This window comes from Schistocerca serialis, chromosome 3 (assembly GCF_023864345.2).
Source record: "Schistocerca serialis cubense isolate TAMUIC-IGC-003099 chromosome 3, iqSchSeri2.2, whole genome shotgun sequence".
Lineage (NCBI taxonomy): Eukaryota > Metazoa > Arthropoda > Insecta > Orthoptera > Acrididae > Schistocerca > Schistocerca serialis.
The window spans coordinates 284,004,257-284,148,435 of NC_064640.1; positions in this window are offsets into that span (position 1 = coordinate 284,004,257).

Below are 144,179 nucleotides of genomic sequence, written 5' to 3' on the forward strand. Positions count from 1 at the left end.
CTCTTCCATTCCAACGATGCGAGTACGTGTTGCTCCGGCGCTCGCGAACATTAACACTGCAGTGGACTGGTGCAAGCTCTTGTAGAAACCACATCCTTTCGCGGACAACAAGGTGTACAATTTGTTACAACTGTGGCAGCACATCTCGCAGGAACGCCAGGTAACGAGAACAAGTCAAACGGGGAGGGGGTGGGGCAGCAAATAAGGTCCTATTAGGTGATCTCGGACAATGCCCGCGCGTTCGTTGGCAGAGAAACTTTGCTGATAGCCACCCATACGGGTGGCGTGAGTATTGTCCTCCTTACAGACATGGTTGTTGCAGCTGTTGAAAATACTATCACTGGTGAATGAGGAGCTATCCGTGAACAATACAAACTGTACGAAATTCTGCATTCCAGCACTGCCGCGGAAAATCTATTAACAAGCGTGAGCGTGAGGCTCAAAATACGTTGGCCCTAGCGCTTGCACACTCTCTTTGAGAGAGGGGTGTAGCACCTGTTCCACGAGCACTCTCCACACTGTATTCTTAGAAGTGCGCGTTTCACAGACAAGTTGACGGGTGCTTATTGCTGGATGTCGGACACACGATCCAGCACCATTGCCTCAAAGTCGGTGTTCGGACACGTCTTTGGTTCAAATGGTTCAAATGGCTCTGAGCACTGTGGGACTCAACTGCTGAGGTCATAAGTCCCCTAGAACTTAGAACTACTTAAACCTAACTAACCTAAGGCCATCACACACACATCCATGCCCGAGGCAGGATTCGAACCTGCGACCGTAGCGGTCGCGTGGTTCCAGGCTGTAGCGCCTAGAACCGCTCGGCCACTCCAGCCGGCGGACACGTCTTTGGCGGGAACCTTGTCCCGCTCTCTGTTGCGTGAACGACCCGTCTCCCGTAAGCCGATATTCATGGACATAAACGTCTTCTAGTTAGGGTGACGAGCATTCTCTGTGGATTCGTGCTGCTTTACGGGTACTAAATAATGCCGCAGTGTATATTAAATGCATGTCTGCTAACTCTTGTGACGAGTAACGTTCCGTCTTCAACTTCGCGCCATGCACTGTACAAGTAACACACGTCACCATGGACACATTAAAAGCTTTTTGATGCAATGGACAACTGACACCAGGGATAGTGGTAGTGGTGTGCGTGCGGCACAGCTTAATGCGCTACTACGACGATTGCGGTTGTCACATGACAAACATGCTATTAGCTAAGCTGAGTTCAGTATGGATGTTTGGTGGTCGGGGGTATTTATCATCCGCTGCCTGTTCCACTGTACAACAGACACCCGAGATCTTTGCGAGAGTGCGGCAGATCTGCATACACCGTTGCAGTACACAAATTAAGACTGAAGGTAGTAGGGCTGAACAATTACTGTGAGCTACGTTGTTGTTGTGCGGTGTACGCTGTGTATGTCCATAACACAATGAATATGCATTTCCGGCCATTGGGTCTCTGTCTCAATGTAATTGGTTGTAGATCCACAATTAACTTTCAGCTTAACCTAAAACGTTTGGATACCCTCTAGAAGGGGCGAAAACAGAATCGAATGTTGAGTGATCACTTTAAAAATGAAATGATGATCGTGTGGCATTGATTGTCGGGAGGTCCCAACCGGGGAAGTCCGGCCGCCGGGTTGCAAGTCTTATTTCAGCTGACGCCACACTGGGCGACTTAGGTGTCGGTGATGATGACGACCGCAAATAACCAGTCCATGAGCGGAGAAAATCTCCAACCCGGTTGAGAATCGAACTCGGGCCCACTTCATGGTAGGCAAGCACGTTACCAGTCAGCAAGGCAGGTGCACAGTGGCAGCTGTGAAAGACACAGACATCCGCGTACTCATGGGAGACTACTTTATCAACACCTAACAGGGTTTAAGAGTTGCTGCAGTGACCGGGAAGCGTGGACTGAACACAATAAATATGCATTTCAGACTATTGGTTTCCTATCTCAATATGAATGGTTGTGAACCCATTATTAACTGTTTCAATTTGACTCAAAATGTTTGAGACACCATATAGAAGGGGACGTGAACAGCATCGGATGTTGAGTGTGTTGTGTCTAGACAAGACAGCCTAGACACAATGAGAGGAAGCCGAAAGGCACGCGCTTAAACTCACGCAGGCTGGCGTGAGGTCTGAAACAGGATACGTAATGAATGCTATAAAGAAAAGTACGTAGCTTCTGGAATACTTAACTTTAATCCACATTTGTAGAACATCGCTCTTGATGATACATTAATAGAATCTCAATATCAATTGAATACGGCGCCTTGCTAGGTCGTAGCAAATGTAACTGAAGGCTATGCTAACTATCGTCTCGGCAAATGAGAGCGTATTTGTCAGTGAACTGTTCCTTGCAAAGTCGGCTGTACAACTGGGCCGAGTGCCAGGACGTCTCTCTAGACCTACCGTGTGGTGGCGCTCGGTCTGCAAATACTGACAGTGGCGACACGCGGGTCCGCCGTATACTAAGGGACCGCGGCCGATTTAAAACTACCACCTAGCAAGTGTGGTGTCTGGCGGTGACACCACAGAGTGATTACTGAGAAAGATACAGAGAACCACGTACTCGAGGGAGACAGTTATCAACACCTAACAGAGTTTAAAACGTGTGTCTTCAAACTGGTACGTTGGTGGGATGATTGCCTCAATACTTAGGGAGATTTTGTCCGATTGGCATACCGAATCTGTATTTTACGGCCTTTGAACGGCAATTTTTTGATCACCCCTTATAAATATGACATGATTTACACTGATGGAAAAAATCGGAATACCAAAAAATAATTAATACAGAGTAATGAAATTTCTGGAATACATTTGTCTCGGTAACATTTTTAGGTGATTAACATTACAAGATCACAGGTTAATAATGTCAGCGCGAGATAAGACACTGCAAGCGAGAAATGCTGGTACATCAATAACTGGTGTAACCGCCAGAATGTTGAATAAAAACATGTGAACATGCATGTATTGTGTCTGCATGTACTGGAAGTCAGTTTGTGGGATGGAATTCCATGCGTGTTGCACTTGGTCGGTCAATACAGAGACGGTTAATGCTGGTTGTGGATGATGCTGGAGTGGCCGTCCGATGATGTATATGTGCTCGATTGGAGCAGATTTGATTATCGAGCAGTTCAAGGCAACACGGTGACACTGTGCTGAGCATATTGGGTTACAATAGCGGCATGTGGCAAGCGTTATCCTGTTGGAAAACACCTCGTGATGTGCTATTTATGAATGGCAGCGCAACAGGTCGAATCACCGGATTGACGTAAAAGCTTGCAGTCAGGGTGAGTGGAGGAACCACGAGAGTGCTCCTGCTGTCATACGAAATCGCATCTCAGACCATAACTCAATGTGTAGATCCAGTGTGTCCAACACGCAGATAGGTTGGTAGCAGGTCCTCCGTTGGCCTCCTTGTAACCAACATACTACCATCACTGGGACCGAGGCAGAATCAACTTTCATCAGCAAGCAGAACAGACAGCCATGCCAACAAGCTCTCGCTTGACACCACTGAAGACGTAACTGGCGGTTGTCTGGAGTCAGTGGAATGCGCGCTACATGGCGTCTGTCTCGGAACTGTAAACAATTTGTGATAGTTCGTTGTGTCACTGCTTAAATTGCTGCTACAGATGCAGTACACAGCACCAGAGCCATATACCGAACATGATTGTCTGCCCTCTTGGTAGTGTCACGTGGCGGTCCGGAGCCCGGTCATTTAGCGACCATACATTCTCGTGAGTATCGCTGACTGCAATCGCGTACAGTGGCTACACTCCTACCAAGTCTTTTGCAATATCTGAGAAAGAAGATACAACTTCTCGTAGACCTATTACACGACCTAGTTCAATCTTAGTGAGGTGTTGATAATAGCATCTTTGTCACCTTAAAGACATTCTTGACTCACGTGGCCGGCCGTGATAGCCGAGCGGCTCTGGGCGCAACAGTCCTGAACCGTGCGACCGCTACGGTCGCAGGTTTGAATCCTGCCACGGGCATGGATGTGTGTGATGTCTTTAGGTTAGTTAGGTTTAAGTAGTGCTAAGTTCTAGGGGACTGATGACCTCAGAAGTTAAGTCCCATAGTGCTCAAGGCCATTTGATTTTGACTCACGTGAACTCGCCACGTCCAGTCTCGAAGGTAACTAACGCTCTCAACCGTTACAGTGTGTATTTAAAGCATACCTGATTTGCACTGTCATAGTGGCGCTCGTATACGACTGGCGCGAAATTTGAACGGACGTCATCTTTCATATGTAGAAATACGCCTACCAACTTTAGTATTGTCGTTCAACTGCATCTTCTCATTGCGATATTTTTCCGTCAGTGTATATGGGATTCTTTATCTACGTCTACGTACATACTCTCTGAACAACTGTTAAATGCGTGGCAGAGTTGGATATCTTACCGTTCCAATCACACTTGGAGCACGAGAAGAATGGCTCCTTCAGTGTGTTTGTGAACTTCGTAATTACTCTGATTTTGTCTTCACGGTCCTTACAGGTGCGACGTATAGGGAACTGAAGATTATCTATAGATTCTTCACTTTGTATTTGTCCCTGAAATTTTTGTAAGTAGGCTTCTATTTTGAAGGACCTGCCAGTTCAGTTCTGAATGCTTCAGAGTTACTTTCGTATGATGCGAAATCTCTCCTTTCTATAAACTAATCATACACTGTCAAATACACTCCTGGAAATTGAAATAAGAACACCGTGAATTCATTGTCCCAGGAAGGGGAAACTTTATTGACACATTCCTGGGGTCAGATATATCACATGATCACACTGACAGAACCACAGGCACATAGACACAGGCAACAGAGCATGCACAATGTCGGCACTAGTACAGTGTATATCCACCTTTCCCAGCAATGCAGGCTGCTATTCTCCCATGGAGACGATCGTAGAGATGCTGGATGTAGTCCTGTGGAACGGCTTGCCATGCCATTTCCACCTGGCGCCTCAGTTGGACCAGCGTTCGTGCTGGACGTGCAGACCGCGTGAGACGACGCTTCATCCAGTCCCAAACATGCTCAATGGGGGACAGATCCGGAGATCTTGCTGGCCAGGGTAGTTGACTTACACCTTCTAGAGCACGTTGGGTGGCACGGGATACATGCGGACGTGCATTGTCCTGTTGGAACAGCAAGTTCCCTTGCCGGTCTAGGAATGATAGAACGATGGGTTCGCTGACGGTTTGGATGTACCGTGCACTATTCAGTGTCCCCTCGACGATCACCAGTGGTGTACGGCCAATGTAGGAGATCGCTCCCCACACCATGATGCCGGGTGTTGGCCCTGTGTGCCTCGGTCGTATGCAGTCCTGATTGTAGCGCTCACCTGCACGGCGCCAAACACGCATACGACCATCATTGGCACCAAGGCAGAAGCGACTCTCATCGCTGAAGACGACACGTCTCCATTCGTCCGTCCATTCACGCCTGTCGCGACACCACTGGAGGCGGGCTGCACGATGTTGGGGCGTGAGCGGAAGACGGCCTAACGGTGTGCGGGACCGTAGCCCAGCTTCATGGAGACGGTTGCGAATGGTCCTCGCCGATACCCCAGGAGCAACAGTGTCCCTAATTTGCTGGGAAGTGGCGGTGCGGTCCCCTACGGCACTGCGTAGGATCCTACGGTTTTGGCGTGCATCCGTGCGTCGCTGCGGTCCGGTCCCAGGTCGACGGGCACGTGCACCTTCCGCCGACCACTGGCGACAACATCGATGTACTGTGGAGACCTCACGCCCCACGTGTTGAGCAATTCGGCGGTACGTCCACCCGGCCTCCCGCATGCCCACTATACGCCCTCGCTCAAAGTCCGTCAACTGCACATACGGTTCACGTCCACGCTGTCGCGGCATGCTACCAGTGTTAAAGACTGCGATGGAGCTCCGTATGCCACGGCAAACTGGCTGACACTGACGGCGGCGGTGCACAAATGCTGCGCAGCTAGCGCCATTCGACGGCCAACACCGCGGTTCCTGGTGTGTCCGCTGTGCCGTGCGTGTGATCATTGCTTGTACAGCCCTCTCGCAGTGTCCGGAGCAAGTATGGTGGGTCTGACACACCGGTGTCAATGTGTTCTTTTTTCTATTTCCAGGAGTGTAACTGTACTTTATTTGTTACAAAGTTTGAGTTCAGAGAACTATAATGGTTTCATTGTCTATTCTAAGATTTCGCGGATGAGATTGCTACAATGAGGTCTGTATGAGACAAAAATGTTAAGTTGTCACAGGAATGTTTTGAATGTTGAAAATGTTCAAATATCGAAAAACTGGCGGCATCTTACGCACTGAAACCAGGAAAAGAGCATCACTTCTGTTGATTACTGTCTATTGGATTTTATCAATATACTACCTACTTTGAAATTTGTAATGTAGTAACAAGATGTCTTCTCAGTATTGTCGAACAACCAATGATATATTCATAACATCAAATAAATGGTTTCTCCTGACTTAAGGGGTACAGACAGCGTCACTATTTCATTAGGTAAAACTAGAGTAAAAGTAAACTATTTTTGAAGTTCTGCTACGTACAAGGGCTTGAAGACGAAGTTAAGGAATAGTACTGTAGAGCTGTGAAATTTGTTTTACCGCCATGCAGGCTTTTTTCCGCCAAGTTAACAATACGTTTGATCCATTTAATTTGCCCATGAAGAGAGAAGCTGATTATATAACACTGACACAGGTCATGATAATGAAGTCCTTGGACGTCGCTGAAGTGTCCTCTCCAGGATGCTACAAGCCTGAGCAATAAATATGAAGACACGTGAGTTGCCCAATCATCACGGTCTCCCTCTCGACCTAAATGATAATATCCAGAGGAAAGGTAAGCCAATGCGTCTGGTATCACTTCGGTTGCAGGAGCTGCCGAAAGGGGACGTAGTACGCCTTCCAACCGCCTTTGGGGCCCCACTCCAGATTTTCTTTCAGGGTTTTCTCCCTTAGCCTTCATCCCTCCCGAGAAAAACCACAAGTCAGTGGTGTGTTAAGGTAATTAGAGAAAGAAAAGGAATGGTAACTGAGGAGAGGGTAGGGAATAGGATATATAGCATATACGATATAAGACGGGTCGTTGTGAGGCACACTTTGTCTGGCTCCTCTGCTGAGACCTGACCGGCTAGGTTGGACCTGCCAGTAGCTACGCTACCGCCGATATAGCTCTCAGCTTCCTTGGAGCATACAAACACTCCCGCCCACACGGACAGTGCTACGATAAGGCGGTGCCTCATGGGAGATCGATTAAGGAAATTAGCTAAGTCTTACTACTAAGCTCCAATGTCATTTCTGTTTCTAGCGATCTCCATCTGGAGAATGTATGAAACATGCTTATAATATAATACATCCGTTCCTATGAAAGACGCGTAATAAAATCCATAATCCTTTATTCATCTCATTAAAGTAGTAAAATACCTGTATCATCAGGGTCCAGTAATGCCATCTATTGACTGTTACCTGTGAACAATAAAGCATAAAAATTATATTAAAGACGGTTTGGCTGAAACCATTTTACTAAATTTGTCTAGCAATAGTACACTTTTATTTCTATAATTCAGAAATGTTTTCTCAGTAGAAAGAGAACATTTAAGCTGTAAGTGAAAGTAAAATCAAAAAAGTAATAAGAAGATATCTTGGATTTATTATTCTGACGAAGAGTAATTTTTATACAATTTTAAAGCATCATCTGGCCTACTTGACATAATTTCTAATAAATATACTGAAGAGATGGGCAGAGAAAAAAAACATCAGCTTATCAGTGGTCAGTGCAACAGTCAACATGACACACAGTTCCCTTACAAACTGACGGTTGCAATAGTTTTTCCATATGACGTCTCTTCTTAGATATGCAACTGAACAGTCACATCAGCTAAAGTTATTACACACACCAGTACTGAGTGCCGTGGAAATAAATTTGACCATCTGAATATAACTGGTGAACAGGACTGAAACCACTACTATTCACATTCAACCATACTTTACAATAATGACGAACTATTTTATATGTCTTATTTACTTCTGTATTCAGTTATGATACTATGTGTATTTCCCTTTTGAAAACTGTGTACTAAATCCAAGTTCATTAACACCAAGTCATACTTCCTTGAAAACATGAATACACAAACCAAAATAAGTATATCACTACTGCCTTCAATTGCTGATAATTAACAGAAACAATCTATCGCGTATAGCGAACCACGCTGCGCTAGTGTAAGTTTCGGCGAATGTAGACTTAGAATGAGGGCAGATCTTCTATCAGCAAATATAATTTACCACAATAAAATGGCTAGTACTGAAAGTCATAGAGCGGAAGAACCATAATGGATAAGTTTCTTTAAGTCGTCATAGTGACTAAGTGGGGTACACAAGGACCTTGTCGTTGGTTTCAAAGATCAAATCCATTCATTTTCCAATGCCTTAACAATGACGTCATTTAGTATCGACTGTTCACAATGTGATAATGCCTCCTCTAGAAGTCTCCTTTAAATTGCGTTGAATTCCAGGATTCCCACATGCCCAAAAATTCATTAGAACAATATACCGTTTCCTACGGCTGCAGGTTACATGTGCTGAAAGACCTTTCTAAATAATAAATGAAGGATTATATCCTCGATTGTCAAAACTATGCTTCAGTGCTTTTGGCATTGTGCTGAACTCTCCAAAAAAGAACGTAAATTGGAGGATATCCGTTTTGTTATGTTACCTAATGTACACTAACTGACTGACCACAGTTAAACAAAAACTAATACAAGGAGTATTTATTTAGTTACGACTGAAGGTAACATTAACAAACCAATAAAAAGTAATGAACATTAAGAATTCTAAACTCCGAGTATTTGTATCTTTTGTGTTAGAACATATTAATTTCAAAAATGGTTCAAATGGCTCTGAGCACTATGGGACTTAACATCTGTGGTCATCAGTCCCCTAGAACTTAGAACTACTTAAACCTAACTAACCTAAGGACATCACATACATCCATGCCCGAGGCAGGATTCGAACCTGCGACCGTAGCGGTCACGCGGTTCCAGACTGAAGCGCCTAGAACTGCACGGCCACACCGGCCGGCTATTAATTTACATTCCAGAATCAACCTACATAGTATAATATATTTTCATATATAACAGTGAAGCCCAGTAAAATGTATTGATTCATATTTCTGATTTCCTGATAAATGAATAATCTGTCTATCAGTAGTCAGAAAATTGAAGTACCGAATTGTGTGTATGTGTTCAAAAATTTAATCCCTCATTTGCTCGCTTATGAAGTGACTAGTAGGCAGGGGAAACTGATAACCTTTCATTAGGATCAGGAAAATACACTCGCGTACACACACACACACACACACACACACACACACTGGTGCACGAGCGTGCGGGCACATACGACGTTTCAGACATATTTCAGGATTCGTTAAGGTCTATCACAGATCTGCATTCGAAACTGTAACTCTCCCAGAATATTCGCGTATTTATAAAGTACTGAAAAAATGCTTGCGACGAGAACGCCAAGAGGACTACTTGAATACTGTCTGAAGGGAGAATGGTACGATGATCGAGTTTTCGAACCACTATACATAAAATAAATTACAGCAATCAATCACTAACAGAGTCAGCATGAATAATGAGTAGTGTGGCAAAAGGTATATATCTATGACATCGCCTACACAACGGCGCCACGTTCCAGTACGTGGCTATGGGACGAGGATGACTGATGGGATGTCAGGAGGTGGCTGCACTGTGGGTTGTGTAGTCTTCGCTATTGGAACTTTTTACACGATACTATTTGCGTTCTCTGGACGTAAAAAAGAAGTATCATACGGTCATAAACCGTCTAAGGTACACCTTGTGGAACAGGAGCTCGGGCAGCATGCGAGAACGAACGGGTTAGGTAGGGCGAATAACTCACTCACTAAATTAGGACGAAGCATGAATATGTAAATTGTTTTATATCAGGAGATGAGATTAATCTGTAGACTTTAATTGTGAAAAAACTTCAAGAAATGTTGGCCCAGTTCAACAGATAAATCTCGGAAGCGCACTATGCGATCACAAGTATTCGGACACCCCCAAAACATAAGTTTCCCATATTAGGTGTATTGTGATGCCACCTACTGCAATGTACTCCATGTCAGCGACCTCAGTAGTCATTAGACATTGTGACAGATCAGAATGGGGCGCTCTGCGGAACTCACGGACTTCGAACGTGCTCACGTGATTGGAATTCACTTGTATCATACGTCTATACGCGAGATTTCCACACTCCTAAATATATCTAGGTCCACAGTTTCCGATGCGATAGTGAAGTGGAAACGTGAAGTGACACGTGCAGCACACAGTCGTACAGGCTGGCCTCGTCTGTTGACTGAAAGAGACCACCGATAGTTGAAGAGGGTCGTAATGTGTAATAGGCTGACATCTATCCATACCATCACACAGGAATTCCAAACTGCATCAGGATCCACTGCAAGTACTATGACAGTTAGGCGGGAGGTGAGAGAACTCTGCTTGTCATAAGCCACACAACACACCGGTAAATACCAGACGAGGAGCGTAAACACTGGACGATTGGACAGTGGAAATACGTTGTGTGGAGTGACGAATCACTGTACACAATGTGGCGGTCCGATGGCAGGGTGTGGGTATGGCGAATGACCGGTGAACGTCATCTGCCCGCGTGTGTAATGCCAATAGTAAAATTCGGAGGCGGTGGTGTTATGGTGTGGTCCTGTTTTTCGTGGAGGGGGCTTGCACCCCTTGTTGTTTTGCGTGGCACTATCACAGCACAGGGCTACATTGATTTAAGCACGTACTTGCTTCCCACTGTTGAAGAGCAATTCGTGGATGGCGATTGCATCTTTCAACCTGATCAGCCGCGTGGGATTAGCCGAGCGGTCTAAGGTGCTGCAGTCACGCGCTGGTCCCGGCGGAGGTTCAAGTCCTCCCTCGGGCATGGGCGTGTGTGTTTGTCCTTAGTATAATTTAGGTTAAGTAGTGTGTAAGCTTAGGGACTGGTGACCTTAATAGTTAAGTCGCATGAGATTTCACACACACATTTCAACGTGATCACTGACCTGTTCATAATACACGGCCTGTGGTGGAGTGGTTACACGACAATAACATCCCTGTAATGGACTTGCCTGCACAGTGTTCTGACCTGAATCCTATTGAATATCTTTGGGATGTTTTAGAACGCCGACTTCGTGCCAGGTCTCACCGACTGACATCGATACTTCTCCTCAGTGCAGCACTACGTGAAGAATGAGCTGCTATCCGCCAAGAAACCTTCCGGCACCTGACTGAACGTATGCCTGCGAGAGTGGAAGCTGTCATCAAGGCTAAGGATGGGCCAACACCATATAGAATTCCAGCATTAGCGATGGAGGGCACCACAAACTTGTAAATCATTTTCAGCCAGGCATCGGGATACTTTTGTTCACATAGTGTAAGTTCAAAGATTATGTGCACTAAATTTTACCAGTAGTGTAGTCAAAAAGCGACTAATTGGCTTACTTAACGTAACTAAAACTGCAAAATAAAACGACTGAAAAATTTACGGAATTTAACGTTATATTTAAAAGTAAATCACACTGTGTTTTAAATGATAAGTCTATAACCACTGTACACTCTCTGTTCTGACATAGGTTGATGACACAAAGATATTCAGTGGTGAAGCTATTAAGTATTAGTCCAATAGCTAAGGACAGCGGAAAGAAAAGGAAACCGACGTAGATAATGGTTTAAGCGTGAAGTGGTTAGACGACATCGGATGAAGAGAAGAAGTAAGAATTTCTTTAGTGTCCATTAGATATTTAGGTCATTACAGAGAGAGCGTAAGCATGGATTGGAAGTAAGGCAGCTGTTAGACTGAGATTATTCGGAAGAATCATGAGGAAGTGCAGTCCACCCGAAAAGGACGTAGCTTACAAATCCCTCGTTCGACCAATACTTGAATATTTGTTGTCAGTCTGGGATCCATGCTAGATTGTATTGATTGAGGAAATAGAAATGATCCAAAGGAAACATCGAGTTTCGTTGCAGGTTCGCTCAGTAAGCATTAAAGCGTCACAGAGATGTTCAGCCAACTCCAGCGGCAGATGCTGCAGGAGACGCATTCTGCATCAATGTGTGTGGTTTAGTAATTAAAATGCCTATGTTCTTAGAACAGCTATTCAGTATATTGCTTCTTCCTACAGATCTCTCTCGAGAAGGTCATGAAGGTAAAATTAGAGAGATTCGAGGTGGCATGGTTGCTTAAAAAATTCATTCTTCCCGCACACCATTCGCGACTGGTACAGGGAAACGAGGAAGTGATAGTGGTACACAAAGTACCCTCCGCCACACACCTTAAGGTAGTTTGTGGTAGATAGATGTAGATAACGGGGAAGGAAATAGACCTCGTCCTCGATAAGAAGCCACCCTTACATTTACCTCATGTGCTTCAAAAAAATCTCCTAAAACCCAATTATATCCGTATACAAAAAAAAAAAAAAAAATGTAGTTGTACTTCTGCGTGTGTGCCTCAAGCTAATTCTCTTCTAGACCATTTGAAGTACGTCATAAGATCTTCAATTACCTCTCTACTACACATGGTGGTCAGAAACAGTCTCAATAGCTTGCAAAGGTGTTGCAGATAAGGTTGTGCTGAGAAATAATTTTTAAGAAGAAAATGCATTTTATTGCACCTCTTCTGATTTAATTATCACTGGAGTTGGCCAATCGGGTTGTCGCGCTTGCAAATTCAAGTAGCCAGCCAGAGACAGCGCTGCCAAGCGAATTCTTCGTTTTGATTCCTCAAACCAAACAAGAAAGCGCTTAAAAAATTGGAGAATGCACGGTAGCAAGAATTAAACTCGCTACCGTCCACTGGTCCCCTCCCCCCTTTTTGTTTTTTGTTCGGTTTCAGCTAACGAAACGAAGAACACGTTTGGCAACAGCGCCTGTGGACTGTGGAAGGCTGCTTGCTTTTGTGCGCGAACACCCTTACAAGGTTTTCAGACTGTTTGTGACCACCCTGCATATACAAGGAGAACCTGAACTCCATCGACAAAAATTACGGAGATTTTTGAGAGATACTTTCTTAGCATTGTTTGTGTAAGGGACCCGTGGTCTGTGGTGGCCCGTTACAGAGTAAGTGCATTTCGTTTTATATCCTACCCCATCTATCTTTGTATCTGTATTACACTAAAAATATATGCAGATCAAAGCAAATTATGACGGTCTATTAGTCGACCACACTATCACTGCACCTGGGAGTGAGGGCGCTTTCGTTGGCTTACCGTTGAGTCAGCGCGTAATCGGGGCTGAAACCATATACGCATCTGACCAGAAAGCACTGAGAGTGCAATGCGTTTTCAAAATGGTTCAAATGGCTCTGAGCACTATGGGACTTAACTGCTGAGGTCATCAGTCCCCTAGAACTTAGAACTACTTAAACCTATGGAAATCACACACATCCATGCCCGAGGCAGGATTCGAACCTGCGACCGTAGCGGTCGAGAGGTTCCAGACTGTAGCGCCTAGAACCGCTCGATCACTCCGGCCGGCAATGCGTTTACCTTAGTCACCACTGTACTTGTTTACTGAAACATAACCGCATGTTTCCGATAACGGCCAAGTGCAGTAATATCGTGGTTGAGTAGTACGCTTTGTCTGTTGTTTGAAAACAAACTTGCTCCACTCACTCTGTACATGCTGCTGAACACTGTTTCCCACTTTATTCCGTTGCCTCCACCCGCCCGGATAATCGTGCGTGTTACAGCGCCGCTTGCGGGAGGGAGAGGTGAGCCGATCTCGGATCAAATTCAACTGACGCATTAACGATGAGGGTCTGTGTGCCTTCTATCATGGATGTGGTTTTTAGGCTGTTTCCCACATCATACAAGGTTAATGCCGGGCTGATAGCCGAGTCCCGTCTGAGTTTCACGATTCAAAACCGTTTAGAGCACTCCCGCGCACTTTCACATGAATAACACTATATGCAGACAGTTGGGGGACACGTTCTCCTTCCCTCAAGGCAGTGGGGCGGTCACAGGTAGGGAATACGGCCACGAATTAAACCAACATGTATAATCAGTAAATAACAATTCCGACCCTACGCCGATGCTGGACAAATGCACAAGGAAAAGAAAAAGATTTCCTCGTGGAGATAACATCTTGGACCTAATGATAACAAACAGACCCGAACTTTTCGACTCTGTAAGTGCAGAACAGGGAATCAGTGATCATAAGGCCGTTGCAACATCCCTGAATATGGAAGTTAATAGGAATATAAAAAAAGGGAGGAAGGTTTACCTGTTTAGCAAGAGTAATAGAAGGCAGTTTTCACACTACCTAACAGATCAAAACGAAAATTTCTGTTCCGACACTGACAATGTTGAGAGTTTATGGAAAAAGTTCAAGGCAATCGTAAAATGCGTTTTAGACAGGTACGTGCAGAGTAAAACTGTGAGGGACAGGAAAAACCCACCGTGGTTCAACAACAAAGTTAGGAAACCACTGCGAAAGCAAAGAGAGCTTCACTCTAAGTTTAAACGCAGCCAAAACCTCTCAGACAAACAGAAGCTAAACGATGTCAAAGTTAGCGTAAGGAGGGCTATGCGTGAAACGTTCAGTAAATTCGAAAGTAAAATTCTATGTACCGACTTGACAGAAAATCCTAGGAAGCTCTGGTCTTACGTTAAATCAGTAAGTGGCTCGAAACAGCATATCCAAACACTCCGGGATGATGATGGCATCGAAACAGAGGATGACACGCGTAAAGCTGAAATACTAAACACCTTTTTCCAAAGCTGTTTCACAGAGGAAGACCGCACTGCAGTTCCTCCTCTAAATCCTCAAACAAACGAAAAAATGGCTGACATCGAAATAAGTGTCCAAGGAATAGAAAAGCAACTGGAATCACTCAACAGAGGAAAGTCCACTGGACCTGACGGGATACCAATTCGATTCTACACAGAGCATGCGAGAGAACTTGCCCCCCTTCTAACAGCCGTGTACCGCAAGTCTCTAGAGGAACGGAAGGTTCCAAATGATTGGAAAAGAGCACAGGTAGTCCCAGTCTTCAAGAAGGGTCGTCGAGCAGATGCGCAAAACTATAGACCTATATCTCTGACGTCGATCTGTTGTAGAATTTTAGAACACGTTTTTTGCTCGCGTATCATGTCGTTTTTGGGAACCCAGAATCTGCTATGTAGAAATCAACATAGATTCCGGAAAGAGCGATCGTGTGACACCCAACTCGCTTTATTTGTTCATGAGACCCAGAAAATATTAGATACAGGCTCCCAGGTAGATGCTATTTTCCTTGACTACCGGAAGGCGTTCGATACAGTTCCGCACTGTCGCCTGATAAACAAAGTAAGAGCCTACGGAATATCATACCAGCTGTGTGGCTGGATTGAAGAGTTTTTAGCAAACAGAACACAGCATGTTGTTATCAATGGAGAGACGTCTACAGACGTTAAAGTAACCTCTGGTGTGCCACAGGCGAGTGTTATTTGACCATTGCTTTTCACGACATATATAAATGACCTAGTAGATAGTGTCGAAAGTCCCATGCGGCTTTTCGCGGATGATGCTGTAGTATACAGAGAAGTTGCAGCATTAGAAAATTGTAGCGAAATGCAGGAAGATCTGCAGCGGATAGGCACTTGGTGCAGGGAGTGGCAACTGACCCTTAACATAGACAAATGTAATGTATTGCTAATACATAGAAAGAAGGAACCTTTATTGTATGATTATATGATACCGGAACAAACACTGGTAGCAGTTACTTCTGTAAAATATCTAGGAGTATGCGTACGGAACGATTTGAAGTGGAATGATCATATAAAATTAATTGTTGGTAAGGCGGGTACCAATTTGAGATTCATTGGGAGAGTCCTTAGAAAATGTTGTCCATCAACAAAGGAGATGGCTTACGAAACACTCGTTCGACCTATACTTGAGTATTGCTCATCAGTGTGGGATCCGTACCAGATCGGGTTGACGGAGGAGATAGAGACGATTCAAAGAAGAGCGGCGCGTTTCGTCACAGGGTTATTTGGTAAGCGTGATAGCGTTACGGAGATGTTTAGCAAACTCAAGTGGCAGACTCTGCAAGAGAGGTGCTCTGCATCGCAGTGTAGCTTGCTCGCCAGGTTTCGAGAGGGTGCGTTTCTGGATGAGGTATCGAATATATTGCTTCCCCCTACTTATACCTCCCGAGGAGATCACGAATGTAAAATTAGAAAGATTCGAGCGCGCACGGAGGCTTTCAGACAGTCGTTCTTCCCGCGAACCATACGCGACTGGAACAGAAACGGGAGGTAATGACAGTGGCACGTAAAGTGCCGTTCGCCACACACCGTTGGGTGGCTTGCGGAGTATAAATGTAGATGAATGTAGATGTAGATGTCCTCGAGCTTGCATCGGGTAATGTTTAGTTCTCTCCCGACTGTTTTTCGGCAGTGTTAGTGGTACGTTATCAGGGGGCACAGCAGTATCGAGAGGTTTACTAATGGCGATTTGGTCGATCTGCACCTCGTGTGATGACTCACTGAATGCAGTGGAAAATAGCATAGCGGCGTTATGCTGAGGTGTTCTCGCAGCGACGATGACATCACGGCCTTTTTCAGTGTTGTGAAGGTATTTTCGTATTACGAAAGGTTACTACGTTACCAAACAAAATAAATGATGATTACAATATTACTCCGTGACGAACCACGAGAGGCCATGAATACCTATATAATATATTCGGGATATGTTCGTGAGCAACCTCCGAAATTTTTGTAGGTGGAGTTCGTGTTCACACTGTGTAAGAGCAATTTTTGATCGAAAATACGAGTAATAAATTTATCACGTGATGCGCTACTGTTTCTAAGTCATTGTGATGTCATTAATGACATCCTGATTCAGAGGTAAGAAGTATTTCAGAATGGATATCGCATTGAAAAATGGGGATGACGATGGAGAAATCAGTTGTAACGCCCTCACGGACTTCACAATCTTCATATTACAGCAGGTTATTTATTTTGCATTACGATAAGCAGTGTTACAGCTCGTAACGGTGCCTTTGTGAATAGCGAGCAAAGTTATTTGAAGATCAACCAGCGAATTGTTGCGCATTAGCGAAGCCCCCGTTCTAAAGAGCTAGGTTTCTTTCCGGTCCACCCAGTCAGAACTACGTTCTCCGCGGTTTTGCTAAATCAATAAGGTGAATGCTAGGATGTTCCTTTAAAAAGGACACGGTGAATTTTCTTCCACATTCTTGCCCTATCCGAGGTTGTGTTCAGCTCTAATAACCTTGTTGTTGACGGAATGTTAAACCCGAATCTTCCTTCCCGTCTGAAGGTCACTTGCAGCTCTTTGTGTTCTAACAATTCAGTGCAGTCGGAACCCGAGCTTTCTATTTCAGATCCTGGCCGTCACGACGCGTGAGGTGAATCTGCGAGTGCTGGGCACGGCGCTACGGCGAATGGATGTTTTTATGTGATAAACATTGATCGGCCCGGCGTCGTAAATTTCACGCTTTCTGTGCTAGTGGATCTGACAGCCGCATAGAGGAGCGCCTTCCGCGGCGCTGCCACCAAGGAACTACAGGACCAAGCGGTAAACAGCAGCACGCCACGTGTGCCAGGATAAGGTAGAACACAAATGGCTGGCTATATTATAACAGCTACTTATGTCAAAGCATTCAGTAAAACCTATGTACAATAAGCAGACGATAATTTCTAAAATGGATAAAAATAAAAATATGACGGAATACAAGGATAACCGTGGAATCACTAACGAAGTTTCCATCGTGACCAGCTATGGTGAAAACAGCGGAGACAGAACTTCGTCTCCGAGAGGTGATAATGAGACTCAGCGATTCAGTGAGGCCTCCCGTCAGACTAATTTTTCAAACAACTTGGAGTCCGTTCACAAAGCTGTAGCGCCGTGTTATCCCTGTCGGAAATACGTGTACGACTGACAGCTGCAGATCAGAATGCCATTCGTCTGGACAGTAACAGTAAATTTGTGTTCTGTACTGCATTCTGGCACTTCTATGAAGTATTACGGAAGTGAGATAATATTTTCTACAAAATAATAACGCAGTAATAATGATAATTAGTTATTTCGTCTTGTTTGACACTTAAATAAAAATCTGCCTTGCCGCAAATGAACACACCACTTCTCTAAATGGAAATAAATGCCCTAGTGGAAGCCATTAAATTTATTGCTCGGAATTGATTATGAATTTAGGTTGCCATTGGAATTTCACAATATTTTCCAAGAGGCTTTTCACGGATGATGCTACTGTATAGAGAGAGGTCGCGACACTAGAAAACTGTAGTGAACTGCAGAACTGACGCTTGATGCAGTGAGTGGCAAGTGAGTCACAAAAATACTTGTTCAAAGCCGATGGTAGGCAGAAAACATCTTCCGAGATTGTCCTAAATGCTTTCTCCGAAAATTATTTCGAGCAGTTAGTCCACGAACCCACACGAATTGTAAATGGTTGCGAAAACACACTTGACCTCTTAGCCAAAAACAATCCAGAGCTGATAGAGAGCATCATGACTGATACAGGGATTAGTGATCACAATGTCGTTGTAGCTAGGCTCAATACCGTTTCTTCCAAGTCCACCAGAAACTAACGCAAAATAATTTTATTTAAAAAAGCGGATAAAGTGTCACTAGAAGCCTTCCTAAGAGACAATCTCCATTCCTTCCGAACTGACAATGCAAATGTAGACGAGATGTGGCTAAAATTCAAAGATATAGTAGCAAAAGCAGTTGAGAGATTCATACCTCATAAATTGGTAAGAGATTATGTTTGGCACTTTATCTTTAAGTGCCGTCCTGATCACATATGCTACACAATTCACAACGACCGGATTCGGCTTAATGCCATCATCAGATCTACACTTTTAATTACATAACTGGCCGAGGTAGCCATTTTCGCTCAGGGAGTAGATATGAGATTGTGTAATAGATGGAATAAAAGGATAAACTTTAAAGTATAAGGGGTAAAAAAAATTTATTGAAAACATATTCTAACTATTTACAATATTTGTTTGTAGATAAAATTTTTCATTTTGTTATCCGAGGTGTACATGTACAATTTTCTCGAATTTCCTACTCGAGAGCAAGCTACGTATAGTTGACCGTGAGAGAAGCAGGAGTCTTTGAGATCAATGCCATAATATTTTGAAGCTTGTTTGCGCTCTCTTGATTGTAAAACTGTATGCTAATTTGATTGAGTCCTTGCGCTTTGTTAATTGTAAAACTGTAGGCTCATTTGATTGGTAATTGCAATCTTTTAAATTGGAATGGCAGTTCAGTAGAGATCAAAGCTATGCAGTGGATAAATAGTGTGTGTCCTTTGTACTTTCCAGTCATAAATTCGGCTTCGATGATGTTATTCGATAGCTGTTTGATGATTATCCTTGTTCCATTACACAGTTTTGGTGAGTTGAGATTTCTGATCGGTATGATCCATTTTAAGTAGAAGGCTGTGTAATGCAATTCCTGACACTAGCAAAGAGTTTAGAAATCCTGTAAGGAAGTTCGCACTTTCTTCAACGTTTACCATCGTGTCGATCGATTTATGTATTGTCTCTTCACCGGGAGTTTTCTTTTGAATATTGAAGTTGAGCTCGTCTACAATACTATTTTTAGTTGCCAAAATTGCCCTTTCAGATAGCCAGTCCAGATTGGTATAGTTGTGAACAATGTTTGGATAAATTTGGTCGATGAATTCGTTTTCAACAGTGGCTATGTTGCAGAAATCACTGTTGGGTTTAATGAGGGCGGCCGTCTGGTCAGCAGCGTGTGTGTCCTTTCACCTATTTGTGAAGATTGTTGAGCAACATCTGCTGTTGTTTCGTCTGTTGATAGTTCAGCTAGTTGCAGTATTTGTATGTGTGGCCAGAGACGGGATTTTTTTAAAGCATGTGTTCATCTCTTCTGCTGATGTTAACTTGGGTATACCTGGAAGTGTTTGTCGAAAATCCCCTGAGAGTATGAGGAGAACTCCTCTCATTACTTCTGAGTTTCATCGCAAGTCCTGCAATGTTCTGTCCATGGCTTCGTGTGATTTTTTATGTCCCATTTCGCATTCGTCCGAGAAGGTAAATTTAGCTTGATTTAGAAGTTCTCCCCGTCCACATGCTCTTGAAATTTTACATACGGGGAATTGTTCTTCGGCTATATTCGACGGTACTTGTAGGGTGGAATAGGCAGTTTGTCCTCCTTCCATAAGTGTGGCTACAATTCCGGATTAAGGCAGTGAAAGTGCGATGTATTATTTAGTACGTATTTCCACCAGCAATAGACTTATTACAAACGTTTCCCCGGTGCCGCCTGGTGCGTCCAAGTAAATAATTCCGCCAGTGTTGTCGATACGATCCATGATAACGTTGCAAATTCCTTTTTGATTTCCATTTAGAAGCGGTTTTGTTGAGCAATGTATTGAAGTAGTAGATTGTAATTTCAATGTTTAGCACACTGATTTTTCGTGGTGTTTGCATCCCAAGTTGTACCAAGGTCGGTTTTTTCTTTTTTTGTTAAATATTTGTCCTCTAGGCGAATTAGTGATTTATTGAAGATGTCATCGTTGAAGTAGATGATCAGTTCAGGATGAGCTTGTCAAATTTGGTACAGTATGTCATCGCTCATACGCTCTCTGAAGGAGTTCTATAGCTGTTTTGGATTCTATCTGTTACATGTTGTTAGAATGATGGTGAATAAGTCTCTTCCGGCAGCGATTGGGCGCACTGGGTGCACCCGCCTGCAAATCGTGGCTCATGTGGGCATGTATGACCGCTGCTGCCTGGGTTCAGAGGCCATCCTCGGTTCCTACAGGTGGCTTGCTGTTTTGGTGAAGACGTCTATCCTCGTCCGCGGGATGGAAGCAGAGCTATCGTTTTGCAGGGTTGTTCCCGGAACTGGTCGTGCTCCTCCGGTTTGGAGCAGAGTGGAAGACCTCTGGTTTAGGTCAAATAGCAGTGTACCATAGACGTCTAGAGGAGCAAAGTGTTCCTGATGACTGGAAAAAAAAGCACAGGTCATTCGGGTTTTGAAGAAGGGTCTTCACGCAGATACACAAAACTATAGGCCTGTATCTCTGAGTCCAGTCTGTTGTAGAATTTTCAACGTGTTTTATGCTCGCGTATTATGACATTTCTGGAGACTGGAAATTTCCACTCTGGCGACCAACATCGGCTCCGAAAGCAATGGTAGTGTGCAACACAGCTCGCTCCGTTCGTCCAAGAGAACCAGAAAGCAGCAGATACAGGCGCCCAGGTAGATGTTGCGTTCCTTGACTTCCGGAAGGCATTCGATACTGTTCCGCCCTGCTGCTTGATGGACAAAATACGAGCCTATGGAATATGAGACGAAGCGTGTGATGTGATTGAAGAGTTTCTAGCAAACAGAACCCAGCATCATTCTGAACGGAGACATATCTGCAGATACAATGTAACTTCGGGCGTGTCCCAGGGGAATGTTAGAGGATCCTTACTCTTCACAATATAGGTAAATAACCTAGTAGATAACGTCGGAATTTCAGTGAGGCTTTCGGTGGATGAGCTGTTGTATACAAAGAAGTTGCAACGCTAGAAAATTGTAGCGAAATGCAGGAAGACCTGCCCGGGATCGACACTTCGTGAATGCACTGGAAATTGTCCTCCAACATAAGCAGATTTAACGTATTCGGAGTACATAGACAGAAGAACCCCTTATTATATGCTTACAGAATTGCAGAACAATCGCTGGAAGCAGTTACTTCCATAAAATATCTAAGATTACGCGTACGAAGCGATCTGAAGTGCGAGAACTACATAGAATTAACAGCGAGTAAGGCAAATGCCAGATTGAGATTCATTGGAAGAATCCTCAGCAAATGTGGTTCATCAACAAAGGAAGTAGCTTATAAAATACTCGTTAGCCGAATACTTGAGTACTGCTCGTCGGTATGGGATCCGTACAAGGCAGGAAATGGAACAGAGGAGATTCAAATAAGAGCAGCACGTTTCGTGACAGGTTTACTTAGTAAACACGAAAGCGTCACGGAGATTCTCAGCCAACTCCAGTGGCAGGCGCTGCAAGAGAGTCTTCCTGCGTCACAGTGTGGTCTACTGTTAATATTCTGAGAACGTACGTCCCTAGAAGAGTCGACCAGTATATTGCTTCCTCCTACGTATATATCGCAAAAAAACCATAAAGATAAAGTTAGAGAGATTCGTGTGCACACGTAGGCTTACCAGGAATCGTTTTTCCCACTAGTAACACTCAGCTTGAAAAGGAAGAGCGGGAGACGACACTGGTACGCAATGTACCTTCCGCCAGATACCTTAAGGTATCTTGTGGAGTGTGTAGATGCCATACACTCGACTGGCACATACAAAACAGAGCACTGCAATAATTTACGTCAATGATCGCTTGGTATCAGTTCTATACCACTTACAGGGCCTCAAAGCGGTGAGTGTGCTCTTTTAATAGAGTCGCTAATGTTTTTTCCAGTGAGATTACGTGTATGAACACGCATCTGCATTGAAAATGAAGAATTAAACTTTCTAGAAAGTATTTTTGGTGTTGAACTGAGAGCATTAAGCACCTTGATCGTATGTAATACGACACTGTCAGCACTATGATCTACTGCCAATAGGCTATGTGACTAGGATTGCAGGCTTCATGGACACTAATGAAATGCTATTAATTCTGATATAGGTTGTGAGTCATGAAATGATGGACACTGTACTAGACGAAATCTACTTGTCATTGCCAAATGAGTTATGCTGCAGACAATTTTCACCTGGATCCTCACAATCCCAGTTTGTAGCAGGTTAAGTTAGTTTGCAGAAGACAAAGTGCCTCTGCATGAAAATAAAATTTCTAAATTGTAATACTGGGTATCCTTCAGGAAGCTATTGCTGTTGCATATCCGTTGAAACTCCTAGTACGACTGTTTCATGTGTTCCCACCATCTGATGTGCTGGATGGCGATTGCGTGAGCTGTACCTGCTACCGTTCGGAGAGTTCCAAGATGACCCAAACCCATCACACCATGGATGAAGCATCGAGATGACGCTCCAGCGACAACTTCTACAACCAATGCTACCAACTATACTGCATAACCGAAAGACACCAGCAAAATATATTTATCATGTTAACATATTATAAATGTACACTTACTCATCCTCGCTTGATTATAAAACCAACCAATATCCTAAAACAATTCAAAACACTTCAGAAACTAAGTTCTGTATAAAACTAAAACATTGTATGTATTAACTGAAAGTCATTTATCGAAAGTACTGTAATAAAACACAAAATGAGTCCATAAGAATTTAGTATCATGAAATTGAAAGCTCCGCTCGTGGTTTTATCTGGTTTTCTAAAACATTCGACGAAAAGGCGAAACAGCATTTCATCCAGGATGAAAAATACACTCCGACCTCATGAACAAAATAATGCTGTAAGCTGATTCTGTACTAAGAAACAGAATGTGTAGTGCTATTTTTATTTTGCACACTGGACGAAAATATAATCTCTTCTTCCTATGTTCAATGTCGCTTTGTCACGATTCACATCCATGTTTTAATGTACATACATCAAAAAAAGTTTTGCATCACCTCAGTTCCGAGAGTTCCGGAACCTGTACAGAAAATTGGAATAGAGACCAACATAAAAATCATTTCAGATATTTTTACTGCTCATGAAAACCACACATTGCATGTTGTACCACCATACAGCGAGATCTTCAGAGATGGTGGTCCAGATTGCTCTACACACCGGTACCTCTAATACCCAGTACCACGTCCTCTTGCATTGATGTATGCCTGTATTCGTCCTGGCATACTATCCACAAGTTCAACAAGGCACTGTTGGTCCAGAGTGTCCCACTCCTTAAGGGAGATTCGGCGTAGATCTCTCACAGTGGTTGGTGGATCACGTCGTCCATAAACAGCCCTTTTCAATCAATTCGAGGCGTGTTTGATAGGATTCATGTCTGGAGAACATGCTGGCCACTCTAGTCGAGCGATGCCGTTATCCTGAAGGAAGTCATTCACAAGATGTTCATGACGGAGGCGCGACTTGTCGTCCATGAAGACGAATGCCTCGCCAATATGCTGCCGGTTTGGTTGCACTATGGGTCGGAGGATGGCTGTCACGTATCGTTCAGCCGTCACGGCGCCTTGCATGACCACCAGCGGCGTACGTCGACCCCACATAATGCCATCCCAAAACATCAGGGAACCTCCACCTTACCGTCGTGGTTGCAAAGATGGACCTCGCCATGGACGTCGGAAGTGAAGCTGCGTATTATGCAGCCTATTGCGCACAGTTTGAGTCGTAACACGACGTCCGGTGGCTGGACGAAAAGCATTGTTCAACATGGTGGCGTTGCTGTCAGGGTTCCTCTTAGCCAAAATCCGTAGGTAGCGGTCAAGCACTGCAGTAGTAGCCCTCGGGCGGCCTGAGCGAGGCATGTCATCGACAGTTCCTCTCTCTCTGTATCTCCTCCATGTCCGAACAGCATCGCTTAGGTTCACTCCGAGACGCCTGGACACTTCCCTTGTGGAGAGTCCTCCCTGGCAAAAAGTAACAATGCGGTCGCGATCGAACCGCGGTATTGACCGTCTAGGCATGGTTGAACTATATGCAACAGGAGCCGTGTACCTCCTTCCTGGTGAAATGGCTGGAAATGATCGGCTGTCGGACACCCCCCCTCCCCCCCGACTAATAGGTGCTGCTCATGCATGGTTGTTTACATCTTAGGGCGGGTTTAGTGACATCTCTGAACAGTGAAAGGGACTGTGTCTGTGATACAATATCCACAGTCAACGTCTATCTTCAGGAGTTCTGGGAACTGGGGTGATGCAAAACTTATTTTGATGTGTGCTTGTTTCTGAATTGCATTCCTATTGTCGGTTCCTCAGTCTACTCAGAGTTCACAGGCCGGCCGGGGTGGCCGAGCGGTTCTAAGCGCTACAGTCTGGAACCTCGCCACCGCTATGGTCGCAGGTTCGAATTCTGCCTCGGGCATGGATGTGTGTAATGTCCTTAGGTTACTTAGGTTTAAGTAGTTCTAAGTTCGAGGGGGCTGATGACCTCAGATGTTAAGCCCCATAGTGTTTAGAGCCATTTTTTTCAGAGTTCATATACAAAGAAATAAATGACATTAACAGCTAGTGAACTTTGCTCTATATCAATTGGGAAAGTTCGAAATATGTGCTGGGCTGGGATCCAAAGCTAGGTCTCCTGCTTAGTAGGCAGATGCACCAACCACTGTGCCACCCTGACGCAGTCTGAACTTATCCACACACTACTCATGTTGTCCCCTTGCACATTATCCTCATTACTCGCGGCATTTCGGCGATTCCCATAAGAGTTGAAGAGTGGTGTGCATCTTCACTGACTGAAGTGATCAACTGGTCATCGTCACCTTAATAGTATATGTGGTGTCTGTTCTTTGGGACAAGCAAGCAGCGGTTGTTGATTAGTACTTGACTGGAGAAGCAGTTGAAGGACTAGAGCAGTTGTCGACTATGGCATGCCGGCCGAAGTGGCCGTGCGGTTAAAGGCGCTGCAGTCTGGAACCGCAAGACCGCTACGGTCGCAGGTTCGAATCCTGCCTCGGGCATGGATGTTTGTGATGTCCTTAGGTTAGTTAGGTTTAACTGGTTCTAAGTTCTAGGGGACTAATGACCTCAGCAGTTGAGTCCCATAGTGCTCAGAGCCATTTGAACCATTTTTTTTTTTTTTTTTTTTTTTTTTGACTATGGCATCTGATGCGAAAGCAGTGACTGATGAAGACTGCCAACACAAAAGTTTCTTGGTAGGCTGAAAATCATGCACATCATCATCGAATTTAAAAGTAGCCTGATAATATTATTGTATTAGTGCCAGTTTAGCAATAATGGGTGAACTGGAGCCAAAACACGCAAAATTACTTGCAGCCAATGATCTTGAATGGGTTGCTGTTAATTCTGCATTTGGAAGTTGAATATATACAGGTGTTATAGATAGTAAGATTTGGTTTAAAAGCCTAGACATTGCTTGGATACTTGTTTCACGTTTTTAAGAACAGAGTTCGTCTAATTAACCAACCTCTTAAAGTCAGTTTTCGTTAATCTGCTCCTTTCTATTGGTCAGGTCCGACAAAGTAAACCACATGTTTCGCAGTACAAAGAATGCAGGTAAAACGCTACTTTAAATTAGTGATGATTGATATTCAGATAATATTATTGAGAAGCTGTTAAAGGAACTTAAGGCTTTTTTAAAACAGAGCGTCTCACTAGACACTGAAAGAAAGAGCTCATAACGATAAGTAAGAAACTGATCGGCTGTCAGATCCCCTCCGTCTAATAGGCGCTGCTCATGCATGGTTGTTTACATCTTTGGGCGGGTTTAGTTGCATATCTGAACAGTCAAAGGGACTGTGTCTGTGATACAATACCTACAGTCAACTATCTTCAGGAGCTCTGCGGACCGGGGTGATGTAAAACTTTTTTTGATGTTTGTACATTTAATAGATGACAAACAACGCTGACTTTCAACTTACTCGTATTCCTATCCATAACGTTTCATGTCATCTGAAAAACAAAGAAACTGAAGTTTGCGTAAAGGATTTGGGAAACAATTTGGACCTACTGCAAAGCTGCAAAGATATAACTGAATAGAAGCAAACGAAACTAGAAACCTGTCTTTACAATCTCGACAATCTTTATTTTTTGTCGTTAATAACCCAAACTTTTCATCTTTTTTCGGTAAGCTGTCAGCAGACAGAAACGTATCATGCTATAGAACGTCTATGTATTACCCACATCCACAAATTACGTCGCTCTATAACGGCAAATCATCATGTTACCAAATTACTAGAACCACAGACATGCACAGCCCCTCTTTTGTCTACATCACAAATTCACACTCTCTATACAAGTCTAGGGACCTACTGTCAATGTCACCGGTAAGGATATAGTGCTTTCCATAGACCAGTGAGATACCGAAACCCTCCTTTGGTCCAGTGCATTGTTTCCTGTCATTCCTTTTTCAGTTTTGTTTAGGAGCCTGGTGTATTGTCGACTACGAAATAGATAAAGGATAGTATATCAAATAGACCAAAATGTCACAGGCACTCGGTCGCGAGATGGAAAACTTTTCAGTGATATTAGGTGACGTTAAATAAAAATTGTGGCAAGAAGTGCCTTCTCCACTCGTCTGGATATTTCAGTTCGATTCCTTCATCAGCTTACTTTATTCATTTGCGAATATGAAATTCCGTAGCTGAAATGACACGATCAGTTGATAATATGATGATATAAATGTGACCATGTCTTAAGTTCATTGGGCGTCTGTACGTTGTGTTTTCAACAATGATATGGCTCGTTGGGTCGCCTAGATTCTAAACAGATGAACGTCTTCTCCGTAAAAAGTTTGGTTACTGAGAACTGCACTTCGAAAAACCAACGCTGTCTCCCCTGTGAATTACGTTTTCGGTAACATACTGTGTCGTATCAAATCATTCAAGTACGGACGAGGTGCTGTAGCAAATGGAGGTAGGTCATATGCTACCCTGATACAGTGCTACTTAAACGTGTCAGTATTTTCGGAGCATTATCAGTGTTCGTTGTGTTCAAAGAAAAAAAGGGTGACATAAATTTTAGTACAGATAGTGGAATATGTGATGAAGATTGTATAAATTCGAAAACAGGGTGACGGGGAAGAAAGATGTAATGCGAACGTGTACAATAGTGCAGTAAGCTTTTATATACAGATGGATTTGTGCTGAAATGAACAAACAAAAAATTCTTTACTTGTTACACAGATACTGCTCACTGAAGTTCGGAGAGCTGCTTTCAGAGCGCAGTGCCATAACACGGAAACGGAATGATTGTGGATGTTTAAGCGAACGACTGCAGTTGGCCCGGACGTGCTAATTGAGCCACCGCCGGCGGAAGGGAAGGAAACGACCCATCGCGACGCCGAAGCATCTGTAGGGCTGTTAGCGCCATAATGCCGGCGCCAGTAATTGCAGCTCACGTAATGACGCAGATTTGCAGTTGCCCGGCTGCTCCCATCTGCGGGATTTTCCTCTACCGCTACTGTTGTTCACTTGTCCACTTAGTAGATATTTTTCGAGACATATCATAGCACATCTCAAAAACGTGCGCTCTTAGGCAAACCGTCACAATAAAGAAATAGATGAAGCAAATTAATGCCTGATGTCAAGTAATATGCCAGTTACTAGGAAAATCTCATGGAGATAGTAAAGGTGATACACTATCACTAGAAGCACAAACGAATTCAAAGCATTCGAATACGTATTTCGGTGTTTATTTTTATATTAGGAGATGGGAAACACTTGTCGTATCTGCGGGTAGTGCTGGTATTTGTGTACTCACTGGCAATGAAAATTGAAACTCTAAGTACATTTACGTTTATAAAAGTATCTACAATGAGAATTCGTGTGACGTTGTGTGACAGTATATAAATGATTAGGTTAATAAAACTGTACATGATCTCTGACTCTGAGAATTTTGTATGATAGGAAAGGAGCCTCTAAGCATCGTGGCATGACCTCGGGGAATTCCTCCGACATGCAACTTTTGTCTAGTCTACAAAATATCATTACTGGTTTCTGATGGAAAGTGACGTACAAGTTGATGAGCAATGATACCCGACATATGTTAGATGCTAACCGTCGTTCTTAGAGGATAACTACCCTATATATAAAGCCACTGTACTGCTGAAACGTGGCATATTGAGTTTTCCGAAAGAAGAGAGATTACAGACATTACGTCAGGCTTAAGAATATCCATAAGGTAGCGGTTACTGTTTATTTCCTCAAGATGTACGAGTTGAGATAGTAGTGCCTCTTTTGACTACGTGGCTCAACTATGGTGGTGGAAAAATAGCTATCTCAGCTATGGATTCCAACCCTGTGACGTATCTACTACTACACGTCAACACTTGTGGCATAATTCAAGGCCGGCCGGTGTGGCCGTGCGGTTCTAGGAGCTTCAGTCTGGAACCGCGTGACCGCTACGATCGCAGGTTCGAATCCTGCCTCGGGCATGGATGTGTGTGATGTCATTAGGTTAGTTAGGTTTAAGTAGTTCTAAGTTCTAGGGGACTGATGACCACAGATGTTAAGTCCCATAGGGTTCAGAGCCATTTGAACCACTGTTTTGCATAATTCAAACGTATGTCATCAAGTGCGCCGTCTCTATTGTAAATGGAATTGAGCTTGAATATATTGCCTGATGTACTGTACATGGCTTCCTTAGTGCCTTATATGAACACAAGGATCAAATTTAAGCGAAGTATCTGTGATATTAGTTTCTAGTAAGGTTTAAATTTTCTTGAAAGACAAGCTGTCATCAATTCGCGATGATACGGGATACTTGTAATCAAATGGTTATAAGCGTAAATTTTATTCTTCTCTAGCTCAAGGACTGTGACCAAAACTATGATCGGCATGCACTGAACAACACTTCATGCGTTCTATCGGAAATATCCTTTGGGGTGACCGGGTTCATTTATGAAGTCTTCCTTTCTTATCAGCTATCCTAAACTATTTTAGATTTAATTAGTCTAGCGTACGGAAAAATCTGAATTGAGCTACTTATGTGAGTTTTGAGAAATATTACTCGTTGGTCCCGTGGAACGAAGAGTCACCATTCGATCTGGCTCCTGACAGTGACCTCCGGTAATTCACGAATAGTGAACTCACATGATAATCAAGGGCGAGAGGGAATGTAACTGGGATTTCAGGCAAAACCTAAGCTCTATAATCTAACTCTGTCTCTATGGGTCACAATTTCTTCTTAATAAAACTAGAACTAAAGAAAATAATCCACGTTTTTTACTCCACAGGAAACCAAGTACTCTCCTTCGACACTCAGAGAAGCTTCACGATCAGGTATTCTGACTTCACGCGTTGACGTCAGCTCTAGCCAATCGCCTAACATTTCGCATCTTCAGTCAGGCAGCGCTGCAGCCACAGTGAGACTCAATTATGACTTAGCCACAGGCATTACCATACATGTTACACTGATTCACAGGCTGTCGATGTAGACTCTGCCCTTTTCTACAAGTTGTAATCCTCTATAAGTTGCTTCTCCTTGACAGACCCTCAAGCACTATATTTTACCAACGTAATAATCATAGAACTTTCTTGATACAGATGACCTCGAAAGCCAGCCCTGTAATTCGTGCTTATTAGAGCACTTCAAACCTACGTGAAACCAACTATGAACATCTTCTAGGCACTGTCGGCAAAAGGATAGTCGAAGCAAGATGTAGTCCAGTCGCGTTCTTCGAAAGTTCAACAGATGCCAACGCTTATCTCAATGGGAAGTAAAGTCACACCACAACTGCTGCGGTGTTAATGTACACAAAAGAAATTCTCGCATTAAAAAATTCGAATATTTACTGGTATAAATACCCGCCCCCATACCCTCGAAAATGTTTCGGGGGCTTAGTGAAAAGTAATGAGTCGTAATTCTTTATGTGAAAACTCTAAAGGCATTTGAAATAAAACAAACTTATTAACATTCTACATCTTTATTCTTCATGTCTACATATTTGTTTCTCAACATAGTCACCGTGGTGACGAACGCATTTCTCCCAACGGGAGACCAGTTTGTTGATACTGTTACTGTTGAATGATTGACTTTCTTGACGGAGCCACAACCTCACCTCTGCTTGCACAGCTTCACCACTATAGAAGTGAAGTCCTCTAAGACTTTTTTTTTTTTTTTTTGAGTTTTAGAAGCAGATGAAAATCGCATGGGGCCAAGTCGTGACTCTATGAAGGATGACATATGACATTGAACCCAACACTACACTCTAAGCACACGCACAGAAAAATGAAGTGAGCAGTTACACGCAACAATACTACCCTTCAACCACACTCACAGGAAAAATTCAGTGAACAGTTACATGCAACTATTGCAGTTCATTAGACACGTATCGATAAGCACGAAACACCGTTCTCAGTTTAGCAGGTGAACGAACAATCGAAGTTTCTGTAACAACGGCGTCCCTGTTACGCCCGCTCTTATCAGAAGCTTATGATTTTTGAAATGTGCTTCATTAGATGTCATGAAAACTGTGCATATAGCCAGGCGCAATGTAAAAATTCCTTCTCATAAGACTTTAAGTATGTATTTGGATGAAGTAAAATTTCATGTACGCTGCTGGCTTTTAAAACTGAAAGACTTTGGAGGATTCCAAATATCATAAATATTTTTATTGTGCGTGTACAGTATGGTAGGAAAAATATATGGTCCAGTTTTTAGGTGATTTGAGGGTGTATAGGATACGAAATTTGTGCACATAGCAACCACTTCTGACAGCAATAACGGCTCTAACCCAAGTGGTATCGAGTCGAAGTAAGCTTGGACGACAGATACGGCTATGTCATTCCATGCTGCTTCAGGTCTGTGCTATAGTACATTAATCAATGTGCCTGGCTGGTGGTTGTGTGAGTCTCTTACACGGAATCTCTGGAGTACAAGGTCGCAAGTTCAGTCTTCAGTAAGCCTCATTTGAAAGTGTTGTGCTAACAATTACGACAGGAAAAATATTATCTGCTAATGGCTCACCATGTGCATTGGGAGGGCGACAGAAAATGATTGTCTGGGTATACAGAGATCAACCTTTCATGAGATGTATGTCGTAATACAATTCACAAAATGGACGTCGCCGACATTCATAAATTATTCAAAACAAGCCAGTAACTTGCACCATGAACACCGAACGACAAATGGCGAGCCACAGTGATCACAAAGGTTCGCACCATCAAGATCGAAGGCGAACTCCTTGAAAGTTACAAACGGTGTAGGACGTTCAGCTAGGTATCCACTCTTAAAGAATGCATATAAAATTATGTCGGTGTAACGGCGTAATGAGAACTTATGTAATGTGATGGCATGCAGCTAACTGGGAAAAGCAGTCTTTCGTGGAGCTTATTGTGAAACTGGCTATCATTTAAGGCGCAGCTGGAGATAGTGTGATACAATGTCTTATAGAGACAGAAAAAACAAACATCCAGATGCTAAATTTGTCCAATGGTTCCACATCGTATGAACTGCAATGTCACATACTTTTCAGGAGGGATAGTTTCCTCTAAAGGAATATGACATTTTACGCCGAGCAGGAATAAAACAAAATTAAGTTATTTTCACCAGTTATTGACCAAACGTAGTGCTCATACCATAGTTTTAGTTCTCTTATGCCCATTTTCCGACTGTTGCCTTCTGTGACGTAAATATTCCCTCCTGCTCTTGGAAGATCATGCACACGAGAAGGAATCGTAGGGGGCACAGCACCAACAACATCTCGCAGCACAGTAAATAACTTTCCAGCCAATTTACCATCCATAAACAGTCGGTATAAGTGCACACGCTTGGGTTAAGGTATTGATGTTAATTGATCTTGATACAACTCTCTTGGTACCTCTAATTTCCAGTGCTTCTTTCATATGTTTTTCCTCTTTAAATCCCGATTGGTCGGAGTTAAACACGATTTCTTTAATGAACGATGAGATAAGATTGTTTATCTCATTTATAAATTTTCGGGCCGATTACGCAGTTTGCTGTGCATCTTCAAGTTGACGCTTTGTTTGAAATTTCATAATTTTACGTCTTCCAATTCTGTGACACTGTCTGAAGTTATGCAACGTTCCACTGCTTCCCTTGACATCACAGTAATCTATGTCACGTGCAATTTGACACGCATAAACTAATAGGTCACCATCATGAACATCCTATAAGTTGTATCGAGCATCCTTTAAACACACAAACACCAGTTTTTGTAACAAGCACTCCTTGTCCTTCATTGAATATCTGTAGTTTTCCTTGTGCACTACACTGCCGCCGGCCCTTGTGGCCGAGCGGTTCTAGGCGCTTCAGTTTGGAACAACGCGACCGCTACGGTCGCAGGTTCGAATCCGGCCTCGGGCATGTATGTGTGTGATGTCCTTAGGTTAGTTAGGTTTAAGTAGTTCTAAATTCTAAGCCCCAGCCGGCCGGAGTGGCCGTGCGGTTCTAGGCGCTACAGTCTGGAACCGAGCGACCGCTACGGTCGCAGGTTTGAATCCTGCCTCGGGCATGGATGTGTGTGATGTCCTTAGGTTACTTAGGTTTAATTACTTCTAAGTTCTAGGAGACTGATGACCTCAGAAGTTAAGTCGCATAGTACTCAGAGCCATTTGAACAAATTTCGAACTACACTGTCATATTGCTGCGGACTAATTCGAAATCTGTTCATAATTATTTTTTCACTATACTGCGAATGGTTTTCCATATACATTATTATGTTTAGTACCGGCTCCTTCGACAACAATTGTCCTTTACTACGTTTCACTGAGGATGGGATTTGTGGCTCCCTGTCCGATAAGGATGATGAACTACATGACTTGACACATGTTTCAGCGTCACTTTCACTTGGTAGGAAGTGTCGTTGTCATTGTACTCATGTACACTATCCGCACAGTCGAGCGTATACGGCACCACACGCTCCACTGACTCATGTTGCAGAAACGCTAATATTTCATCTACCACTTCTTTTTCACACCGAAATTCCTTGGGCTCCTTTCTGGCGCTGTGTCAACTTCGACAACTGTTGTTGCAGATATAATGAAATGTTTGCTTTGTTCGTAGTTGCCATTGCTCTGCTTTGTATCAACACCACTAACACTGTAGCACAGTTGTGAGTTGTTCTTCGACTAAGCATTTCAGTTACGATCCGTAGCCTCATGCTGTGCTCACCATTGGATACCTCCAGTCTGCCCCCTGTCGCCATTAGCAGTCAATATTGTGGTTGCATGGTAGACAATATGTGGACGTCGAATGCCGTAAACATCATTGGCCTTTTGCGACCTCGCACACAAGGGACTCCTTGCCAATCACTCCTGAGGAGATATTTTCAGTGGACGAGAGAAAGTGCTGGCCTGCGCAAAGCCCTCTATATCCAGAGAGATGAGAACACCGCGACGGAGGTCTCGAAGGTACGACACAGCCACTGATCTTAAAACATCAGAAATGTAACGCCTGCTGTACACATTAGCTGCTATGTGAAGCAGAGGTGATCGTGCTGTCTGCTCAGTGGCAACACACTCAATCATATCAGGTGCTGGGCTCGTATGACGATGATGAATGTGATCAGCATCGTTCGTCCTCTTTGATGTCTCCACCCACGCTTACAACCATCATGAAGTTGTAAGTAGAAACTGGACTCCTCTGAAAGGACAACGTGGTGCCGTTGTTGTGCCTGGCGTTGTAAGGCGCACCACTGTGGGCGCGTCTCTGTCTGCTACCGCGTCCCCGTAAGCCACTAATATGGGTGCATGATTGTCTCTCACGGGCGCTAGTCGCTTGGGGTCGTTGAGATCGGGACGGCATTCAGTATGACACTCTTGAATTCACTGATTCCGTGTGCGCATTACAGTCATGAGAACTCGACCAATGGGAATAGCAATGTCGTGGAGCGATAAGCTACAGTCTCGATAAGCTCCGATCCTCTCATTGTCCGATTTCCACATGTCCTGTTATACGTTTCTCTTCTTACATGCAAGAGCGCCCATACGACACTTTGAAGAGGGGAGGAGGGGGGAGGGGGAGCTAGACCTGGAAATATGGAGTAGTTTTAATATTGCGGAAGACGATGGGGACTAAGTTGTAGGGGACAGATGACCTCGGATGTTAAGTCTCATAGTTCTTAGAGCCATTTGAACCATCCCATAGACGACGAGGTCGTTAGGCATGGTACAGACAGAAACTTCGACATAGACTGGGGAAGTGTATCGTCGTGTCCTGTACAAAACAGTAATCCAGGCGTTCACCTTAGTCGATTTAGGGAAACTATGAACAATCTAACTCTGATATGCCAAGCGGGCATTTTGATTTTGCTCCGCCCGAATGCGAGATCAGAGCCTTAACCATTTCTTCACCTAGTATCAGTTTCACTTTCATGCACTGAGTGGAGGTATAGTGATATCTGGACCAGTACACTTCACGGTAGAGTGCTTTCGGACACAAATCAACAACAGAGTCGTAAATGGCATGACGCTACCTGGTTAGTGATAAACACGGAAAACGTCCATAATATGTGGAAACAACTTAAATAATGAAAGTACTATAGTGAGAATCTGGAGTCATAACTATAGCAAAAATACTATCATAATCGCCCTCAGACATACCCTCCTTCCTTTCCTGATGCCCAAAACACGTCAGAAGTAGAGGGGAAATCGAAATTGGTTGTGTTCTCGCCAATGGACAGAAACGGAGCTGGCGTGCCAAGACAATTTCCGACTGGTGCCATGGGTGGCGCTTTGGAGTTCGCCATCGACCACAAGCTCAACCCAATCAGCAATCTTTGCGCCGCCGCCAATGAGATGGACTTCTGCGTTATGTTAAGCGGCTGTCACGGTAGGAACGGCGGTTCATTTTCGGTTTTATCGTACTACAGTCCTGGTACGGAGGTCCAGGATTGCAGTACGTAGCTACAGTTCGTACTTACTGTACCAGCGGAGTCGCCTATAGCCTCCGCATAGGGACAAGTGTTTACTGCAGTGATTGACAGTGTGGCGTCCAGGAGAGATACAGTCGTGTTGGCATTGTATTCATTAACGCACTCCTTGGCGGGCTACTGCACAGTTCTATGCATCCAACGGGCTGCTGTACAACTATAGATAGTTAAGTATCACAGCACAGTGAAGTGTATGTTTGTGTGCCAGTAATTTGTTTCGATTGTCACACTGTCTCTGTCCATGTCGGAGCATCTAAACCTAATAGGAAGTGTGCGAGCCGTTCTACCCAGACGGCCTTTACACATCAAAATTACTCCACCATAATCTGCAATTAATGGGGATTAGTCTTCACCAATGTGAGCATATGATGCGACGTACGGAAAATGTATGATACGGTTGAGCATTTTCCTTGAAGTTACAGTCCACGGTAACTGCCCTTGAATCCTCAGCAAACATGCAATCATCTGGTCATACCAGTGAGAATGAGGTCTGGACACACGAAAAGCATAGAAAAATACTTCAGGAAAATCTTATCGCCTTAAATATGTTTTTCTCGTGTCGGGCGCCGCAGCCATGCATTTTGTAAAAACAAATTCCATTTTTCAACTCGACTGTTAAACAGTCACTGTCGTTTGTATTACTGTATCAGCTAATTTCAGAGATGTGCCATTTTCGAATGCTGCTGCTATCATGGTAATTTCTCAACGTCATCCTGTGTGAGTACATGCAAATGAGCGCCTGTCGTTTAAATATTGAACCGCTGTCGTAGTGGGCTCGAGCGAGAACAACGTTCCGTTTCCTTTGACGAATAACGAACGTTGTTCTCGCTCGAGTCTACTTAGACAGCGGTGAAATATTTAAATGAGAGATGTATATTTGCGTACACTCACACAGGATGATACTTAAAAGTTACGAAGACAGGAGCGAAATCAGTTGATCTTGAAATACAGATGATAGTGATAGTATAGGAGGGTTTCGTATCACTTTCTTGTAAGTTATTATACGTATAAGTGGAAATAGTTTAAGACTCTCTTTGTGTTATTAAACTAAACTAAACTTCGCGAGAACAGGCCATGAAGGGCCAACGGTACCGACCAGCCGCCGTGTCATCCCCAACCCACAGGCGCCACTGGACGCGAATACAGAGGGACACGTGATCAGCACACCGCTCTCCCGAACGTATGTCAGTTTACGAGACCGGATCATTGTCGTTACTGGAGTGAGGTATGTCAAGTGTGTAGCTGTACTGTGTGGAGGACTAAGATCAGCGCTTGCAGTGTGATGTCTAGTGGTCCAAATGAATACCATCGAAATTAACAGCGAACGGGACTTGTATGGTCAGTAGTAGCACACGTCCTCACTACGTAAAACACTCCATAGATATAGGGGATTTACTGCAGGGTACTCACAAGCATTCTAGTGTTCAGTAACTATTAGACGTCGTATCTGTTTCCTCTGTTGGCTAACTACAAATAATGAAAATTTCTTGAACCGGGATTCAAAGTAATAATTCAATCTCGATACAGAATAGCAACGCAGGTCTAGTTATAAGGCATAAACACTCGTCGCTGTGAGACACGCAGCATAACGTCAAGTGAACTTGTTTCTACAATTTTCTGAAAAACATACCACTGGGTCCTGAAAAGCTATCTTTTTACGGGCAATAGTGTGATCTGACGCATTCGAAGACCTATTTTTTACATTACGACACGAGATGTGGTTCGAGAGTCACTTTCAAAGCACTGAGTACAATATGGTAACCCAGGATTGTTTTCCTTGGCAAGTTTCTAGTAAACGTAGTCTGACCTCTTCAGGAAACTGACTATCTAAACTTTTTGAATAGCTACGATGAGTGTTTGTGATGCGTTGACCTTTTTTCCTGTGAGATGTCATGGAATGAAATAATGTAGCTTGTCAAAACAGTACTACTCTAGAATAGCATAAAGTGCGTCGCCGAACTAGAGTCCCTCTAGATGGACGGAATACCATCTGTAGTATCACCTTCTCCAGCCTCATGAAAAATTAGTGAGAGGTTTCATATTTAACACAGAATGTGGAGGAAAAACCCCTGCTGTGGAGCTGCACCTAACACTTCTCCTTTCCTTGACAGTCAAATAAAGTCACTCAAAATTTCTTATATCACCTAGATTCGAACCGGTGATGTTGTATAGATGGCCTAAAGTAATAACATATTAAAAAATCATCATAGTGTATCTAGTGAATATATGAGCGATTCTTTAATTTCCCTGAACAGCGTTGTCGGTAAATATAAAATGTGCTCCTATAATTTTTTGGTAGTCGAATTTAAGAGAAGAGGGTGTAAATATGCTGAAGAGGAGTAGCGGACAGTGTGATATCAGAAGGTTAGTGCAACGAACGTAAGCAGAGCGTGGATAGACCGGGAGGGAAAAAACCGCTGGCTTTCCCGGGGAGTCAGTTCCGCGTTAGTTTCTGCTACCTTACAAAACTGACTGATACTTTAACTGATGAAAACAGATTTGGAGTTCTTATAATTAATAATTTAGTATCTAGCATTACTACATTATCGAAAGAAGAATCTGTCGGAAAATAGCGTGACTGTGGTGTTGATGCCAGACAGCTTCAAAGATGAGTGAATGTTTGGCAGTGAGAGGCAACAATCAGAAGTGATAATTTAGATTCCGACGGATTCATTAAGTTTAAATATTTACGTCATCTCATTACATTGGTCAAGCTAAAAGCTGGTATTTCTGTGTAATTAAAGCCAAAGTCGCTTCGTATCTTTTATATGGGAAGTAAATTTTTGCAACAAAAACGTAATGAAAAGAGCTGACAGTAGGTAAATGATCACCGGTTGGTCTTTCACTCTGCAGTCTTTAAACAATCAATCCACCTACCTGGATAGCTTTCAGGCTGTCTGCCCAAAAATGTTCGAATGTGTGTGAATTCCTACGGGACCAAAATGCTGAGGTCATCGGTTCCTAGACTTACACACTACTTAAACTAACTTGTGCTAAGAACAATACACACCCATGCCCGAGGGAGAGCTCGAACCTCCGGCGGGAGGGCCGCGCAATCCATGACATGACACCTCAAACCGCGCGGCCACCCCGCGCGGCACTGTTTGCCCCTTCACCTTGCAATGGTAGGTACAGGTTTAGCCGATAAAAGCAGCATTGACGGAAAATTAATAAACATCTGACACGCAAAAGCCACATAACTCAAGTCCATGGGCAGCATCTGAAAGTTAGTTAAATTATCGGGCGTTCGGGATTCTTGCATAACTCGTTTGAAAAACTTCTAAAATTTTCTATAAGCTGGTTTATTGTCTTTAAAACACAGAAAATGGATATCAAGTTACTATTTAATATCCCGACTCTAATTAAGTTCACACCCAAAAACAGCCAGAAGATATTTAGTCCGACCTGATATTTTAAACATCGTAAACAGTCACTGGACAATGACTACTTGCGAGTTAACACAGTCAGTCATTCAGCAGTCTTGTCGTACCGAAGTGCTCGCTATAATGTGTAATTTGCACAAAACGCGGAGTTTATGTACTACTAGAAAATGTACGACTTGAAATGCTCACACTCGAAACCATCTAAAATACTTTACTCACAAAGCTCGAACTTTCTAAAAATACTCAACACTGTAGTCGCTTTCCATCTACTACACGGGAACCGATCAGACGCGCAGATTTCTTCATTTCGGTTCAAATTTCATCAGCACGATTTAACATAGTTGTTTACCAAAAGACAGCTCCCTAGCGACTATGTGGACTCATAGATCTGAGGCACCAAGCCGCCCTCAAACGCACCGGAAACGCTGAATTTCTATTGGCTAGTATGTTAAGCAGCCAATCAGATCATCTCTAGCACTTCTATGCGCGCGGTATTTCTAATGTCTGACAATCAGATTACAATACGTAATTCAGACTGGAAATCTCGTAATTCCGAAATTTGATAAAAATTAATGCGCACAAAATAGATTCCTTTCCACAAAATAAATTAATAATAAATTTAATACTGAACGCCCCTCCTGGCTGTCCTTTACGAAATCAAGCTCACTCGGTCAAACATTACAAATTCCCCTACTACACAACTGCTTTCTCACGCTTACATTTACATAGTTATAACAAAATATCACAGTCACTTTGCGTATGTCCTCCATTCACTCTTTGCCCCTCCAAAACACACAAACAAACACAATGAAATAATAATTTTCCAATGTACTGTTAATTACGTGAGAAATATGTGGCAATGAAATTAAAAAAAATTCCAGAAAATTAGATTATGCAAACCTGTCCTCTTGGTTGTAGTTTCCGAAAGTAGTGAAGTTATTGATTTGAAGTTTTAGCAGTATGGTTGCGTTATCTATAGAATTTGGTATACTAAGTATGGTAAAGATCGATCAATATTTAACAGTACTTATTCAGAGTCATAGAGAGTATGTGTAACGTATTGCAGGCAGCGTTAAGCAAGTATACGGCTCGCTCGATCCAGTAGCCAGCGTCAGTTGCGCGAGCGTGAGAACCAACGTCTCCTCTCCTCCCGGCTCCACTGCAGGCTACGGTTTCAATGAAAGGTGACAACTCGTCATAATTTGAAACCTAAAAGAAGTTTGCTTTAATTCTCTTTAAAAAAGAATTAGGACTCCGCAATAAAACAATACCAAAAGAAGAAAAGAATAATCAAATGTCATCGTGCTGCCTTCATTCCCTTTGGCAATAACGTGATAACAACGGAAGATGGTCAGTTACCCATTTTACGGTCGCTAATTTGCCACGAATTTCCATCCATGCCTATTTAGCAACTCTGCACGAAATTTCGGCAATAGTATTAATACGTTGTTTTTGTTGTCGTTGTGGTCTTCAGTCCAAAGACTGCTTTGACGCAGCTCTCCATGCTACTCTGTACTGTGCAAGACTCTTCGTCTGTGAGTAACTACTGCAACCCACATACTTCTGAATATGTTTACTTTATTCATATCTTGGTCTCCCTCTACAATTTTTATCCACACGCTTTCTCCAGTACCAAATTGGTGATCCCTTGATGCCTCAGAATGTGTCCTACCAGCCGATCCCTTCTTTTGGTCAGCTTGTACCACAAATTTCTCTTCTCCTCAATTTCATTCAGCACCTACGTGATCTACCCATCTAGTCTTGTGCATTCTTCTGTAGCACCACATTTCAAAACCTTCTATTCTTTCTTGTCTAAACTGTTTATCGTCCATGTTTCACATCCATACATGGCTACAATCCATACAAATATTTCGGAAAGGACTTACTGACACTTAAATCTATACTCAATGTTAACATATTTCTCTTCCTCAGAAATGTTTTTCTTGCCATTGCCAGTCTAAATGTCACATCCTTCCTACCTGGACCATTATAGCTACTTTGCTTCCGAAATAACAAACCTCATATTATTAATATTAATTGGTTTTAGTATATAACATGATAATTACGACTTTAATTATAGCGACAGTAATAGGACGGAGAATCATCCCTCGCTATCGGTTATTATAATTTGAGTCTTCTACAACAAGCTCAGTTCTTAATGGGATCATCCGTATTCAGGATTAAATATAATATTTAGTTTTAGTTTCATACCTCCCGGTTGATTTAACATAATGATTCGTGAGTGAGTGGTTTCTAGGAAATGTTATATTTTAACTTAATCTGAAATTTTTGAAATTTTATCACTTTCGATCATACTGGCCTTGAATGTTTTATCGCAGGCACCAACATTTCCATTACGGAAACCTAAGGAAACTTAAAAAAAAAATCCTACCAGCGGATCACATTGTCATTTACATTACCTTGAAGTGAGCAAGAATCTTACTTCATAATACACTTAGTATTACATGGAGGTTTAAAGCATCAGACTGTGCAGTGTAACCGTGGTGCTTTCGCAGAAGTTGTGATATCTGGAATGTCCCGAAAAGTAAGGGAGTTTATATTAAAAGTTAATAATATGCTTCAGTTCCAAACTGCTTGTACAGTATTACCTACACACACACACACACACACACATACCTGTGCCGGCCGCGGTAGCAGAGCAGTTCAATGTTAACTATACAAAGTACTAACGACGCTGTTAGAACGAAACAGCTGATTGATCGCTGTTCGGCGGCGCTGTCAGCAAGCGGTCCTAAATATTTATCCCCATTCGGCCGTCTCGATGTAGTTTTTCCTTGGTTACCATAATTAGTCGATGTGTATGCTATAGTGATTCTTCAAAACAAGTCACTGCTAATTTTCGCCCCCATAATAGCCCAGCATAAGCTCCTTCTCTAATGATCTCGACATCTATGAGATGTGGAATTCTAATGTTCTGTTCTCGCTTAATATTCTTTGTTAGTCTTCAACTTACTAGGTGCTCACTGTTCCGTGATAAGTTTGAAAATTATTTGCCAAAATGCTGGAAGTACTTCACAAAAACATCTGCACTCCGCAAGCCAACATATCTGAAAAATTGGGTACCTAGGAATACATGACTTCCTGGTTGGTGTTTCAATCTAGAGACAGATTTTAGAATCACATTAAGAAATGCACGCTAGAAACCGCCACATGCAATTTGCGGCGTTATCTACTGTTTTGTTATTGTGAGAAATGAGGCTGTGTTTTGCGCAGCGTTTGTAAATATTACGAGTTATTCGTATTCCAGTGCTGTATAATATATTAAAATTATTTGGACGCTACTGTTACTTCTTCACTTGGAGACTTTTATCTTGAGTAAAATACTTCACATTTTTAAAATTAGTTACGTAACGTGTGTACGGTTCAGCCATACTTTGTCTGTCGTACACCATTTTGTAGCTTGAAATGGAAGGTTTTCTACCCTAGAACGCATCATACTTGCAAAGGAACTGAGCTTATTTAATGTCTCAACAAATTTCCCTGTCTTGAAAATGGAAATTTGTGTTAGTTGTTAATAGCTTCTATTTCAGAATGTTTATAACTGATGACTGGTTTTTGATAATTATTATTTTTAATTTGATTTCACTTTCCGATTATTGGTGTAGTTGGGCAATAATGTAACACATAGACTATTAAATACAGTATAGACTGCAACACTTTTAAATTTGGGTAGAAATTTTTTTCCAAGGTACGTGACCATGTAATACCTTGGAACAGTTTTTCACATCTGTAAAACTTTACTTTTCCGGAGTAATTTTCCTAATTTCGCAAAAAAGGGTGCAGCTCACATAAAGTGAATTATGTCACTTCAAAATGAAATCAGAAAATATAGTAAACTTTTATTAAAGGGTAGTTCCCGACAGTCTGAAAAGTGTTCCATGGTACAACACTCTCCCCTACTTTACACAAACATCTATGTTCTTCAAGCCACCTTTAGGTGTGGGGCGGTGGATACTTTGTGTATCACTTGCGTGAAAAAACGCACTGCTATTCGTTTGAGATTCTCCATTTCCTCTGTTAGTACCGTTTGGGGTCTCAGACTGACGAGCAAGAGTCAGGTACTGTTCGAGAGAGAGTTCTGTAAGCCGACTCTTTCGTGGGATGGGCTACAGTGTTTGAAGGTTCTTCCAATGAAACTCAGTCAGAGATCTGCATACCTCCGACTACTTTTGCGTGTCACTCCATTTTAAATAGCTCGGAATGCGTACTCCCAGATATTTAATTCATGCGACCGCTTCCAGTGACTGTTTAGAAATCGTGTAGTAATACAATAACGTGGGTTTGGGCCTATTTATGCACAAATCGTTACATTTTTTTCTGTTGAGGCACAACTTATATACCTGCAAAGCGTGTCGATCATTCGTAGTTATTCCAGGCCTCAACTACAGTTTTCTACTGTAGGGACTTCTGTATGCGTAACTAAAGGAACTACTCCGTCCGAACAGGCCTCGGAAGGCCCAACGGTACAGGCCGGCATCCGTGTCATCCTCAGCTGATAGGCGTCACTGGATGCGGATATGGAGGGGCATGTGGTCAGCACACCGCTCTCCCAGCCGTTGTCAGTTTTCGTGACCGGAACCACTACTTCTCAATCAAGTAGCTCCTCAATCGGCCTCACAAGGGCTGAGTGCACTCTGGTTGCCAACAACTCTCGACAGACCCGGACAGTCACCCATTCAAGTGCCAGCCAAGCCAGACAGGCACTTAACTTCGGTGATCTGACAGGAACCGGTGTTACCACTGCGGTGAGGCTGTTGGCTTCTCTGTGTAACAGGATGGGCAAAGTATAAGAGGCGACCAAAAAGTATTCGTTCGAAGACCACATTTAACTCCTTGCCTACAAGTCAGTGCTGATCTACCCGCTTCGGTGTCGCAGTGGGTTGCAGGTACGCTACGGCAACACTCTCAGATGGAAACGGTTTGGCCGCCCCTTTTAAAAGTCGTCCGGAAAATATTTAATGAACGTCATGTGATCAAAGATATACGGACACCTGGCTGAAAATGACTTAGAAGTTCGTGGCGCCCTCCATAGGTAATGCTGAAATTCAGTAACGTGTTGGCCCACTCTTAGCCTTGATGACAGCTTCCACTCTCGCAGGCATGGGATGTTACTGTCGTGTAACCAGTCCGCCACAGGACGTGCATTATGAACAGGTGCTCAGTCTTGTTGAAAGATGCAATAGCCATCCCCGATTTGCTCTTCAACAGTGGGAAGGAAGAAGGTGCTTAAATCAATGTAGGCCTGTGATGTGATAGTGCCACGCAAAACAACAAGAGACGCAAGCCCCATCCATGAAAAACACGACCATACCACACCACCGCTTCCGAATTTTACTGTTGGCACTACACACGCTGGCAGATGACGTTCATCCGGCATTCGCCATACCCACACCCTGCCATCGGATAGCCACATTGTTTACCGTGATTCGTCACTCCACACAACGTTTTTACACTGTTCAGTCGTCCAATGTTTACGCTCCTTACACCAAGAGAGGCGTCGTTTGGCATTTAATGGTGTGATGTGTGGCTTATGAGCAGCCGCTCGACCATGAAATCCAAGTTTTCTCACCTCCCGCCTAACTGTCATAGTACTTGCAGTGGATCCTGATGCGGTTTGCAATTCCTGGGTGATGGTCTGCATAGATGTCTGCCTATTACACGTTACGACCCACTTCAACTGTCGGCGGCCTCTGTCAGACAACAGACGAGGTCGGCCTATACGCTTTTGTGCTGTACGTGTCCATTCACGTTTCCTGTTCACTATCACAACGGATGTTTAGGAGTGTGGAAATCTCGCGTACAGACGTATGACACATGTGACACCCAATCACCTGACCACGTTCGAAGTCCATGAGTTCAACGGAGCACCCCATTCTGCTCTCTCACGATGTCTAATGAGTTCTGAGGTTGCTGATATGGAGTACCTGGCAATAGGTGGCAGCACAATGCACCTAATATGAAGAACGTATGTTTTGAGGGGTGTCCGGATACTTTTGATCACATATTGTACCTTACGGTACGCTACCCATCTTACACTATTCGTCCCCCCTTCCCCACCTTCCTCCAGGGAAAATTATGTAATTTGGGTTGCGTATCTTAAGGCGCATAGTTTTACTATGCTCACCCTGTACGAGAGCATCATCAGCAGTATTCTTCACAGAGGTTCTGATGAATCAGCTAAGTCGTTTCTGCCTTGTTGAAAACCTACACTATTACTAGGAATGATATTTAGGTTAAAAATGTGCTAACTACAATAGAAGTGTTCAACTATCAGGTGATTGCATTAAAGTGCAGGTGGTCATAGAGGTCCAGTGTGGGCTATAATTATCATATGGTAGTGAAGTTTGGTATATATTCTTTTGCTTTAATGCGGAACCGATTTACTCTCGAAAATAATTAGTTCCGCTTTTGGTCCCTAGGAGCAAATCTGGCGCTGTGAGTACAAGAAAGACGTATGGAAATGTTTCCATATGTTAGGAACGGGATATGGACAGAAAAGTTCAAACAAGTGAGAAGGGCATAATGTAGATTATATGCTAACCACCGCTCGCACAGATTGTCCAATATAAGCACTGGAGACGGTGACAAGATGCTGTACATATCCAGATTTGCTTCTGGTGGCCAAAATTGGAACTAATTTTTTCCAACGTAAATCGATTCCGCATTAACGCAGTAGCATGTCTACCAAGTGTCGCTGCCATATAATAATTACAGCCCACACTCGACCTCTGTGAGTAGCTGCGCTGTAACACCTGGTAGAATGACTCCGCTAAAGAGCCAGAATTGTGATACACTGAGAGTCGCCCTTTCTGCTCTTATTTGGTAAAGTTATCTAGACAAACAGCAGTTGCATTTCTTTTTTAAATGCCACTTGGTCAGCAATAGGGAATTGCTTAGGGCGACTGCGAACATCAAAATTAGGTCTGTACAACCCGAATAACCTCTCTGTCGTCTCGAATACACGTCATTATTAATTGCCTCAGTGTACGAGAAATAACATATTTTCTAGGAGAGCTTAGAGAAAGGAGCATGTCGGTGTATATGGCGTTTCGCTGTTGCAGAGGCGGCTGCTACATTCCTGCCGGCCCTTGGAGCGCGGCAGCTGCTAGTTGCCACACGCCACACACCAGGCGCCATTCCACTCGCACACCTCCAGCGCATTGTCGCACCCTAGCGCCGTGCCTTCCTATCTGCAAACTTTGTGAACCATAATACTCCTGCTTAATTTAAGGCCAGGTTTCGTTGATATTTTTGTAGCGCTCACATTTAAACTGTGTAGTTAATAAAATGTCTTGCTATGGAGAAAGTCTAATGGATAAAAGGATGGCTTCTGTAAAGCACGTCTCACTGCGTGTACGTACAGAATATAACGATACACAGAATCCTTCACAATACAATAATAAGCCTTGTCCTTAATTCGAACACGGTAGTACTTTCGTAATGTCGCGGGAAATACCGAGACAAAGAAGTATATTTCTTTTTCATTCTTCAGTGTTCTGTGTAAAGTATGCGTCATTGCCGTTTGGGCGACTGAACTAACAACTGTGGGAATAAGTGAAAGGGGAGGGGGTATAATGTGCTGGCACATAGTCTGATAGTCTGGAATACCAACCTCTATATCTGGAACTGTTAACGCACGCTTGTGATTTGGCGCTCGAACTGGAAGTGGCAGGTTTAAAGCCTGATGATGAAAAAAAATTTGAATGCTAGTATCTGGCGAGAAAGGTGATGGATGAGTGGTATTGGTGTACAGCTTCCAGTCATTAAATGTAACAGAAAGTCCCTGAATGAGATGCATGTGAGTCGTCTTGGTAGAACGGCTCGCACACGTCGTATTACACGCAGGTGCTCCGAGATGGGTGGAGGAACTGTGACGTTGCAAACAAAGTAGTGACACACGAAAATACACTTTATTGTGCTGCGATACTAAAGTAAAGTTGTAAAGCAACTAGTTGTATGTGTTTCTGGACTGATACAAATAAGCAGTGGTCTGTCTGAATACAGTGTCAACAAGACCACGTGCGACTGGGCGCCACACATGCAAACACTGTGGAAACACTTGCCCCTATGCAAAGATTATAGGCGACTCGATTTGTAGAGTAAGTTTCCCAGGCTGATGTCCACTACTAACTGTAGCTACTAACAGCAACCCTGGAACTGGAACAGGTGCTGGGACTGTCGTACGCCAATGCCGAATATGATCCCATTGCTGCTTATTACGAAGCGGAAGTCAATCTCATTGGCGCCGGCGCTGATTGCTGATTGGGCTGCGCTTGTGCCTAGCGGCTAACTCCAAAGCCTCCCCCGCGACGCCAGTCGGAAACTGCCTGAGAGTGCCAGCTTCAGTTGCGTCCATTGGCGAGGACACAACAGAATTAAATTGGAAACCTGCATTGTCTGATGGTCTCAGAGCATGTGACACTGTTGACAGTGATCCAATGGTTGGATGTGGACGTTAAGCTTGGCTTCTCCCTTGGCGCTGTACGAGAGGAGAAGGCAATGTGTTAACACTGGCTTTCTTCGTCTTCATTCTCTCATCGTCATACAACGCAAATGTGATACCACACTGTACATACCTGCAGACAACAAATGCACTTAAGAAACAACGCTAAAATATTTGAAGAGAAGGGGCGTTTTGAGCGGAAAAAGGCTTTTGGTGACCAGAAAATTTACGTGATCATCTCCCCTCTACTTGTTTGCAAAAAATAGCTGTTAAAATTTATTTTATCGCCAGAATTCGCACCCTTTATCACTGGTTCGAACATCCGGAAATCCATCCTTCCCGTAATGCTTCGAATACAAATCTGGGTGCGAACTGCAAAAGCGAATAGATGGACAACTGTGCAGGAAACGACTCACAAATTTAACGATGGAAAGCAAAAACCGTTGAAAAACTGTATCATACAGAACTAAACTCTCCTTATATGTGCTAATAAAAATTCGCACCGTCTACAGACCACAATTGGTCCATCGGTACCATCCGGCCGCCGTGTCATCCTCTGCTGAGGATGCGGATAGGAGGGCGTGTGGTCAGCACACCGCTCTCTCGGCCGTTATGATGGTTTTCGTTGACTGGAGCCGCTACTATTCGGTCGAGTAGCTCCTCAATTGGCATCACGAGGCTGAGTGCACCACGAAAAACGGCAACAGCGCATGGCGGTCCGGATGGTCACCCATTCAAGTGCCGGCCACGCCCGACAGCGTTTAACTTCGGCGATCTGATGGGAACCGGTGTATCCACTGCGGCAATGACGTTGCCATATGTGCTGATACCACCACCTCAGATACGACTGCACGCCGTAAGGCTAAAATACACGTCTACTGGACAATGTAAATACAAAGTATATAAAAAGAACTGTCACATATTTCTACAGGAAGTAGTATTGGTCGAAACTAGAAGAAAAAATCCAGTAATGACATGCCAAGAAGCTAATACTTGGTGAGATCCAGCCCATTCATGATCCGCAGCCTGCATTTTATTTATAAATGGGGTAGGATTCAGAAGGGATTGCATTGTAAATTATCACAATACACAAGAGGGGGCAAATTCAAATCATAGAGCAGTCATGAAAGTGAGGCGTCAGGATCGCTTCAGTATCAAAGTGTGGGCAGGAGTTATCAGTGACGTATTCGTGTGGTCATGGACTGTACCAAACAGATTAATAAACGCTGTGTATTGCCAGTTTCTGCGAGATGAATTACAAGCGCTACTGGAGAACTTTACCCTTGGAGAAAGACAACGACTGTAGTTAATGCACGATACATTAACATCGCACTTTTTACGGATCATGCGGCAGTGTTCCATTCCAAGGATTCAAGAATGATGGATTGCTCCAGGAGATCCGTTAGTATGGCCTCCCCGTTCACCGGACCTCAATCCGTTGGATTTCTAGCTCTGGGGAGATTTAAAGGCATTTGGGTATGTACAACCCATCAACGATGTGCAGACATTACCAGTGTGTGTGACCGTGCATGTGACCCAATCCGAGTGGGGCCAGGTGTATTTGAAAGAGCGTGTGATTCACTGCGATGGAGGGCTGAAGGCTGCCAGGATGTATGGCAGCTACATGCGGCACTGCCTATGGATTTACTTCTATGTAACAGACGGATGGGAATTAGAGGATAGATTGTCCCATATCTCAACAGATGTTGGTTTCCAGACATTTGATTATACAAACGTTTCTCCTAGTTTCGACCAATACTACCTCCTGTAGGAACATGTAACAGTCTTATAAAAAACTCTTCATGCAGAAAATGGTATCTGTGTCTTGTGAGTTGCGGCACAACATTGGTAGAGGCCGATAGTAGGGTACTGCTGCATCGAAAAATCTCAGTGGGACATACATCTTCTCAGCAGCAGGCACCATTGAGGCATATGGCTGATCCATTTTGTTGGTGGTATGAGGTCACACACCTGATAGGCCTTTCATATTGCCTCGCCGACGAACAACACAGACATCTACTGCCCGATTAAGTGTATCCTTTTGTATGTTAACAGCGCTCCTCTGGTTGCTTAAGCATTCAAAAACACATTGAATGGTTTGAAGAAGACTTCATGAATATTAGAGTCGATATGTGAGGTATCAGGTAACTTGACATCAGTCCTATTGGATACGTCTAAAGTGCCACACAGAGATATGTGTGTGCCTTGTACGGAGCCCCAACATATTCCCGTGAGTTGTGGGCGGCAGCTGAGCAGTTGTGGATCATAATGACCCCTCTTCCAACGCTTCTGGTGTCTCGTGAAGTCCATGTAACGGCGCATCGCCGCTGTCGTTAGGATGCAACTTGGTGTTATTCGTTTCCTGGTAGATGTCTCTAATTCAACTGATCATGAATGTTATTTGGGATAGTATATTACATAAAAGCCTCCTTAGGTCCTACGTAACCTTCCTTGAATTTTTATGTGGCCCTCTACCACGCAGTATGCTACATGTTCCTCCTGCTTTTTCAGCAGGAGAAAGACGCAATGAATACTCTGAGCAGTCATCTCTGCTATATACATTCATAAATATATTGCTGAAAAATAAGGGAATCAGAGGTGATAATGAAAGTTTTTCCTTCGTTTACGCTTTTATGCTGGAGTCAGTTATCTTAGTTTGGAAGACGAATCTTGAAGACACGGTGTGGAATAATTGCTTGAGGAGCCACTGGATATCTTACTTCAACACGTACGTGTACCAGGTGATTAACTAGGACTGAACTGCTCCACAACAAATATTTCATAAACGAGACGAGAATCTGAAGTACTACTTTCACGTAATGTAAGCACACATTGGGGATCAGAAATAGGAAATAAACACAACTATTTTAATTCCCTTCTTAACTGGAAATAATACTAGAGATTACAGCAAACACAACTGACCTTTCCAAGCGTTCTGCTGCACACAGCTGTTAAGTCACGGTTATTATACTGTACGAGTGTCCACCACCTCATTAGAACCACCACTAGCACTCTTTCTCTGCCAACTGTTTAAATATTTGTATTGGGTTCCTGAAGTTGAAAGTCGGTGACCACTGAGCGTAAGTAAGTATGCGGTGCGGAGCAGAGGGTGATCGTTTTGATAGATGCCTCTTAAATACTGGCAAATAAATGAACTTCGCTAAACAGAATAACGGGACGGTCTGTGATAACAAGGAGGAAAATGTAGAAAGAATGTGTTGACTGTCTAACTCATAGTACGGGTCGTATTAACAGCTATTTTTCAACAAATATTTGTCCAGCAGTGGACTCCCCGATGTGATGCATAAATCTGTAAGTCCGCCAACCTGTTCCCCTGATCTGAAACCATCAGTTTATCAGTTTTTTTTTCTCTGTTGGAAAAGTTGAACGATGTTGTTTATAAGGGCATGCCAACTTCATCGGATGATGCGAGACACCTAATTAGAGCAGCTTTCAAGTATAACATTATGGTCAGTGAACGTTGCGTGCAAGGCTAGAAATGAACGTTGCAGTTAACGCTCCCGTGGCTGAGATAATTCACTGGCAGGGGACAGCATCATAAAACTATGTATTGTGCGTTCACCGTCAAGTAGGGTGGTAGCAAGTCACAGCGAAATCGGCCAGGCATGGTATGTCTGTGTCCGATGTAAATGTCATGTGACTACGGCCTCCCGTCCGATAGACCGTTCGCCAGGTGCAAGTCTTTCGATTTGACGCCACTTCAGTGACTTGCACGTCGGTGAGGATACTGATTAGGACAACACAACACCCAGTCCCTGAGCGGAGAAAATCTCCGACCCAGCCGGGAATCGAACCCGGGACCTTAGGTCTGTCGCGCTGACCACTCAGCTACCAGCGGCGGACTGTACACGATGGCTTGCTGTAAATTCATCTTAAAAGTGCCCCGAATAACCTCACCCTCAGGCTCTCGAAACCGTCGTTACGCGAGTGTTGATGGGGCGTCGTCAAAAGGCTCTTGTGATGCAGTATCCCGAACGTTCGATACAGGATGATAAGAAACTAAGAAAACTGTTTCTGGACAGCGATAATTTTGGTTCAGTGCAGCGTTAGTGAACTAACAGACAATCCATGCATACAAAGTTCTCGGTTTACTTGCCGCGTCAAATTTGGATAAAATCCCAAGCTTTCGATGACTACCTCCGTCATCTTCGTCAGTTTTACCCCTGACGAAGATGACGGAGGTATTCATCGAAAGCTCGTGATTTTATCCAAATTTGACGCGGCAAGTAAACCGAGAACTTTTTATGCAAAGACTCCGTCGCGAAAGACTTCGTAGTCATAACAGACAATCCAGTTGTTTAGTAGTCTGTCGCGGTCTTCTGAAGCTCTCTTTACTGTCCCGCGTTCATTCACATGCCCACTGGCGCAGTGAAACTACTTGGTGTTCACGGAACGACCCTGGTGTAGGTCTATTCGCCAGAAATGACCACAATACGTCACTGAATCGGACAGTGCGGTTTCAATACAAATCTCCCAGTTGTGGTTTTCCTTTCTTTCTTATCAATTTATTGGCAGTCGGTAGATGTCCATTCACCCAGCTCAGCAGTGAAATGTCAATTATGACGATACGTACGTAAGGACAACTTCACACCCTGTCTCCGACCAGAGAGAACGTCCGAGCCGGCCAGGAATCGAACGCCGGCCCCTTCACTTGGTACTATGCCGCGCTGCCGCGTAGCTACCGAGGCGGACCCTCCTAATTCTTTGAAACACAATAGAACACCATCTAGCTGTGCCACACTGAAAATGTTTCTTTTCAATGAAATCCTTATCTATTGCAAGGAATAAACGTTATACTACAAAATACCTTTTTTTTATTGTATACTCACAGAAATAAATGCCATGAACTATGTTTTCGGATTATGCCTACCAAAAGTGACCTTGGATTGTTACGTTTGCCGTTTTCTTTATCTAATTGTTTCACTTGTACATTACACATTTTGTAAATGAATTCTGACCCCTTTTGGTTTCCTTATTGGCAGCAATCAGTTAAAAACTTACATATTTTTTTCTTTGTTGTTATTTTAAACCTATACAAAAGGTAGGCCGGCAGCGGCCTATCCACGCCGCTCTTCGGCCACAGAAAAAACATACAAGAAACATGAAGACATAAAAACAGATGTACATGTAGGATAAAAACTGGAGACAGACAAATGAGAAAGAAATGAAGTCGTTCACGGAAGGCACTGGTCGCAAAGGGAAGTTCAGCTCAGTGCATAAACGTAGACAGATGGTTGAACACGTGAACGTAGGAGCACAGACGAAGAAACACCGTTGCACGAAGACGAAGAGAAACACTAACACAATGATGGTGATCTTCAGCGCACTATAAACACACTGATGCACGAAAAGAAGGAGGGACTGCCACAGGGAAATACAGGATGGTAAGGGGGGGGGGAGGGGGAGAAGGATGCCAGGCAGAGAGAAGATGGGAGGGTGAGGGTATAGGGGGGGGGGAGTGAAAGCCCGAGGAGGGGGAGGAGAGGGAGAGAGGAAGGAGGAAGTGAGGAGGGAGAGAAGGGAAAGAGGGTGCCCTGGAGGAAAAACACAGGAGGAGGAAGGGGAGGATTAAATCTGGTAGCAGGGATAGACGGAGGGGACGAGGGAATCATCCGGGATGGGAAGTTGGCGGAAGCTACCTTGGGCAAGGGTATGGAGTGTGATAAGATGGAGAACGGGTAGGATGCAAGTGTACAGGCGCGGCAGCAGACAGGGTTGGGAAAGGATGGGAGAGACAAGCGGGTGAGGGGGATCAAGTTTATGGGAGATGTAAAGGATCCGTATCCATTCAAGGAAGAGGAAGAGGTGTGGGAAAGGAATTAAGTCGTAGAGGATCTGGACTTACATATGAGATTTATTCAAAAAGTATCCTATCCCAGGTCATACTATGAAAGAAGATTTGACTCAAAAGTGGTCATTTATTGTTATATGGGTAAGTCACGCTGGTAACAATGCACGTCTTTCCACATCCTTGTTATAAGTAGAAACACTTAAGAAAATAACTTTTCTGGATGAACAGCCATATTGAAATTTCTTTAATTTTCTTTACTCCCTTAAAATGTGATAACCTGACCTCTGTACGGAATTTTTGGAACCAGCCAGAGTGGCCTTGCGGTTCTAGGCGCTATAGTCTGGAGCCGAGCGACCGCTCCGGTCGCAGGTTCGAATCCTGCCTCGGGCATGGATGTGTGTGATGTCCTTAGGTTAGTTAGGTTTAATTAGTTCTAAGTTCTAGGCGACTGATGACCTCAGAAGTTAAGTCGCATAATGCTCGGAGCCATTTTCGGAACCAGCACGAATCCATTTGGTCGAAGTCTGAAACGCAGTTGGGATGTCAAAATTTATCCAAATAACATATATTTTAAAAATCTAAATATTTTGTGTTCTGTAAACTGAGATAATAGCTATGTGCAACAGCCTGTTTCCATTCTACTGCTTTTGAGAGTAGCTTCTCTTTATGATGTTTGGAGTCACCGCAGATAAAACTAAATAGCTGTAGTGCAGCTCCATAGTTTTGCCCAGGGGAATGTAGTCATTATTAGAAGCTCCTGACAATTTTTTGTCTTTTTTCCTATTATTGGCTTTCGGGACGGGTGCTTACAGCGATCTCAATAGCGGAATGTCAATTATGGCGATATAAATGTAAGGACTAGACAGCACTCAGTCCCCTCCGATTAGCAATGGACTGCTCCGACCGCGCAGTTACCGAGGCGGAAAACTCCCCTTATGGTTGCATTCGACTTTCAAGAACTGAGCCTCTCTTGACGGTTGCCTGATTTCTGGCCGTCTAGAAAATCTCTGTACCAGTCATTTCTCTATGTGTCTCTTATCATATCTCCTTGAATATCTGATTTATCACTGTTATCATTCGGAACGTTTAAAGAGAAGTGTATCAAAGTTTCTTGCAGAGTTTGATGAATATACGAAGCTCAACACCACACTTTTAACAAGAAAATTGCTCTGAAAGAGTTAGCACTATTTCCCTCGTACGCCACTATCTGGGAGTTGAGGACTGCTAGCAAGAAACCGCTTGGCAGAGAGGAAGCGGGGGAATGAAGCTCACTGGGTGGCAACTCACACGAAGATCATTCAAAGAGGTTATGAGGTATTATGAGTGATAACCTACTTTCGTTGTACATTGAAATCGTCCTCATAGGTTTACTGTTTCTGTTCAGTTCTTACGAATGCGAAATTTTGTTAAAAATGTGTTGACGTGTTGTGCTTGAAACTGTGTTAGAAATGAATGTGGGTGTACACAATGTCGTAACATGTCATTGAGAGAAAACTCAGTTCTAAGTTAGTTTTGTATCATTGTTAGTCATTCTGTAAAAGTTTCTGTCACCGAGAACATCTGAAAAAATTTAAAAACGTGATTTCAGCGATAATTTACAAAGACTCAAGAACACGATGCTAACTGCAACAAATATTGTAAATTTTACACAGTCCAGTCACATTTATGTGGCTAACGTCTACGTTTGACGTAAACATGCAATAACCACTGACAGATGGGAGTTGGAAGCACTAGCAGTGTATATGAAGCGCGTCGGGAAGATGGTAAACCAAAATAAAAGGTTCAAATGGCTCTGAGCACTATGCGACTTAACTTCGGAGGTCATCAGTCGCCTAGAACTTAGAACTAATTAAACCTAACTAACCTAAGGACATCACACACATCCATGCCCGAGGCAGGATTCGAACCTGCGACCGTAGCGGTCGCTCGGCTCCAGACTGTAGCGCCTAGAGCGGCACGGCCACTCCGGCCGGCATGGTAAACCATGCAGTCGTTGTCGTTATGCGGAAACTGAGTTGCCGGCCGCTGTGGCCGAGGGGTTCTAGGCACTTCAGTCCGGAACCGCGCTGCTGCTACGGTTGCAGGTTCGAATCCTGCCTCGGGCATGGATGTAGGTGATGTCCTTACGTTAGTTAATTTAAGTAGTTCTAAGTCTAGGGGACTGATGACCTGAGATGTTAAGACCTATAGTGCTTACAGTCATTTGAACCATTTGATACGAAAAGGAGCGACTTACTTGGCGTCCAAAAGGGCATGATCATTGGTTTTCGGGCCAAGGGTGGAAGCATTTCCGAAACGGCGAAGTTAATAAACTATTCTTGTGTCGCTGTTGTTAAACTATACCGTGCATGGTAAAACGGCGCTGTACAAAACTAGTGCCGAGGCAACTGTGTTGCACCACGAGCCATAGATGACAGAGGTGAACGATGGCTGCGGAAATGTGTTCGTTAGAACAGGCAGGCAACTGTTGAGCATATGACCGCCCAGATGAACCAAAGGATTACCAGCAATGTCTCCTCAACGACTGTTCAGCGAACGTTGCTGTGTATGGGCCTCTGCAGCAGATGTCTGGTTCATGAGCCCATGCTGACTGCTGTTCACCAGCGACGAAAACTGGAATTTGCACGCCAGTACCACAACTGGACGTCCACTGAGTGCCAAAAGATGGCCTTTTAAGATGAACCACGTTTTTTGCTCAAACGGGACAGATGCACTTTGGCGTGTACGGCGTGAAACCTCTGAAAGCAAGCAGTTTCCAACCAAGAGGGAGCGTTAAGGTCTGCTGAATGTTTTCGCGGCATGTCCTGGGTGATCTCTCCATCCTGGAAGACAATATGGATCAACACAAGTATGTATCTATCCTAGGGGACCATGTCCGTTACATGCCCTTTGTTTTTTCTCAACACCTTGGCATATACCAGCAGAACAATGCAACGTGTCACACAGCTCGCAGAGTACGTGCGCGGTTCGAAGAGCATCGGGATGAGTTAACCATACTCCGATTGCCAACAAACTCCTCGAATTTCAACCCATTCGAGGACCTGTGGGACTACCTCGACTGGCTGTTTGTGCCCTGGATCATCAACCGAGAAACCTGGAGCACTGGAGTCGGCGTGCTTCTACATCCCTGTCGGTACTTTCCAGAATCTGGACGAATCTCTTCCTGCACGAGTCGCGCTGCAAAAGGTGGTTATTCAGGCCTTTGTCAAGTGGTCACATTGATGTTACTAGACGGCGTACTTCGAAATAGCTTTTCATGAAATATTAAAAAGAGAAAGAGATGTGGTATCATTATTGTGGGAGAGGCAGCTGTGGAATACAATTCACGGAACAGAAATTATGGAACATTGTCATACAGGAGAGTACAATATTTTAGCTGTCAAGTACGCGCTGTCTACTCTGCGCGTTGCATTTATTCAAACATTAGTTCAAATGGCTCTGAGCACTATGGGACTTAACATCTATGGTCATCAGTCCCCTAGAACTTAGAACTACTTAAACCTAACTAACCTAAGGACATCACGAGGCAGAGAAAATCCCTGACCCCGCCGGGAATCGAACCCAGGGACCCGGGCGTGGGAAGCGAGAACCCTACCGCACGACCACGAGCTGCGGACTCAAACATTAGTTTTACAGTGGCTGATGAATTGCGGCGTAGGCAGATGACAGTCAGTGGGTGGTGTCGATTGCTATGAAAGAGGAAAGTGTATTAATAACGCGACGGTCACTAGCTACCCCAACTTTTAGTGAACCGTCCAACGACACTAGGTGAAACTGCAGTCCTCGTACGGATAGCAGCTGAGGTCGGTGACCGCCCTGGGAAAATAAAAGCTACTGCCGGCAGCCTGAAGTGCGGAACGAATCGGGAGACTTGCAGCATTATTCATACGCTACACATAACCTGCAGCAGCAAGTCGCTCCGGCCTTGACAACGCGGCCGAGATGAACACACGATAACGCCAGTGCGGACAGACAGACGCTAAGCCGCTGTAAGCACAGTTTCCTTCGCTGCCTCGCTTTTTTTCTCGTACTCCTCCCATTTGCGCGTTCATCAGCATAAAGGTGGCCGAACATAGAAATTGCATGGCGGATCGGGTTCGACACCGCGTTCGCCGTCGGTTCCGTCATTAGTCTGTCTGCTGAGATATGTGAAATGACCAGCAGGCGGACTCGACAAGACTCATACGTTTCCCTTTTGTGCGTACAGCCTTTAATCTTCGTGCGAGAGTTTCACTATTCATAACGCAGTTTATTTTCAACATGTGGTGCGAATGCGACAGTTTCCGATGTATCAACGAAATTAATTACTCTTCCACTGGAAGGAAACCGGTAGCTGTTATTCCGTTCTGGCGATTCCTCATACTGCTGTAGCCGTGTGCAGGTCTAAGCTTGTTAAATTAGCACAGAATATGAGACGAAAGCGTAAATACCGCAATGAAAACAAAGTAAAAGCCTTCCTATTACGGCTGCTAGATGGTTAATTGAAAATACTGCTGGGAGTTGCGACTGGAAAGTGCTTGCTGGTGGATATCAAAACAACTGTGACACCTGAGCTGAATATTTGGAACTTTCTAGTGCAGCTGTATAAACAAAACGAGATAAATGCGGGACCAAAACTTTCCGAATGGACATAGAAATGGGCCACAATCCCTCATCTGGACAAAACATAATTTTAATAACACTTAATAGTGTTGTAAAGTTCAATAAACCTAACAGATGCAAAAAGGTGATTGATCGAACATTAAAAAAAGCTTTTGAAGTTCCACAAAAGTTATTTATTTATCACAATAAAAAAATGGGTTCCTAATATTTTTTGAAGCTGGAGTTACGGTATAAGAACTGTCCCAAACACTTCATTAGAGTTCGAGATCTGTTTAAATTACAACACATCCACAAACATTCTATTTTACAATAAAGTTAGAGTATTTCAGATTGTTGAGTTACGATTAAATCACAGTCTCAGTTGATCTAATACTTCTGACAATAAAACAATGTTAAAACTCACTAATCAGGCTGTGTAAATGCTAACTGCCAATCGTGCAATGCTGAAATATCCAAAGATCACAAACGCACGTGAAACCGGTGCCTCAATAAAAATATTCTTACTCCTTTACCATTCCAATCCAGAACTAGCTTTGGTGAAAAACGTGCGTTCGACTTCCCTCCTAAAGTGACGCAGTTTCAGCGTTTCAAGCTACCGGAACAGGATTGCTGCCCCTTTCACACCTAGTGGCTGACGTAGCATTCCAAAAGTCGGGACGTTTACAAGTACGAATTGTTCATCCTAAACTACTGTACCAAATTAGCGAGTTATTCATTGTTCGGAGCACACTTCTACGCTGATTATATCTGTATTTTAACGTTCATGTACATATTAATAAATGACGGAGTAATGATCAATTTAAAATTTCAGCCCGAGCCCATTAATTTCCCATAAATAAAAATTTATGAAAACTAACGCTACAACAAGGGTAATGTTTGAATTCTGTTTCCACGCCAGCTTTAGCATGAAGTTCTGGGATTCATCGTTTTCATAGTCCCATCTACAACAACCAGAAAACCGGAAAGTGCTTGAAGACTATCCTTGCAAGTTCCAAGTTGTGCTTGCTGACATCGTCTTGAAGAGGGATCGTAGACCCCGGGAGCGTGCCAAGATGCAGAACAGCGGTTTCGTCGCCTAATTTAGATATAATTGCTGATTACGTAGACGTTACAGCAACACCCAATCGAATAGCGTCAAAGGCAACTCGAAAATACGACACATACTTTACATAAAAAGCAGAAATACTCCAACAGATGGCGTGCAATAGGACGCATAGATGCGAGACATCATAATAACTCGCTAGATGACTAAGAGCGCTCCTGGCTATGCGTAAGGTGGAGTATAAGTTCTGGGTATTGTAGCAAGCGTAGATTTATTTCAGGAGGAGGTCAAGCGCTTACTGCAACACACATAAAGTATTTGTTCATTTTACTGTAATTCTTTAACGTAGTATACATAACTGGGGTGCAATATATAGGGCGGTCAGAAACAGTCTAATAAGGTCGTAAGGGTCAGTGGATATCATAGCTTAGATGATAGCGTCGTAAGGGTCAGTGGATATCAAAGCTTAGATGATAACGTACGAGACTGCTCAGCCTTTAGCTCGGGTTCGATCGTCATTACCGTCCCATGTCCAATTTTTGTTTCACTCTTTTGTTTTGTGAAGAACACGTTTGGCGACATCGGTCCTGCAGGGCGCTTGAATTTTCGGGCGTAGTGGCCTGATTGGCTAACTTCAAAGCTAATCAACTTGGAAGCGGCGCTACGTATCGAAATTTTTTCTTAACAGTTATTTCTAAGCACAACCTACCGTGCAACACCCTTACAAGCTTTTCAGATTGCTTATGACCGCCCTGGATATTTATTACTGTCTCCGAGTACAACAATATTTTTATACTTGACTAGCACTGAACGACAGGTTCGTATAAATTTAACTTTAAGCTTTTGTACACAGTTCTTACTAATAATACCAGCTCTGACGGATTTACTTTGTCGATTCTGCTCGCTTAAAGGACGATCACAGACACGGGCTAGCGGTGCTACGCTCTGAATAAATGGATCCACAGCATTGTCATCATTCTTTGCAAAAATGTGCAAATGTGTGTGAATTCCTAAGAGACGAAACTGCTTAGGTCATCGGTCTCTAGACTTACACAGTACTTAAACATACTTAAACTAACTTATGCTAAGAACAACACACACACCCCTGCCCGAGGGAGGACTCGAACCTCCGGCAGGAGGAGCCGCGCAGTCCGTGACATGGCGCCTCAAACCGCGCGGCCACTCCGCGCGGCTTCATCATTCTTTAGTTTTGCCGTCTTTGCAGTTCACGAACCCTAAAACGAAATAGGTTGGAAAAAAGATACATACGTCACTCGATAACATAGCAATAAAAGGTCATAAAGTGATATGGTGTTGTTATGTAAAACGGATATTCCATTGTTACTCCAGGTATCGCCCCAACATTGTGTTGTGGCAGGGTTCAGAACGACGTCAACATATCACAATAAGAATATTGAACAGAGCTGAAACATACGACAGATAATTGTCGAGAATGTTGTGGCTAGTAGAGAAATACAAGGTGAAATTAAGTGAAACACGTCTTGTTAGACCTAGATTACATTACGGTTTCTAGGCAGTCGCTAAACGAATTACGTCGCTTGGGGCAGCAGTTGATGGGAACCACCAGCGGAAAGCGCCGAAGCCAGAGGCTATTTGCATTTTCTGCGAGGCACGGGCGAACTGTGGCACATCCTCAAGAAGGTCGGCAACCGAGGTGGCATGGCAGGGCAGCGAACTAGACGACGAAGGCTAGCGGCTTACCAGTCCCGCCGTCGGGCAGTCGTACGCTGCAGAGCGCAGGCCATACTGGACAACCATCTGGTGGAACGGGTCGTTCTCTGGTAAATTTTGAGACTGGAGGGATAGATCGGAAGAGACTAGCACAGACTGCAAAAATGAACACGTGTTGTTTGAGCATTTTCTGTACTTTGGTCTGACTTTTGGTATGTCAGGCCTGACAGCCAGCAACTCAGTGTTGGCATATAAGTATCCCTAAACACGTTCACCATACATTATATTTATCATCGCACATACACTACTGGCCATTAAAATTGCTACACCACGAAGATGACGTGCTACAGACGCGAAATTTAACCGACAGGAAGAGGATGCTGTGATATGCAAATGACTAGCTTTTCAAGGCATTCACACAACGTTGGCGCTGGTGGCGACACCTACAACGTGCTGACATGAGGAAAGTTTCCAACAGGTTTCTCATACACAAACAGCAGTTGACCGACGTTGCCTGGTGAAAGGTTGTTGTGATACCTCGTCTAAGGAAGGAGAAATGCGTACCATCACGTTTCCGACGTTGATAAAGGTCGGATTGTAGCCTATCGCGATTGCGGTTTATCATATCGCGACATTGCTGCTCGCGTTGGTCGTGATCCAATGACTGTTAGCAGAATATGAAATCGGTGGGTTCAGGAGGGTAATACGGAACGCCGTGCAGGATCCCAACGGCCTCGTATCACTAGCAGTCTAGATGACAGGCATCTTATCCGCATGGCTGTAACGGATCGTGCAGCCACGTCTCGATCCCTGAGTCAACAGATGGGGACGTGTGCAAGACAACAACCATCTGCACGAACAGTTCGACGAAGTTTGTAGCAGCAGTCAGTTCTAGTATAACATATTTGTCCAAGGAATACCCGTTTATCATCTGCATTTCTTCTTGGTGTAGCATTTTTAATGGCCAGTAGTGTATTACGATTGATATCCAGATATTATTACTAAATGCCATACCATGGTGAGGACACAAAGTAATGATACGAGAGCCGTTCAATAAGTAATGCAACACATTTATTTCTCATCCAGTTTTGCTTGAAAATATGCAGGATTTGATGTGGAGCATCGTGGAATATTCCGGCTTCAGCCCTTTTAGTTTCATGAAGTTCCGATAGATGATACAAGTAACTCTTGGCGGAAAACGAGAGCTTAGCAGATATTCATAGACACTTGCAGAATGTCTACAGGGACTGGGCTGTGAACCTGTCCGATCTCTTGTGAGTATGCTGGCCACACACAGCTGTGACTCCTGCAATTTTAGAACGTGCGGACACTCTCATTCGAGGTGATCTACGGATCACAATAAAACACCACACTTTACAACTGGACGTCTCTGTTGGTACGTCTGATGCGCTCGTCCACCACTTGGGGTAACCAAACATGTGTGCCTGCAGTGTTCCTCGCCGTCTATCAGAACACCATAAAGAACAACGGAGGACTATCTGTGCGGAGTTGCTTGCGCATTACGAGACGGTCTGCTGGGACTTTGAAGGAGTTATTCCATTTGATGTCCTCCATCACTGTGCAGTGATCAAATCTGAAATGTGTTGTACTACCCCCAGGAATCTGAAGCAACAACTTCAGCATGTTCGTCAACACAAAAATGCAAATGGACTTCTCAGTGACAACGCAATGCCACAAAGTCCGGGCACCCAAGACGAGCTCACAAAACGTCATTGGATTGTTCTTCCAAATCTACCCTACAGCCCGGATCTCCTACCTTCGATTCCATCTGTATGGCCTAATAAAGGATGCGCTCCGCGGGAAGGAGCACGTGGATGATGGGGAGGTTATTGATGCAGCAAGACGTTGGCACCGACGTCGATCACTAAGAGTGGTACTATGTGGGCTTACAGGCCCTCCCAGTAAGGTGGCGTAAGGCCGTAGAACTGAACGCAGATGATGTTGAAAAAGAGGGTTTTGCACCCAAAAGAGTGGGGAATACACTACTGGCCATTAAAATTGCTACACCAAGAAGAAATGCAGATGATAAACGGTTATTCATTGGACAAATGTATTATACTAGAACTGACATGTGATTACATTTTCACGCAATTTGGGTGCATAGATACTCAGAAATCAGTACCCAGAACAACCACCTTTGGCCATAATAACGGCCTTGATACGTCTGGGCATTGAGTCAAACAGAGCTTGGATGGCGTGTACAGGTACAGCTGCCCACGCAGCCTCAACACGATACCACAGTTCATCAAAAGTAGTGACTGGCGTATTGTGAAGAGCCAGTTGCTCGGCCACCATTGACCAGACGATTTCAATTGATGAGAGATCTGGAGAATGTGCAGGCCAGGGCAGGGGTCCAAAATTTTCTGTATCCAGAAAGGCCTGTACATGACCTGCAATTTACGGTCGTGCTTTCTCCTACTGAAATGTAGGGTTTCGCAGGGATCGAATGAGGGGTAGAGCCAAGGGTCGTAACACATCTGAAATGTAACGTCCACTGTTCAAAGTGCCGTCAATGCGAACAAGAGGTGACCGAGACGTGTAACCAATGGCACCCCATATAATCACGCCGGGTGATACGCCAGTATGGCGATGAAGAATACACGCTTCCAATGTGCGTTCACCGCGATGTCGCCAAACACCAATGCGACCATTATGATGCTGTAAACAGAACCTGGATTCATCCGAAAAAATGACGTTTTGCCATTCGTGCACCCAGGTGCGTCGTTGAGTACACCATCGCAGGCGCTCCTGTCTGTGATGCAGCGTCAAGGGTAACCGCAGCTGATAGTCCATGCTGCTGCAAACTTCGTGAAACTGTTCGTGCAGATGGTTGTTGTCTTGCAAACGTCCCCATCTGTTGACTAAGGGATCGAGACGTGGTTGCACGACCGTTACAGGCATGCGGATAAGATGCCTGTCATCTCGACTGCTAGTGATACGAGGCCGTTGGGATCCAGTACGGCGTTCAATATTACCCTCCTGAAACCACCGATTCCATATTCTGCTAACAGTCATTGGATCACGACCAACGCGAGCAGCAATGTCGCGATACGATAAACCGCAATCGCGATAGGCTACAATCCGACCTTTATCAAAGTCGGAAACGTGATGGTTCGCATTTCACCTCCTTACACGAGGCATCACAACAACGTTTCACCAGGCAATGCCTGTCAACTGCTATTTGTGTGCGAGAAGTCGATTGGAAACTTTCCTCATGTCAGCACGTTGTAGGTGTCGCCACCGGTGCCAACCCTGTGTGAATGCTCTGAAAAGATAATCATTTGTCCTTCTTCTTGTCGGTTAAATATCGCGTCTGTAGCACGTCATCTTCGTGGTGTAGCAATTCTAATGGCCAGTAGTATAATATGGCATATTGGAATCCTGAATGAAACCAACCTGCTCTGAGAAAAAGGTTTAGCATTACTTACTGAAAGCCCCTCGTACATTTCAGACCTGCATCCATGTCCACAGAGGAGCAGGAACACTCAGTTCCCTCTCGATGATACACCGATATAGCCCCGACACTACATGTCCGGCTGCTTTAAATCGTAATAGAGATCGAAATTGGATGGTACTAGATGAGTCCTCTGTGGAACAACTCAGAACGAAGTGGGGGAGAGCTCACACGTTGCAGAGGTCTCCGTAAATCGTGGTTTTTACAATATCGACAGTATAGGTCTTATTCGTGGTCTGGTTCAAATCAAATGGCTCTGAGCACTATGGGACTTTTCATCTGAGGTCATAATTCCCCTAGAACTTAGAACTACTTAAACCTAACTAACGTAAGGACGTCACACACATCCATGCCCGAGGCAGGATTCGAACCCGCGACCGTAGCGGTCGCGAGGTTCCAGACTGAAGCGCCTAGAACCGCACGGCCACACTGGCCGGCTTATTCGTAGTCTGTAAGGATATTTGTCGTGCTGTCGGCCGCCTCTCATCATCAGTTACAGCCCCATGCTGCGTATGACTGTTAACGACTGATTGTGAAATGTTACGAAGCCCTGGTGTAATGGAAAATTGTTTCGTTTCTTACCGCCTTGCATCTTGTTCTCACAGTATAGTACGTCTGCAATGTGTTCAATGAACTTTCAGTGAACGGTGAGTTCGTTCTAAGCAGCGCCACAGCATTAATAACACGTTGTAGGCCAACATTTTAATCAGGAATCGAGCATCACTCCACTAAACGATCGTTGTCTATCATGGTATGGAATCACAGATGTTTGATTCTCTAGAATACTCCGCTTTAGACATTTTGGACTACAAAGCCGGTTATTAAACCCAAGATAAAAAGGGGGCAACGTTATAAACTCATTTATAGGTCTGTATAGCGCAACGATGGAGGTTATTCTCAATTTGGTTGGTGTATAGCTTCCCAGAAAAGCCACAGATGCCACATGGTGACCACTGCCGCATGATATCATCACATGTGCGTGTCACTCTGGTGACACTGTTACCAGGTTTCTCAGAGGCCAGATGTCCGTCTCGACTAAAGCGTGTTAACTGGGTATAACGTGAAACTTTCTTGTAGTTTGTCGTTTATGATTAGCGCACACTCTGCTGTCCAGAGAAAATTAATTCTAGTTATAATGTGTTTCCGTCGCCGGTCAAAACAGACATGAAGAGATAAAAAACAGTCCTTCTGCCTACCTTGCTGTAACACAGTGAAAAATAGTACTCTTCAAAACTCAGGATGCCAGTTTCAAAGGACGAAGTTGTCGAACTACCATTGAATGAAACTTTCACTGTCGACGAATAGAATGAATATGCCGATATCACAAAGTAAGCTGTTAATTTTATACAGTAAACATCGTTCCTTTGAGGTTTTGAATAATGACACGACAGAACAGACGGGAAACGCTACTTTACTGACGGTATGAAGTAACAGAAATTCGAAGAACTACTGATAGATGCCGAGATGGAAACTTGAATACACACAGCACTGTTTTATGAGTGAAGAGAAATAAAGGTGTTATGGTCAAACAGGTACCGCTATTTTCCTTAGAAAGTGATAGTGAATACAGGTTAAGAAGGGAAATAAAGTTTGCAGCTCTCTCTTACGGTAGCTTTGTTCGTAACTTCGAGCAAAAGTCTCCTTTCTCATAATTTAACTTATTTCCTGTAGTACTCAAGCCTTCGTCTTAGCCTCCTATACCTTTCTAGCGAGAATACTTGTTATACAAAGAACGAAGGAATGAACACCAGGAGTGATGTGGGGAGGGTACTGGGTTTTATTTATTTCCCTTTCCATTAAATAAATTCACTTGGGGTGGCTCTGACGTTTCCAACTTATCTTTCCCAGTCCATTCTCTGCCTCGTGATGACTGGGTGTTGTGTGATGTCCTTAGGTTAGATAGGTTTAAGTAGTTCTGAGTTCTAGGGGACTGATGACCATAGATGTTAAGTCCCATAGTGCTCAGAGCCATTTGAACCATTTTTCCCAGTCCACATAATTCCAATTCTGGTAAATAATCCAAGATGATTAAAAATGCTTAATCTGTGCTATATATACATCAAGAAAACCCTAAGATATAATGGCGAAAAATGTCAAACTATATTGGAAAAATTGAAAAAAAAAGTTAGCTTTGTCAAAGTAAACCATGTGGAAATTGAAACAAACGAGCAATTTTACCAAAAAATGCAGGTATAAAATTCAAGGTAAATGGGACTGGTTCACTTTCCCTATATAAAAATGGAGGACATTTTAATATCTTTGAAGGAATAGAAATGATCCACTGCGTCAAATTGAGAAAACAGGAATTCTAAAAACAGAGTACCTTGTGTGAATATGGGAAGAAAAATTCAAGATTGCCCGAAAATACTCCGCATATTCTTAGTTGCCCTCGTGGCCATTCTGAACTCCCAATTATCATGAGTGAGTCTAGAGCCGCGAGATCGTGGATTCGAGTCCAAAGAATGCAATTCGTAACAATTTTTGGTAATATTGTATTGGTCTGTGAACTAAATATTGCAAAATTGAACCGCCCGGATAGCGGTGCGTTAGTACGTCACTTCCGGGATTTGGAGGGGCGCATCGGTTCTGGATAGAAACGGCCCGGCTGATTCGCGATTGAGGCTGATGTGCCGGCCAACCTGGATGCGATTTTTGGGTAGTGTCCCACATCCGAATGACTGAATACTGGGTTGGTTCCTACGTCAAGCCTTAGTTCAACCGTTTGTAAACATTTCGAAAACATTCTCATACTTTCACATTTGACAGCAGTAGACACAGGTGGAAAGGGGGGGGGGGCTATATTAATTCCGTCCCGATCGGTGGGAAGTCGGCCAAAAACGCTGCCCAATCCAGATAAACATGCCGACCCTGTGAAGATTAGGCCAAGAAAAACAAGATGAAATAAGTGAATAACGTACAATGTTCACACTGGATTCGTTATACCTCAATAGTTGAAGTACCAGAACAGCAGTGTTTCACAATTTCACTCTTATTGCACGTTGAAAGTGCTGCAACATTGTCTTAGTATTCAATACGGGGCGTTTTTGTCTCCAAAAAACGGTATTTTTGACACCTTTTTTAATAATTCAGTGATTTTATTACCTGCTTCCTCATTAATAACAGTCTGTTATTGTGGCTATCACTGGTTAGGCTACAATATCTGTGCGGTTTCTCCTAGGAACGGCAATTTGTCTCGCTTGAGGTTGTCGAGAAGAGCAGCCATATTTTCGAGAAAGTCGTAAAGCTTCTCGAATAGAGTTGAGCTGTACTGTCCCCCTTGACCATGTATGCAAATCAAAGTACTGTTACTGTAAGAACTACTCAGAAAGCGCAGCTGTTACTGTGTCAGACGTGGTTGTTACGTGCGCAAAAAGAAGTACAGCGCTCTGCAATATCGATACACGCATTTAAGTAACCGCATTTTGGTTCATTTGTGACATCTGATCCCAGTTAATATGGAAATCAGAGCTTGTAAACAAAAGAAAATGATATCAAACTATACCTAGGTTGTCGATTCTCGTAAATAAAATCAGCATTTCATTGTTTTCCGTCGAATAAAGTTGTATTTGTTTTTTCGTTGTATTCGCCTACTATTTGTCTTTATTCTAAACCTTGTATTTAAAACACAGATGTTAAGTCGGAAACAAGCAAAAATATTAACGGATCAGCTTTTGCTGTATGTTCGATAAGACCACATAAAAATACAGGGTGTACCAGGAGTAATGATTAGTATTCAGGGATATACGGGAATATTTTGGGCCAAAAAACTTCTTATAGACATGTGCCCTTTTCCGAATGGTTTTCGAGATGGAACACATGTAATGTACATTTGCTTTTAGGCTAATGGTGCGCCCGTATTTGTCTTACCCACACAATCCTTTTGAAGTTTTAGTACAACTCAACCTATATCGCTGCGTTCGATCTCTTTGCTCGGGCTGTCTTATAACTACTTCACAGAAAGAGCAGATGTCCATGGTGTGGTGCGAGTGAAGTAGTGTGAGGGACTGAGAGTGTGAGAGAGAGATGCATCGGTTAACTGTGTTTGTACATGCGCTGGGTGCAATGCCACCCATCTATACTAATGAAGAATATGCTGAACGTTTACGGCTTCTACAATGGTAGTGCCCGTGCTGCTTTTGAAGAGGTTTCTGACACGGCGAATTTCTTATCGTAGAGTTGCGGGCTTTCAAATAAAAAATGATGTGGTGATGGTGGGGTAGTGGCTTTCAACTACGTACCCTCCGACTCAGAGATGAAATATTAAAAGTTTTGGCTGGTTTCGTTGTCTAGGGGCTGGCATACGTAGTTGCCACCTTACAAGCCAAATACTTCTGAGTCTACAGTACACAATACGAATATACACATGATCCGAGTGGTCGAAGGTTCCTATCACTCGGCAAAAGCTAATGTAACATAGAAATTTATACATAAAAGATTGCAATAAATAAAATCTGCAGGTACTATCTTAACTACTTTAAATATTCAAATGTGTGAAATCTCATGGGACTTAATTGCTAAGGTCATCAGTCCCTAAGCTTACACACTTCTTAACCTAAATTATCCTAATGACAAACAGACACACCCATGCCCGAGGGAGGACTTGAACCTCCGCCGGGACCAGCCGCACAGTCCATGACTGCAACGCCCCAGACCGCTCGGCTAATCCCGCGCGGCAACGACTTTAAATGACGAGTATATTTCTGATGTGGTAGATTTCTGCAAAACACTTATGGGTGTCGATGATCCAGCAGTTAAATAAAATATAAGTTGAATAAGAGGGAAATAATAGATTCCTACTGCACGTAATTAGTTATGAAGGACAACATAGCTCGCGAGATATTCACTTCTAAACGCATACTACGTCTTCATTATAGAAACCTCGGAAATCTCAGAAGTTCGCAACTCCGCACCCCGCAGTATTTCTATCTCTCGCGACCACCCGCAAACCGCTCCACACTCCAAGTCTCTCTCACCACCATGCGTCCCTCGCGCCGTACTCTCCCAGACTCTCTCGTGTTCTCTCCCGTACTGCCTCGAACTCTTCTCCCGCTTCCATCCAGTCTCCACACTCACGAGCGCTGTGATTGGCTAGAGCAATCGAGCCACGTCTTCAAGCCAACGCCGTCACACAAACGTAATGAAACACATTCGAAATATTGGATTTACGTTCAAATAACTTGAAATTAAATAAATATTCCTATGGCTGAAACATAAACACGCTCTAACACATATTATAACACACATAAACAAATTACATAAACATATATCAAAGGAATGGAACAAAATGTTGGCCAGTAGCCTAATGTCTCTGTGCTTTCTAAAACACAGTAAATATTTAACCTATTTCTTCATGAATAGTATATATCGGATATAGACAAAGACATAGACGAATAAATATGTTTATAAGCATGCTGCTACCATTTCTTCGTGTCACTGTGGAGTACCTGTGGCCTAACGAGATTAGTAGTAATCGGCCACTTTGACCTCCAGTAACTCATGTACTATTCAAGTTACATGCCTGTAACTCATACCAATTTAGGTCTACACTAATAGCTTTCTAAAGACACATCGATCGACGATATCAGGTGAACCGTTTAGATTGTGGAAATTGGTTGCTGGGTGTTACTTGTATAATTTACAGATACTAAACTTTAAACTATTAATTTAAAGTTGAAATTCTGATTGAAAATCTGATTACGCCATCAGAATCATCGTGCAAATAATGGTAATGTACATGTTTCTCTTTGAGGTATCATCATTCATATGGCTACTATTAATTTCTATATGAACCGTGAAACGTCTTCCATTAAGGTTTCACAAAGTCCGCCATCTTTGGCACTCCTGGTACGTCTCATCCACCTACACAGAGGCACATGGAATTCCCAGGCAAGCGGCCGATGGACCACGCGCTGGGGCTATCCCTCACGCTCAGCTATCGTTCTGCACCACGTGGTTGCTGCTGGGCCGCCGCCTGCCGAGAGGCCCCCACGCGGCCCCGCAACTCACCCATTACCTCACATAGTATTTACCAGTTTCTTCAGAAAACTGCATGAAACTGATATACTTCCAAGTGTCCATATTTCTCCGCACATGTAGTTCAACAATCTCTGCCGAAACAGCAACACATTATTGAAATGGTGCAGCGTAGTCCTATTATCAGCACACGGCGACTTTCTATACACATCAGTGACCCACCAATAACTGTATGATGAACGTCACATCGAGAAAGCTTATACCCATTTCACCTACAGCGTGCCCACAATCTTCACACTGGCGACAGTGCCACACGATTTGAGTTTTGCCAGTGGTTAAACGGCAATCGCGATTTGCTTCCATTAATACCATTCACTGATCAAGCCACGTTCAGACAGAATGCAATCAATTACACACGTAATAATCAATGATAGCCAAAGGAAAATCCACAAGCAACCGTGGAAACTAAATCCCATGTTCGTTCTTCGATCAATGTTTGGTGGCCGAATATCAGTATAATTTTGACTAGTCCAGTTATTTGGGAAGAGTGAATGACGAGACGGAGTTACTTGCATATTTTGGAAAATTCGTTTTTTGAACACTTTGAGGACGTTCTTTTGGCCACACGGACTACTTAATACCTACGGCATGACGGAATCCCTTCGCATTTTACCAGACGTCTCAAGCAGCACCGCAACCATACTTACCCTACTCGCTGGACTGTATGGTACCGTCAAGATCGCTAGACCTTAAGGACCTTATTAAACTAAATCCCTCCAGAACAGGCCATGAAGGTTCAATGGCACCGACCGGCCGCCGTTTCATCCTCAGCCCATAGGCGTCATTGGATGTGGATATGGAGGAGCACGTGGTCAGCTCTCCCAGCCATATGTCACTTTACGAAACCGGAGCCGCTACTTCTCCATCAAGTAGCTCCTCAGTTTGCTTCACAAGGGCTGAGTGCACCCCACTTGCGAACAGCGCCCTGCAGACCGGATGGTCACCCATCCAAGTGCTAGCCCAACCCGACAGCGCTTAACTTTGGTGAAATTTAGAGAACCAGCATTTGAGGCTGACTGCAGTACAATTTTACTGCCGCCAACTTATATTTCGCTGAAAGATCACAAAGATAAGATAAGATAAGATAAGAGAGATTAGGGCTCGTACAGAACAGGCCATGAAGGTTCAATGGTACCGACCGGCCGCCGTTTCATCCTCAGCCCATAGGCGTCATTGGATGTGGATATGGAGGAGCACGTGGTCAGCTCTCCCAGCCATATGTCACTTTACGAAACCGGAGCCGCTACTTCTCAATCAAGTAGCTCCTGAGTTTGCTTCACAAGGGCTGAGTGCACCCCGCTTGCGAACAGCGCCCTGCAGACCGGATGGTCACCCATCCAAGTGCTAGCCCAACCCGACAGCGCTTAACTTTGGTGAAATTTAGAGAACCAGCATTTGAGGCTGACTGCAGTACAATTTTACTGCCGCCAACTTATATTTCGCTGAAAGATCACAAAGATAAGATAAGAGAGATTAGGGCTCGTACAGAGGCATATAGGCAGTCATTTTTCCCTCGTTCTGTTTGAGAGTGGAACAGGGAGAGAAGATGCTAGTTGTGGTACGAGGTACCCTCTACTACGCACCGTATGGTGGATTGCGGAGTATGTATGTAGATGTAGATGTAGATCTGACGGGAACCGATGTTACCACTGCGGCTAGGCCGTTGGCTGAAGGACCTTACGCCATTACATTTTTGTGTATTGGGCTGGATAAATTATACGCGAAACGAACTGCTTGATCGCATCATGGACTCTGCTGCCCTATTTAGGGAACGTGCAGGCACTCAGACGAGCAATACATGTTCTCCCAAGAGTGTACAAATGCAATGAAGCTGACAATGGGACATTCGAACATTTATTGTGAATTGTTCAATGGCTGCAGTGTGAGGTGGACGATAATACTTAGAGGTGAATGTGTAAAAAATACGCATATTTCAATTGTTACTTTGTAAAACGCATGTTGTAATACTTACTAACTGTTGTTCGTGTGTACATATGTAAACCTAATAATTTATTGAATAATACAGGAAGTAAATAACAATGTGCATTACACGTGTTCTATATCGTGAACCATTCGGAACGTGGCCTGTGTCCATATGAAGTTGTTTGCTTCAAATGATCGTTCCTGTCATATCCGTGAAGCCAGGAAAGCTCCGGGTTGTGGCACAGACTGGCCAATCGACTGATCGCTATGCCACCCTCTACCAATGGCGTCATTTGCATGCGGTATGGTGGAGCATGGGGTCAGCACACCATTCTAAACCTTGGAGCCACTATTTATCATTCAAGTAGATCCACAGTCGGCGTCACGAGGATGAATGCACCCCTTTACAGTCTTACCACCCAGGAAATATCCCCGTTAGTACCTGAATCGAACCCACGTGCTCTGCATAACAACCAGACATGCTTACCTCTGAACTACGGAGTTGGACAAAATAAACATAAGGACATTGTTTATTCAGATCTTAACGAAAACCATATAATTTATTTCTGCGTCAAGGGGATTTCTTAGTTCTAGATTTCCCTCATATTTTAACTTGACATCTAGCACATACACTTCTACAGGCCGAACATGTATGGTCAGTCCAAACATAAAGTGTGGAGGTGAATGAGTACTTCTTTGGGGTATATACGAGTAATAAGTTGGACTGGATTATGAAAACTGCATTTCACTGAAGGAATGATGGCAACATGACGAACTGATATACTGAAGGCGAAAAAGTGCAAGTACGAAAGAATTAATCTAGGTCCATCAAGAACCTTCCATCAAACGTGGTATGGTGGCTTATTTAGTGTATATGTAGATGAAAACAATTTTATCTTGCTAAAGGACACTGTTACTAGCACTACTGCCTCCCCAAATACCATGACGTTGCACTCGTGCAATATTCTAAAACAATTGAAAATAGTCCAGTCACCTGGCTTACATGTATTGAAAAATGCGAAACATCTTGGGATGCCGCACTAAAAGCAGTCAAATGGCAAATTAAAGCAATATGATTAAGCCACTTCCATATACGTGGAGCAAAATATCAGCAGTAGAGACACCGATACGGATAGTCAATTAATAAATGCTTCCAAAGAGTACTCATGCATAGTAAACAAGACATCCGTTTAATCGCGCTCACTGTGACACAACGTGCGCTATTCATTTTTCTTAAGTTGTCTGTGTCTACGCAACCGTGAGTCACAATTTGCAATTTTCTGTCTTCTCTATAGGTTGATCACGTAGCAATAACTCATCTCCGTGCAAGCTTCATCGTGGAATTGTCTACGTACCATGGTGCATTTAAAAAAATCCCCAAATAACTTAATTTTAGGTTATCCAGGAATAGCTGAGAGAGTCTAAACGAAAAAGTCAAGAAATAACTTACTGATGCCTACAATTTCCATTAGACGTGATATGATAGACGCTTAACAGTTTAAGGACGGAGCGACACGCAGTTAAGAGTACTTGAAGTGATAGAGAAAATAAAATGAATGCGCTCTTCATTCAGGGTCATGTAAATTTAGTCAGGATGCAGAAATCTTGGCTTTCCGTTCCCTTTAAGATATTATGCTTGCATATCTCGTAATTTTTTTATGTGTAACTTTTGTGCGTAGATTTCAGTTTGATGCCCTGGGAACGATAATATTGATTACAGGAATAACAACAAAAAAGAGGTATATAAAGGGGACTACGACATTTTCAAGGTACGTGGTGATGCCTTCAGGCACGCTGTTAACGAAACGGAAAGGAAACCTTTACATTGCCAGGAAAAACGAAACACATTTCGCTATGCATGCTGAAATGATTAATACTTGTATGCTTATTGACATTTATTTCATCCGAAGCTAAAGGCAATTTAATGTTAATGGTATCTCATATGCTTCGACAGTTCAATGTGGAATAATAAACGTTGGTTTCGTTACTTCTCCACTACTTAAGTGCCGACAGGACCCTTTTATAAGGACCACCCCGCTTGTTCGAATTGGGAAACAAATACGTCAGGCTGTCTGGCTCATGGACAAAGACGGCGAGAAAGAAAGAGAGAGACGGTGTGAGCAACCAGGCAGGTGAAGACGAAGTAGTCGCTTAAGTCGCTGTCTCTGTGTAGAAATAATCTACTGGCCGCTCCATGTTTGGAACGGAACGTGGCTGAAGGGAAAGTCCTTACATCACAGCGTGCGTTCCACGTGTTTAGTGATAGCAAGGTGACACTACAGGGTCCTTTAGATAGCGGACAGCACAACCGAAAGAAGATTCAGTTTGTCGTGAAGTTCTGTCAGCACCAATAACTGACTCACGACACACATGCATCAAACTATTTCCTAATGATAAAGGTGATTTTGTTCATTTATGTAACATATCAGAGTTGTGTGTATCTGTAAATGTAAATTGTGATGAAGCTGGAGAAATGCAAACATTACACAACCATATGAGTCACAAAGATTAGTGTTATGTATATTGAATTACTATATTACAGATGGTGATCGTTTTCTCTTTTTAAGGCGTGGATCCTAAAGATAACCCTTTAAAAAAAGCCATTTCACTTAAACTCTAACGGGTTTGTTTTGACAAGTACGCGTTCAGTCAGGTGCAGATAGCCTGACTATGTTACTTAAAGTTCAAATATTTACCAGTACGTATCTACTATATTTAAGAATACATGAAATTCAGTGGGCTCTTTTTTTCCTTTTTATAATTATTTAAGTCAATTCATGTCCTAAAAATAACATCTTTTTGTAAGAAGGAGTCACCTGGTCACCGAAATTTGCCTTACGTAATAGCATAACTATATATAGTTCCTTCCTGAGGATGAATATTTACTTTGCTTCAAAGTGAACTTAACTTTCGTTGGTAGTGTGACATTACGACATGAGAGTAGTGTTGAGGAATAGCCCAACACATGAAAGGTATGTACAGTAACTGATTAACTTTAAGAAATATTGAGATTATCTTCGTACCGAATAATGAAAGTGCTCGCTTTACTTCTTGCTATGGCTGTTTTTAACGATTATTTCATAGAGAGATATGGAACAGTGGTTAAGATACTTTCGGGAGGAGGGAGGTTCAAACCATTAGCCGGCCACCCAGAGTTAAATTTTCCGTGGCTAAGGTAAATCGTTAAAGAGATGGTCGCTTTGAAAAGGACACGGCCGATTTTCTTTCACCATCTAATAGCATTTGTGGTCCATTTACTATGATACCGTCGACGATGTGACGCAAGACTCTAATTCACCATCTTTCTTCTTTTTCAGTTCTATTTTAACTATTCTTCATTCATTTTTTCAAATGTGACAAATAACCTCGTTGATGTGTACAACTTATCACTTTCTACACTGCACATCTGTTATGTCCACACACATTCATATACAACTGTATCTATACACTGTGAATTCCTGCTAAACACAAGGTACTTTTCATTGTACGAAATATTAATGTCTCCATATGTTCAGTTCCCGGATGGAGTGTGGAAGAATGTCCGAATGTACATGCCTGTTCTAGACATTACTTGCCTAACTTCATCTGTACAATCCCGAGAGTGTAGTTAGAAGGGGTTAGACAAAAATGTGGAAACGTCAAAACCACAACATATTACCATGCCTAATACGGTGTCGGACGTGCGTCGATATTCAAAACAAAATGGTTCAAATGGCTCTGAGCACTATGGGACTCAACTGCTGAGGTCATTAGTCCCCTAGAACTTAGAACTAGTTAAACCTAACTAACCTAAGGACATCACAAACGTCCATGCCCGAGGCAGGATTCGAACCTGCGACCGTAGCGGTCTTGCGGGTCCAGACTGCAGCGCCTTTAACCGCACGGCCACTTCGGATATTCAAAACAGCTACCATTATTTTCGAAATGGATAAATACAGGTCCTGTGTGGTTTTAAATAGAATCTTGCAACATTCTTCCTGCAAAATAATGGCAAGTTCAGCTAATGGTGATCGGAGGTAGAGTAGAGCTGAAAGCCGAGTCGACAGCGAGATCATTAGAGATGAATGTAGACCACAACGGTTCACGAGTACGACATTCAGTTTGCAGTGACTTTTGCAGCTGTCGTCCTCTTATTTTTCGTCACTATCATTTAACCCATACAACTTCGTCGGCGTTGGTCAGACGAAACAGCCATTTACGTCACATATGTTGATACTAGCAAACTTACTCATCAAAACCTGCCGACTACAACCACAGCATTCAATGTTTGCAACAGCGTTTCTCCGTTTGTCTGAGACAGGGTTGTTTCAGGAAGCAAGTAATCATGAAGGACGTACCAGAAATGTTCAGACACCAGACTTGGAGGAAAATGTGATTAACACTGTGGAAGGCTAGGACCGTGTCAGTACCAGGCAGTTGGCCAGCCAGTACAGAATAAGCCAGACGACCGTATGGAACATTCACCATGACAATTGTTATTACGCGTATCACTTACAGCGTGTGCAGGGCTTCCAAGCGACAGACTTCCCACATCGGGAGCAGTTTCGTCACTGCTTTCATCATCAGGCAACCACAATTCCGGGATTTGTGTCATCCATCCTATTCACAGATGAGACCACCTTGAAGCGGACTGGTATCTTCATCTTTCATAACAGTCTTCTGTGGGATAGTATGCAGAACCCCCATGGTATGGTGACAGCGAATCATCAGCTTAGGTGCTGCCGGAATGTGTGGGCTGGGACAATTGGTGACCGTATTTTGTGACCAGTCTTCCTTCCACGTCGCCTAACAGGCCGGAACTTCCGGCGTTTCATGCGGGTGACTTTGCGTCCCCTGCTGGAAGAAGTACCACTGATGTTCGAAGGGTTATGTGGCTGCTACATGCTAGTACTCCAGCCCACTCGGCCGTTAATATTCCGACGCATCTCAACTGTGTCTTCCCTGGTTGATGGATCGGACAAGGGTGTCCAGTTACGCGGCCTGCTCGTTTACCGGATCTCAACCCGTGCGATTTCTGGTTATGGGGCCATCTCAAAAGTATCGTGCATGCAGAACCCTTCCGGATGTGGAGACACTGGAGCAGCGTACTCATGCTCTTCTGACAGTATTCTGATGCAGCCTGGCCGATGTGAACGTGTGAGACAGAAAATGCTGCGGAGCGTACACGCATGATTTGAGGCACATGGAAACCATTTTCAACACATTCTGTAACTGTGGCTGCATGGTACAGCGCGTATTAGACTGCAATCTCTGTAACTGTGTATGATTGAATAAATGGTCTCTAGCATGTAAACCATGCATTTCTGGCCACAAGTTCATTTGACCTTTCTTGTTCCGTATCCTCTCATCGGTCAAACCGTTTGTACATGGTGGAAAAAATCACTGTGTATAGTTATAGATGGAGAAGCTGTACTTATTTTCAGATTCCTTTTTTATTGTATTCTATTATTACTACTGAAAATACAGCACATAATTTTACAATTATTATGCATCGCAATACTCGGATTAGAAACTCCTCCATTTCATACATTATTACATTCACAGCTATCTTAAAACCTGTGGAAATTGTGAGAAACTTCGTAAAACTGTTAAATAAATATGTGACTAAAACTGATTAGAAGAACAAAAAAAAAAAAAAAAAAACTGTGGTTCTCCTGATATCCAAGGATAAAACTGCACCCATCCCACCTAGCTGCTGATTGAGTTGGACTTCAGATAAACATCGTGTCTGGTGATTGGCAAGAGATTGTATACGTATGCATCTGAAGTTAAAACTACGCCGATCCCAACCATTATCATCACAACTTTGGCAAGAGTTTATTTAGCAAGTATCCCATTTCACCGACGCTTCCTCGATTGGTACATAGATTGGTGAAGTTCCAGCGTCCGTTGTCAGTGAGGGTGACGTAGCTGAATTATTGTGAATGGAAAAATTATTAAAATAAAAATGAACTCTTAATACAGCACGTTTTTAAATCAGACTAAAGAGCATGAAACAACTTCTCCTAGCCACATACAAAATTCTAATACAATACGGATAGTCGTGAAAGATTGTTATTGTAAATTTTATAACAGCTATCATAAAACTTGTGTGCTTTCAAACGAAAGTTGTGGGGAGCGTATGACAGATAATAATAACGAGGTGAACTATTCATGGATCAGTAAGAAAGTAGTGTAAAAGTTGGGAGACCAACGATTCATGCATCAATTATGTATTACAAGCGCCTCACGTTTTATTTTGAGCCTTACAAATGTTTTCACGATTATTACAAAATTACAGTTTCAATTTTTCAGGACTATCTGGGTGAGGTTAGGAATCTATAAGGGGCTAGGAGAGATTATTTCATACTTTTTAGTCCGAATAAAAAATGTGGTATATTAAAAATTCATTTTTATTTAATTCACTATTTTCAGCGCCCAATTTGCAGTGGTTGTTGATGGGCGGCCTATGCACATTTGTTGCGCATACAGCGACCTATCGAGCTTGTTACCTTATGCGTAGTACTAGCACAGGGTGACCCTTTTGACTGGGCACTGGGATCTATCTTGGTTGTCTCAGCTATTCCCATTTACGATGTAATAAAGGGTTCTCAATCCAGTTCGTAGGCTTGTCACTTTTTCAGCCACACTAAAATTAAGCAGGCAAAGGGAAATACACACTTTTAAGAAACTGGAGTGAGCGATGATGCCAAACAGTAAAAGAGGAGTGACTAGATGGGGAAACGTAAAGCTGTAGAAGCTTGCATGAAAATTATAAACAAAGTTGTTGGGTACTGGAAAATTAAACATAGTTGCTGTACACAGGAAAATTAAAGAAATCTTTGGAGAAAATAGAAAGAGCTACCTGAATATAAAGAGCTGAGATGGAAAGACAGCGTTAAACAAAGGTATGAAGGTGGACAAGAAGATTTAAGACACAGGTGAACTGTATAAAGGAAATAATTTAATGACAATGTTATCGGAAGGTAAGGGAAGATGGGATGTTCAATATTGCGTGGAAATTATGACGGAGAACTGAAATCTAAGCAGAAACAAAGCACCTGGAGTAGATGAAATTAATTCAGAATTATAAGGATCCTCGGGGGAACATACCATGACAAAGGCATATAATATATAGCCGAAATAACCTCGGAGTTAGAGAAGACAGTAATATTCCCATTATCACGGAAGGCAGGTGAAGACAAGTGTAAGTACTGCTGAGCCATCAGCTTAGTAAGCAATTGTTAGAAATTACCAACACAAATTATTTGCAGAAGGATGGAACAACTGGCAGAATTCGATCTGGGAGAAGTTCAGTTTGGATTCTGGAGAAAAATAGGAAGACCTGAGGCAATACTGATCAAACGACATATCCAGAAAATAGACTGAAATGAAGACAAACCTACGTAACATTTATAGATCTAGAAGCAGATTTTGAGTAGTGGAATGTACTGTTTGATGTTCTGATATTATCAGAGGTGAAATACAGGCAACGAAGAGTTATTAAGAACTCATATAGAACGCAGTTAATAGTCGAAGGACATTAAAAGGAAGCGATAGTTGAGAAGAGAGTGAGACCTGGTGGTAGCATATCCCAAATGCTGTTCAATCCTTACATAGAGCAGGCAGTAAAGGCAACTAGAGAGGTATCTGGAAAGGTAATTAAAATACTGGTACAAGAATTAAAAACTTTCCGAATGCATAATTCTGTCAGAGAAGGAGAACGATTCTGAAGATTTGTTTAGTAGAATCGTGGTAAGTTCCTATGGGACCAAACTGTTGAGGTCAGTGGTCCCTTGGCTTACACACTACTTAATCTGTCTTCCTACCTTACGCTAAGGACAACACACTCATCCATGCGATAGTATCTTAAAAAGGAATTACACGACGAACATCAATAAAAGTAAAACAAGGTTAATGGCGTGTAGTCCAATTAAACCATGGCACGCTGAAGAATTTAAATTAGGATATCATACGCTAAAATTAATAGACGAGTATTGTTATTTCTAAAACGTCATTATTGATGTTGATGAAAGGTAAAGGCAAGCCATATCATGATACAGTCTACTGAAAACGAGAAATACGTCAACGTATAATGACAATTTAAGAGATGCGAAATATTTTGTGACATTATTTGTCTGGAGAGTAGACTAGTGTGTAACTGAAATGTGCACGAGAGACACCACAGAAACAATACAATAGAGGCTTTTGAAATGTGGTGCTACTGAAGGATACTATAGACTACATGTGTTTATCGAGTAACTACTGAAGATTTACTGAACAGAACTGCAGAGAAAAAGTGTTCTAACACAACTTGACCAAAATAAGATATAGACTGGTACCTTTCCTTTTCACTTTAGTTTATTTTATGCCCCTCTGCTATTTATCTTTCCTTCGGTAGCAAAACTGCTGGCCTGAAACACACAGCTTCCATAAAATTTTAAATAAATTCGGAGAAATATATGAAGGAATATCCAGGACACGACGAATAGTTTCAATTTACTCACAATCCCCGATTTTACCCGCCAGGTTAGCCGAGAGCGCTAATACGCTGTTTCCTGGACCCGGGTAGGCTCGCCGGCCCCGGATCGAATACGCCCGGCGGATTAACTGCGACGGCCCGTGTGCCGGCCAGCCTGGATGTGGTTTTTAGGAGGTTTTCCACATCCCCCTAGGTGAATACTGGGCTGGTCTCCATGTCCCGCCTCAGTTACACGATTTGCAGACATTTGAAAACGTTCACACTATTTCAGGACTTACACTAGATGCAGAAAGCTGGGGTCCACTAAATCTGTCCCAGGGGGTATGGGGTAGCAGCAGGAAAGGCACCCGGCCACCCTCTGACACTAAGATCGCCACATCCATGATAATAAGGCTAACCCCACACTGAAGTGGGGCAAAGGCCCTAAGAAAATGATGGCTCACAATCCACAATTTTCAGTCTATTTGATCACAACGCCTTACAAATGCATAATTGAAGGAGAGTGATCATTTATGAAAGAGAAGGGACATAAGATGTAACCAGATTTGGAGTGCACTCAAAAAATGACTATTAACTCATTAATCACACCTAACCATAATTCAGTAAGAGGCTAGATTCATTTTATACCTCTCACATCAGGTCCTCTATGGTCACAAATTGTTTGTAGATTCTCAATAATTTTAATCGCTTGAAATCACACATCCTTTCACCAACCTTTATTACCCTTCCTGACAGTCATCGAATCTTTGAAATCCTCATTTTCATGTCGACATCAAGAAAATCTGATGCCAACTCTTTTTTTTCTCTCAATTTTACAACTTACCTTAAAATTTCTGTTGCCCTGATTTTACATAGAGAGTAATCTCTGTGGGTATACCATCTACATAACGAAATAGTATATATGTGCAACATTCAACACAGTCAAATTTACATCTGTTAGATAACATAGGCAATATTAATTGAATAAGAATATATATGTAGTTGTGGCAACGGAGGTGCCAGTGAAGTATAAGCATGTGTTGTACAAGATGTGCTTTACACCCATAGTGGCATATGCATAAGAGACCTGGACAATGATAAAAAGAGAGGAGAGTAGAATCGATGACAGTGGAATGAAATTCCTAAGAAGTATATGAGGGAAAACAGGGATAGACAGAGTGAGAAATGAGGCTGTAGAGTAGGAAATTTGATTAGAAACGTTGAATAATAGAACTAATAACAGTAGGTTAAAACGGTTTAGGCATGTAAAGAGATTGGAAGATGGAAAAATACCATAAATAATGTTGGAGATTAAGTCTGTGGGCAAGAAGGAGAACCAGCAACTGATGGATTGTCTCGATTAAGAACGGTATGAGAAGAAGGAGTTTGGACTGGAACTAAACAGTTATAGAAGAAGAACATTGGAAAGACAGGAGAAGGTGGAGAAGTATCACAAATATCCCAACCTAGTCCGACCAGCAGAAGATGGTGCTTCCTTGATGGGATGTGGGTTGTAGGGGTCGTGATGGCTGGGCTTGTTTGGCAAGCCGTTAATGGAACATCGCTATTTAAAATAATCATTATATTTCAGCAGGCAGGATGCTGTTGGCCCTTGATAACGTCGGTGGCTGCTCTTGCGCCAAGAGCTGGAGCCAGCAACTGCCACCTTAGGCGTCAGCACAGCTAGTATTAGCGACGACGGGATGTGGCGACAGCGAAGCTGCCCCAGGAGTGTGTCCGACGCAGCTCCTGGCAGCGTGATTAACTCGTGGTGTCTCCTATCAAACTTGGGTGGACAGTGTTTTACTTGGACACCCAGAATGGCCGAAGTCAAAGATGTCTGCATACACTGGGAGGAGGTCAACAGTCGTGGAGGCCCTCAGGAACCAGTGTAGAACAACAGAGACACCAGGTGGTCCCTAGACCAGGCTCGAACATGCATCCCAATAGAAAGGTGGCCACCTGCAGAAGATAGTCACCCAGCAGAAGATCCAGCAGTGCGAATATGTTGGGTCGTCCACATGTGGTCCTCTCCTCAGAGGTGCTTGTTGCTGCTGGAGACGAGTTCCACGGTAGGTGACTGGGTACTTCATCTGGCACTGCAGTGATTACCACCTCGAAGTCAGCAGGTCTTTCGGAACCACGTGTTTGTCCACCCTATCCACAGATATCCCTCTGTTGTGGTTTCACCTGTGGTACAGCTTTCTGTATTGTTGAGACACGCATGGTACCCATTTTCAACACCCCACAAAAGACAATTCGACTTACTGATGGACATGACAGTGTTCACCATCACATACATACCCTGATACAGTCGTGTGCAGAGAATGTCGATGACCGTCTAAGAATATTATAAGAGTGAGAATCCAGTTTAGGCGGCGGTGAAAGGGAGGAGGATTTGTGATAGTCTGCAGGACAGTATCCCTCCTCCACCAGCAACCCCAGCTCCAAATAGATGACAAGCTGTAGCGGATGGGTTTTACCACTGGATAGCGATGACTTTCTTCGTTCTGCTTTTCTTGTTTGGTCAGCTTCTGCATTAGCCAAGTTGGAGCTAGCTTCTACCGCTTTATCAGATTTCTGAATAAGTGCTCTTTCGTTCTGAATATACCTTCTTGCTAAAAGTTGTCTGGGCTTCAGGCAGATGCTCGTTTCCCTCTGTATGACGTAATTTGATGAATGTCGCAGGAACAGTTCATCACACCCAAAAGACCTAAGACTGGTTTTTTCCTTGGTACAGGGTGCACTCAACCACGTGATGCCAGTTGCGCAGTTACTTGACTGGTAGTAGCGGCTACACGATCTAGAAAGTGTATACAAAAGGGCCGGAAGAGTGATCTGCTGCCCACATGCTCCCCATATTACATCCACTTTGCGCTGCAAAGCAGAGGATGACACGGCGAGCGGTGGACATCCCCTGTGCCTTCGAAGCCTGGTGAAGAGTTCGTTTTTATACACTATAAGACACTCTAAGGTGAAGGAAGTATCGGAAGAAGTCGGTAGGTGTGCCTCCCCTGTGTCCTGTGTTGTCAGTGGGTGCACCTGTCTCTGATTCTTATTCCAAAGAAGCTGCAATAATGGTCACTGTTCTGACAGTCCGTGGTGGTCCAGATATTGTCTCACTTGCTGAGTTGACAGTAATTTGGCTGTATGATCCTGCTCAGCCAAGCGAAGAATACATCTGCCTTCTTGAGCGCTATAAGCATTTGGCCACTGAGGTTCTGCATGGAAATGAATATGGTCCTCCTGAACACAGTGATTTCCATGACACTTGTAAGATCCTGACTATTACAAGCAGCAATACTACAGTATGATAAACGCTGTCTCGATATAGCTCTATCCTGTCGCTGTCGAATTCTAACATGAGCTGCTGTTACTCTTTCTCACGTGTAACATAACGTGATCTAACAAACGTGATTTCTGAATGAGACACTATCTGCGCAACATCGTTTTTACACACAAAATGTATGTGGCGTTACTCCTACCTACATCCACTTTAATGCTAATTATCTGCATATCCAGACCTTTAGTATGCTTCATGTCAGTTTAATGTCCATTACATGCCATGTTCATGCTATATCAAATTTTAAAGAATAGTTTAGCAGCAGGCCACATGAAGGTTTAAGGCCTGTAAATGATCCATATTACATGCATACTGCAAAAAATTTTATTAGGCATTACAGTGATTGTTACGAAACTTCAGAGAGAGGTAGTTGGATTGATATGTTAATCATATATTGGAATGCTGGCATTTTGTAGGTTGCGGCGTTACAAGATGTTTTGTGGATGGTGTTGTGTGCAGCGGTAGTTTTAAGATCCTTTTCAAATTGGTTTTCATTAGTCATCATTCTAATGATCAGATCTAGGAAGTTTATGGTGCCATTTATTTGGTACTTTCATACAAGTTGGTGAACTAACTAATATAAATTTTTGTGCCACAGATTAAAATTACAGCATCATCTACACATCAATAGTAGTAAATAATGTTTTTGAGTGTTGTGTAGTGAAATGGAAAATCTTTTCTGCTAAGTTGTTTACAAATATTGCAGCTAACACCCTAGACACGTTTGATTCCATTGTAAGGTAACTGGTTCGCTTGTAAAGTTTAATGTCGAATTTTAAATATTTGCGCATGAGGATGAGTTCTGGTAGGTCCATTCATTATGTAATTTGTGTAGATGTGTGGTTTTATAGGTCAGCATTAACGATCTTCTCTGTGGTCTATTGGTATAGATGAAAGTAAAATGAAGTAAGTGTTGTTCCACCTGGGTTTTCTTACATCCTTTACAAGTTGTCAACTGTGTTGTGTTTCTAAGTACTACGATGTTATTGAATTTTATTGAATTTGACTTTTGTTCTTTTCATACAATTTACTTTTGGGGTGATATGGAGTCTATTATTGCAAAATTTGGTTAGTGATCTGAGGGAGGATGTTTTGGGCTCATTGCTATAAAGTTGTTGCTTCTTGTAGGGTTAGTGGCAAGTTTATGTTATTTGATGTCCTTTTTTAATCTGGCTATTGAGTTGACGGGAACATCTATTATACTGTTGGCTCTGAAGAAGCCTACAATTATCCATATGGTATGTTCCTCTATTTGTGTGCACTGATGTATTGCTCTTGTCAACTTGTAAAATTAAAGCGTTATTAGTATTTAATTAACTATTTCTTCTCTTGTGTGCAGTAAATGGTACTACAGTCTTCTTGCCTAAACTACATTCTTTTTGTGGCAGGTTACTATTCGGTACTTTTTATTATCTATGGCAATGTCTGAAATCCATGCGGCACTGACAATAAAGTTCTCTAGTTTATTTAGGTTGATAAGGGCTGGAATGTTTTGCTCAGTGCTGCTAATTCTTTTGCAGTGAATATTATGTAAGGATTTGTTAACGAATGGGGTGGAAAATGTGTTTCTTTTAGATGATTTCATTCAGTTTGGAAGGAGAAAGTTGTCTGGTAAGATAAGATAGTTTTTTCTCTGTGTCGGTTTTATTTTCTCCGCACTGGATGCGGTGAATGTTCTGACAATTTCATTAACAGTTTCATATTCTAGTCTATGAAGCAATGTTCCCACAAGTTGCTGTGCATTGTAAGAGTGTGCGTTGATCTATTTTTTTCCATCTAAAATAGAATTGACTTCGTTTTACAGTCATAGTTTTCGCACATTTTCGAATTTTGCTCTATGGTAATTTACAATGAAGTTTTTTTTGTATTCAGTCGTATGTCCTGCGTCGTCATTGCAAGGTTTTCAGATTTTATATTTAAAAATAGTCTTGATTGTTGACCGGGCTGATTAAAGTTCGAATATATTAGGTTGGGGTTTACCGTGAAAGTTATGAAAATAAAACGAAACTAAAAGCTACCAAATTTATTTACAGTGTATCTTATTTCCGCTATGCGTTTTGGAGGGTTGAATCTGCAATATCATATGCATTTTCCAGTTAACACGTCATGCATCTATTATGGATACATCTTTCAGGTGCCCACTGGAACATTCTTTTGAAGATAACAAGACAAATTACTTTTTTTAGTAAAGAGCTCAATATTTTTGTATACGTCGTTATTGAAAAGATAGACAGTACATGCAAATACCTCCTGTAGTCACAAGCTCCTTTTCTTATCGTGTTTACATCATGTACAACGTGACATACTCTTCACGTATACTGAATTAATCAAAGATCAGGAATTCTACACATCCTGCATTACCTTGAAACACTCAAAATATACAAACGTGCATGGGCATGCGCGCGCACACACACACACACACACACACACACACACGCGCGGGCGCACGGACTCACAAAGGCTCATATTAATTGCTTTTCCCCTCACTCTCCATTCATATTTTGTTGTTGGTTTCTAAATTAGCGGTAGTGGGGTCTGACAGACAAAACCTCATATACAGTTGGCATCTCCTGTCGGATTAAGAGTACGTCTATCGGTTAATATAATTGAAAACATACTCCGTTTGTTACCTTAAGCAATCCTTAGATATATCATGTAATAGTCGTTAGTTTTAATACAGCCAATAACTGGTACACATGCCACTAACTTCAGCTCCACTCACAATATCCCCACATTAGCACCCTGATAATTACGATTCACTAAAAATTATTTACGTAAACCAATTGTTTCATATATATTCTCTGGTGTAAGTGCAGATATTTGCTTTTTCATTTCTGCAATATGTAGCTGGAGTCAGCCCAAATAAATACCGCTCTTCATATCTTTCATGCGATGCACATTGTCGACGGAAAGCGTCGTCTTGTTTTCTCTTCACAAACAAAATGAAATTTAAATCTGAATTTTACGAGGCCATTCGACTGAGTTGTCCAATATTCGTCTGGTGCGATATTCGTTTTATCAAAATTCATTAGGAGGGCGGTAAACACACAGAATAAGCAGCTATTCAGCAGCGACAGTACAGCCCTGGCACCTACTAACTGCCACCGTCAGGCACCAGAGCTTCTCAGCCGCTGCTGAAATACTTCGTGTTTTCCTGCCCAGTTAATTCGTATCGGGACTGCGTGTCACACAAAAGACGTGACGTGCAACGTTTGTTTGGGCTAACTCCAGCCACATGCTGCAAAAACGAAGTTACACATATCTGCGGAAACGGAGAAAATGCCTCTGATTACTAAGGAGGGACATCATAAAAATTGTTGGATAGGCCATAAACCTATTGACAATGGGATTCACAGCCTGAACAGTCCACGCCTCCGTCATAATCATAACACACACACATACCGCAGCACGCTCACGTTCATGCGCCCCCTTTCCAGCCTCCACGAGCACACGATATCAATTTAATACAACAGTAATAAGTAAAAATATATTAACTTACCACTCCTGACAAAATTTTTATTTTACATATTATTTCTGCTTGCTACACTCTATACTGCTACATCATATATGATGACTGATCTCACTTCAGATCCAGCAACATCTGCTCTGGATACTCCTCAAGCTGACTAATATGCTACTTCACGAAACTGACCAGTTGTAGAAAAGCAACCCTAGGTTTACTAGCTTGTAACAATTATTTGTATACAGGGTCTTAGGAGTATATGTGCAGATATTGTCGTCACTGGTACTTTAATATGTACCCAGTCCTGTGTGTCTTTTCTTTGCATTGAGCATCTTCCCGCAAACATTTCACATAATTTACCAGTTGATGTTTTCTCTACGGTTGTAACTGCATCACTACGTGGACTTCACCTGTCAGTATAGATCAACCAGTTCCACTACAAATGCCCACTCGTCAATAGCTGACCTGCAGCCAAGGAGAAAATAAACATTAATGACTAGCTTGTGCTACATACACTTGGAAGTACTAACCAACCGAAAACATATTACTTCTATTATTTATAATTATCAATCCGCAAATGAAGTAAATATTGATGTAATGTTGTTCAGTACATTGTCCTCAATTACCAATAATCACCTAGCACCAAGTATGTACCATACTGAATAAAGTACCAGACTATGTAGTCTTACAAAAATTAAACTCTAAATGGTTGCATTTTTAACGCCATTCACACAATTTCACCAAGAAATCGTACTGTAATGAGCAACTTCTCATCAGGAGAAACAGCTAGCCGAAAATATGAGTCCTGCATTGTCAGAGCAGCTGATACTAGTTTCTCCGAAAAGTGAAAACTGTTTGGACTTTTCTGTAGAATATCATGTAGAACAAAGTGGGAATTACATCAAAATGTTAGAAATACTCACAATCCAGCCACAGTAGCCCATTACAAACACTACTGTAAGGAGCTTAAAATGTTATTAGCAAGACAAAAAGTATGTGGTACGTAAACAGAATAGCTAATTCACAGGATAAAATTAAAATCATATGGTCAGTCTTGAACGAAGTTTCTGTTCAGTAGCGTAAGGTCAATCACCAATAATCACCTAGCACCATGTATGTACTATACTGAATAAAGTACCAGACTAGGCAGTATTACAAAAATTAAACTCTACATGGTTGCATTTTTAACGCCATTCACACAATTTCACGTCACGTCACGTGTGCTGCACTGCGATTGAAATAGCTCGTTAATATTTTATAAATTTTAGACTTGATTTACTTATTTTAAAGTTTATTTGTTTTAATATTTGCCGTAAAAGTAACTTATTAGTGGATTTTCATTAATCTCAGTCTTTCTTCCTGTGTTAGTGACTCGAGTGGTCTGTTATTTGTGAGTCTGCTTTCGTCGTTCGTCGAAGCCTCGCGCCTCAGTAGTGTGTTTACATTTCGCGGCGTGGACTGCAGCTGTAGCGGTTATATCCTGACAAACACATTTGTGCTCTGTAATACAGTTATTAAACTTAATAGTTTTCAGCGGTGTTGCGTGCCGTTTGTGGCGAAGTAACGACTTAATAAACTTTTGTAATCGTTCGCTCGCTGTGTTTTATAGTTTTCAGTGTGTTGAAGTCGTTAGTAATTTTCGTGCTTTAGTTTTCAACTGACGTTTATTATTCTTTCTAATGAAATATTTCAGTAAAATTTTCATATAGTGTTTTAACTTCGCTTAGTGTTACAGTGGTAGTTTTAATGTTTTGGTTGTAGCTAATAATTTTGTGAAGTTTTGCTGGTATTGGTTACGGCTGTGTTGTAGTAGTATTAATACTAGTAGCTGCTTTCTTAGTAGGCAGAGAATTTCAAGACCATTATTGGTTCAAATGGCTCTGAGCACTATGGGACTTAACATCTATGGTAATCAGTCCCCTAGAACTTAGAACTACTTAAACCTAACTAACCTAAGGACATCACACAACACCCAGCCATCACGAAGCAGAGAAAATCCCTGACCCCGCCGGGAATCGAACCCGGGAACCCGGGCGCGGGAAGCGAGAACGCTACGGTACGACCACGAGCTGCGGGCAAGACCATTATTGTTAGTTCTTAAATAGTTCTACTGGTGTAACTGAACTTCGGTAACGTAGACATATAGTTTTTTTTCAGTAACTGTAAAATTTACCATGAGTGAAAAGTGTGGGCTCTGTCGTAGGTTTGTGAGTAGTGGATTACGGCGCGGGATTTGTTCAAAGTATTTTCATTGGGGGGAATGCTGTGGGGAAGCCAGTGGTCATTTTACGGAGATCCTCTCTTGGGAATGTAGAATCTGTAGTAGAAACAAGTTAATAGAGGGGCAGGAGCGTAAGATCTGTGCCCTTCAGGTGCAGTTACAATGCGCAAAGAAGGAACTAGATAGGTTGAGGAGGGTGAAAGGTGGTGGGGAATTGGAACTGGCAGTTGGCAAGAAGGTAGCTAGGAAGAGGAGGTACTCAGTTATACTTTGCATACATGCAATAGATACGACCAACTGTCAGAGTTGAGTGGAGAGGAGCCTCGTGTAGCAGTAGACGTAGGTAACTTGAAGCAGTCCTCAGCAATTAGGAGGCCTAGGTTAGTTGCAAAGTCCAGCAGAAAGAAGGTTCTGCTGCTAGGTAGTTCCCACGGTAGTGGTGTGGGCCAGCAGTTGCAGGAAATGTTGTGGAGTGAATACCAGTTCACCGCATTGTGAAGCCTAGTGCAGGGTTGGCTCAGGTGACTGAAAGCATAGGGGAGTTATGTAAGAACGTTACGAAAGAGGATCAGGTAGTGATAGTGGGTGGAGCAGGGAAGTCTCGATAGGTACGGGGAATATTATGTCAGTGGTGACTTGGTTAAGATAGCTACCCAAACTGGTGGTACTAATGTGCATTTCGTGCAACTGTTTCAGCGTCATGATCGGCCTCACCTTAATTCGGCTGTTAGGCGCGTTAATGTGGGGCTGGGGAAGGCACTGGTGGCGGAGGGCATGGATCACATCTCAGTGGTGCCAGTTGGGTCCATCAGTAGATGGGGTTTCACTAGTCATGGCCTGCACCTCAATAGGTATGGGAAGGGGAGGCTGGCTAAGCTTATAGGTGACAGTGTAGTGGGTGGTGGTGGTGGTGGTGGTGGTAGTAGTGGTATCACTCATGGAAAAATTCCTATAGTAGTTGGTGTTGGAGATGCACCTTTTTTAGACTGAAGTCAGCTGATAGGTATACCTGCTTAAAGGAAGTGCCTCTAACTAAGGGCTCACCTCCAGAGGATGTAATGTTTCAAAGTAGAGAAGGAATTAGCATATTTAATCAAAATATGAGGTATTAGAGATAAAGTTAGTGAACTGCTAATAGATGTTAACTCTGAAATTATTGATATATCAGAGCACCACTTAAATAATTTGATAATTCAGAGGCTTCCTTTACCAGGCTACAGATTAGCTGGCTGTTTCTCAAGGAGTTCCTTGCGGGGTGGGGGAGTGGCTCTGTACGTAAAAAGCAGTATTTCATTTGAATCCATAGACGTATCACGACACTGCACTGAACAGATATTTGAAAATTGTGCAGCATTAGTTGAATTTAGTGAAACTAAACTTCTAATTGCTGTTGTTTATAGGTCCCCTAACTCCGACTTCAGAGCATTTTTGCTTAAGCTAGAGAGGGTTCTTGATTCACTTTGTAGGAAGTACCAGAAAGTAGTTCTATGTGGTGACTTCAATATTAATTTTGTACATGATTGTGCAAGAAAAAGGATCTTGATAGATCTCCTAAATTCATATGATCTGATGCAAACTGTTTTTTCCAACTAGGGTGCAGGGAACAGTAGCACAGTCATTGACAATATTTTTATTCATTGTTCATTACTAGATGGGCATTCTGTTAGTAAAAGGGTGAATGGCCTTTAGACCATGATCCACAAATTTTAACACTAAAAGATTTTTGTACTAAAACCAATGTGGTATTTAATTATAAACTACGTAGGAAAGTTAATCCAACAGCAATAGAGTTTTTCAAAACTTGTCAAGGAACAAGAGTGGCAAGATGTTTATAGTGCCGATAATATAGATGATAAATACAATGCTTTCCATAACACATTTCTCATGCTCTTTGAGAGTTGCTTTCCATTAGAACATTCTAAACGGGGTACTAGCAGTAATGGACAGCCCGGTTGGCTGACTAGAGGGATAAGGATATCATGTAGAACAAAGTGGGAATTATATCAAAATATTAGTAATCACAATCAAGCTACAGTAGCCCATTACAAACAGTATTGTAAGGTGCTTAAAAATGTTAGCAGCAAGGCAAAACGTATGTGGTATGCAAATAGAATAGCTAATTCACAGGATAAAATTAAAGCCATATGGTCAGTTGTGAAGGAAGTGTCTGGTCAGCAGCACAAGGTTGACGATATAGTCAGTTTGCAGTAATAATATTTGTTACTGATAAATCAGATATACACTCCTGGAAATTGAAATAAGAACACCGTGAATTCATTGTCCCAGGAAGGGGAAACTTTATTGACACATTCCTGGGGTCAGATACATCACATGATCACACTGACAGAACCACAGGCACATAGACACAGACAACAGAGCATGCACAATGTCGGCACTAGTGCAGTGTATATCCACCTTTTCGCAGCAATGCAGGCTGCTATTCTCCCATGGAGACGATCGTAGAAATGCTGGATGTAGTCCTGTGGAACGGCTTGCCATGCCATTTCCACCTGGAGCCTCAGTTGGACCAGCGTTCGTGCTGGACGTGCAGACCGCGTGAGACGACGCTTCATCCAGTCCCAAACATGCTCAATGGGGGACAGATCCGGAGATCTTGCTGGCCAGGGTAGTTGACTTACACCTTCTAGAGCACGTTGGGTGGCACGGGATACATGCGGACGTGCATTGTCCTGTTGGAACAGCAAGTTCCCTTGCCGGTCTAGGAATGGTAGCACGATGGGTTCGATGACGGTTTGGATGTACCGTGCACTATTCAGTGTCCCCTCGACGATCACCAGTGGTGTACGGCCAGTGTAGGAGATCGCTCCCCACACCTTTATGCCGGGTGTTGGCCCTGTGTGCCTCGGTCGTATGCAGTCCTGATTGTGGCGCTCACCTGCACGGCGCCAAACACGCATACGACCATCATTGGCACCAAGGCAGAAGCGACTCTCATCGCTGAAGACGACACGTCTCCATTCGTCCCTCCATTCACGCCTATCGCGACACCACTGGAGGAGGGCTGCACGATGTTGGGGCGTGAGCGGAAGACGGCCTAACGGTGTGCGGGACCGTAGCCCAGCTTCATGCAGACGGTTGCGAATGGTCCTCGCCGATACCCCAGGAGCAACAGTGTCCCTAATTTGCTGGGAAGTGGCGGTGCGGTCCCCTACGGCACTGCGTAGGATCCTACGGTCTTGGCGTGCATCCGTGCGTCGCTGCGGTCCGGTCCCAGGTCGACGGGCACGTGCACCTTCCGCCGACCACTGGCGACAACATCGATGTACTGTGGAGACCTCACGCCCCACGTGTTGAGCAATTCGGCGGTACGTCCACCCGGCCTCCCGCATGCCCACTATACGCCCTCGCTCAAAGTCCGTCAACTGCACATACGGTTCACGTCCACGCTGTCGCGACATGCTACCAGTGTTAAAGACTGCGATGGAGCTCCGTATGCCACGGCAAACTGGCTGACACTGACGGCGGCGGTGCACAAATGCTGCGCAGCTAGCGCCATTCGACGGCCAACACCGCGGTTCCTGGAGTGTCCGCTGTGCCGTGTGTGTGATCATTGCTTGTACAGCCCGCTCGCAGTGTCCGGAGCAAGTATGGTGGGTCTGACACACCGGTGTCAATGTGTTCTTTTTTCCATTTCCAGGAGTGTATGTATAGTATTTAACAACCATTTCCTGAGCATTGCTGGTGAATTAAATAAAAATTTAGTATCTACAGGAAATCATATAAATTTCTTAGCAAATCCCTTTCCGAGATTGACGTCTGAAATACTCCTCTGTGATACAGACAAGAGCGAGATTGAGACAATAATCAAATCACTGAAGACTAAGGACTCTCATGGTTATGATGGAGTGTCTAATAGAATATTAAAGTATTGTGCTGCACATGTTAGCCCTGTATTTAGCCATATTTGTAATTTTTCCTTTAGGAATGGTCAGTTTCCCGAGCGATTGAAGTACTCAGTAGTAAAGCCGCTTTATAAAAAGGGAGAAAGGGATAATGTAGATAATTTTAGACCTATTTCTATGCCATCAGTGTTTGCAAAAGTTATCGAAAAGGCTGTGTATGTAAGGTTAATTGATCATTTTATATCACACGATTTGCTATCAAATGTACAGTTCGGCTTTAGAAGTCGTTTGACAACTGAAAATGCCATATTCTCTTTTCTCTGTGAGGTACTGGATGGGCTAAACAAAAAGTTTCGAACGCTTGGCGTATTTTTTGATTTAACAAAGGCATTTGACTGTGTTGATCACACAATATTGCTCCAGAAGTTGGACCATTACGGAATGAGGGAGTAGCTCACAATTGGTTCACCTCTTACCTTAGCAAAGGGCAGCAAAAGGTCATTATTCACACTGTTGATAACGGCTGTGATGTGGGATCTGAGTGGGGTACTGTCAAGTGGGGGGTGCCCCAGGGATCAGTGTTGGGGCTGCTCCTGTTATTTATATAAATATGTCCTCTAGTATTATGGGTAACTCTAAAATATTTCTGTTTGCTGATGATACTAGCTTGGTAGTAAAGGATGTGTGCAACATTGACTCAGTTTCAAGTAGAGCAGTACATGACCTCAGTTCATGGCTTGTAGAAAATAAACTAACGTTAAATAACAGTAAGACTCAGTTTTAGTTCCTAACACACAATTCAACAAAACCTGACGATTTAATCTCACAGAACGGGCATATGATTAGTGAAACTGAACAGTTCAAATTCCTAGGTGTTCAGATAGATAGTAAGCTGTCGTGGAAAGCACACATTCAGGATCTTGTTCAAAGACTTAATACTGCCATTTTCACTATTCGAACAGTATCGAAAGTGAGTGATATTTCCACACGTAAATTAGTCTACTTTGCTTATTTTCATTCACTTATGTCGTATGGTGTTATGTTTTGGGGTAACTCTTCCCATTCTAGAAGGATATTTTTGGCTCAGAAACGGGTGGTTCTGGCAATAAGTGGTGAGAGTTCACGAACCTCTTGTCGACCTCTGTTCACGAGTCTGGGTATTTTGACATTGGCCTCTCAATATGTATATTCCTTATTGTCGTTTCTTGTTACCAATATTAATTTCCAACAATAAGCAGCTTTCACTCGGTTATTACTTAGCAGAAATCAAACCTCCATTTGGATCGAACTTCCTTAACTCTTGTGCAAAAAGGTGTGCAGTATACTGCTGCATCCATTTTCAATAAGCTGCCACTCGAATTCAAAAATCTTAGCAGTAATCCACGCGCTTTCAGATCTAAACTGAAGAGTTTCCTCATGGGCCACTCCTTCTATTCTGTCGAGGACTTCCTTGAAAAATTAAGATGATTCTCATTGTATTGCTGATAGCGTTTGCTTAAACTTATGTACTGATTTTCTTTCAGGTTCATGAACATTTATTTTTATCTGTTATTACTTTTTATGTTGTTAAGTTCATGTACTGACACGTTCCATGACCTTGGAGATTTGCTCCTCAATTTGGTCATACGGAACTTGACATTTAAATAAATAAATAAATAAAAAATAAAAAAATAAACGATATGAAGTCAGTTGGTAGTAAAAATAATTCTGTTGCTGGTAAGTCAGATATATGTACAGCATTTAACAATAACTCTCTGAACATTTATAGTGAATTAAATAAAAACTTAGTTTCTAGAGGGACCATATAACCCTCTTGGAAAATTCCTTTCCGAGACTGATGAATGAAATATACCTCTGTGATACTGACGAGGGGAGACTCTCATTGGACATGTGTATGAATATTGAAGTACTGTGCTGCACATGTTAGCCATCTACTTAGCCAAAATTGTAATTTTTCCTTTAAGAATGTTCAGTTTCCTGAACGATTAAAGCACTCAGTAATAATGCCGGTTTATAAAAAGGGGGAAAGGGATAATGTAGATAAGTTTAGACCTATTTCTATGCCATCAGTGTCTGCCAAAGTTACTGAAAAGGCTGTTTATGTAAGGATAATTGATCATTTTATTTCACATAGTTCCTGTCAAATGCACAGTTCGGTTTTAGAAGTGGCTTAACAACTGAAACTATTATATTCTCTTTTTTGTGAGGTATTGGGTGGATGAAACAAAAGATTTCGAATGCTAGACATATTTTTTGTTTTAACTAAGGCATTCGATTGGGTTGATTACAAAATATTGCTCCAGAAGTTGGACCATTATGGAATGTGGGGAGTAGGTCACAGTTGGTTCACCTCTTACTTTAGCACCAGACAGCATAAGGTCATTATCCACCGTGTTGAGAATGGCTATGAAGTGGGGTCTGAGTGGGACATGGTTAAATGGGGATACTGCAGGGATCATTGTTGCGGCCACTCCTGTTCTTCATTTATATAAATATGCCCTCTAGTATCACAGTGATTCTAAAATGTTTTTTTATGACACTAGCTTTGTAGTAAAGGACGTTGTGTGCGACATCGGCAGTGTTTCAGATACTGCAATTCAAGACATAATTTCATGGCTTGTAGAAAAGATACTAACGCTAAATCACAGTAAGACTAAGTTTTACAGTTTCTGAGACACAATACAACAAAACTCGACGTTTTAATTTCACATAATGGGCATATCAGATAGTAAACTGTCGTGGAAAGCCTACATTCAGGATCTTGTTCTAAGACTTAATGCTGCCATTTTTACTATTCAGACTAATCTGAAGTGATAGTTCGGCACTAAAAGTTGTCTGCTTTGCTTATTTTCATTCGCTTACGACGTTTGGTATTATATTTTGGGGCAAGTCTTCCCATTATCAAAGGATATTTTTGGCTCATAAACGGGCGTCTCGGGCAATAAGTGGTGTAAGTTCGCGAACCTCTTGTCGACTCCTCTTCACTAGTCTGGGTATTCTGACACTGGCCTCGATACATATATTCTTTACTGTCATTGCTTATTAAAAATATCAACTTATTTCCAAGAATTAGCAGCTTTCACTCAGTTAATACTGGACAGATATCCAATTTGCATTTGGTGTGCAGTATACTGCTGCATCCAGTTTCAATAAGCTGCCACAAGAATTCAAAACTTTTTTGCAGTAATTCACACACTTTGAAATCGAAACTGAAGGGTTCCCTCATTGGTCACTCCTTATAGTCTGTGGAGGAGTTCCTAGAAAAATTCAGCTGATTCCTGGGTTATATTGCTGATTGCATTTAAATAAACTTATAGCTTGACATGCTTTTAGGGATCATAAACATTTTGTTTTTTCTGTTAAACTTTTCTGTTGTAATTTCGTGTACTGACACGTTCTATGACCATGGATATGTGCTTCTAAGTTTGGTCCTACAGAACTAGACGTGTAAAATAAAATAAAATTGTATTCAAAGCACGAGAGTTATCCATATGATGATCTTTACGGACAACTATCAATGCTGATTTCGGGATTAAGTGAAAGATTTAATGTATCTGTTAGACAGCACAGACATTTCGTGATGTCGGCAGTCATGATACGAGACCATGACAAACTAAAAAGAATTCCCAATAAATGGTTATGACGATGGGTAAAAAATTTCATTGTAGCAATAACAGTGTCACGTTTTACGATAAGAATATCAATAGAGTAGGAAATACTGTAAAAACTGGTGTCAAATAGCTACTTCCATGCACAATACACAGTACTCTAATTTTTGTTTATCTAGGGTTCATCCAAATATTACTGTCAGTAACATCGTCGTTTTGAACAAAAGCTTGCCTTCTAATAATACAAAGGGCCTCTGCTGGAGATGAGACATAAATGAACCAAACGGAAAAAGTAACGTAATAAATAGAAGAAACGTCGTTTGATCAGTTGCGAAGTATGACCAGTTTTCTTCTTCTACACCTGCTTCCTCACATTCTCGTTGATATATCAGCGTTTCTGTACAGATGTTCGCAGTGGTTTTTAAGTACCGGATACTCTTCTAAGGACATTTAAAGTGTGAAATACGTTTCCGTAATTGTGCCTGAAATAGCTTGGAAAAAGGGTTGCTTGCGTGCTGCAGATAAAATACATGCTTCTAAAGAAGACTGCGGAAGATCGCGTTTCGTTTTGAAACATTTATGAAAGTTGCGACTAAGCTCATAGTTTCCGAGAACTCTGTGTAAGCTGTTCATAACTCACAGTCCAGATGCTGATAATCTTTCAAAGCCGGCGTTTAACTCGAGTGCCGCCGAACATAAATATTCAGAGGGATCTAGATGTTTACGTTACCAGGCAGCGTGAAAACACGAGCTACTTCCTTCGCAGAAATCACCTCAAGGGGACAGCGGAAGCGGAAATAGCGATGTCATTGCTAAAGAGAACAGCCCAGTCAAAAACGTTCATTCCTTAAAGCTCCTGTGACAATTGCCATCACTTTTACGAAAACATCCCATTTCGCCCTGTGTCAGGCAACGCTATGTGACTGTAAAGCATACTTCATTAGACGTAAGTTCCATTTACATGTAAAGGTAAGTTCATCAAAATCGAAAATAAGCGTTAACGAGCAAAACTGCCACATCCGCAAAACATCTTAATCTTTGAAGTAATATTTTATTTCTGCTCTTCGGAAGCAACAGAAACACTATCATATATTTTTCAGTTCGTTGTTGTCTTCCAGAGCGGTTGTCATCGCAGTATTTTACTAAATGTTTGTTGTAGTGGTTTCTTTGTGTCCACGCTATTATCCCAGTCTCCACGGTAGTCTATCCTGTGTACGCCTCCTATCTCTGCATAACTATTGCAGTATACATGTTTGAGCCTTCGTACTAGGGTCGAGCCTGGCTCTACCCACCACTTCCTTCCATTACAAGACTAATTATTTCTTCATAACTTAGCGTCTGTGTTACCAACTTACGAAAGCACCTTTTTCCCGTCTACGCCACTGTCGTCAGGGCTGACCCATTTCCACATTCGGCTTTCACTCGTACTTCCTAATAGCACCTCCGGCTCCAGAAGGTTCTGACATGTGTAATTTTCCCTCCAGTTTCGACATCCCACCCCCTCCTCCTCTGCCACCGGCCCCAGGATGTGACAGTGGAATTCGACTTTTGCAGAGACGGCCACTTTAATTAAACCCAGCTGCACTAACGCTATCTTAGCATCTACTGAAGGTTTGTTTCTTGCAAAGTACATACGCAAGCTATGAGCTCCATGACTTTGTAGCTGAATGTCATATTATATATCCATTTTCTTCGCAGCATACTCGACCGTGGAATAATTTTATTTAAACGACTTCAGTAATGCTGTTAGTGAAGTTTTGACAATTCATTGGATATACCTCAAAGTGTAATATGTCCGTCATATTTATTGAAACACTTCATTGTGCTCGCTCATATATACTTTGCGATACGCCAGTTCTGGAATTTAAACAACTACGACAGATCTACTAGGCTCGCACCACAAATAAGTCAGCCCCCTGCGGGTTTGGGGGTAAGAATAGGCCCGCGGTATTCCTGCCTGTCGTAAGAGGCGACTAAAAGGAGTCTCAAACGTTTCGGCCTTCTGTGATGGTCCCCTCTTGGGTTTGACCTTTTTTTTCCAAATTTCCGTTGTTAGTGCGTGCCATTTGGGGAAGGACACCTTACGTGGTGTTTTTCTATTGGTCCATCATGCTGCACCATCTTGCATGTTACATATTGTCGTGTGGGGGGGGACTACGCCCAACATCTTCTGGGTTGTCTCCTTCTCGCCTTGTGCCCACTCTTCTTCTTAGCGCCTACGACAACTGTGGACCCTTTCAACACCTACAATCCAGCACGGTAGCCAGTCCGTTGTGGTGGGGTCGTCATGTACCCTCTTGGTGGTAGCCCCCCGACCACGCAGGGATCGCACTACAGATGCCAGAGCTGTTTCCTCCCCATGCATGCCAAGGAGTATGTGCCCATCTTGTCTGGGGCACGGGGACTCCAGGCAATGGGATATCGGCCAGGTACCCGTTGCTTTGGCTGGGTGGCGCCCTTGGGGAGAGCCCTCGTTCGGAGTAGGTGGCATCTGGGCGGATGTGGCGCAATGAAGCGCAATAAATCACACCAAGCTGGTGGTCGCACGGCCACCAGCGTCTCTAAGCGTGGTAGGGTCGACTTTGATGCTGCACAATATGACCCTCAGTCGTTCCCCTCGTTGGCTGCGCCATGGGAGGGACGCCGATCTAGTGCCAAGCGGGAGCCTTACGTACCGCAATACCTTGTCTGCAGCAGGACTGATGGTGACTCCTTTCTTATGACGAAGCCTCTGTTTTTTGTGGAACACCTGGAGGATAAGTTTGGGGAAGTGGCGGGGTTGTCTAAAATGAGGAATGGATCCATCCTCCTCAAGACGTCCTCCCCAGCCCAGTCACGAGCGTTGCTCTTGTGCGATAAGCTGGGTGACGTCCCTGTTACCGTCACTCCCCACAGTAGCTTAAATATGGTCCAGGGGATTATTTACCATCGTGACCTCTTGTTACAATCCGATGACGAGCTGAGAGCTGACTTGGAACGACGTGGCGTCCATTTTGTCCGTCGTGTACATAGACGGCCCAAGGCTAACAGGGTGGCCACCGGTGCCTTTATCTTGGCCTTCGAGGGTGATGTCTTGCCCGAGAAGGTCAAGGTGATGGTTTACCATTGCAACGTGAAGCCATACGTCCCTCCCCCGATGCGGTGCTTCCAGTGCTGGAAGTTTGGGCATATGTCCTCCCGTTGCCCATCCAGTGCTACATGTCGAGATTGCGGACGCCCTTCTCATCCCGATTCTCCATGTGCGCCTCCGCCTGTGTGTGTCAACTGTGGGGAGCACCACTCTCCATGCTCGCCGGATTGCCCCATTCTTCATAAGGAGCAGAAGATCATGGAATTTAAGACCCTGGACCGGCTTACTTATCGAGAGGCAAAACTGAAATATGAAAGGTTGTATCCTGCTTCCAATCGACCATCTTATGCTGCAGCCACGTTATCGTCGCCCACGCGAGCGACGGTTGTCGCCTCATCTGTGCCGCCTTCAGTGGGCCCTCGGGGCTGTGTATCTCTGTCTGCCCCCCTCGTGTCTGGGGGCAAGCCTTCCTCTGTTGCCCCCTTAGCAGTTGGGGCAAACCCTCTTCTGTCGCTCCCCCCACGCTTACTTCGGGAGTGACATCTGCTCCACAACCGGGAGGCTCGATTCCTCCCCCTCCTTCTCCACCGGCGTTGTCTCCGCCGGTTCCTCTCTCGCGGAAGGGGTCCCTCGGGGCTCTCCCTTCCTCCGTTTCTTCTCCTTCCCAGCCAGATGTCAGCTAGTGGCTGAAGGTTCCGCCACCTGCTGGTCGTCGGGCTTCTGCGTCGTCGTCAGCCTCCGACGCTCCTTCAGAGAAGCTCTCCCAGCCCTCTCACCCTAAGGGCCGACGTGAGAAGAAGGAACGGCATGTGTCCAAGAAGAAGGACGTTCCGGCGGTTTCAGCACCGCCTGATGTACATAGTCCTGGCTCCGGGGATGAGGTGGAGATCCTCGCCTCTGCCGCGGATCTCGCCCTCACGGAACCCTTGGGGGCCTCTCCTATGGACTCAGCTGACTCTCCCCCGGTGGCGGCAGTTGGCTCTGAAGCGCTGTCTGCCTCTTAGTCGCATTCACGCCCTCCCAGTCCCTTCCTGCTTCCATTCTCCAATGGAACTGCGGCGGTTATTTCCGCCACCTGCCTGAGCTCCGGATGCTTCTGAGTGATTCCCCTGTTCTCTGCATTGCTCTGCAGGAAACTTGGTTTCCTGCACTGCGGACCCCCGCCCTTCGCGGTTATTGGGGATACTATAAGAACCGTGCTGCCTGTCAACGAGCGTCAGGTGGGGTTTGCCTCTTTGTTCACCACTCTGTCTGTAGCTCGCCAGTACCCCTTCAGACGCCTTTAGAGGCAGTTGCTGCCAGGGTTGAGCTCTCGCCGGCTATTACTGTTTGCTCTGTTTACATTCCTCCGGATGGGGAGCTCCCCCGACATGTCTTGGCTGCGCTGCTGGCTCAACTCCCGCCACCATTGCTGCTTCTGGGCGCTTTCAATGCCCACAACCCTCTATGGGGTGGGACTGTCTCTGATGACCGCGGTCGGGCCGTGGAGCATTTGTTGGCTCAGCTCGACCTTAGCCTCTTGAACACCGGTGCTCCCACGCATTTCAGTGTTGCCCATGGCTCGTTCTCGGCCATCGATCTCTCTCTTTGCAGCCCCGGACTTGTCCCATCCCTCCACTGGAGGGTGCACCCTGACCTGTGCGGTAGTGACCATTTTCCCATCTATTTGTCACTACCCCAGAGTCGTTCTTCTGGGCGCCTGCCCCGCTGGGCTCTCCACAGGGCAGACTGGCCGGCTTTTACTTCTGCTGCAGCCATTGAGTCTCCCCCACAGGGCGACAGTGACGAGGTGGTCCATGTTTTAACCACGTCCATCATTTCAGCGGCCGAGGCTGCCATCCCCAGATCTTCTGGCCTCCCTCGGAGGAAGTCTGTACCCTGGTGGTCGCCGGAGATTGCTGAAGCTATTCGCGACCGTCGGCGGGCTCTCCAGCGTCATAGGCGGCACCCGTCTCTCGAGACCCTCATCGCCTTTAAGAGGCTCCGTGCCTTGGCCCGTCGTCTTATTGCACGGCATAAGCAGGAGTGCTGGGAGAGGCATGTTTCATTCTTGGGCTCCCATGTCTCCCCCTCACTCGTGTGATCCCGGATCCGGCGGATTTACGGATACCAGACCCCTATGGGTGTCCCTGGGCTCTCCTTGGACGGCGCTGTCTGCACGGACGCTGCCGCCATTGCTGAACGGCTTGCCGCGCACTTTGCTCAGAGCTCTGCGACTGCATCCTATCCCCCCGCCTTTCGCTCTCTAAAGGAGCGAGCTGAGCGGACGCCGTTCTCATTCCACACGCGTCGTTCTGAAACATACAATGCTCCTTTCAGCGAGAGGGAATTCCTCGCTGCCCTCGCCGATTGCCCTGCTACAGCACCAGGCCCAGACTGCATCCACGCACAGATGCTGAAGCATCTCTCCAGGGACTGCCAGAGACACATTCTCGCGATATTTAATCGCATTTGGAGCGAAGGCGTGTTCCCGTCGCAATGGCGGGAGGGTGTTATTGTCCCCATCTTGAAGCCCGTTGCGGACCCACTGGCAGTGGACAGCTATCGTCCCATCACCCTCACCAACGTTTTGTGCAAATTGCTCGAACGTATGGTGGGGCGGCGTTTGTGTTGGGTCCTTGAGTCGCGCGGTCTCCTCACTCCATCCCAGGGTGGCTTCCGTCGGGGCCGGTCTGCAGTGGACAATTTGGTGTGGCTGGAATCTGCTGTCCGTACGGCTTTTGCCCGACGTCAGCATCTCGTTGCTGTATTTTTCGATCTGCGGAAGGCGTATGACACCACATGGAGGCATCACATCCTCGCCACGTTGCATGAGTGGGCTCTTCGTGGTCGGCTCCCGGCTTTTCTTCAAAGCTTTTTATTGCGCCACTCTTTCCGGGTGCAAGTCGGTGCCACCTCTAGTTCATTTTACATTCAGGAAAATGGGGTCCCGCAGGGCTCAGTGTTGAGCGTCTCCTTATTTCTAGTGGCCATTAATGGTCTGGCTGCAGCAGTGGGGTCGTCGGTGTCTCCTTCTTTGTATGCCGACAACTTCTGCATCTCATTTAGCTCCACGACTACGGGAGTCGCCGACTGCAGCCTGCAAGTCGCCGTTCGCAAGGCAGCATCATGGGTTCTGACTCATGGTTTTCAGTTCTCTGCACCCAAGACTCGAGTTATGCACTTCTGCAGGCGTCGGACGGTCAACCCTCATCCTGAACTTTACCTTGACGGCCACCTGCTTGAAGTGGTGGACACTTGCTGCTTCTTGGGACTCGTGTTTGATGCCCGGCTCACATGGGTTCCTCATGTTACTCAGCTGAAGCAAAAATGCTGGCGGCACCTCAACGCCCTCCGCTGCCTTAGCCACACGTCTTGGGGTGCAGATCGCTGCACGCTGCTGCGATTGTACAGAGCCCTTGTTCAGTCCCGGCTTGATTATGGGAGCCTGGCCTATGGGTCTGCGTCACCCTCAGTGTTGAAGTTGTTAGACCCCATACACCACTGTGGGGTTCGACTTGCAACTGGCGCTTTTCGCACCAGCCCCGTGGATAGTCTACTGGTGGAGGCCGGGGTTCCCCCGCTGCGGATTCGCCGCCATCGTCTGCTCGCCGACTATGCTGTCCACATGCATTGCACGCCAGACCATCCCAATTGTCGCCTGCTTTTCCCTGCTATGGTCCTCCATCTGCCCGACCGGCGACCTAGGTCTGGGCTTTCTGTAGCTGTCCGTGTCCAGTCCCTGCTGTCAGAACTGGGGTCATTCCCTCTTCTGCCTCACTTCCGGGTCCGTACACCTACGCCTCCCTGGTGTTTGTCCCGGCCGTCCGTCCATCTGGATTGGCACAGGGACCTAAGGACTCGGTTCCGCCCGTGGCCCTCTGTCGCCATTTTCTTGCGCTCCTTGACTCATTTTCGGACTGTGAGGCTGTCTACACTGATGGTTCCCTGGTTGATGGTCGCACTGCCTACGCTTTTGCTCACGCTGCCCATGTTGAGCAACGCTCCTTGCCGGCTGGCTGCAGTATTTTTACTGCAGAGCTGGTGGCCATCTTGCGCGCTCTTGAGCATATGCGTTTCTGCTCAGGTAGGTCCATCGTCATCTGCAGTGACTCCCTGAGCAGCCTTCATGCCATCGACCGCTGCTATCCCTCTTCTCCTCTGGTGTCCTCTATTCAGGAGTCTGTTTCCGCCATTGCCCCTTCTGGTCGTTCGGTGGTCTTGGTTTGGACGCCAGGTCATATTGGCATCCCGGGGAACGAACGTGTTGACAGGCTGGCCAAAGGGGCGATCGACGCCCCAGCTTTGGAGATCGGCCTCACAGCTCGCGACCTGCAGCTGGTGTTGCGCCGTAAGGTGCTTGGGGTGTGGTCTGTTGAGTGGCGTGGCATGACAGCCCCGAATAAACTGCGGGCTGTCAAGGAGATGACCGATGTGTGGCGCTCCTCCCTGCGGTCTTCTCGCAGGGAGTCTGTTATCCTGTGTCGGCTCCGCATCGGCCATACATACCTGACGTACGGCCATCTTTTGCGTCAGGAGGATCCCCCCCCTGTGTCGGTGTGGGTCCCGGCTGATGGTCGCCCACGTTTTATTGGAGTGTCCCCGACTGCGCACCCTTCGGCAGTCTTTTAATCTCCCGGGCACCTTGCCTTTGATTTTATGCGACGATGCCTCCATGGCTGACAGTGTTTTACATTTTATCCATGCTAGTCCTTTTTATGGATCCATTTAGGGGGGTCCTGCGCCTTTCCCTTTCTGTGTCTTTTGTCCTTGCGTCTCTCCATATTTGTTTCTGTTTTGGTGTGTCGTCAGCTGGTTGACTCTTTCCTTTTTTTTTGTTTATGTGGTCAGTCAACCAGTCTCCGGCCATCTTCTTTTCTTCTATTTCTTTCTGTCTGGTGTTCGTCTGTACTCTTCTTTTCTGTAGTGCTCGTTGCCTAATTTGTGATCTTTAGCGCCCGGGGGGGGGGGGGGGAGTCTCCTTCCCCTTGGGGTTTTATCTGCTCTGCGACTTTGTCTCGCCTGTTTTTGGAATGGGGGACTGATGACCTTAGCTGTTTAGTCCCCCTTAAACATCCCAACAACCACCACAAATAAGTCACCAGCGAACGTCGGTAATTCGTTTTCGCAGAGAGTGACTATTAGATCCAAGTAAAGTCTAGGCTAAGTATGCAGTATAATGTACGCAACACAACTTAATCAAACAACATCTGTATATAAGGGGCGATCAAAATATTTTCCTTCAAAGGCCATGCGATCGAAAATAGGTATGTCAAATAGGCAAAATCGCCGTGAGCACTGAGCCATTCATTGCACGGACGCACCAGATTGAAGATGCCCGTTTGATAAAACACTGTGTCCTGCTTTGTGAAGAAGTTCGTAACTGCCTGCTGCACATCCTCGTCCGACATGAATCGTCGACCCTTGAAGGCCTTTTTTAAGGGACTGAAGGCATGATAACCGCATGTAGAGAAATCAGGACTATAGGATGGGTGCTCGACAATCTCCCATTTGAGTTAGCTGAGGCTGCCCCCCCCCCCCCCGATAGACCGGCCCCCCTTGCGCGTTCGGGGTTTAGAATAGGCCCGCGGTGTTCCTGCCTGTCGTAAGAGGCGACTAAAAGGAGTCTCAAATGTTTCGGCCTTATGTGATGGTCCCCTCTCGGGTTTGATCTCCATCTTTCTAAATTGTTCCGAAGAGTGAGCCAATTGGGGAAGGGCGCCTTACATGGTGCACTGTATCTGTCGTGCATTGAGACCTTTAGCCGGCTTTCTCGTCGTTGCAATGGTGTCCAGCTCGTTTTCCATCTCTTGGGCGAGGATACGTCCATGGGTGCGATTTCCACGCTGCACTGTGCAGTGTTGTTTTTCGCTGCGACGACCACCTCATACATTTTTGCACCTAAGAACCAGCACGGTAGCCAATCCGTTGTGGTGGGGCTGCCATGTACCCTGTTGGTTGTAGCCCCCTGACAACACAGGGATTGCTCTACTGATGCCTGTGCCGTTTACTCCCCATGTATGCCAAGGAGTAGATGCCCATCTCCCTGGGGCATCAGGACTCCCGGCAATGGCTATCCTGCCAGGTGGCCCTTGCTGTGGCTGGGTGGCGCCCATGGGGAGTGCCCTTGGTCTGAGTAGGTGGCATCAGGGTGGATGACACGTAATGAAGCGTGGCACATCATCTCTTGCTGGTGGCCAGCCACTAGCAGTCTCTAAGCGTTCGAGGGCTCATTTTAAAGGTAACGTTTATGACCCCAAATAGTTCCCATCCCTCGCCACACCATGGGAGGAAGGAAAGGCAATGAATGACAGTGACACGTATTCGCCCCGGTGTCTCGTCTGTACCAGAGCTGATGGGGAATCCTTTGTCTCCGTGAAGCCTCAGTTCTTTGTAGAACATTTAGAGGACAAGTTTGGGGAGGTGGAGGGCTTGTCCAAAATGCGCTCTGGGTCAGTTTTGATAAAAATGGCATCGTCCGCTCAGTCACGCAGGTTACTTGCTTGTGACAAGTTGGGGGATGTTAACGTTACCATCACACCACATAAGAGTTCAAATATGGTCCAGGGCGTTATTTTCCATACGGGCCTACTTTTGCAGTCTGATGACGAGCTGCGCGCCAACTTAGAGCGTAGAGGTGTTCATTTTGTCCAGCGCGTTCATCAGGGTCTGAGGGACAATCAGGTTGCTACCGGTGCCTTCGTCTTGGCCTTCAAGGGTGATACATTACCGGAGAAGGTCAAGGTGATGGTCTACCGTTGTGACGTCAAGCCCTATATCCCTCCCCCGATGCGGTGCTTTAAGTGCTGGAAGTTCGGACATATGTCTTCCTGCTGCACTTCCAGCCTCAAATGTCGAGATTGCGGACGCCCATCTCATCCCGATACTCCATGTGCTCCGCCTCCCATCTGTGTCAACTGTGGAGAGCCTCATTCACCTTGCTCGCCAGACTGCAGGATCTTACAGAAAGAACGCAAAATCATGGAATATAAGACCCTGTATCGACTGACTTACACTGAGGCTAAGTGGAAATTTGAACTGCTACATCCCGTGCACATGATGGCATCTTATGCCTCAACTGTCACTCCTGCTCCAGCTCCTTTAGCTGCACCACAAACAGTCAGCTCTCAGAGTCAGAGGACCTCAACTGCCCCTTGACCATGGGGGCCCCTTCCCTCACTGTTGCTCCCACACCATCTACCTCGGGAGCAGCACCCACTAAACCACCGGGGACACCAGTCCCCACTTCTAAGCTGGAGAAGCGTAAGCCTTCTTCGGCTTCTCTCGCTCGGAAGGGATCCCTTGGGTCACTCCCTTCCCAGGTTCCTACCAGCGGCACAGCAGACACCAACCAGTGGCTGAAGAAGCCACTGGTCGCTGGTCGTCGAGCTTCGCGATCATCTTCGGTCCCGGAGACTGACTCGAATAAGCCCTCTCAACAACAACAACAACCAAAGGAACAGCGAGAGAAAACGACATTGAAGACCCGTAAGACCAAGACACCTGCGGTGGCACCTACTCCACCGCTACCTACAAGCTCTGCGTCTGAGGATGCGTCCACTGAGGACCTCGATCTCGCCGGTCCCTCAGACGCAATGGATAGCACTTGCACGGGTGCTCCATCGGAGGCAGCAGGTGACCCAGAGGCGTAATATGCCTGCCCAGTCCCGTCATGCCTTTCTCAGCCATGGACAATTCCATCCTCCAGTGGAACTGCAGCAGTTACTTCCACCATCTAGCTGAGCTCCGACAACTTATCAGCCTTCACCCTTTCCTCTTCATCACTCTTCAGGAAACTTGGTTTCCAGCAGTGCGAACCCCTGCCCTCCGTGGCTATCGGGGTTATTATAAGAACCGGGCAGCTTATGAAAGGGTGTCTGGTGGCGTCTGCATATATGTCCTTAACTCTCTTCACAGCGAGTCTATCCCTCTACAAACAGCTTTAGAGGCTGTCGCTGTTCGGGTGTGGACGCCACAGGCTGTTACCGTCTGCAGTCTTTACCTTCCACCGGATGGTGATGTCGTGCAGCATATCCTGGCTGCGCTGATTGCCGCCACCTTTCTTATTACTGGGCGACTTCAACGCCCATAACCGTCTGTGGGGTGGGTCAGTGGCGACAGGTCGAGGCGCCACCATTGAGCATTTATTGGCACAGCTCGATCTTTCGCTGTTAAATGATGGTTCCTTCACACACTTCAGTGTGGCGCATGACACGTACTCCACCAGTGACCTTTCGATCTGCAGCCCTAGCCTCTTACCATCTGTCCAATGGAGAGTGAATTACGATCTGTGTGGTAGTGACCACTTTCTGATCTTTCTGTCACTGCCACAGCGTCAGTCTTCTGGGCGCCCTTGCAGGTGGGCAATGAATAAGGCTGACTGGGACTTGTTTTCCTCCATTGCCGCTATTGAGCCTCTCTCTAATGATGGCATTGATGCGGTGGTTCAATCGGTCACCACGGGCATCGTTACTGCCGCCGAGTCTTCCATTCCCAGTTCTTATGGGTCCCCTCGGCGGCGGACTGTGCCTTGGTGGTCGCCTGAGATCGCTGAAGCGATTAAAGATCGCCGGCGGGCGCTCCAGCGTCACAATCCCTGCATTGAACACCTCATTACCTTCAAACGTCTGCGTGTGCGGGCCCGCCGCCTTATCCGCCAAAGCAAGCAGGAGTGCTGGGAGCAGTATGTGCCCACCATTGGCCTCCATGTCTCTCCATCGCAGGTCTGGGCCAAGATCCGACGCCTCTATGGCTATCGGACCCCTGTCAGCGTCCCTGCGCTCTCACTGAATGGAGCAGTTTGTACAGACTCGGACGAAATTGCCAACCGCTTGGCAGAGCATTTTGCTCTGAGTTCCGCTTATTCCAATTACCCCCTGGCCTTCCGCTCCATTAAAGAGCGGATGGAACGTTGGAGCCTTTCTTTTCGCACCCACCATTCTGAATCCTACAATGCTCCATTCAGTGTGGGAATTTCACAGTGCCCTTGCCGCTTGCACTGATACCGCTCCTGGGCCAGATCGCATCCACTGTCAGATGCTGAAACACCTTTCAGTGGACTGCAAGCGACGCCTCCTCGACCTTTACAACCGTCTCTGGATCGAGGGTGAGTTTCCGTCGCAATGGCGGGAAAGCATTGTCATCCCCGTTTTGAAACCGGGCAAGAGCCCTTTGGAGGTTGACAGCTACCGCCCCATTAGCCTCACCAACGTTCTTTGCAAGCTTCTCGAACGGATGGTGAGCCGGCGCTTGAATTGGGTACTGGAGTCTCGGGGCCTTCTGGCTCCGTCTCAGGGTGGGTTCCGTAAAGGCTGCTCCGCCACCGACAATCTGGTGAGTCTGGAGTCGGCCATCTGTACTGCCTTTGCCCGCCGTCAGCACCTGGTCGCTGTCTTTTTCGACGTGCGGAAGGCGTACGATACGACATGGCGTCATCACATACTTTCTACGCTTCATGGATGGGGTCTTCGGGGCACTCTGCCGATTTTTATCCGAAATTTTCTGTCGTATCGTACCTTCCGCGTGGAAGTCGCGGCCTCCCATAGTTCCTCCCGAGTCCAGGAGAACGGGGTACCACAGGGATCTGTCCTCAGTGTCTGCCTGTTTTTAGTCGCAATAAACGGGCTCGCTGCGGCGGTGGGAAATTCTGTCTCCGCTTCCCTGTATGCTGACGACTTTTTCCTTTACTACCGTTCTACTGGCATTGCAGCTGTTGAACGTCAGCTACAGGGCGCTATCTGCAAGGCGCAGTTTTGGGCTGTAGCGCATGGTTTTTAGTTTTCGGCTGCCAAGACCCGCGTTATGCACTTCTGCCGGCGCCGAACAGTCCATCCTGAGCCACAGCTTTATCTTGCTGACGAACTCCTTGCTGTGGTGGAGACCCACAGGTTTTTGGGTGTAGTTTTTGATGCCCAGCTGACTTGGCTGCCTCATGTTCGGCAGCTTAAACAGGCGTATTGGCGGCATCTAAATGCTCTGAGATGCTTGAGCCACACCCGCTGGGGCGCCGACCGATCTACCCTGTTACGGCTCTACCAGGCGTTAATCCAGTCTCGTCTGGATTATGGGGGCCTGGCTTATGGCTCAGCATCCCCATCTGCGCTTCGGGTACTGGACCCAATCCTACACAGCGGAATAGGCCTTGCCACTAAAGTGCTTTCCGGACCAGCCCAGTGGACAGCATACTTGCGGAGGCAGGTGTCCCTCCATTGCGGTTCAGGCGCCAAAATTTACTGGCCACTTATACTGCCCATGCTTTTAGTTTGCCTGGGCATCCAAACTATCGTCTCCTGTTCCCGCGATCGGTCGTCCATCTGCCAGAACGTCGGCCCCGGTCAGGTTGTACGATCGCGGTCCGCGTCAAAGTGCTTCCCTCCGGGCTTAGGGTTTTCACTGTTCCACCTCCTTTTCGGGCCACTTTGCGTACACCCCCATGGTGTGTTCCTTGCCCTTGCCTTCGGCTCGACTTGGCACAGGGCCCGAAGGACTCAGTCCCTCCAGAGGCCTTCCGCCGCCGCTTTTATTTCATCCTGGCCACGTATCAGGGCTCTGACGTTGTTTGTTTACACTGACGGTTCGATGGTTGCTGGTCGTGTCGGTTATGTGCTAACTCCAGGGGACCATTCTGATCAACGTTCCTTGCCGGCTGGCTGCAGCGTTTGCACTGCTGAGCTGGTCGCCATCTTCCGAGCCCTAGAGTATACCTGCTCCTGCTCAGGTGAGTCCTTCGTGATCTGTAGCGATTCCCTGAGTGGTTTACGAGCTCTCGACCAGTATTTCCCTCGTTCTCGTCTGGTGATGGCTATCCAGGTGTCCCTGCATACTCTTCCCGTTGCGGACGCTCTGTGGTCTTTGTGTGGACCCCCGGTCATGTCGGTATCCCGGGCAATGAACATGTTGACTGCCTGGCGAAAGAGGCCACCAGGCAACCATCTCTGGATGTTGGCCTCCCAGAGACTGATTTGCGAGTGGTCCTCCGCCGAAAAGTTTTTGCGCTTTGGGACGCTGAATGGCGCGATCGGATCACGCCCAATAAACTCCGTGTCATTAAGGAGACGACGAATGTGTGGCGGTCATCCATGCGAGCCAACCGCAGGGACTCAGTCGTCCTTTGTCGGCTCTGCATTGGCTACTCCCGGCTGACACACAGTTACTTACTGCGTCGGGAGGACCCTCCTCTGTGTCGCTTCGGGGCGGCTTTGACAGTGGCCCACATTTTGTTGGCCTGCCCCCTTTTAGCTGTGGTCAGGCGGATATTTGCGCTGCCTGATACGCTCCCTGCCCTTTTAACTGATGACCCTGCTATGGCTGGCTTAGTTTTACGTTTTATTCTGGCAGGGGTTTCTTATCAATTAATGAGTGTTTGTTTTATTTTATTGTTTTGTGTTGATTCTGGCCTTTGGCCTACGGTTTTAAACTGAGTTTTTAATGCGTTCTCGGTGATTGGCTTTTCCCTTTTTATTCTATTGTCGGCCAACCACTGCCACACTCCGTGTGATTTTAATTTGTTACGTCTGATCTTTGTCTGAGTTTTTCCTGTCCTGTGTTGTCTGTTGTCTCTATTATCCGTTTTTTACTCTGTGTGGTAGTTTTTAAGTTTTGGAACAAGGGACCGATGACCGTTGCAGTCTGGTCCCTTTAATCCCACAAACTATCCAAACAGATAGACCGGCGTCTTGGGACGAACCGCGATCAGCACGGAAATTGGCGCTCCATTCCACAACGGTGGTTTTCGACTGCATGCTACCCCCTTACACATTCTTCAAAGTGGTTCAAATGGCTCTGAGCACTAAGAGACTTAACATCTGAGGTCATCAGTCCCCTAGAACTTACAACTAGTTAAACCTAACTAACCTAAGGACATCACACGCATCCATGGCTGAGGCAGGATTCGAACCTGCGACCGTAGCAGTCACGCGGTTCCGGACTGAAGCGCCTAGAACCACTCAGCCACCATGGCCGGCCCACACATTCTTCTTTCTCTGATCGTTGTGTACCAGTGTTTGTCCTTCGGTGGCCAAGAAAAGAATAACAGTATGTTAGTCGTGTTTGGGCGCATCTGGTGGTAACATCACCATAACTCAAGATTCTGTTTTTGCTGCACGCACGGCGAAAAGACACGAATGCCACACTAATTCCTTGCCTACATGTCGGTGCTCGTATCTCGCATCGGAGTCGTGCTACGTGCATATACGCTGCAGCAACACCCTCAAACGGAAACTTCTTGATCACTCTTCATATCTTTTCAGCATACAACGAAACTAATGGATCCTCAACAACCATTGGAATGTAACTTCTATGTCGCACATGTCCTCAATACGTCGTTATTACATCGCCAACATGTCATCATTATGTCTTCATTACGTCTAAAATTCCTATCACGATGCTACAATAACGACAGAGCACTTTGTCGTCGAATTTTTCATATGTAAGCCTAGATATCATGAATACTACCACTTTATTTAAACAATCGTGCTTTATTAGAACAGCTGAAGTGGTAGCGAGCACGGAGATTGTCTACAATTTGGAGGAGCATGCTCCATTACAAACAATTAAGTGCTCTTACAGTAATTAACAACTCAAGAGGGTGAAGTACATACTTCGCTATGATAGCGACGTCTGACTTTATTTAACACAACACATTGTAAAGACCAGGGAAATTGTCTCCATAATATTTGCCGTCCTTACCAAACCATTAGCGCGTGTAGTTTCACTTGTGCAGGAGAAAGTGATCACATCATTCGCGTGAAGAAAGTGGCGAAGTCCTGGAGGGATTACATTAGCTAACTTTTCAGCCTGGACATGTCTAGGAATATTTTATTGCTCAATTTTTATCAGATGACGTTCGCTACAAGTCATTATCAAGAGTTTCCACACACCTTTCGAAATGAAGAGAAATGTTATTTACGTAATATCTTACGGATGCTATTAAGCAATGAACGCACTATCGTATCGTCAGAAGTTCACAGCAGACTGATGCCATTGCTGTATATTGTTATTATTATTATTATTATTATTATTAATTTGTCAGTTGTAGATTAACTGCTTGAGAGTTAACAAGAAACACACAATGAGGAAGGTTGCAATACAGATTACTGTTTGTCAGTATCTGTGTACTGTGCCTATCAAAACTCCGCATGTACCGTTTTCTTTATGAGTTGGCGAAAAAAAGTTGAAGATCCAAATTTTCTCTGTGGATACAGATAGCTTAATTTACTCGTGAAGGTTTGTTGCCCATAAAGAGTAGTAAAGTGTCTTGATATGCAGGTGATAAACCTTACGACATAAATGCAGCAAACTACACAGTTACAGGCTTGAACACAGACATTTATAACTGATCGCAAAGTGTGGAGTTCCTAGATCTATGATCCAAAATATAGGCATAACATATAGTCAGGTGCCACCCTAAGGTGGGCTAAGGGTGTGTGACATGCAGCCACAAATACTTTTAAGGTTGAATATTACTTACTGTGTCTGTATGGCTGTGGCGCAAACGATGCTCTTCCTCCGCATATGGTTGTCATATCATATTTCATTCAAGAACACATTTGGTTCACACTGTGGTGTAGCTGAAGATTAGACAGTTGCGTCATGATGATATACAGGTCCCGTTTATCATAGTGTATATGGCTGTTACATACATATATACTAAAGAAAAAACACAGGAAAATAACGTAGAGTAATGAAATTTCGGGAATACAGTTGTCTAGGAAACATTTAATAAGAAACATATTCATCACAGGTTAATGAAAGCGTTAGATAAGCTATTGCATATGTGAAATGCTGGTACATTAATAACTGGTATAGCCGCCAGAATGTAGAATGCAAGCATGCAAACGTGGATGCATTGCGTTGTACGGATACCAGATGTCCATTTGTAGGATGGAGGTTCACGCCTGTTCCACTTGGTCGGTCAACACAGACACGGTTAATGCTATTTGAGAATGACGCTGGAGCTGTCGTCAGATGATGTCCCATAAGTACTTGACTGGCCACAGATCAGCTGATCTATCATGCCAAGGCAACATGTTGACACTCTATAGAGCATGTTCGGTTACAACAGCGGTATATGTGTGAGTGTTATGCCATTGGTAAAGGCCCCTGAGATGCTGCTGATGAATGATAGTACAACACGTCGAACCACAAGACTGACGTACAAATTTCTAGCCAGGGTATTTGGGATAACCATGAGAGTGCTTCTGCTGTCATACGAAATCGCACCCCAGACCATAACTCCAGGTGTAGGTCCAGTGTGTCTAGCACACAGACTGGTTGGTTGCCGGTGGTTCAAACCAACACACTGCCATTACGGGCACCGAGGCAGAACCAGATTTCAACTGAAATCACAACAGACGTCCTCCCTGCCCTCCAGTGAGCTCTAGCATGACAGCACTGAAGTTGCAAATGGCGTTAGTTTGGGGTCAGTAGAATGCAAGCTACAGGGCGCCTGACTCGGAGCTGTTTTTGAAGTAACCAATTTGTAACAGTTCGTTGTCAGTTTGGTACCAGCTACTGCTCAGATTGCTGTTGCAGGTGGAGTGCGCCGATCGCTGTGGCAGAGCGGTTCTACGTGCTTCAGTCTGGAACCGCGCTGTTGCTACGGTCGCAGGTTCGAATCCTGCCTCGGGCATGGATTTGTGTGATGTCCTTACGTTGGTTAGGTTTAAGTAGTTCTAAGTCTAGGGGACTGATGACCTCAGATACTAAGTCCCATAGTGCTTAGAGCTATTTGAACCATTTTGAGGTGGAGTGCGATGCACCAGAGCCGTATTCCCTCTCGTGGCCGTCTAGAACCCGGTTGTCGTGAGACTGTACATTCTCATGACAATCGCTGCCAGCGATCATGTATAATGGCTACATTCCTGCCAAGTCCTTACGCTATATGGCAGAAGGAACATCTGCCTTCACGTAACCTTCTCACACGACCTCATTAAAACTCACTGAGGTGTTGATAATGGCGTCTTTGTTGCCTTAAAGGCATTCTTGGCTAACATCAACTCACCACGTCCAGTCACAAATGTAACTAATGCTCACGACTGTTACAGCGTGTATTTAAAGCAAACTTGATTTTCCTACTTATAGTGATGCGAAATTTGATTGTACTCATATTTCAGACGTAGAAACACGCCTACCAAATTTAGTTAATGTCGCACAAGTCCTTCTTGGCGATGCTATTTTTTCCGTCAGTGTATACTCAAGTGGCTCTGAGCACTATGGGACTCAACATCTGAGCTCATCAGTCCCCTAGAGTTTAGAACCTTTTAAACTTTACTAACTTAAGGACATCACACACATCCATGCCCGAGGCAAGATTCGAACCTGCGACCGCTCGACCACAGCGACCGGCTCAGTGTATATAGGATACCACGTATACATGAATTGTATCTATGTCACATACTGTGTATGAATGGATTATTAATAATATGATTGCGTCCTCTGTGTGTACTAAGTTTCATTTACTTGCTTTTAGTGATGTGGTTGTACTAAATCCATGACAATAGACATAGCATTTTATCAGTGGTCATCTTCATCTAATAATCAGTTGGAAACATATGGGCACTGCTACAAAAATGGGATTGTTACTTTTGTAGTAGCGACATGAACGTAGTGAGCAAAGAAACTTGAATATGGAAAGAGTGCATTTCAATTGGAAAACTTTTTCCATCATTACATTATCTTAGCTTTTATTTCTTCCTGCTACTGTTGTCAAATTTGTTTTGAGCCTACCTATGTTCTCATGTATCATGTAGCATCTGTTAAATGTATAATGGAATTAAACATACAACATAATGCGTGGTCACATACTGTAATGTATGAACTATCAAGTGTTTGTCATATCAACTGCAAAGTAACGACACCTTGGGAGATATATTAAACTGAATTAATCATGTGGTAGCTTTTAAAAAAGTAAATAATAATTGAATAAAAAAACAAAGCTTTTACTATCATGTACACTGTTAACTAAAAATTTTTGAAAAATACATACATTCCTCGCACAATTAAAATATATAGTTACTTATTTATGGACTTTTACTCTTAGTTCCTTTTCTTATTTTCCATATCACTTTCATTCCTCATCTACTAATACTGTTTACATAACAACTGCTAAAGCATAATAGACTCTGCTTGTATCACCTTCAGTCAAACTGAGTACTAGCATCCAATTCTAAGGGATCACAAAAACATACATTTATTCATTTATCTATTAAATCATCACTATCCGGCACCTTTTTTTCTGTTAAATACTTTATCACATAGCTGAAACATATTTCACCAAGTGGCTGCCGATTGATTCAACCTCTTTTTGGCTAAACAAATTTGTCTATAAAAAACTCTCATGTTAATAACACTTTTATGCTTCAAATACATACAATGTGTGAACTTTGATGAAGGTAACCTTTGTTAACCGAGATTCATGTACCAGAGATGCCAAAGATACCTCAAGTACTATCCTCTGCTGCGGTTACTGTCTCTTCTGCAGGAAATAAAAGATCCATCACAACTTCTCAGCTTCGCAGTGACTTTCGTGTCAGTGGTAGGTTTAGGTCTCCTGTACCAGGGAGATAGGGATCATGGAGAGCTCAAGATGTTACACATCTATCACCCTAACCAACAATTTCGAGGTGCTCTCTTCCTCTGAAATCAAAACTGAGCCAGTGAGGAACCTGCCATATCCTGTGTCAAGAGGAGGGAAACGGAAATGAGTAAGAGTTCCATTAATCGTCGGCAGTTCAGATGTACAGTGAATAATGGTAACCTTTAGGTAAATTGCAGCAAGGGATGGGAAGGAGCACCAGTTTCACTCAGTGTGTATGCCTGCACACCTCATTCAGCGTGCTGAAGAGGCAGTTCCAGGGGCAGCAATTGAGGGAAGAGGGTGAAAGTAACTGCAGAGCGTGGCACACGTTGGAACCAACGATACTTGTCTTCTGGGTTCCAAGGTCATGCTTTGATCGTTCCAGTGTCAAGCAGCGAAGGTTGAGAATGCCAGCCTTGCTGCTTACGATCTCCAGTAGTGTCCCCAGAACCGATCGTGGCATCTGTTTCTAATTCGAGTGGAATATTTGAACCAAAGACAGCGAAGATTCTCTGACGACCTAGGCTGTGAATTCCTAGACTAGCGCCGTAGGATGTGGTCCAGTTAAATATGTCAGGTGCGCACTACACAACAAAGACAGCAGCTACCTGGGTAACTGACTTTGTATGGGGTTGAAGCAATAGTTTTTTCTACGAGACGACTCTCCGTCCAGTTCAGATAACGATAGCTGTAGGAAACACACAAATCTCAGCGTAAGAATCAAAGAAACGCCCCCTGCAGGTGAAATCATTAAAATCCTAGTGGTTACTTGCCAAAGAATTCTCAACAAAGTGCCTAAATTTGAAGTGGTCCAAAAGAACTAGGTACAGAAGGACGGTTGAGACCTGAAGTTGAGAGTAGTGAGATTTCTGGGGAAAATTTAGGTGTATACCGAAAGGATAGGTTGATGGAAAATAGAGGTGGTGTCTTTGTCGCGGTAGACACGAGATTCATATCTACTGAGATAGAAATTAAAGTTGCATGTGACATGGTTTTGGCAAGACTCAGTATCAGGGCTGGGCACTGAATTAAAACTAGATCTTTCTATCGACCATCAGACTCACCTCCTGATGTAAACTAAAACTTGAGAGGAAACTTCAATTAGCTTGTGTGTAAGTAGTGTAATGGTGAGAAGAGACTTTAATCAGCCAACAATCAATTGGGATTTCTGTAATTGGTGAATGTAACAGGACATGCTGTGAAACATTTCTAAATGTCTTCTGTGAAAACTGCATAGAACAGATGGTTCGGAACCTACTCATGATGGAAATATTAGTTCTAATAACAAATATACCAGACCTATTTCATGATGTACACATAGAAACTTGTATCAGTGACCAAGATGCAGTTATAGCAACAATGAATACGAAAGTAAAAACCAAGCTAGAGAAAGAAACAGTAGTGACATATCTCAGTGAGTAACTTGAAACTTTTAGACCAGGACAAGAGCATTTAGACAAATAGTGGCACAAGTTTAAAAGAATAGTAGACCATGTAAGATATATACAAAGGTTGGAACTGAAATAGTGGCAACTATTTATTTAGAGCTCGTACAAAATAGATACGTGTTTCAAAGTTTTACTGACCTTCAAAGTAGTCACCAGCATTGTGTATAACCCGTTGCCAGCGATGTGGAAGTCGTAGGATACTCATAGCAGAGCCAGTTTTATTGACACTTCGAGCGGCGTGGTCTATTGCCCGACGAATTTGTAGCATTTATGAAGTGAACGCCATGAAGTGTTTCCTTCAGTTTAGAAATCTAGTTGAACTTACAAGGGCTTAAGTCAGAGGAGAGCAGTAGGTGGTATAGCACTTAGCAGCTCCATGAGTCAAACAAATCAGTAACAGCTTGCACTGTACTTGCTTGAGCATTGTCCTGCAAAATGATGGTCAGGTCCTGCACAAAGTGTCATCACTTCTGTCTCTATGCTGTTCATTTTTGGAACACAACCTACGACCAGCTTAGAGACAGAAGTGATGACACTTTCTGCAGGACCTGAACATCATATTGCAGGACAATGCTCAAGCATGTAGAGTGCAAGCTGTTACTGATTTATTTGACTCATGGGGCTGCTAAGTGCTATACCACCTACGGCCCTCCCCTGACTTAAGGCCTCGTAAGCTCAACTCGATTTCTAAACTGAAGGAAACACTTCACAGAATTCGCTTCAGAACTGCTACAAATTCGTCAGACAATAGACCACGCCACTCGAACTGTCAACACAACTGGCACTGCTAAGAGTATCCTACGACTTCCACATCAATGGCAACGCGTTATACACAATGCTGGTGACTACTTTGAAGCTCAGTAAGACTTTGAAACTCGTATCTATTTTGTACGAGCTGTAAATAAATAGTTGCCACTATTAAAGTTCCAACCCTCGTATGTAACCAGTGGAACAGTTAATGTTAGGTGGGGGACCCCATAGACCCTACAGCATCATGGGAGTAGAACAAAGCACAGGGCTACCGATTGACAGATGCTGAGTGAAACGCGTTTGGCTGTCAAGAGAGCAATGCGTGAATCCTTCAGTGACGGCTTTTACATAATTTTGTCGAAGGATCTTTCACAGAAACAAAAAAAGTCTGGTCGTATGTAAAGGCTGTTAGTGGCGCTAACGGACGGGGTAGCAATACCCTTTCAAATGTTTGAAGAGTAGCAAAGCAAAAACAGAAATACTTAACTCTGTTTTCAAATGTTCCTACACGAAGGAAAACCCAGGTTGTTTCTCCAATTTAACTCTCGTACCACTGAAAAGAGGAGAGAAATAGAACTAAATGTAAGTGTCGTTGAGAAACAGTTGAAATCGTTGAAACTGAACAAAGCCTCAGAGCCCAATGAAATCCATCAGATCGTATATCCTTTTACGGCTGTGGTAGCTCCCTTGTTAATAATAATATACCGTATATTCCTCGAACAAAAACCCGTGCCCATTAGTTAGAAGAAAACACAGGTGACACACGTCTACCAGAAGGGCAGCAGGAGCGATCCACAATACTACTGCCCCATAGCCTTGGCAGCCATTTATTGTAGAATCTTTGAACATATTCTGACCTCAGACGTAATGAGATATCGCCAACAGAATGACGCCCTACCAGTACGGATTCCGAAAACATCGATCATGTGAAACCCAACTCGCACTTTTCTCACATTACGTACTGAATGCCTTGTATCAAGGCAATCAGATAGATGCAGTGAACCGTGTGTTCTGTACGGACAAGTTACTCTGTAACTACAAAATATGATCTGAAGATGGACAGCTAGTCCGAAACCGGTAATTGAAAATAAAGAATAGCGATCGAAGACTGAAACGCCATATTTTATCATAGCTGGTGCCCAAGCTTTTTCTTTCTGGCCAATCAGAGCATTCATACTTGTTATAAATCCACCTACTAGAGTTTCTGTAGCCTATCACAAGCGTCGTTCCTTTCGGAGGCAGAGTTTAACTTCTGCTACGTAATACTGAGATAAACAGCTTCCTTTCACAAGGGTTTTGTAAGTAGGTGGCCACAGTCAGTAATGAGTGTTTTGACTTGGATTTTTCTGGATGTTTATCTGCCATCTCCAGCTGTGTTCCTGTTGAAAGGCTTTCCGAAGGGTCATCGTTAAAATCAGGGACAAGGGCGGCTTTTGCCGCCAGTCTGCGCAATGGCTCCAGCGTCACATTGTGTCTGCTGAATGTCCCGCTGTGATGGTTTGGGCCTAATATTGGGTCGAGTGTTGCTTCGTAAAATTCTCCTTCCCCTGGAACTGTGTCTCGTAGCTCGGGTCTGGGAAATTACTTGCATGCAGTTACTAGTGTGAGTGTTACTGGTTTATGTTCACGGAATTGCTTATTCGATTCGTTTATCAATAAAATTCGTACATTTCCACGTAACTATGTCGTGTGGCATAATGATTTAACCTGAATTGTTTCAGGAATTCAATGTAAGGTGTGTTATTTGTTTGACACCTTCCAATGCACACTTCACAAAACGAAAAAACCTATTTTATGGCTAGAATACCAGTGCGTAACATTTAGAATCGGTCAACTGATACAAATACCTGAGTGTAAAACTAGGGAATGCGTTCAGCCAACAACGGAAATTGCCTACAAATAACTTGTGTGCTCCAGTTCAGAATTTTGTTGGACTGTGTGAGACTGTACCACATAGGACTAACAGGAGATAGCAAAGCTGTGCAGAGAAGGGCGGCACAAAAGGTCACGCATTTGTTTGATCCACAGGAGAGTGTCACAAGAAGTAACAACTGAACTGACCGCACCTCATTACAGATGTCGGAAGTCATAGTTGGGAAAACTGATAAAGCAGGGCAGGCAGCGAACTGTGGCAGAACTAACATCAGACTACACTGTCGGGCAAAGTACAAGTGTGCCTGAACACACAGTGCAGCGAACACTCCTAATGATAGGCCTCCACAGCCAACGACCCATACATGTGCCACTGTTAACACTGCGACATCGGTAACTACAACTGAAATGGGCATGTGACCATCGGCACTGGATGTTGGTGCAGTGGCAGAGCATTGCATGGTCTGATGAATACTGATACCTTATTCATCATGCCGATGGAAGAGCACGAATTCGTCGTCACCCAGAGGGAAAGCTCCTTGACACCTTTGCTGCAGGAAGGAGACAAACTGGAGGCGGCTCCATTTTACTCTGAGGAACATTCACGTGGGTATCCATGAGCCCAATGGAGCTCATACAAGTCACTATAACGGCCATGGAGACTCATACACTGGTGGCAGACCAGGTACACTCCTTCATGACGATCATGTTTCCCGACAGCAGTGGCATTTTTCAACAAGATAACGTGCCATGTCAAAAGGCCAAGAGTGTGATAGAGCGAATCATGGAAAAGAAAAATGTACAGATAGGGCAGGGAAATGAGGTCTCAAAACTGGTGCATTTTGTGTGGGTGGATATAAAGACATGTCGTACGACAATGTAGTAAACGGTGATTATTTTAATATTCCAGGTAAAGGTTTGTTCCTGTTGGGGAAAAAAGCAGAATAAAATTACCAGATTTTTGTGTTTGCCAATACAGACGTGAAACATACAAAGGAACAAAGAAAACATTACTGCTACTTATTAAATGTCTACATTTATTGTTTAAACTGTACATATGCTGCATTATTTCGATTCACGAAAGAAGCCGACGAGAAGAGCCTATAACTGCAGGATCTGGAATCGTAGCACTTACAGCAGCAGGGCTAGCATATGCGTCACTTGGGCCTTAACGTTGGTCGTAGTAAGTGCAACACTTTGTGGACAGAGTTCTAGGATAGCTTGCATGGTTACAGGCGGACGGCACCTGAAAGACTCGTGTACTGCATTAAAATTCATAGCTCACATTACGCTTGGTATGTTCGTTTGGGAACGGTGTAGAATACGCAAGAAGCAGATTCTACTTTTCGCTACTATTTAGTTTCAAAGTATGTCTTTGTATCCACCCACTCAAAAAGCACCAGTTTTGAGACCTCTTTTCCCTGTCCCAGCAGGCCGCTGTGGCTGAGCGGTTCTAGGCACTTCAGTCCGGAACCGCGCAGCTGCTACGGTCACAGGTTCGCATCCTGCCTCTGGCATGGATGTGTGTAATGTCCTTAGGTTAGTTACGTAGAAGTAGTTCTAAGTCTAGGGGACTGATGACCTCATATCTTAAGTCCCATAGTGCTTGGAGCCATTTGAACCATTTGATCCCTGTCGTATTAGTACATTTTTAGTTTCCATGCGCTCATCGTTCCCCGGCCCCCCCTCACCTCTCACCCCCCAGAATTTATGGGAATTAGGTCACTTGTGTGTGCAGATGTGCCAACTCCCCCTGCGGCCTACCAAGGCGTCAATGCTTCCATGGCCTGGTACGTTGCCACTGCTATGCATGCAAAATGTGGACCTACAGGATATTAGGTAGGTGGTCATAATGTTCTGGCTGATCAGTGTAAATATAGATGTTAGATATCCAGATATGCACCAAGTAGACTTTGCTATTGTATTGCAGTTTACGCATACACAAAAATGGTTCAAATGGCTCTGAGCACTATGCGACTCAACTTCTGTGGTCATCAGTCGCCTAGAACTTAGAACTAATTAAACCTAACTAACCTAAGGACGTCAAACACATCCATACCCGAGGCAGGATTCGAACCTGCGACCGTAGCTGTCGCTCGGTTCGACTGTAGCGCCCAGAACCGCACGGCCACTCAGGCCGGCTTACGCACACACAGGAACGTCCATTTACATACACGACGTTCCTGTGTACGCGTTAACTACAATCCATTTTTAAATGTGTGCAGTTCCGCATTTCATCCTATGCCTATACTTTTTGTGCTTATTTAAATTAATAAAATAACCTACATGATGTAGTTAATTGATACCAGTAGTGTACGCATTGCCAAGGAACACAAAAATATTCATCACCGAGCAGAGCCGAACCTGTGACCTTTTCAATGAAAATCCGATCTCTTACTGCTTTTTTTATATAATTTTGTTCGACATTGTTCGTTTCGTTTGGTCTCGGCGGACGTTACACGACATTTGTTCAAGATGATCGTTGATTCCTTCACTCAGTTTTTTTATTACAGAGGACAGTCGGCCCTCTGACCGAACATGCTGTTCTACTGTGCCGGCAGTTGCCCGAACACCGCTTCCTAAACACACTGTCACAGGGGCAATTGAAAGGTTCACATGGTGACAGATCCGTACCCAAATTCCTTTTATTTCCTAAACGCCTGGCCATCTGGTGTTTCGACTTGGAGCACTATCTTGTCTCGCCACGTCCCACATGTACCATAAATTTGGAAGAATTCGGCGATGACGAGTAGGTGTCCTCTCCTTGTCAGATGTGTTCCAGCAGGTACATATCAGGTGAATTTTGTGGCCAATACATCCACGGGAATACACTGTCGTGCTCTTTAAATCACTTCAACATGATTTTGACCTTGTGATACGGACGGTTAACCTGCTAGAAGTTGCTACCACCTTCGAGGGAGACGTAAAGCATGAAGGGGTGTAGGTGATCCTGAATAATGTTCACCTAGTCTACGGCTGTCACGGAGCTTTCGATTGTTACCATAGGTCCCATGGAAGGACAGGTATGCACATGTCCCCTGTGACAGAATACTGCCCCCAAACGCCTGCGTCCGTGGAGCAAAGAATGTTTCGTTCACTGTTCGCCTGAATAATGGCGTATCCGGATATGAAAATGACTAAGTGATCCATCTGACCGGGCGACATGTTTCACTGTTTTGCTGCCAACCTCGATGATCCAGTGTCGCCGGCCGGGGTGGCCGAGTGGTTCTAAGCGCTACAGTCTGGAACCGAGCGACCGCTACGGTCGCAGGTTCGAATCCTGCCTCGGGCGTGGATGTGTGTGATGTCCTTAAGTTAGTTACGTTTAAGTAGGTCTAAGTTCTAGAGGACTGATGACCTGAGAAGTCCCATAGTGCTCAAAGCCATTTGAACCATTTTTTGATCCAGTGTCCACTGCGCTGGACGGCGTACTCCGAAACACTTTTGCCCGCACCATCACTGCTCTCTGTCGTCAGGTCTACCACACATCGCCGCCTATCCTGATATACAAAGCATCAAGCGTCCGACATCCACATTCTGTGGTGATGTGTGGACCTTCGTCACCATGCCGCCTACTTATGGTTTCACCGACTTTGAACCACTTACGAGATTAGCATGCCAAAAGCTGACCAACTTCGTCGTTTAAGAGATTCTCGTTCTCAGACGCCAGGTCTTAAGTCTGTCCTTTTTCAGTGTCATTTATGTCAGTATATTTCCCCATTTGTGGCTTGTATCTCGCTAGAATAATTCCTCATTCGCCTATATTCCACTTATATACTTTCCTTTGAGCGTCATATGCCCTCAAATGTGGCCCTGAGTTTCGAGGAGGGCACTGCTTATAATGTTTTGTCTCATCAGCGTATTTCATGTGTTATGTCAATTAACTCCTTCTGGAGACTATACACGTTTTGCTATACATGTTTTGCTACCGAGAAAATGTATGGCAGGTTGAGTTTCCATTAACGTAGTCCAACCACTATCACTGCACTTAAGTTACACTCTAATTAGAATATAAAAAGCCGTAGGCAATTCATTTCGCTTTGTTAATAGAGAACACTAAACCGCTTTCCTATACTGATATTGTCAGATTTCATATTCGGATTCTTTGATATGTAAATGTAGTGTCAAAGCATATCCCAGAAAAAAATGTTCAAGTGTGTGTGAAATCTTATGGGACTCAACTGCTAAGGTCATCAGTCCGTAAGCTTACACACTACTTAATCTAAATTATCCTAAGGACAAACACACACACCCATGTCCGAGGGAGGACTCGAACCTCCCAGAAAAAGTAATCTGTGAAGAAGCCGTAAGCAACAGGACTCTTCATGTGAAGTCGTACTCCGAATCGCACATGCGTTTGAACTAACGCAGATTACAGACAGGCAGACCCGACAAGAAGTGGAAGTTTTCGTGTACTCCTAGCTGGCGTCGTTCGCACGATTACTCGCCTGAATAGTTAGATCGAGAACAACGTTGTTTTTCGCAGCGGACAAAGTGCCTTCAGCGATCGGCACAGAACCGACAAACAAGTCAGCCAATACGCCGCCGCATCCTGTGGTGCGACGTCGAGACACACACTACAGAAAATTCGGCGATATTGTTTATACCAGAAGACTAGGGTTCATTAGCGTTCATTCCCTTTCGTCATTCTCAAATTGTTCTGAAGCTCTTACAAAAGCACCTTATTCTTTCTGCCACAATACGTGTAACAGTTGTGGAAACGCTCAGCGTGCAGCCAGAGCATGACACTGCAACTATAGAACACATGCTTAAGCTCAGGATCTGGAATGAATCGATATAAGCCCTATGACGACTCAGTACTACTCATATTCTGACAAGACTCGTAAATGTTTAATACAATTTGTTGTTAACAAAGAGACGCAGTCAGAAGCCGATAGAGGTGCCTGCGCTACCTTTATGAACGAAGAAATGTATTTGTACCTATAAACATCTCTGGTATCTAAAGTAAATGACTTCAGCGCATATTAGACTACTTTTCAAACTTCGTCCAAAATCTCAGCTGCAGTAAATCTGATATAACCAAGTATTCTACGTACGGACTTCAGAAAGTAATTTTGTATGTCTTCTCACTCTAAGACCGTTAAGCAAAAAGAGTAGCGCTTCAGCTGTACGGGTGACAGGTGCACCACAGTATGCGAGTGAAATCGAGTGGTAACTCGAAACGTACTCCAGATTTGATGTACGCAGGTACGAATCTTGTGGGCAAAACGTCTAAAAGGCGAACCGATAAACCGTCAGATTCTGGCTATGTATAGATTAAATGGAATGGAGCTTTCAGACGTAGTGGAATGATGAGAAAAGTTTGACCCAGACGATGGTGATGCTGATCCGGAAGGTAGATTATCGACATCGACTGCAAGCGAAAGTGTCTAGGCAGTTGGCAAGCTGGAAGATCATCTAGGGGGAGAGAGATGATACAACGATAAGACGTTCGCGCAACGGTTCTCAAATGGCTTCGTGGCCACGGAGCGTAAACCTATTGTCGAGGAACGTTCGGGCGTTATTTACAGAGACCTAGTAATTCTGTTGAAAACAGTGTCATGTGTGTGTCAACTTGAAGTGTGGTGCAGCATTTGACAGATCTTATTTTGCCTGCCATGTAACGAACGTTTTCAACTTGCATTTTCTGTCTAGATGATCTGTCTCAAGCATATGCCCCGGTATTCGAGGTATGATTAGGAATCGTAGCCAAAAACAACTTCTATAGTGGGGCCATCAGTGTTTTTATGCAAGATAAGCTAAAAGAACAATTTGATAATTTCAGTGACTTTAATGTCATTTTTCCTATAGCCGAATATGATTGGGGAATACCCATACTTAAGTGGAGAAACTGAAGAGTTACATAATGTTAAGCGATATATTATTGACTGTCACCCCATCCCCTGGCCACACCACCTACTTTCCAAGCTCGCGGGTGGTAAGACTTTTTATGAAATTGACCTATCAGATACATCAGAGGCATCTAATACGCTACCGGCCAGTAGTGACTGGCGTATTGTGACGAGCCAGTTGCTCGGCCACCATTGACCAGACGTTTTCAATTGGTGAGAGATCTGGAGAATGTGCCGGCCAGGGCAGCAGTCGAACATTTTCTATATCCAGAAAGGCCCGTACAGGACCTGCAACATGCGATCGTGCATTATCCTGCTGAAATGTAGGGTTTCGCAGGGATCGAATGAAGGGTAGAGCCACGGGTCGTAACACATCTGGAATGTAACGTCCACTGTTCAAAGTGCCGTCAGTGCGAACAAGAGGTGACCGAGACGTGTAACCAATGGCACCCCATCCCATCACACCGGGTGATACGCCAGTATGGCGATGACAAATACATGCTTCCAATGTGCGTTCACCGCGATGTTGCCAAACACGGATGCGACCATCATGATGCTGTAAACAGAACCTGGATTCATCCGAAAAAATGACGTTCTGTCATTCATGCACCCAGCTTCGTCATCGAGTACACCATCGCAGGCGCTCCTGTCTGTGCTGCAGCGTCAAGGGTAACAGCATCCATGGTCTCCGAGCTGCTGCAAACGTCGTCGAACTGTTCGTGCAGATGGTTGTTGTCTTGAAAACGTCCCCATCTGTTGACTCAGGGATCGAGACGTGGCTGCACGATCCTTTACAGGCATGCGGATAAGATGCCTGTCATCTCGACTGCTAGTGATACGAGGCCGTTGGGATCCAGCACGGCGTTCCGTATTACACTCCTGAACCCACGGATTCCATATTCTGCTAACAGTCATTGGACCTCGACCAACGCGAGCAGCAATGTCGTGATACGATAAACCGCAATCGCGATAGGCTACAATTCGACCTTTATCAAAGTCGGAAACGTGATAGTACGCATTTCTCCTCCTTAGACGAGGCATCACAACAACGTTTCACCAGGCAACGCCGGTCAACTGCTGTTTGTGTATGAGAAATCGGTTGGAAACTTTCCTCATGTCAGCAGGTTGTAGGTGTCGCCCCGTGAGCGGTCTAAGGCGCTGCAGTCATGGACTGTGCGGCTGGTCCCGGTGGAGGTTCGAGTCCTCCCTCGGGCATGGGTGTGTGTGTGTGTATGTGTGTGTGTGTGTGTGTGTGTGTGTGTGTGTGTGTGTGTGTGTGTGTGTTTGTCCTTAGGATAATTTAGGTTAAGTAGTGTGTAAGCTTAGGGACTGATGACCTTAGCAGTTAAGTCCCATAAGATTTCACACACATTTGAACATTTTTTTTTTGTGTCTCCACTGGCACCAACCTTGTGTCAATGCTCTGAAAAGCTAATCATTTGCATATCACAGCATCTCCTTCCTGTCGGTTAAATTTCGCGTCTGTAGAACGTCATCTTCGTGGTTAGCAATTTTAATGGTTAGTAGTGCAGAATTGTGGTACCCAAAACGCTATTCGGTTTATGTCAGCACCAAAGCTCATTGTTCGAAGTAACGTGTGAACCTGCCACCCCACAGTGGTTCTTGCAGCAGTTAATGCGAAGCATACTTGTTTACGCAGATCACCTGGACGATATACAGGGGTTGGGCAAAGCTATGGAAACACCGCTAGAAATGTATGCTTGAACATAAATGCTGATGATAAAGTCTGCAGGTTACGTTGTTGTATATGATCACGAATGGCACCTGTGCAATATCCTCAACACGTCTCAAGAGTCATTCGTGGTCAGAATAGTGTTCTGTGTACATGTCAATTAATTATGTCGGAACTAAGTGAATCAGAACGTGGGTAGATTGACGGTGTTCGTATGGCGGGTGCTTCCGTAAACTAAGTAGCCGAAGTGTTTGGTGTTTAAAGAGGCACAGTATCGAATAATTATACTGCATACAGGGAAAGGGGAAAAACACCAGCCGCTAAGTCACAACGTGAACAAAAGTGTGTGTTGAGTAATGGTGACAGAAGGGCATTGAGGAGGGTTGTGATGGTCAACAGCTGAAAAAGTCGCTGCAGAACTGACTGTCTCTCTTGTGAACCCTGTCAGGACCAAAAAAAGATGAAGAGAGCCCTGTAAGTTGGGAACTGCAGGGCGAGCTGGAATTTCAAACTACTCATTAGCAATGCAAATACACGCAACAAGAAAACGTGGTACCGAAGCCATAAAACCTGGACTGTGGAGCAATGGAAGAAAGTTATGTGATGGGTTGAGTGTTTTTTCACGATGTTTCCACCTTCTATCCGCGTTTACGTCCCAGGAGTGAAGCATGTCTTGGATTCGGTGATTATTTGGGCAGCCATGTCACGGCATTCGTTGGACCTCGTGGTTGCTCTACAAGGTCACATTAGCGCCAAAGATTATGTTGTGACCTTTTTGGCTGATCAGGTCCATCCCCTCGTATAATGGTTACTCCTTAACGGTGAAGCTGACGACAGGACCTTTTCACACAGCTCGAATCATCCACGGCTAGTTCTGCTCGCACGGGCATGAACTGTTGCATTTCCACTGGACACCACAGAAAACAGATCTCATTATTATTGAGCTTATGTGGTCTGCTTTTGAGAGAAAGGTGCACGATCGCTATCCACTTCAATCATCGTTACCTGAGCTTATCACTATTTTGCAGGAGGAACGACAAAAGATGCCCATGAAAACCATTCAGGAGCAGTCCATTTCGAGACGACTGGAAGCAGTTTTAAATGCGATCGGGGTTCCTACACCTGATTAGGCGTGGTGATGGGTTGCGATTTTGGTGTTTCCATATTTTTGTCTACTTACAACTGTGTTCCTTCTTCTCCAAGACTGTGAACCGTAATATAAGCTTGGTAAGCGTAAAATTCCGTAAAGAAATTAATTCTGCACCAGGGTCATACTGTCACTTTGCAAGGCATATCTTTGACTGAATGGTATTTGGCAGCAGTAAATGCCTTACCTAAACAAATATGCAATTCGGAAGTCTCGGCAGACCCGTTCCAATTCGTTACAAGTACCGTACCAGCGCATTGTAACCCTGATGGTAGTGAGGAAGTGGGAATCTATTAATCAAGGATGTTATACCAAGCCCAAAAAAGTATTCGGAAATTAATAAAGAGTTTCTGGTGATCATATACACTATTTATATTGCTGTAGCACCAAATCTTATAAGCCAACGTTGGCTATATTCGAACCCCACAACAGTCAGTCCCAAAAGACGGTGTAGCACATCTAGCGCTGGGCGCTCTTAAAATACACAACTGCACTTACATGATGCCTTCGTATGGCTTACAAGCTGTGAAATTACTGCATCTACTGTGGTCACACCAGTTCCTTGCAGTAACGCCTCCCACTGTTGGTCATGTGACCTCTGGAAGTCATAGAGTCCGATGAGGTGATGTTTGGTATAACGTGTTAGTGTTCAGAAGGATGTTTGACCGGCAAGTGCACTCGTCACTCTTCGCGCTTTATGTCCTTTTGAAATACGTAGCTGTCCACCACGTTTCTCCTGTGTGACTGGAAATCATAATGTCTAAAATGAAATTAGTAAAAATATGCTCAACAAAAAAGGCACATATGCGATGGCAAAATGCTTGCTTTATAGAGCGTAGCAACCGCAATATTCTTAGGAAACACAGGAACAAACGTCATACATACGTCTAACATTATGATGTTCCGTAAGAGAACCATGGAGCTGCCCCTTTCCACAATCCGGACAAGGCAGGAACATGCTCATAAGACGCACGAGATACAGAAACTACGAGAAACACTCTCCAGGCTAACCCACACTTAGTCCACTTACAGTGAGCAAACCACGAAATTCGTTGAGCCACTTTTTATGCACAGGGGCAGACAATCTGACTGGCTAAACATACTCGAGAGTCTGTCACAGGGTCTCGAGAGATAACAGGTGGTGTACTGGTTATACGCCTTCCCAATAAGTTATCCCAACGCGAGATTCTGGAACTTAATCTACTTTCCCAGCACTGTTGATGAATATTTTCCCTCTACTGGAATCAACTAAGTAGTAGCATAATGATGCTACAGATGATACTCAAGTTCTTAGCAATCTCATCCTGACTATAGTCAGCCTCTAACATGCCAATGATCCATTCTCGTAAACCACTATCCACTACGTTTACTGTAACATTCTCATTACATACGTCTCGAATACCACACAGCAACATGCACTCGAAACCGTTGTACACCGTCCAAACGAACTGCCACAGGCCACTTAGAGGTTTGAAGCTCGTGTGCCATCTATGTTACTGTGATCACCCCCTCCTTCCTACTTGCAGCTATTGTCCACATTAGTCTTTCACGAAGATTTGAGAGGAGCGAAGATTTCAAAAAACTTCATAGATTACTTATCTTTTCCCGTAGACTTGGCTCCAGATGTTCTTGTCTAGCATTCTGATTCTTGAAGCTGAAATTCTCAAATTTTAGGCACTCATGGCTGAATTGATCTAATTAAATTTGAAGATTGTTATTGGAGAGTTTTTGTTGTTAATATATTTCGTTACATTTTAGTGTATCCTAGTCTTCTGATTTTTCATGTTAACAAGGCCGAAATTACATTGTTCGCGCAAAATACAAAAATACGTCCGATCACATCAGAGGCATGCTCACTACTCTCTCATTCAGCGGAAATAACAATATTCCACAGGGTTTACATTTTTTCTTGACAAATGAATTTCTATTAGTTTCTATTACATTATTACTTTTGATTATTATTTCATAAATGAATCCAGAAATAAACATAATAAACAGTACTAGATTGCGTAATTAATAATAGAAATTTTAAGTGTGCTAGTAGTTCGTAATTTCAAAAGTTTCTTAAAAAAATAATTTTAACTATACATTCAGAACTAGTACTTATCGATTATAACATCCAAAATAAAGTAATTCCTTTTCATAAATTTTAGCTTGAAATATAACGTACAGTGTATAAAATTATATTAAAGTTTAAAGAAAAGCAGCTGAGATAACTCTGACCTGTTCAAAATTCGAAAAATAATACTGGTATCGACATCTACTGTTGAGAAGTAATGCTAGAGGTGAATATCCTGTTACAGTTACGTTTCTCTAAATTGTTCTATCCCAGTTTCATTTGGACTGTCACCATGATTCAACGCTTTCCGTGGATGTTGGAGATCCCTAAACTTGCAGACATACCATATGATTCAGGCAAGGCTCTGTGTTTGTTACTTCATCTTCACAAATGCAAATAATGAATACAGCTAGGGATAATTATAGCTTGTCAGCTTTTATTGTCTCTGTGGAGAAACAGGTTGATCTAGCTCAGACTGCTCTAAATTAGTTGCCCAGGAGTACGCCCCAACAATAGTGTATTTGTGTACATACCTCAATCTACGATGTACCAGTGACAACGTTTATACTACGATCCGTACGTCATTTGCTACCACTACTATGTTAAATTGCTTATTCCTGGGTATAAGCCTTTAGTCTTGTGTGATTTCTTATGATGATAATCGTATCATGTGGCTCAAGTGTCAAACAATATACTTCATGTATAAAGCAACGGCGATTGTAGCTATACATATCGTGGATCAGTTCTCGTATAACAAATTAAGCATGGCGTTGTTGGGTAGGAAGTCCACTAAGGATCAAGGTGTAGAGTTAAAAGTGATGTTCTATTCACCAGTTCCTAGTAGAATCTCGGCGTCGACGCTTTGTCTACTATCTTCTAACGATGTACATGTGGCGGCCGTATCTTACAGCCCCAAATGAAGGACGGGTGATCAACAACAATATCGAGTGCTCTGACACCATGACACACTGCAGAGATGTTTTATAATATTTAATTCAGGGCAATGGAGCGGAGTTTAGCAGCGGGAAAATGCTGTTGACAAAAATTGCTCCCCCCCGCCCTCCACTGCAGAACTCAAACTGGCCGAATCCGCGTTACGCGCCACCGTAACAAAGTACGTTTGAAATAGGTTGCTGCGTCATCCCATGTTCCTGGTATACTGTAGGTGAAATTAGACTGTGCTGGTAGACCCTAGCCTCTCATTTAGCACAAGTCCCGTTTATTGCTGCTAAAATAACTGCCAACAGTGACTTGCTTAAATTATTGTTGTCGAGATTAGAAATCGAACGCCGTTGAAGTATTGGCGTTGTTTGTAAATAAAGGCCACAATATCCTGATGAAAGAAAAAGTTACAAAAATTAATCACGATACAAAATCTTCGCATCTTGGCGCAAAATCGCTCGTTGGAAAATTAGTTTCGATCTTTTGATCCACCAATTAACCACGAAGTGTCAGAGAAACTCACACTTAAAAGAGAAGCTAATAGTTGGATACAACAGTTTTACTGATTAGCTTTTAAATGTTGACGGAAAATAAACGATATGCTCAAACGATGTACACGAATGCAGCCTGGAGAGTTTCCGACAACCGCCGATATTTTGACAGGTGAACACCAAGACATTTAGAAGGTACAACAGCAACGAGGGTAAGTTATGCATCAAATATGATGGCTTGTTTGAACTGTATGGTGACGTCCCGGAATTAAATCATTCACTTTTAGGACATAATGTAATGACACGTCGACACCACACGCAAGTTCAAATACGAAAGCAGGGTAGTCCGTAAAGTACAACACTTACAACTGACCACACGTTTGTTACTGACACCAGCGTACAGCGCCGTCCGGTGAGGCCGAGCGGTTCTAGGCGCTTCAGTCTGGAACCGCGCGACCACTACGGTCGCAGGTTCGAATCCTGCCTCGGGCATGGATGTGTGTGATGTCCTTATGTTAGTTAGGTTTAAGTAGTTCTACGTTCTAGGGGACTGATGACCTCAGATGTTGAGTCCCATAGTGCTAAGAGCCACTTGAACCAGCGTACAGCCAGAAGAGAACTGATCGACTGGATGGAGAGAGCAGCGATTTATATAAACATCGAATATTCCAGAATGCTAATATTTATAGAAACATCGAAAATTCCAAAATATACAACCATTTAAATCATAAGATATTTCAGCATCCTTCCGGAAATTACTAGAACCTAGTAATACATAATTGCTCTTGGTTGGGTTTGAACTGGCAGTCAGCAATACGCCCGTCGGAGACGATAAACACTAAGCCACACTGCCGGCACCATAGCTCGTCGCAATATTACTCATATCGCACGATATCTCTTTAGGCGCGGCGATTTTATATTCCCTGCTGGACATTAAGTTATAACTCAAAGGAAATACATTTTAAATTTCTCGTCGCGAAAGCTTCTTTCTGGTGGCAGCTTAAATCAGCATCATTTCAAGTCAAAGAAGGAATAACTGGAGACTTCACCAACTCACGAAATCTTTTGATGCATTTCATTGGTTTCAGGTTCAGATGAAGGGAATGGAACATTAGCAGTTTGAGAATTCTGAAACATTTAACGTATGAGAGTTTAATATTCTTCGCTGCGATCTTATAGATTTGTTGAAGAGGAACAATTTATTGTCCAAGGAAGCATGTATCTGAAATGATGTAACTGCCATCTGTCTACAGCACTCTACCATACAAGTGCTGAGAGGACGGAGTCAACGTCTTCGATTGATGAAGAGATGAATAAATTAATTAGGTCACTCCACATTATAGCCTGCAGCGCTCACAATAAAACACATACAGTAGAGCTGAGGTTGAAAATAAGACGTAAAAGTTATCCAGTGATAAACCTTTACCTAGGATCTCTTTAAGCAAACGAATAAAACTTGCTCTGTTTCAATCCTTGAAGCTTATCAAAAGAAAAAAACACACAGAGTAAATGCAAGTGGCTGGCTGATTGGTCATCAAAATAATTGACACACTGTCCATCACGAACCGCTCTAACATCACAATCTCGAGCCCAAAGAAAATACACAAAATTTGTAAAATACGTGTCACACTCCTCTCTTCATAAGTTAAAACAGAGGACACGTACCCACTTAGCATTTCATACTGCCGTCTTGTCGGAATATAAAACACATTCCGTCACGTGTGACGTACCAAATTACTTAAATTATCTATTGACATTTTTGCTTGTAGGTTTACGACGACTGTAATTCTGAAATTGGGATGTCAATTTTGGAATGCCTCCAGCCCTGTTATTTGTCGTTCCTGATTTTATCGACCTATTTAGAACTAAACGTAGTGAAGGACAACAGTTTGTTTTATCAGCTCACATTTATGTATTTTCCTTGCCTGTTTACTGTGCCCGGGAGTTCAAAAATGGTTCAAATGGCTCTGAGCACTATGGGACTTAACATCTGAGATCATCAGTCCCCTAGAACTTACAACTACTTAAACCTAACTAACCTAAGGTCATCACACACATCCATGCCCGAGGCAGGATTCGAACCTGCGACTGTAGCAGTCGCGCGGCTCCAGACTGAAGCGCCTAGAACCGCTCGGCCACTCTGGCCGGCTGCCCGGGAGTCATCTAGACTATAATCACTAGTATCTCTAATGGGATAAGGAAGCACTGCATTTACAATGAAATGAATACCCTTAGATTAGGCGTTGAAATAAGTCAACGGAAACAGCTGAAAACGTGTGCCCCAACCGGGACTCGAGCAAGGGACCTCCTGCTTACATGGCAGACGTTCTATGCATCTGAGCCACCGAGGACACAGAGGATAGTGCGACTGCAGGGAATTATCTCTGCCATGCCTCCCGTGAAACCCAAATTCGCACTGTAATGTCCCTCACTCTACTGTGCGGCTCTACTGCCGATTCCCGTAAGAGTTCGGGCATTGTTTGTGCATCCGCACAGCAGAAGATAGTCAAATGGCCGGTGAGCCTCAACTATATATATATATATATATATATATATATATATATATATATATATATATAAAGATGGTATCTGTTCTTTCGGACATGTCCGAAACAATAGATACCATCTTCATGTATATAAAGCACTACATGCCGCGCGGAGTAGCGCGGTCCCTTCCGTCGGAGGTTCCAATCCTCCCTCGGGCATGCATGTGTGTTTTGTTATTGTTAGCATAAGTTAAAGTGGTGTGTAAATCTAGGGACCGATGACCTCAGCGGTTTGGTCCCTTAGGATTTCCACCACTTTTGAACATTTGGAAGCACTGCATGCTTTGAAAAACTTCCGGTTTACATTTGCTTCAGCTTTCAATCTCTCATCGTATAAAACGAGACTGCTGTTACTTTAGTGAGTGTGTCCTCATGGAACGTAAATATCGTAAGCAATATTTTGTGAGATTGGGGAGTGGGATTTAAAGGTTTTGCTAATGACGAGACAATTGACGCACCACAGAAGCCGAATAATGCAGATTAGTATATTCATTATATGTAAAAACTAAGTTCATAGAGAATAAATTATTTACATTCTGTGGTGGTTTTGTTTCGCTTATCGTTTGAGTACGTAACTGTGGTGAAAATAAATATTTTTTTGTGTAAAAGTTGGAACAATTCTACAATATTTTGGTATTTACCTTGTTTCTAAATTTCCATATTTGTCGCCTGCTAAGGTGCAAACGTACAAATCTCTAAACAAACATTAAGAAGGCTGATATATCCACAATGTATTGCTGGACGTAAATTTCAGCTAACAGTTTTACATATGTCTTTACGCGTTTTTTTGTCTTTAAAAATGTGGATTTTTTTAAGCAAAAACATTTCTTGCTGTGTGACTAAGGCAAATGATATTATGTTATAAAAATAAATTATGTATACGACACAAAAAATTATTACACAAGAGTATCATGTGATGTCGATTGGAACTACACGGTCCACTCACATTATCATCGTGCAATAACCACTCACAGAAGGCATGTAGCAGCACTAGCTGTGGAGTGAATATAAAGCGCGTCAGAGGGACGCGAAAAACTGTCCAGTCGCTGTCGTAATATGGAAACAGAGCGATTTACCTGACGTCCAATAGGGCATAATCTTCGGTTTTCGGATCAAGGGTGGAAGCATTTCTGAAACGACAAAGTTCTGAAACTGCTCGGGTGCCGCTGGGGTTAAAGAACACTATGCATGGAAAAATGACATTATCCAAAACCAGCGCCGAGGTAACTGTAGTGCACCACGGGCTATATAGAGGTGAATGACGGCTGCGGAGGTGTGTACGGCTGAATAGAAGGGCACGGCCGATTTCCTTCCCCATTCTTCCCTAATCCGAGCTTGTGCTCCGTCTCTAATGACCTCGTTGTCGACGGGACGTTAAACGCTAATCTCCTCCTCTTGAGCGGCGACCGCTGGCCTTTTAAGATAAATCACGTTTTATGCCCCATGGGACAGATGGCCGTTGGCGTGTGCGGCCCTGCATCAAACATCAGAAGGGTCTAGGACGGAGGAGAGAGCATTATGGTCTGGGGAATGTTTTCGTGGCATTTCATGGGTGATATCGTCATTCCGAAATGCATAATAGGTCAGCACAAGTATGCATGTATTCTTGGGATCATATCCACCCTTACATAAAGTTTGTTCCTCGACACGGTGTCATCTATCAACAGGACAATACTTCATGTCCACGGTTCGCAGAGTACGTGCATCGTTCGAAGAGCACCAGAATGAGTTTACTGTATTCTCCTCGCCACCAAATACGCCGGATTTAAACCCAATCGAGAATCTGTGGGACCACCTCGATCGGGCTGTTCACGCCATGGATTCTCAGCCGAGTAAGCTGGGGCAGCTGGCAACGGGACTGGAGCCGGCATGGGTCCACATCCCTGTCTGTACCTTCCAGAACCTCGCTAATCCTCTTCCTGCATGTCCGCGCTGCAAAAGCTGGTTATTCACACTTTTGACATGTGGTCACATTAATGTGAATGGAGCGTGTAAAATACTGACTGATGTGCAAAAAAGGTGGTTGTTGGTAGCAAATCGTGAATACCTTTTCTTTTGTTGGTAGATTTCGTTTGCTTTCAAAAAGGTGACTGATAACCCCTGATTATTGGTGTACATAAATCTGTGGAGTTACCACGGATTTCTGACGTAGGATATCATGTGATGTATCCAATCACCGAAAGTAAGATTTGGGGTAGTCTAGGTATGTGAGCTTATATGCCCTTAGCTATTTCATTTATCTCTTTTCTTACATTTTTAAATTATCTGTCCTGTTTTTTGTGGTGTAAAAGCCGATGTTTTTGACATGTTTTCTGAATTTAACAATTTTTGTCACTAAAGGAATATCGTAACACCTTGTACTTTTTATAAGCGTATTTCCCGTATGTGGTCTCTCTTGGTTACTCTACAAGATCACATAACTTTGGATCCTCGTGCCAGAGACGAAAGCCAAACATAACTGGCCTTATACTCTCAGGACCCATATCTGTGATCGGTAGGAAGAATAATTCAATAAAATCGTTTCTTTACCATCTGCTGATTGTTATCTCACACCTTCGCCCATTATTCTTTTAATATTGGTGCCTCACCTAGTTAAACGAATTAATCACCGACTCAATCACCACTGAAGGCCTCTTTGGCTGCTATATCGCCTTATCCGTTTTCCCTTATTACTATACACCACGGAACCATACACAGTACAACTTCTTTCCTTTTTAATAGGATAAGGAAGTCCTTTATGTTTAGGAGAATTCTAGCAAGTGGGTATATTTGCTGAAAAGCATTAAGAGGACTAGGGGAATCGGATCAAATTACAAACTTCTTCCCTCATTGTCACCTCGGTTTGTCTAGTGTATGCATGATCATGTACAGCTTTGTTGTGTACACTGTGAATGTGATTGGTCGGTGAATCCTGAAGACATGACAAGCGAAAATCACTGAGCATCATAGGAAATTTCCTCGTTCTGACCTATTATTATATATGTTAGCAAAATAGTTGTGCTCATGTAAAAATTAAAAATACGAGTATGTAGGTATTTTATTTGGCGTGTATTCAGTGCTACAATTCACAACTACATGACAAATCAAGACCCTACAAAAGGAGGTGGGGGTTTTGTGCAAAATATTGATATTCGCTGCACCCATTTCTAGAATATAGCACTTTCTACGAATCCCAAAGTACTGCGTTCCTTTGATTATTGGAAACTCGCGCCAAATTTGAAAGAGAAACGGTATGATATCCAGTTGCCGTATGACCTGAATATTTTTTCATGCATGTGACGTCATGAGAAGTTGTGACAAGTGATATGGCGGCTCGTCAACGTCACTGTATAGAAACGAACTCGGTGTGTTTCCCATGCGCAATGCATATTAAAATATTGACGCTGTGGGGATATTGCGGATGTGGCAAGTACGTAAGTTTCTCATCAAAAATAAAGCGCAGACACCTAATCGAGTACTTACAACGTAAAAATATATTCCCCATTTTTAGTTTTGGAAGAATAAAAACACGAAGGTTGACAAGAACACACACGCATATTTATGTCGAAAAACTGAGCCGGCCAGTGTGGCCGAGCGGTTCTAGGCGCTTCAGTCTGGAACCGTGCGATCGCTACGGTCGCAGGTTCGAATTCTGCCTCTGGCATGGATGTGTGTGATATCCTTAGGTTAGTTAGGTTTAAGTAGTTCTACGTTCTAGGGGACTGATGACCTCAGATGTTAAGTCACACAGTGCTCAGAGCCATTTTTTCGAACAACTGAAAACTGTTTTTACTGTCCTCAAATATAGCCTCTTAATCGTTGAGTCTAATCGACGAATGTTTACTGCAGTTCTGGAAAACAAACTAAAAATTGATAGTTCGTCTACACGTAAAGAGATCTTAATAGTATATTTTATTCTTGAAGTGGTAAAAATATAACAGGTAACACTGTCATACTTAACTCTCTATCTTTAGTGAAACCGTTATCTAGTTCTAAACGATTAGACAGAGTATTACAGAATCGACATCTATAGTTACGTTGCGAAAGAAAGGATCACAGAATGATAGGAAGACGTACCAGGAAGCCATGCCTGAATCTTACTCGTTACATGCTGCGACATCCTGAAGTTAACTTTGTCGTGACCAATTTGTCACCAGCCGCAGGATATACTGAATCCAACTTCCTCGTAGAACAAGGTAGCTGAAAACTTCATTATCGACTTCCCGTAATCCCAGTCACACCTCATGTAAAGCGCTCCGTAGTGATGGACGCTTGCAGTTGCAGTGACTTGTTATGGTCTGGGAAATATCTCCTCAGTCATTTGACTTCCACTGCGCATTGCAGCATCAGTATGGCACCATGAAATACTCCTGGAATCATTCTGCTGGTCTGCGACTAATACGGTCATTTAGTGGAATAGTGTGTGGTATTGACCAAGCATTTCCCTGGCAACTTCTTACACTTCCTGGTATTTCTGCTGCATTTCGCACTCGTCATTGCAAGGTTTATCAGGTTCTCTGCAGCTAGTTGGGATCTTAAACCCGCGCAGAATTGTGAACCAGTTCCTAATTACAGAGCGACATACTCATTAAACTAAAGATTAGGCTCTGGTGTAGATAAAGCAGCGGTGAGGTAAATAATGCCTTTTATACGATCCACACATTAGTTTGCTTGTCTCTAGATTCGAAATGATCACTCTCTGTACAGTATTCATTTCATTTTGCTTAGCACCCATCCTGATGAATTACTGTCAGGCATTCTACTAGGTGCATCCAGATAGGATATTAGTCCAGAAAGAAATTTTCACTCTGCAGCGGAGTGTGCGCTGATATGAAACTTCCTGGGAGATTAAAACTATGTGCCCGACCCAGACTCGAATTCGGGACTTTTGCTTTTCACGGGCAGGTGTTCTACCGACTGAGCTACCCAAGCACAGCTTTAATTCTGCCAGTATCTCGTCTCCTACCTTCCAAACTTGACAGAAGCTCTATTGCGAACTTTGTAGAACTAGCACTCCTGGAGGAAAGGATATTGTGGAGACATGGCTTAGCCACAGCCTGGGGCAGTTTTAATCTGCCAGGAAGTTTCAAGTTTCAGGATATTAGTCAATAAAGTGTACATTATCGACCGCTTCCAATTTAGTAGCATCTTTGAAGTGAAATATAACAACTGATCTATGGTGTAGAAAGACACAGTGCTTCAGTGCGCTGGATGCCTTATCTTCAGAACATGTTGATCATGTGAAACAAGAAGCTACCGACCGTCGACCTCGAAGCCTGATGATCCTACGTGGTATGGTGTACTCACAACATCTCAATAGACGAGTAATAGGAGGGGATGCTATGTGAAAATATCATGGTGAGATTTATTACCTAGTGGTCCGCTGGCTGTTGGGTGGAGGGGTGCGGGGGGGGGGGGGGGGGGGGCGGGCGGGCGGGGAGCACCTCATTTGGCACATGGGCTGCTGCATCAACTGCTTGAAAGTCCGTAGCCGAAGAGTGCCTTGCACCCGATGGTCAAGTGGCACGCATCCGACGCTGAAGTAGTTTTCCATCTTCTTGTTTGTTGTTGGAAGTATAGTCTCGACGTTTCTTCTTTTGCAGCGATGTAGGTGCTGTCTGTGTGCCACTTTCTTTTTCGGTGATTTGGATGGTGATGTTTTTGTGCTACCTGTGTTTTGTTGTAGGTCTTTGAGCAAATGCAACCAAGTAAGTGCATCTGTAAGCTCTTGCTGGAGTTAATTTCTCTGTTTCAATGGGAATTTTAACTTTTTAAATTGACTTTTTGGAAACTAATATGAAAGACGTAGGTAGAAACATCGCGGTGAAGTTGATCAGTACTAAAATGTGAGCATTACAGACTCATACATGCTTTGATACTGGAAGCTTTATAGTTTTTTCTTTTTTTTTTTTCAAACGATAATATGCTACCCACTAATCTGGAAACATCCAAAACTGATTTGATGAGCCCGAGCATGAAATTATTGACTCCTAGGAAGATTAAGTTTTTTGGATGTCAGATAAGTCCCACATCTTTATATGTTCATATCATTCTATTCATTTCCTATAGCTACTTCGTTACCTCGGTAATAAAAAAGAAAATATTACCGAAACTTCCTGATAAATTATAATTGTGATCTGGAGTGTAGCTAGAACCCGAATTGTGGCCTATGCAATCGAAACTCTAACCGACTGAGCTGTCCAGATATTATTCACAACCTTACTCATAGCCTCGTTTCTGCTCTCTCACTTCAAAAAAATTCACAGAAGCTCTCCAGCATACCTTGCTCGATTAGCTCTAGTCAAAGATATGATACTGTGGCGAAACGATTTGGTCACGATCTAGTGGATGATTCTAGAATAAATCTTTTACTCTCCTGTAGGAAATACAGTGTTGTGAAATTTGCAAAAAAAAAAACCAAAAAAACTGAGCTTCATATTGGACGTAAGAAAATAAAAGTGCGGATTCTAGTCCCAGTTTGAAACAGCTTCAATCTGCCAGGGATGTTCACAGTAGAAAACAGTCCGCTGCAGAATGAAAGATACTTCCTAGTCTCTTAGAGCCTATTACTTGTCGGGCACAATTTTGACTTTTTTTATGGAACTTACATTATAGTAGGACATCAACTATTAAGTCTCAGGCTATGTAGTGGAATTACATATTTACCCTTAATGTCCCAGGTGCGGCCTCACAGGCCGCTAGCGATTGTTGTTACTCTATTGCTAATGCACAGGGGTCGGGTAGGAGATTACAGTGTTATTTAGTTGTTCTTTTCCGAAGCTGCAGTGATTTCCATTGTCAGTAGCCACTTTAATGAGACGTGAACCTAGACCTATTAGTACTTCCTTCGTGCTAGCGGTCTCTTAGACCACACCTGGGACTTTGCGCTATGAATTCAGTAGCCAAATCTTCGTCTGCTGTTCATGTTACAGTCCCTGATTTTGAAGATACTGTTTTAAAATGGTCTGAGCACAATATAGGAAGTGATGTTGGATTATATAGTGAAAACGAAATTGAAAGTGAACGTAATTCAGAATAGAAAGTGAAGACGAATTTGTTTTGTCACCTGTGAAATCCTTGAATGAAACAATTGGTTAAAGTAATGAAGACAGAATTGTAGACACTGACTCTTTAGCAAAAGGTTCTGCTAGAAATATATTTAATTGAAATAAATATCGCTGGGCGTCGAAGCCTCTTGCAACGATATCCAATTGTATTGTTTCTTCGCATGTTGCACGTGAGTGGGCGGAATGCGTTTGTCCTTCACAGTTCCTACAAAAACGATATCAGTTGAGCCGTTTTAATTTTTGAAGACGCTTGTAAACTCGTTGGTGTCACCACAGATAAAAAGTGAGTCAACAACTATCACATAGTCCGTGAACTTAGTGTATCCATTCATCACGTTTTGGGTGTAGCAGAACAAAGAATAGAAGTCGTTGTAGAACGACTGGAAAAACGCAAACATGCTCCACTTCTCACACAAAAAAGAAAAGAAACTGGCCTTATATTGTCATTGTTGCACGAAGCCGATGTAGCTTGATTTCTCTATAAAAATTTACACAGAGTTGAAAGACAACTTTTGAAAACTAACAACCTGATTATTACTAGTGTCCCCCCCCCCCCCCCAGGGGATCCACAACTCTTTTGTGGATACGTGCGTAGCGACCACGGGACCCCGAGCTAATGTGGCCTTCCTTCCTTCCCGGGCTGCATACCTTCCCTTTCCGCATCCTTCCCCATCCCCCATCTTCGCCCCCCCCCCCCCCCCTCACCTCTGGCTCTTTCCTTCCCTTTCTCCCCCTCTGGGAGTATGGTTTGTGCCTACGTCCGGAGACGGACGCTTGTAAATGTACCGCATTCTTTGCCTTCCTTGCTTGTATGTCTTCATCCTTCCTTTGTCCTTCTCTTTTCCTTACCTCTTCTCTTTACCCTTTTCTCCGCTGCGGCGTTTGAGACCTCTCTTCTTTCCTTTCCTTTCCCTTTCTCTTTCTTCCTCCCTGTGCGTGTCTGAAGGCCGACCCAACCACTTCCATGCGTAGCCGGTGACGGGGTAACGCGTAATTCCCCGCCCTAGGTAGACAGGTAGGACACGTACGTACCCCCCTGGTAACGGCCAGGCCCAGGGAGGGGTGATTACCCGAGCTGATACCTTCCGAAAGTGCCGATTGGTCCCTCCATCCGTTTGTCGGGAGGTGTGACCTGAGGTGTGAACAATCACCTAAGGCGGGAGTGCCCTCAGAGGGGGCCCCCACAAGGGAGGAGCGCGCCATCGGAGACGCCGGTAATCATGCGGGATTCTTCCGCAATGGTTTCCTCACCTTCCACTATGTCTGCTCACAAACGTAAGTTCACTGAGTCTCAGCCACAGTCAGTTCTTCCATCGTTGCCATAGTTCCTTGTTGTTTCTCAGTCTGACGGTCACGACTTCTCCACGGTCAACACTTTCATTATTCAGAAAGTTGTCGACGCAATTGCAGGTTCTGTAAAGTCTTGTTCCAGATTACGGAATGGGACCCTGTTGTTAGAAACAGTGCCCTCCAGGCACAAAAATTGCTGCGTACCTCACTACTACACACCTTCCCTGTCCGGGTGGAACCGCACCGTACTTTCAATACCTCGCGTGGAGTCGTTTATACACGCTCCCTCGATGGATTGTCTGATGAAGAAATTCAGCACTACCTGTCTGACCAGGGCGTAACGGCTGTTCATAGGGTTATGAAAAGGATTGACACGAACATCATTCCAACCCGCACTGTCTTCTTGACATTTGACAAAGTTCAACTCCCATCGAAAATCAAAGCAGGCTATGAGATAATTTCCGTTCGCCCTTACGTCCCAAACCCTACGCGTTGCTATCGGTGTCAGCGGTTCAATCACACCAGCCAGTCCTGTTCCA